The sequence below is a fragment of the Glycine soja genome, chromosome 8 (assembly GCF_004193775.1).
Source record: "Glycine soja cultivar W05 chromosome 8, ASM419377v2, whole genome shotgun sequence".
NCBI lineage: Eukaryota > Viridiplantae > Streptophyta > Magnoliopsida > Fabales > Fabaceae > Glycine > Glycine soja.
In genome coordinates, this window is record NC_041009.1 from 30812804 (window position 1) to 30956982 (window position 144179).

General features: G+C 35.6%; 3 protein-coding genes, 2 non-coding genes and 1 pseudogene across 8 annotated transcripts; 3 read left to right on the plus strand and 3 right to left on the minus strand.

The window, feature by feature from the left end:
- Positions 1 to 982: 982 nt before the first annotated feature.
- Positions 983 to 8015, plus strand: LOC114422918 (CTP synthase-like). 2 transcript variants are annotated; one of them, XM_028389478.1, is made up of 21 exons: positions 983 to 1423; positions 2038 to 2117; positions 2359 to 2445; positions 2570 to 2620; positions 2765 to 2882; positions 2981 to 3037; positions 3220 to 3284; positions 3365 to 3448; positions 4066 to 4116; positions 4220 to 4282; positions 4371 to 4417; positions 4540 to 4609; positions 4693 to 4755; positions 4992 to 5081; positions 5188 to 5226; positions 5334 to 5561; positions 5658 to 5743; positions 5915 to 5963; positions 6034 to 6114; positions 6204 to 6297; positions 7376 to 8015. In XM_028389478.1, exons 1-21 carry the CDS (start codon positions 1306 to 1308, stop codon positions 7564 to 7566), a joined length of 1812 nt encoding a protein of 603 aa, XP_028245279.1. In that variant the 5' UTR covers positions 983 to 1305; the 3' UTR covers positions 7567 to 8015. The 2 variants fall into 2 exon arrangements, with proteins under 2 accessions (XP_028245279.1, XP_028245280.1); XM_028389479.1 differs by lacking the exon at positions 983 to 1423 and adding an exon at positions 1738 to 1762.
- A 10794-nt stretch (positions 8016 to 18809) lies between these two features.
- Positions 18810 to 20501, minus strand: LOC114424086 (annotated as a pseudogene).
- Positions 20502 to 38002: 17501 nt separating this feature from the next.
- LOC114422920 (phototropin-2-like) lies at positions 38003 to 96994 on the minus strand. Of its 3 annotated transcripts, none has more exons than XM_028389480.1 (23): positions 96888 to 96994; positions 95669 to 96402; positions 94985 to 95167; positions 94012 to 94103; positions 93664 to 93937; positions 92911 to 93118; positions 90949 to 91019; positions 89378 to 89484; positions 89094 to 89143; positions 88863 to 88967; positions 87940 to 87999; positions 87681 to 87770; positions 75653 to 75729; positions 69594 to 69678; positions 68698 to 68778; positions 67890 to 67993; positions 66238 to 66287; positions 55130 to 55236; positions 44105 to 44224; positions 43324 to 43375; positions 39952 to 40064; positions 39111 to 39251; positions 38003 to 38483 (listed from the first exon to the last, which is right to left on the minus strand). In XM_028389480.1, exons 2-23 carry the CDS (start codon positions 96370 to 96372, stop codon positions 38367 to 38369), a joined length of 2991 nt encoding a protein of 996 aa, XP_028245281.1. In that variant the 5' UTR covers positions 96373 to 96402; positions 96888 to 96994; the 3' UTR covers positions 38003 to 38366. The 3 variants fall into 3 exon arrangements, with proteins under 3 accessions (XP_028245281.1, XP_028245282.1, XP_028245283.1); XM_028389481.1 differs by having other exon boundaries at positions 96822 to 96930; XM_028389482.1 differs by lacking the exon at positions 96888 to 96994 and adding an exon at positions 96712 to 96823.
- A 25251-nt stretch (positions 96995 to 122245) lies between these two features.
- LOC114424781 lies at positions 122246 to 122352 on the plus strand. Its single transcript, XR_003669082.1, has one exon. It is a non-coding gene; the product is annotated as a small nucleolar RNA R71 (small nucleolar RNA).
- A 10261-nt stretch (positions 122353 to 132613) lies between these two features.
- Positions 132614 to 132720, plus strand: LOC114424783. The gene has a single exon (XR_003669084.1). It is a non-coding gene; the product is annotated as a small nucleolar RNA R71 (small nucleolar RNA).
- A 10717-nt stretch (positions 132721 to 143437) lies between these two features.
- LOC114424087 (uncharacterized mitochondrial protein AtMg00860-like) lies at positions 143438 to 143779 on the minus strand. Its single transcript, XM_028390953.1, has one exon. It carries the CDS (start codon positions 143777 to 143779, stop codon positions 143438 to 143440), a length of 342 nt encoding a protein of 113 aa, XP_028246754.1.
- Between the last annotated feature and the right edge of the window lie 400 nt (positions 143780 to 144179).

Sequence of the window (144179 nt, forward strand, 5' to 3'; positions counted from 1 at the left end):
TAAAATATTATTGTGATAGTTAAAAACCACCACCATGTTAATTATGTGTGTGGAATCACGTTCAAACTCGTATGTATTCTTTTTATGATGAATTTTAACAGTTAAAAGCATTAACAACATTGATTTAAACGATGAAAAAACCAATTTGATCCAATTTTTAAACATAAAAGAATAAATTAAAAACTTTTAAGAATATGATTTAAGAATATGACGAAGGACATTTGTAGTTTAGCCCTTTTCTTATATCATACTATATATTTATCTTATTTCTGTTTTTTCTATTTGTTTTGTAATTATATTGTAAAACTAATTGTATGACCTTATTACATAAAAATAATTTCTCAAATAAAAATGCATTTTTACAGGGATGAAAAATTATAAACTCAATTGTTCATAATTAAAACAATTGAATTTAAATGGGGTAAATTTATTTTTTTATTGTTACCATAATAGTCAAATTAATTAAGTAAAATATTTTTTTTCTGAATAAATAATAAATAACTAGTTATAGTTAATTTTTTACTGAAAAACTATAAATAATTAGATTTATTTTCCTTAATACTTTTTGTAAAAAATTATAATTTTATTTTGAAATATATTTTTGAATCGATGCTTCAATTAAATATGTTTTCAGTCTTTAATTAGAACATAAATCACTAATTTATTGTGTACATTAAACACACTTATTTTTAACATAAGTACATTAATAAATTATAACCAAAAATTATGTTTTGAAATACATTAATAATATAGCTTACTAACTTATACTAAAAAAACAACACAAGCAATATTTAACCTTTACTTTATTTTAAACAAGATATTTTAAAACAAACACATTTCTTTATGGAAAAAAAATTATCAAAATCCAACTATAAACTGTTTCACGTATAAATGAGGTTCGTATTTTATTATCTTTTCGGTCAAACTGAATAAATGCAATTTTTTTTATTTTTCGGATCAATTTGTTTTCCGTTAATTTCTTTCTCTCTCTCTCTCATCTCTTTTATGTCTCATTCTTTGAATCCGAACCAGAGCAATTAGTATATAAAGCAAACCAATGCCTAGCATTGGTTGCCATTACCTTCTTCTACTTTCCCTCCTATTTCTTCAAACTCTGCATATTTTCGGTGCAAACACAGATTCTGTGTTGTTTGAGCTCTCTCTTAGAAGAGTGTGAAAAACAAACCAAAAAACTAAAACTAGAACATAAGAAACCGTTTTCCAGTGTTGAGTGAAAAGGTTGTTCTTCTCTGTTTGTCATTGAAGAGAGTGAAGAAAAAAAGAAGGCATAGAGAAGAAAAAAAAATGAAGTACGTGCTGGTGACTGGTGGAGTTGTTAGTGGCCTTGGCAAAGGTGTTACTGCGAGTAGTATTGGTTTGCTTCTCAAAGCTTGTGGACTTAGAGTTACTGCCATTAAAATTGGTATCTTTTTCTTCATTTTCTTTGTTTTTTTTTTTTTAAAAAAAGATAAATGGATAAAGCATGCATACTTTTTTATCCACCACACTTTTAATAGTCTCCCAGTTTTTTCTTGTCAAGATTTTCTGTCTTCTTCTCAGGTTCCTTCTTTCTTTTTTGTTCTTTTTTATTTTATTTTTCTAATCAAGACACCTCATATTGTTTTTGTTCAAACTGTCTACCTATGGAAAAATATTTATTAGAAGAGGTCAACCTTAACTGAATCAGATTATTTCTTGGTTTTGCGCTGAGGGTATCCTATTTCACACACACACAAAAAAGTGCAAACACTACTTATATCATGTAAGCCAGATTTTAAGTTATGTTTTCCGTTGCGGTTTTCTCACGACCCATGATATTGTGGGAAATTGCAACAAATGTAGCTATAATTCATTATGGATAGTGTTGTAGTTGCAGAGACCCCAAAAATCTTGACGTTGCAACTGAAATAGCGGTCGCAGACCGTTGTTTAAAAACCTGCATCTAAGCAAGAACTATTGGTCCTTTTTTTTTTTTTTCCCATTGAAGGGTTGTTGTTGCATTCTAATTCTGGTCTCACTGGTTCCTTTGCAATTCAGATCCTTACTTAAACACAGATGCTGGAACAATGTCCCCCTTTGAGCATGGAGAAGTGTTTGTGTTGGATGATGGTGGTGAGGTACACAACTTTTCTCAGATTCACTAATTCGTCATCCATTTTTATGTTAAGGACATTCCCCAAAAAAGTAAAAAACGAAAGAAACAAAGAAAGTTATTTCAAGGAAAAAATGAGAGAAGAAAAAAAAAAGTATGGTGCGAACTTTATGCAATTTCCACAGAAGAAAGTTGGCAAATTTTTTCATCAAAAGAAAGTTGTCTTACAAAATAATTAGAAACCTGACCCCTCTTTCTGTTCAAAGGTGGACCTGGATCTTGGAAACTATGAGCGTTTTATGGACATCAAGTTGACCCGTGATAATAACATAACTACTGGGAAGATTTACCAGGCAAGTTGTTTATGTATATGTTTAGACTTATGATTTATGAAGAAGAAGATTTTGAAGGACATTACAAAAATTTTCACCAAACAAGACTTTACTTTTCTTTTGTTTTTCCTTTTTTTCATGACAGTCTGTCATTGACAAAGAGAGGAGAGGAGACTATTTGGGAAAAACTGTTCAGGTCTGGTTTAAAACCAATTTGTACTATGTTTTTTTTTATTGTGATGATAATTAATTTATAAACCAAGGTTTTCATTTTTTTTCATGTTGGTCCTAATATTAATAATTATTATTCTTATTATTATGGTGTTTTCATCATCTTTAGGTTGTCCCTCATATCACTGATGCTATTCAAGATTGGATTGAAAGAGTGGCCCACATACCTGTAGATGGAAAGACCAGTCCAGCTGATGTATGTGTCATAGAATTGGGTGGAACCATAGGTACACTGTTGAAAACATTCTTCACTCAATTGTTTCCATCTTTTTATGTAAATTAATTAATTTATTAATTTATTTATAATAAACATTTATGGATGCAGGAGATATTGAGTCCATGCCATTTATTCAGGCATTAGGACAATTCTCATACAGAGTAGGTGAGTGGGGATGATACTTGTTTTTTTTTTGTTCACAAAGGGGTGTTTTTGGTGGATATGTTGAGAGGTATTATAAATTATAAATAGGTGTTTTTGTATTAAGGGGATGTAACTCGGATGGTTGAGAATAATGAGTGAGTATTGTAAATTCTCATTTTGGTGACATATTGCTCATTTTGCAGGTGCTGGCAACTTTTGCTTAGTTCATGTCAGCCTTGTTCCTGTTTTGAATGTTGTTGGTGAACAGGTAAATGTCTCAGTTCTGAGATCCATGTAGAAAATTATTCAGTTTTATCTAACTTGGGAAATTGGTTGATTTTTGTTCAGAAAACAAAACCAACCCAGCATAGTGTTCGTGCACTGCGTGGCCAAGGGCTGACTCCACATATCTTAGCATGCCGCAGCACTATGGTGCTCTCTCTCTCTCTCTTTCTTTCATACATGGAACCAGATCGAGTGCCTATGAATTCATATAGTCAGAGAATTGGAATCGTCAGATGAAGATCAGATGATTCACATCTCAAATGGTCCAATTTATTGAGTTAAAATCTGAGCTGTCCAATTTTCATCCGACAGTTCCAATTCCCTGGCATGAAAAAATCTGACTATAGGGAAACACACAAAGCATAGTGTTTTTTTTTTTTTTGGTTAAGAGAAAGGAATCGAACTTCAGTGATTTACAACAACTAACGCACAATCCCCCAAAGTTGTACAAATGTGCACATGGAACAAAATTTGGTGCATATGAATTCATTGTAGTCAGGGAACTATGAAGATCCGATGACTCACATCTTGAATGCTCCAATTTACTAAGACAAACTCTGAGCCGTGTGATTTTCATCCGACATCTCTAATTCACTATGTGCTTCATTGCATGAAAAGTCTGACTGTAGGGAATCCAGATCCTAGAGTACACACAAGGCACAAGCATATACTATGATGCACAAAAAGAACAGAAGTGCATACCAGCATTCACACTGATCTTAACTGTAAACATTTTTAAGTTTCTAACGTTCAGCTTTTTTCAGGTACTGGATGAGAATGCAAAGGGAAAACTCTCTCAATTTTGCCTAATTCCGGTATGAGTTTCTAAGGATAAGTATTTTGATGAATATATATATGACTTCAAATAGTTTTGTCTACTTTGCAAGAGTTTTCTCTACTGAAGTTGCATGTTTGCAGGCAGAAAACATTGTTACCCTTTATGATGTTCCCAACATCTGGCACATTCCTTTGCTTTTAAGAGTAAGTCTTCCTCTAAAACTGGTGAGCATCAAATCATCATACATCTGTAGGTACCATTTCTCACAAATTATCTTGTTCTGGTCTATAGGATCAGAAGGCACATGAAGCAATGTTTAAAGTGCTGAACCTTCATGGGTTAGTCTCAAACTCAAATATTTGTTCTATTTCCCCGATTGGACTTCAATGGATATAAAGAAGTTTCAATCCTTTATGGTTCTTTTGGAAAGCTCAAGTGGCAGTTTTTTGTGTATATACAGTGTAACTAAAGAGCCTAATTTAGAGGAATGGACTTGCAGAGCTGAATCTAGTGATTTGCTTCATGAACCAGTGGGTTTCTACTCCAAAGCTAATCTTCTATATTATCCATGATTGTTGGCAATAGTTATATTTTTATTTATTTTAAATGGCAGGTTCGTATAGCCTTAGTGGGGAAATATACGTGCCTTTCAGATTCCTACCTCTCCGTTCTAAAGGTGGAGTTAACTTCAACTTCATGGCTGTATTACTATTTTAGTTTCAAGATCTTTTAAGGAGTAAAAGGACATATTTTTCTTTCCTCTGGCACAAAAAATTAAGATAATATAAAATTATAATTCAACAATTGGATCAATAAAATTCTCATTTTTTATGAAGTTATTAAATGGAGTAATAGTTCGTGAGAGTTATACTGGTATAAGCTTGCTAATTTACCCTCAATTATTGACTTCAGGCCTTACTGCATGCTTCTGTTGATTGCCAAAAGAAACTTGTTGTGGACTGGATTCCAGCTAGCAACCTTGAAAGTGCAACTGCAAAAGAGGTAACATCAATTATGAATAATTAATTATATTACAAGCATGTTTTATTTATTATCGTTCATAATAGCAATTTCAGTTTCATTTATATGTTATTGTTCAATGTTGCAGAATCCTGATGCTTTTAAGGCAGCATGGAAGTTATTAAAGGTATCATTCACAGTCATGAAATTAACCATTTGTTATATTATCAATTTCCCTCATTTTGGTTTTGAGAACTTCCTCAGTTTTGTTATCTAACTAATCTTTGCCTACAGGGTGCAGATGGTGTTCTTGTTCCTGGAGGGTTTGGAGATAGAGGAGTGCAAGGAAAAATTATTGCAGCCAAATATGCCCGTGAAAACAGGATTCCATTCCTTGGCATTTGTCTTGGAATGCAGATTGCTGTCATAGAGTTTGCACGATCTGTTCTTGGTGTACAAGATGCTAACAGCACTGAATTTGAGCCCCATACCAAAAGTCCATACATCATATTTATGCCTGAGGTGTCTATTTGTTTTATTTTATTCTAATGCTAAGAAAATAGATTAAAGAAGGTGTACTTTTTCTTACTTTTGATTTGTTTGGACTTTTTGCTATAGGGATCAAAAACACATATGGGAGGCACCATGCGCCTTGGATCTAGGAGGACATATTTCCAGACCAAGGAATGCAAATCTGCAAAATTGTAAGTATTATTACTGCATTGAATTTTTTTTAAGATATATTTTGTGTTTATGTAGGACAATATGAATGAGAGTAATGTGTGTGCAGTATGACTGCACTATAAAGGACTTGCTATATAGTTTGGCTAAACTGGTGAGATTTATTAGGTTTCTAACCCTTTGAGCCTTCTTAGATATGGCTGCAAAAGCTTCATTGATGAGAGACATCGGCATAGATATGAGGTATTGTATTGTGATGTAAAAATTATCTTGTGAATGTGAGTAGAACAGAAAATGATCTTGTCATATGCAGGTGAATCCGGATTTAGTGGCACGCCTTGAAAATGCTGGTCTTTCTTTTACTGGAAAGGATGAAACAGGTCAACGCATGGAGGTATGAACATTCTCATAAGAGTATGACTTTTTGACTTATTTATATGCATATGCTGGGCTTATAAGATGTTTGTTTTTTTCATGCTACAGATTGTTGAACTACCTAACCATCCTTATTTTATCGGTGCTCAATTCCATCCTGAATTTAAATCAAGACCAGGAAAACCTTCTCCTTTGTTCTTAGGTACTTCTCCATTACATGTCTGCATTATATGTCCAAGTTGACTTTAATTGATCTTCTTTGTAGTATATGATCTCCAAACTTCAATGTTCTTAGGTACTTCATTGTTGTATGCTTTCCATTAGAAACATAGGGTTGTAGCTAAAGGCGATTTTATTTTTCCAAAAATGAATTTCATTATTGATTGTAACCTAGGAGGTGTACTTTCTAACCTTTTAAATGCTAACATATATTGCAAAGTTTACTAACCAATTCTGAAGTTCATCGGGATCAAGATACAACTTTTGAACTCTACCAGTTATTTTAACTAGACAAGGAATACAGTAGCTGATTGATTTTTATGCGCGGATGCAACTCATTTTTTTGGCTTATCCATATGCACTTTCCTCTACATTTTTCTTCCACTTTAATTTCACTAGCCATATCATAAAAAACACAAAAGCCTGCTTTGTCCATATAATGTTTTAGTTGCATTTTTAAGTCAAGGCGATGCAATTATTGGGCATGGTATGGTACCATTTCTTTGAATTGTATTTCATTTATACAAATGCCTGTGTGCCCTTCTTTATCCTATTTACGTGATACTTGTTTCTTACTATATGAAACACCTACAGCACAATTTTTACCACGTGGTAGTTTTTTTTATCGGCAAATATTAATGGTTAGTTTTTTATTAGAGGGGGAATTAAACTCGCGACCTTTCCGTCCCTCCCTTTGCCTTTTACTGCCTAACCAACCAACCTTATAACTATGGTAGTAACAAAAACAAATAAAAAAGAACAAAATATAGTGGCTGATGCAACAGTTATTAACGTGTGCTATGCTTTATACTAGCTATCTATCAATTTTTAGATGGAATTACACATCTAAATTTGGGGTGGTTGACATTTTCATACCCATCAAACTTACATTCCTGAAGCTAAGTTTTCTGCTAGAGCAGTCCTCATTTATTAATCTCACTTGTGCTTAGTAATGAGTGCAAGGGCTCTTGGTAAATTCCTTGTTATCAAATGATAACAAACAGTTTCAGATTTTAAAATGTAACTTCTGAATTGCTGCTTGTTGATCATGTCAAATGCAGGATTCATTGGAGCAGCATGTGGACAATTGGATGCTGTCTTACAGCGCTCTTCAATTGTTGATAATGGTCTCTCAAAAGGAGTCATTAATGATATCTCTGCAGTCAAAACATACCGAACAAGAACCGCTACAAGGACAACTTATAGGTCTGCTGAATATGTATATGGGAGTTGCAATGGATTGCATTTCTAAATGTTACTTAAGGGTCTTCTTCCATCATCTTAGAGTTTTCAAGTTAAATGCGAGGTTGGCTTTCAGTTATGTAGGAGAGAGCTTGTGTGTACAGTCAATTTGAACACCTTGGTAGGTATAGAGTTTTCAGAGGATACAGAGAAGAGCTTAGTCCCGGTCTTTTTAATGGGAACCAGCTCATTTAAGTTTATATTGGTTTGAGTGGGGAACTCTGAAGCTTGTCTTGTGTTTCAGGCAATGGCAACTCTTGGTTTTGCAAAGATCTTAGTCTATAGAGAAATTCTTGTGAACTTCAACTATATTGTAATATGAATTGTCTTGTCGTAATGTTTTAGGAGGTGTTTAGTAAATGAAATCCCAATCATTTCTTCTTTTGTTGATATGTAGGAATTGAATACGGTATCACGGGTTTACAATACTCATACACCTACTCAATCAATTGAGTTAAACCCCCTTGTTCCAATTATTTCTTCTTGATCATAGTAAATGAAATCTCAATTATTTCTTCATCATAGTTAGGGGTGTTCATAACTTAATTAAATCGAATGTAAAACTGAAAACCGACCCAAAAAACCACAAACCATAGAAAATCTAAAGAGCATCGTTTTGGTTTGGTTTTTGTTTTTCCAAACTGTGCAGTTCGGTTCGATTTTTGGTTTAGTAAGCCAAAATTGAATCGCACTTATTAGTTTAATATAAGGCTCATATTAATCATATATGTATACGACAATGTAGCTTTAAGCTTATGTGAAACAACAACGCTTACACTTAATTTAAATTTAAGACTAAAACGCTTAACACTTAGTCTCACACTCTTTTCTCTCATCGAACGATAATGTTGTTTTTGGAGATCTAGTAGTATTTTGTTGTTGGAGATCTACTTTACAAGTTTTAATGGTTGTAGACTATTGTTGTAATTATTATTTTGTTGTTGGATGTCTACTTTTCTAAATTTTCATGGTTAGAAGTAAGTGAATGTTGTTTTATTGTTTTTTTAAGTTTAGTCCTTGTAACTTGGAAGCAAGTATTACATATTGTTTTTAATTTTAATTTTAAGGGTTTATTATTTAAGTTGAATGATTACTTTTAAGTTGAATGATTATTATTCAAGTTGAAACTTTAAATTGATCATTTATACCGTTGATTGTTGAATTAGTTATTATTCAAGTTTTATCCAATTATAGCAAACTTAAATTTTCAAACTGTAAAAATCGACCGAATCAAACTTCAAAAAAATGGTTTTATTTGGTTTGGATTTCATAAATAAAATAAACCAAACCAAACCAAATCAAATCATACTGTACCTAATTTTCTTGTTTAGTTCAAACTGATTTTAACCGAAAACCACACCACAAACACCCATAATCATAGTATAGTTGTGTATAATGGTCCGGCCAATAAATCTCAAATGGCCCCTTTACAATTTGCAAAGTTTTGAAATATATTTGAAGGTAACATGCGTAAACTTTTTGTGACCAAATTGTGATTGTTGGCAAGTAAAATATATTGATCCGTACTTTAGGTTTGAATCCCTAAAGTTTTAATTGACAAACGTAAATCAAATTATTAGTAGTTCTCCATTCAAAATGCTACTTGAACTACTAATGTATGTATCTCATTGAGATTGATGAAACAAGATCAAGAATCTAAAAGACAGGGACTATTTGATACGAATCTACTAAGGTTTAATAACTTCAAATATCCTTTGCATGAATGGAAGACCCTTGACTGAAGTAGAAGCTAAACCTAAAAGAATTAAATAAGGCTTTCAAATATTAGAGAAGAAGCTACAAGCTGAAGAAAGTTTATCTAATCTTGAACTCAATCCAAGAATTGTTACATTTCTATAATTTGAAGATAATTTCAGCTAACTGAAAGACAAAAAATTATTGCACAATGAATCCAACACTCAATATGCATTTGTGGGTTGAATTTTTTTTTGGTGGGTTTACTTGGTTTTTGGGCTTAATACTTAATTAATTCCATTTTCTTATTTTCAACATAATTTTTTCATATTTAGAATAACTTCATATCTTTTTGATATTTTTTTCTCATTAGTTGTTAGTATTTTTTTCTTCTTAAACCATTATGATTTTTAGTGGTGAATAGGATTAGTTAGTTACTAGAAGAGACGTTGAATAATGATAATCAACTAACTTTAGCCTTTCCTGCACAAACAATTTGTGTTTATGATATTTATCTTCTCAAGCTTATGCTTCGATATTGTTGACTCATAATCTAGGCAAGTGCACCTAGTTTATGTAGTAAGAAAATGACAAGTATTTAAGTATCGTATCTGCAAAGACTTGTGTAATATCTAAGGAATTAACAAGTAATGCTATCTAAAGTTAAAAAAATACGGAGCTAAAAAGGAAAGTTCATTGTCGCAAAGGTGGAATTCGCTACAGCAAAAAAGTTGTAGAATCAGAAAAATGGTAACTTTAGCTACAACGATAACAACTCTAGCCATAGCAAAAATCACATAAAAGCAAAATCTGTTGCAACAAGTTGTCAATTTGTTGTAGCAAAAGAGCAATGTTTACTTACGAAGACTAGGGTGTGAAAGTATAACTTCTTTCGCACCGTGCGAGACTTTTACAAGAAAAAAGGAAGAATGATGTGGTTCGTCTGAGATTAGTTTAAGACTACCATGAGAGTGTCTACACCAGATTAAATTAAAAAATATTATATATTTTTTATCCTTTTCTTCCAAACTTTTTCCCAATCTCTGTCTTCCCCACAACTCCAGCCATGGGACATCATTTTTTTACCACACGCTACCACGAAACATTTCCAACGATCATCCCTTTCTTTTTCCCACTTCTATTACTTTTCTACCCCACAAATGGTCATCACGGCAGTGATGCCACCATGTACTACCACACACCATATAGATCTGAACATAAAACGAGGCCACATTCTAATAAACAACTTTGAGAGTGCAAAACAAAAATATTGTTCTCAATCAGTACTTAGTTAAATTCAAATCTATAATAACAAGCATTTTCTTCATAAAATCATAATGCATAACACTCAAACTCAGATCTAAGGTATGCAAAAAAAACTCAGATCCAAAAAAAATCAATACATAAATCAACAACAAAATCCAGATAAGTTTGTGTTTCCATCAAAGATGTTGCAATGCCAACCACCCAAATCAAGTTGAAAAGGATCCTTGGCTTATCAAATATCATAAAAGAGAAGAATGGTTGTTTCGATAATCAAATGGAGTAGTGATTAGTCATATCAATCGCAATTGAAAGTCGCAATGCCAACCATTGTCCGTTCGCCAATAACAGAACCGGGGTGAAAATCAAAGAAGCATGCATGCTCTTCAAACAAAATATGTATAAGTGATGCAATCCAAGCCATGGATGCTTGGTTCGAATCGTTCCGAATGCAAATTTAAGAATCACCATTTTTGACCTTCTAAGAACTCACGAACAGAAAAACAAAAAATATGGAAAAGATGAAGAAGATGAACAGAACGATGCCATAATCCACAGAGAATCGATAAGCCGAAGGAGGATTCGCCACAAAGGAATCCCTTCCTTGATAAGAATCAATTTGATTTTCATTCAAAAAATCAAAGAAGAGGCTGAGCTCTCTCTCTAAGCACAAGCTTAATTTCAATTATGTCAAAAGTTCATACAATTAAGAGTTTTTGAGTATTTATAGAACTAGCTTAAGAGGATAACTAAGTCTCTAATAAGGCCTATTTACATCAAGATCAAGCCCATTACACAAATAAACAAAAATTAGGAATTTTCATAAATTCACGTTGAAGATGTGCACTAAGCCAGACAGCTCGCGCTAAGCCCAATTTCTTCTCGGATTGGAATTGGGCTAAGCCAGACAGCTTGCGCGAAGCTCCCAGACAGCGCACGCTAAGCTCAGGCATGTTGTTCAACAATCTTCAACGTGCTCCAATTCAGCTCCTTGTGATTTTCTCCTTTCTTTCCTTTGATGAGTAGTCCATCCTTAATCCTTTTGGCCATCTCTTCTTGTAGAAGCTTGACTCTAGACCTTGTCATTGGCCCCTTCAACTCATGAAGTGTTTCTAGGTCCTTGTGCTCTTTGGATATCCCTCTATGTGCTCTTTGGATAGCCCTCTATCATCCCCTCCTTCTTGAAAAGAATCCGTCCTCGGATGTGCATCCAAATCACCTAAATCACAAGAAGAAAGATCAACGACATTGAAAGTAGAACTCACCCCATACTCACTTGGCAAGTCAATCTTGTAGGCATTCTCATTAATTCTCTCAAGGACCTTGAAAGGTCCATCACCCCTAGGTTGGAGTTTAGATTTCTTTTGTGAAGGAAACCTATCCTTCCTTAAATGTACCCAAACCGAATCTCCGGGTTCAAATACCATGGACTTTCTCCCTTTGTTTGCTTGACATGCATATTGCTCCATCTTCTTCTCAATTTGATTTTTCACCCTTTGATGGAGACCCTTAACAAAAGTGGCTCTAGAAAGCCCATCCTTACTCAAAATAGAAGAATTGTTAGGTAAGGGAATTAAATCAAGAGAAGATAAAGGATTAAAACCATAAACAACCTCAAAAGGAGAAAAATAAGTAGTAGAGTTGGTTACCCTATTATAAGCAAATTCAACATGAGGTAACCACTCTTCCTAAGTTTTCAAATTACCTTTGATGAAACACCTTAAGAGTTGTGAGAGTGTTTGATTCACTACCTCGGTTTGCCCATCAGTTTGAGGATGGCAAGTGGTGGACAAAAGAGCTTGGTTCCAAGTTTTCCCCACAATGTTTTCCAAAAATGACTCAAAAACTTGGAATCCCTATTCGATACAATGCTCCTAGGAAATCCATGAAGATGCACTACCTCTTTGAAGAAAAGATCCACCACATGACAACCATCTTCCACCTTGTGACATGGAATGAAGTGTGCCATCTAGGAAAACCTATCAACAACCACAAAAATCGAATCTTTGCCCCTCTTGGACCTTGGAAGACCAAGCACAAAATCCATGGAAATGTCGGTCCAAGGGGAGGTAGGAATTGGCAATGGAGTATACAACTCATGATGCATGATTTTGGACTTTGCCTTATGACACACAATGCAATTAGAACAAAACTTGATAACATCATGTTTCATTTTAGGCCAAAAGAAATGTTCATGCAAAATGTTCAAAGTCTTTTCAACTCCAAAATGTCCCATTAACCCCCCTTTATGAGCTTCACAAATCATGAGTTCACGCAAGGAACTTTGAGGCAAACACAATCTGTTACTTTTAAACAAGCATCCTTCATGCCTAAGTAAACCTTGATGAGACCCCTTTTCACACAACCCAAACAATTTAGAGAAGTCATGGTCTTGAGAATACGAATCTTTTATGTGATCAAATCCAAACATCTTTGTTTCAAGCATGGAGATTAGAGCATATCTCCTTGAAAGTGCATCAACCACAACATTAGCCTTGCCTTGATTGTGTTTAATCACATGAGGGAATTGTTCCAAGAACTCTACCCATTTGGCATGCCTCTTATTAAGTTTTCCTTGGCTTTTCAAATGTTTGAGTGACTCATGGTCACTATGAATCACAAACTCCTTAGGAAGGAGAGATGTGCCATTATTTTCTCCTATTTCTTAAACCTTTGTGCACCATTTTAATTACTGATTAGTCTTAATTGTAAAATTAATTAGGAAGCTTTATTATATGGGCTCATTCAACTAATTTATGTTTTAATCTAATTTCAGGAATTAATGAAGCATTGAGCTTAATCCGGATTTTGGTTGTGGGCTTAAAGAGGGCAAATAAAGCAACATTTACCTTAGTTAATTTCTAATTAGGAGATTGCAATTTTATTTTTATAATGTTCAATGTTTATTTCGTTTTGGGCCAGAATAATGTAATAGGGCCCAGTGACTCTGAGTGACCCTTATAAATAGTAGCCTTGGGATTTGTGTAAGGGGGATTCTATTATTCATAGCATAGTTTTAGGGTTTTACGTTTTGGAGCTTGATGTTACTGTTCACATGAATGCATTTTCCATTTTTCTGCTTCTTATTGCAATTTCGTTTCTTGTTCCTTCTTCTGCTTTTGTTTACGTTTTATGCCTTTAGCTTCATGTATGTTTCTGCTTCTAGTTTCATTTACGTTTTCTGCTTTTGTTGAAATTATGGAAGGCTAAGTTTCTGATGTTGTTTCCTTCTAAGGACGAAGCTTAACTCTCTTCGAGGTTCTGTTTATAATGTAGCTTCCTGGCAGTTTTCCCTTCACCAATTAACCCACATTCGTTAATGTTAATCTATGCACGCTTCGTGTTCGATTAATTGCCTCTGAGCTTAACTTACGTTCATGCTTAATGAACGAAGGGTCAATTGGTGTATGTGTTGCCTAATCACGTATTGACAACCCTAAGTTGATTTTCGCTTAGTCAATTAACATAGGGTTGGATTAAGTGGTTAACTGTTAGGAATGAATTCTTCATAACCTAGGACAAGAGAATGGCTTCTGAATCAGAGGAAACAACACGTTTTTAATACTATTAATTTCGTATTCCAGTTCGCTTGTTCTTTAATTCGCAAAACAAACAACCCCCCCCAATTATTACTGTTACTGCAAGTATATTATGAACATTTGGTTTATCATTTCTCATTGGGAAACGACCTAGGATCACTTCCTAGTTACTGCATTTTAATGTTTATTTGATTCAGATACGACCTCGATCAAGGAGGTAGTGTTGCCAAGTTTACAAAGCTCTAATAAATGCATAGAGTTCCTTATTGTAGGTGGATTAGTTCAAGATGACACCCTTAAGTTTTTCACTAAAATAAGCAATTAGGTGACCTTCTTGTAACAATACAGCACGTATGCCAACATTGGATGCATCACATTAAAGTTCAAAAGATTTTGAAAAATTTGGTAAAGCAAGAATAGGTGCATTTGTCAACTTTTCATTCAATGTATTGAAGGCTTTCTCTTGTCGATTTTCCCACTTAAATTCCACATTTTTCTTAACAATGTCATTCAATGGAGATGCTATGGTACTAAAATCTTTGACAAATCTCCTATAGAAGCTAGCCAATATGAATGTATGAATACATGATTTTGATGATGCCAAAGAAGAATCAAACAAGGTTGCTTCAAAGGATAAGCATTGCTTTAAGATTAATACAAGGTTGCTTCAACAAACAAAGCCTAGCTTTAAGATTAACTCAAGATCAAGCCTTGCCTCAAAACAAAGTGTTTCCAAGACATCCAAGGCTCTGGCAATCGATTACCAGAAGACAATTTTGAAAAATAGTTGTTAAAAAGGGTTTTGAATTTGAATTTTGAACCTGTAATTGATTACCATATGTTTGTAATCGATTACTAGCAATGAAACTCTTGAAATTAAAATTCAAAAGTCATGACCCTTAAAAATATAACTGTGTAAGTAATCGATTACCAGTGAAAAAATTCAAAAAAAACTTTTTGAAAAGACACATCTCTTCAAACCATTTGGAAAAGGCACGAAGGGCCTATATATATGTGTGTCTAATTTCAAAAAGCAAGAGAGAGATATTCCAAGAGAACTTCATTGTCAAATGCTCTCTCAAAAACTCTTGGGCAAACACTTGCAAATCTATTGAGAGTTCATCCAAGAACTTCAAATTGTATTATCCACTCTAAACGAGAGAAATCTTTCTGTTCTTCTCAGAAAGTCAATTGTAATCAAGAGACTGGTTGTCTCTTGAATTGTGAGTTTCTTGAACACAAGGGAAAGGGATTCCTTGGGTGTTCAGAAGTTGTAAAAAGGTTTTTTACAAAGTTAGTGAAAATCTCAAGTGGGTTGCTTGAGGACTGGACGTAGGCACGGGAAGTGGCCGAACCAATATAAATCAAGTTTGCATTTTTCTCTTCCCTTATCTCATTTATTTTATTGCAATCAATTTTATCTTATGCAATTAAAAGAACATTGTTAAATTGATTGCTTCTTCTTCGTCTTCTTCTGCATTCTAAGCCTATCATTTAAAAGGGAGTTAAAGTTTGTTAGTAGGAAAATTGTGAAACTTAATTCACCCCCCTCTTAAGTTATTGAGGCCACTTGTCCAACAAGTGGTATCAGAGCAAGATTCTTGTTTAAAGTTTAAAAACTTCAAGAATAGATATGGCCTCATCTAACTTTCCATTTCTTGAGGGAAATTCTATTAATAGGCCCCTTGTCTTCAATGACTAGGGTTATCACTATTGGAAAATCCGAATGCAGATCTTTATTGAAGTCATATATTTAAATATATGGGAAGCCATTGAATTTGGTCCCTTCATTCCTACAATGGTAGTGGGAAATGCAACTATAGAAAAATCTAGAGAAGAATGAGATGATGATGAAAGAAGAAAGGTTCAATACAATTTAAAGGCAAAAAATACAATCACTTCTGCATTAGGCATGGATGAATATTTTAGAGTCTCAAATTGTAAAAATGCAAAATAAATGTGGGATACATTACAAGTAACCCATGAAGGCACAACTGATGTCAAGAGATCCAGAATAAACACTCTCACACATGAATATAAATTGTTTAGAATGTATCAATATGAGACCATACAAGATATGCAGAAGAGATTTACTCATATAGTTAATCATCTTGCATCATTGGGAAAAATATTTCCTAATGAAGATTTCATTAACAAAGTGTTGAGATGTTTAAGCAGACAATGACAACCAAAAGTAACAACAATTGCAAAATCAAGAGATCTCACTAATATGTCTCTTGCCACTCTCTTTGGAAAACTTCAAGATCATGAAATGGAACTTATGAGACTCCATCAACATGAAGAGAATAATAAAAAGAGGGAAGGAATAGCGCTCAGAGCCTCGTCATCTTCTATTCAAGAAGAAAATGACAAAAAGGACTTGACTGAAATAGAAGAAGATGATGATTTCAGATTTTTTATGAAGAGATTCAATAAATTTTTGAGAAACAAAAGAAATCAAAAGAAATCAAATATCAATCCAAAGAAGAAACGAGAAGATTCCTCCTTAGCCCCAAAATGCTATGAATGCGATCAACCTGGGCACATGAGATTTGATTGTCTTGTCTTTAAAAGAAGAATGGAAAAATCAAACAAGAGAAATTTCAAAGAAAAGAATGAAAAGAAAGCATACATCACTTGGGAAGATAATGACATGGATTCTTCAAGTGATTCAAAAAATGAAATCATAAATCTGGGTCTTATGACGAAAGACTATGAAAGCGGAGAAGAGTTGACACATTGATAGTGGTTGCTCCAAACATATGGCGGGAGACGCATCAAAGATTATTCATATTTCTCCCAAAGATAGTGAATATGTGATCTATGGAGGCAACAAACAAAGGCCACTTGATCAAAAAGCCCAACAAGTGGTATCAAATGATACCAAAAGGTCACTTGTCTTTGATTGATTACTTTTGATTATTTTTGCCTATGATTGTTAATTTTTATTGAGTTTTTGATTGTCTTTGATTTGCTTTTGATGATTGTTTCTGATTGAGTTTTGATTTTTTTTATGATTATTTTGATTGAGTTTTGATTGTTTTTTATGATTGCTTTTGATTGAGTTTTTGATTGTCTATGATGATTGTGTTTGAGAGTTATGAATGTCTTTGATGATTGATTTTGATGATTGTGTTTGAAGGTTATGTTGATTATTGATAACTTTTGATGATTGTTTTTTTTTATTATTATATATTTTGATTGTTTTATACTGGATATGTATTTTTGTGGGTGAAAAATAGTTTGTTTTTATTTGGTATCACTTGACTCTCATACATTGCAACAAGTGGTAACATTTTCTTTTAGGCCATGAAATGATACTTGTACGGTACGACATTCTCTACTCTTTTAATTCATTATAAATTGCTGAATGGTTTTCTCCTCTCTGCTCATGATTTGTTTTTTATGTTAACAAAGGGGGAAAGATAGATAAAAGATAAGATAGTAAGAGAAATTATCTATTCTTTATGAGACAACTTTTTATATATGAAATCTATGAAATCTTTAATTGTCTCATATAAGCAATCATTGCAAAATCAAGGGGGAGTAAACTATATACAAATAGATATTTTTTGTTGCTCCTAACCTACAGATGGTTGTCATCATCAAAAAGGGGGAGAATATAAATCATGCAGGTTTTGATGATGTCAAAAAGAATTTGCTTGATAATGAGTGTCATCATAAAAAAGGGGGAGAATGTGAATCATGCATGTTTTGATTAGGCTGAAAAGAAATCACTTGATAATGATTGTAATCATCAAAAAGGGGGAGAATGTGAATGTATGAATACATGATTTTGATGATGCTAAAGAAGAATCAAACAAGGTTGCTTCAAAGAATAAACATTGCTTCAAGATTAATACAAGGTTGCTTCAACAAACAAAGCCTTGCTTCAAGATTAACTCAAGATCAAGTCTTTCCTCAAAACAAAGTGTTTTCAAGACATCCAAGGCTATGGTAATCGATTAATAGGCAGTGTAATCGATTACCAGAAGACAATTTTGAAAAATAGCTGTTAAAAAGGGTAACCTGAAATTGATTACCATATGTTTGTAATCGATTACCAGCAACGAAACTCTTGAAATTCAAATTCAAAAGTCACGACCCTTCAAAATGTAACTGTTTAATCGATTACCAGTGAAAAAACTCAGAAAAAGCTTTTTGAAAAGACACATCTTTTCAAACCATTTTGAAAAGGCACGAAGGGCCTATATATATGTGTGTCTAATTTCAAAAAGCAAGAGAGAGATATTCCAAGAGAACTTCATTGTCAAATGCTCTCTCAACAACTCTTGGGCAAACACTTGCAAATCTATTGAGAGTTCATCCAAGAGCTTCAAATTGTATTATCCACTCTAAAGGAGAGAAATCTTTCTATTTTTCTCAGAAAGTCAATTGTAATCAAGAGACTGGTTGTCTCTTGAATTGTGAGGTTCCTGAACGCAAGGGAAAGGGATTCATTGGGTGTTCAGAAGTTGTAAAAAGGTTTTTTTTACAAAGTTAGTGAAAATCTGAAGTGGGTTGCTTAAGGACTGGACGTAGGCACGGGAAGTGGTTGAACCAGTATAAATCAAGTTTATATTTCTCTCTTCCCTTATCTCATTTATTTTATTGCAATCAATTTTATCTTACACAATTAAAAGAAAATTGTTAAATTGATTGCTTCTTCTTCTTCTTCTGCATTCTAAGCCTATCATTTAAAAGGGGGTCAAAGTTTGTTAGTGGGAAAATTGTGAAACTTAATTCATCCCCCCTCTTAAGTTATTGAGGCCACTTTCCAATAGTCAACCCATTGAAACTCTTCACATCTCTCATTTTTGGGTATGGGCCAATATCTAATAGCTTTAATTTTCTCATCATCCACTTGGACTCCCTTAGCACACACAACAAATCCTAGAAACACTACTTGATTAGTGCAAAATGTGCATTTATCCCTATTAGCAAACAACTTTTCTTGTCTAAGCACTTCCAAGACACTCCTAACATGGTATAAGTGGTCATCCATTGTTAAGCTATAAATCAAGATATCATCAAAGTAAACAACCACAAATTTGCCAATAAAGTGCCTTAAAACATGGTTCATGAGTCGCATGAAAGTGCTTGGTGCATTGGTTAAGCCAAAAGGCATTACCAACCACTCATAAAGTCCAAACTTAGTTTTGGAAGTGGTTTTCCATTCATCTCCTTCTCTCATTTTAATTTGATGGTAACCACTTTTCAAATCTATTTTGGAGAAAAAACAAGAACCATGAAGTTCATAAAACATATCATCAAGTCTAAGGATAGGATGTCTATACCTCACGATGATGTTGTTGATGGGTCTACAATCCATGCACATCCTCCACATGCCATCTTTCTTGGGGACTAGGATTAGCGGCATTGCACATGGGCTCAAGCTTTCTTTCACTCATCCTCTTTGCATCAACCCTTCAACTTGCTTTTGGATCTCCTTTGTCTCTTCCGGATTACTCCTATAGGCAGCCCTATTAGGAAGTGAAGCTCCCAGAACAAGATCTATTTGATGCTCAATTCCTTTTAAAGGAGGAAAGCCATGGGGAATGTCTTGTGGGAAGACATCCTCAAACTCCTTTAAGAGTGTAGCAAAACCTTGAGGCAACTCAAGGGCACTAGAAGACAAACACATGTAATTTGGAATGAGTAAGTACATTGGTTGTCTAGCTAGCATCACTCTTTTGACCTCCTTAGGTTTGATGCACAAACTCTCTTTTATCACTAATTGTTTTTCACTCTTTTTTCCTCTTTTCTTTTGTTCTTTCTTGTCACTCTTTTTGCCTTCTTTTTCTTTTTGGCTTTTCTCTCTCAAAGGACTTCTTCCTTCTTTGATTTTCTTTTCTCTTTCTCTTTTCAATCTCATTTTTATTTGATCCTCACAAACCTCACTTGCAGACAAAGGTGAGAGAACTAACTTTTTACCTTTATTCAAGAAAGAATATCGATTGGTGACCCCATTATGGACAACATCTCTATCATATTGCCAAGGTCTCCCAAGTAACACATGTCCGACTTCTATGGGAACCATATCACAAAGCACTTCATCAACATACTTTCCAATGGAGAATGTAAGTAACACTTGCTTATCCACAACCAACTCACCATTGTCACTCAACCATTGCAACTTATAAGGCTTAGGGTGAGGGGTGGTTTTTAAACCAAGCTTCTCCACTAATCTAGTGCTTGCAACATTGGTACAACTTCCACCATCAATGATTAGAGAACAAACCTTTCCATTCACCAAACATATAAAATGAAAAATGTTTTCTCTTTGTGTATCATCTCTATCTTTGCACAAGCTTCCCATGAGTCTCCTTACCATCAAAAGTTCTCCCTCTTCCGGTGGAAGAAAAACATCATCCTCCACTTCACTAGAGGAACTATGAGAACTCTTAAATGAAGCATTATCCATCTCACCATTCTCCAACACAATCATGGTCCTTTTGTTAGGTCATTGGGATGCAATATGACCCTTTCCCAAACACTTAAAGCATTTAATGGAACTAGTTTTTATTGGGAGGGGGTTGAGTAGGAGAAGTAGGATTACCTCTTGAAGACTTCCTTTCAAGATGTTGTGAAGAAGAACCCTCCTTCTTGGAAGTGTCTTTATCCTTCGAACATGAATAGTGACATGCTAGTAGCAAAATGAGTGGTAGTGTTGTAAGACCACTCTGCTAAAGGTAAAAATCGCACACACCATGAAGGTTGCTCGCGAACAAATGAACGGAGATATTTCTCTATGATACGATTTAGGAACTGAATTTGCCAATCAAACTCTAGATGATAAGAAATGCTTATTCGTAATTGAATCCCACAAATTTTAAATAACTCTTTGCCAAAATTTACTAATGAAAATTGAGTCTCGGTCAGAAACCAGACTATGGGGTAAACCATGATACTTACAAACAATATCCAAGAACAATTGTGCTACTTTAAAAGCAGTGAAATGAGTTAGCAGTGGTGCAAAGTGGGCACCCTTAGAGAATTAGTCCACCATAACCAAAATGACTGTGTGGCCCGAAGAAAGGGGAAGTTCAATAACAAAATCAAGGGAAAAATCCTCTCAAGGGTTGAAGAAGCCCTGTTGGGCTTTTGTCTTATACTTGGTTTGTTGACATTAGATCGCATGTCATTCCAAAAGAAATTCCATGGAAGTCAGTTAGAGTTTGGAAATTACCCGTATGGCCACCAACTAGAGAATTATGAAATTCATGTAAAAGAGTGTTCTTCAAAGGGAATTTAGAAAGGAGCCACATTCAATTTTGATAAATGAGAAACCCATTATGGATCTTGTAGTCACTGTAATCAGCAAGGGAATAAATCACTTTTTGAAGCAAAGAAGTGAAACTATGATTGGAGGTGAGGCTTTAACGAAGTTCATCCAAGAACACAAAATGAGGCATATAGAGCACTAGGAAATGGGATGAAGTAGTATCAATAGGGCGGGATAGTTCAACAATATTGTGGCGACCTACACGATAATGAATCGTATAATCATAGCCCAAAAGTTTTTAGAGATACACATGTTGCTTTAGAGTTTGGATACTCATGAACATCAACTCCTTATGGCATGCAACTCCTGGATGTATGTTGATGCATATAATAGACAAGGGAAAATGGTTACTGAAGTAAACTATTAGGTGGCCTTGTTGCATAAGAACGACACCTAATGTAGCTCCATGTAGAGCTTGTAGGCCTTGGATCTTCTTCATCAATGGAGTCCTTTGCTTCTTGAAAATCAATGGCAGTAGAATGGAGAAGGAGGAAAGGTGATTGCAGATACCACTTCAAGGAGAAGATGAGTCAAGAACAAGCTCACCACCATAGGAAGCCATGGATAAGAGCTTGAAGGTAGGAGAAGATGAGTGAAGGGAAAGGGAGAGAGGGAAGGGCATGAAATTAATGCCTCAAATGAGGTTTGAACTTTGAAGTCTAATTTTTCAAATGATCAAAGTTAAAAAAATGCACACATGAGGCCTCTATTTATAACCTAAGTGTCACACAAAATTGGAGGGAAATTTGAATTTGAATTTGTTGAACCAAATTTGGAGCCAAAATTTCACTAATTATGATTAGTGAATTTGAGCTATGGTTCAGCCTACTAATCCAAGGTCAATTCCAAGATTCTCCACCTAGTGTGCTTAGTTGTCATGAGGCATGCAAAGCATGAAGAACATGCACAAAGTGTGACTATATGATGTGACAATGAGGTGTAGCAAGCAAATGCTCACCTCTCCCTTAGGCTGGTCCAAAATATAATTGTATTGGGCTTCTCCCAATTCAATTAAATTTCCCTCCCAACACACACATCAAATAGTACACTTAATGCATGTGAAATTACAAAACTACCCCTAATACAAAAACTAGTCTAGGTGCCCTAAAATACAAGGGCAGAAAAATCCTATATTACTAGGGTACCCTCCCTACACTATGGAGCCCTAAATACAAGGCCCAAAAATAATGAAACTCTAATCTAATATGTACAAAGATAAGTGAGCTCATATTTAGCCCATGGCCCAAATCGACCCTAAGACTCATGAGAACCCTAGGGCCTTCTCCTGCATCTCTGGCTTAATCTTTTTAGAGTCTTCTATCCAATGCCCTTAGGGGGTAGGATTGCATCAACCCCCATAGCCAAACCCGATGCGTCTATCTCCTAGTGGAAAAGAATGGAAAAATTAGGGAGTGGTATGAAAGATGCAGTTGTTAAAGCATGTTTGAGGGCCTCAAATGCATGTTGTGCTTTTGAACTCCAGAGGAAATTGCCTTTCTTAATAATATTAGTGAAAAGGGCAGCAATAGAAGCATATCTCTTGACAAATCATCAATAAAAAACCTGTGAGGCTGAGGAAACCCTGTTGTGAATTCCTAGAGGTTGGAGTTGGCCAATCAAGCATGGATTCAATCTTGGACTGTTTAGGTGCCACACCTTGGTGAGAAATAATGTGTCCAAGGAACTCAAGTTCATGTTGGCTAATCAAGCACTTAGGTCCCTTCAAGAAAAAATGTTCATCTTGGAGTTGCAAAAAACCTAGCTCTAAGTGTTGTAAATGCTCCTAAAAAATACAACTATAAATCAAGATATCGTAAAAAAAAAAAGAAACTGCACAAAACAACGAATATAAGGAGAAAAAACACTATTCATTGTATCCTAAAATGTAGATGGAGCATTACTAAGGCCAAAAGGCATCACCTTGTATTCACAGTGGCCTTGATGAGTGCGAAAGGCAGTTTAATGTATGTCATTAGGGTGCATACGTATCTGATGAAAGCCTTATCAAAGATCAAGTTTAGAGATCCATGAAGCGCAACCAAGTTCATCCAAGAGTTCGTCAATGGTTGGCAACAAAAAACAATCTCGAATGGTGATTACGTTGAGGGCAAGAAAGTCTACACATACGCACCATAGTCCATCTTTCTTCTAGACTAACAAAATGGGACATGAAAATGGACTTCAAGTGGGTTGAATAAAACCAGTGTTGAGCATTTCATCAATTTTTTTTTTCAATTTAACACTTATGAAAGTGTGGATACTTGTAGGGTCTCACATTAGTGGGGGTTGAGTTTGGGATGAGGTAGATTTGGTTATTTGTGGGGCAGTTAGGGGGAAGTGTTTGGGGCTTGGAAATCAGGTTAGAATAGCGCTGGAGAAGTGCGGAGAGCTAGGGCTCAAAATGGGTAGTGTCGCAACCTACCCTTTTGCAGGCGAGCGAGGCGAGGCTCATGGGTGCATCTTCCAAAGGAGGAAAATGCGCGGAGTCGCCACCAACGTTTATTTGAGGAAAACGTCGAAAAAATCGAAGGAAATCGGTCATGAAGAATATTCTAGATTCGGGAGTTGTATTTACGTTTGAGGAAGGTATTAGCACCTCTCACGTTTGTCCCAAAGGACAACAACCTTAGATTAGGATTGTGTGAAATTATGTATTTAAACCTTTTGTTTCCTTTTTTATTTTTGAGGTCGACAAAAGCGGGGCTCTTGCTCCTACGTACCCTCCATCGAAGAGGAAATCAGACTTACGTAGTTCTTTCTTAAGGGTGAATCAAGCGATTCTTTTTACTTGGAAGGTGGTCATTTTAAGGCGTTGGACCTTAAAATGATCCATTTTTACTTGGTGAGAAAAATTGAGGTATCGAACCTTAAAATCCTTTTTAGTGATTTTTTGCGGACGAGCTTGACTTTGCGAGTTGATTTTAGCCTTAGTTCCACTTTAGTTATTAGTCAATTCAATTAAGAAAGAGAAATCCCAAAGAGAAACGTCCGATTGATTTTTTGCTTTATTTTACTAAAAGATATTTTTTATTATTATATTATTATTTTACCTCTTTTTGGTTTCCAACGTGGTTACGACATGACCGAACGATCAAATTTCATTTTAACAGAAATTAACGGATATAATGATCGGTGGAAATTTATTTTATTTTTTGATTAGGCGAGAAAATGACTTAAGTAAATGATCGAAGCACGTCAAAAGAGGGTACGGAAAGTAAATGAAACGAGAATAAAAGTACACGAAACAAATGAGGACCACCACGGGTACATAGAATGAATAGAAAAGTTCGATTTCGGGAACTTACCAGTTGAAGACCGAAGAACGACGAAGCACGAACGACGAACGACGAAAAACGGTTGAAAACCTTCGCGAAATCACCCATGGAAACGTTGCGGAAGTGCCTCGACTTGGATTTTCTTCACGGAAACAATTTTCCTCCCTAATTTCAAGTGAATACGAAGTGCCAAGAAGGTTGAACCCTTTCCTTCTTCACTCCTCCCACTATTTATAGCAAAATAGGGGAGGAGCTTGCCACCCAGCTCGCCCAGGCGAGCTAGGTTGCTTCCTCCAGAAGCAACCGCCTTTTGGAGGAAGAATCTGGAAGGCCCAAGTGGGCCTGGTTGCTATTTGCACCTTTTTTTACTAAATACACCCCCTTTACTTTTTTTGGTGATTCTTTTTCCGTAACGTTACGAAACTTTACTAATTTCGTAACGATACTTGTTTTCTTTCCGTAAGGTTACGGAACCTTACGGATCATGTAATTACTCCTTTTTTAGCTTTCGAAAAGTTACGGAAACTCAGGGATTGCGTAACAATACTTCCTTTTGATTTTCGGCACGTTACGGAATTTCACGGATTGCGTAACAATGCTTCCTTTTGATTTCCAGCATGTCTCGGAACTTCACGTATTGTGCAACAAAGGGTGCCAAGTACCTCGAAGCGGTCAACCAAAGGTTGCATGCCATCAAACAATAGTCCCTGGACGAAATTAGGGTATGACAGGTAGGAATATCTAGAAAATAAGGGGAAGGAAGGATTTGGGTATGGTAGAAGGCTAAGGCAACATTGGTCTGAAGAAGATGCTTTACATATGGGGTAGATGATGTGTCATTATTTTCTCCTATTTCTTAACCCTTTTTGTCACCATTTTAATTACTGATTAGCTTTAATTGTCAAATTAATTATGCAATTTTATCATTTGGGCCTACTTGATTAATTTTATATTTTTAATTTAATTTCAGGAGAATTATAAGCAATTGGGCTTGGATCCGGAATTGGGCTGAACCGGCTTGGACTTGAAGAGAGCAGACAATTTTATTTCGTCCAATTTTATTTTATTTGGTCCAGTTTTATTTTATTTCATTTTCAGGCTTGAACTTAAAACATATTTGTATGCTTTGGGGCGGAGGACCTATATAACAGCACCAGGGTTTTAGTAGAGGAGACCGTGAATAGAGGAGAGAAAATTTTAGGGTTTTGCATGTTATAGTTTCGTGTTACGGTTCACGCGCATTGTTCACATAGCAATCAAATTTCGTTTCTGCTTCTGCCTTTGAATTTGTTTTCGTTTTCTGCTGATTGATGGAAGGCTAAGTTTCCAGTGTTGTTTTCCTTTGAGGATCAAGAACAACTCTCTTTGAGGTTTTGTTATTACTATTGAATTCTGATAAGTTTTTCCCCTTCACCAATTGCTCTGTATTCGTTGCTATTAATCCATGCATGCTTAATGCTTGGTTAATTGTCTCTGTGCTTACTTTACATTCATGCTTAATGATTAGTTTCGTTCATGCTTAATGGACATGTGTGAGGGATTAATTGGTGTATGTGTTGCTTAATCACATAATGACAGCCTTATGTTAATTTTTGCTTAGTCAATTAATTTCGGGTTGGATTAAGTGGTTGAACTGATTAGGGATAAATTCTTGTAACCTAGGATAAGAGACTTACTTTTGAATCAAGGGGAAACAACATGTTTTAATTCTGTTATTTTCTTATTCAAGTTTGCTTGCTGTTTAAATTACAAAAACAAACAACCCCCCCCCCCACTTCATTACTTTTTGATTAACATATGTTATGAATGTTTGGTTAACCATTGCTCATTGAGAGACGACCTAGGATCACTTCCTAGATACTACATTTTTAATGTTTATTTGATTCGGGTACGACCTCAATCAAATTTGGCGTCGTTGCCGTGGTCCAAAGGTTCATAATAGTGTTTAGTTGTTTTGAGTGTAGCTATATTATTTAGTGTTGTGAGTGTGTGTTGTTTTGTTTTGTGTAGTGTTCTATTTTGGATTTCAGTCGCTTCCCCTGTTTAGCGCTTCCCTGTTTCAGTTTTGTGTAATGCTGTGAACAGTGATTAGCGACTGATTTTGCAATTTAATTGGTGATTTTTGTTTTGATAGTTAGAGTTGTTATTTTTGGTTAATGTTTTGTGTGGTAGTTTCTTTTGATCCATATTTTGTGTGAAAAATACCAGAAGCACTTGTTGTGGCTGAATTTAAGAGATTCAAAAAATTTGGGAACTTGTTTTTAGCAAAACTTAAAACGGCCATAACTTTTGCTCCGGTTATCAGAATGACTATTATTAATATGCATTCGGGGTAGAAAAAAATTTCGCATACTATGACAACCGACGATTGGGGTTTCCCAAACTTGAAAAATCAGTCATTTACTAAGTTTTTTTTATTTTTTAAGTATTATTGTCTTATTTTTCTAAACTTTCCTTAGGCAGCTTTCACAGTTAGACTTTGAATTTTTGTCTGAAATTTTTTGTGCTATCTTTTCATGATTTTAGGGTGTTGCTCACAAATTTTCAGCTCATTTGGATATCGTTTGACTATAGTTGTAGTTTTAACCCTCCCCTGGTGCTTGTTTGAGAAACACATGATTTGCTACATATAGTGCATGACTAGAGGCAATCCAGGTGATTTACAACCCTTTGATCCTGAAATAGATAGAACCTTTCATAGATTACTTAGGCATAGTGTGCATCCTGATCATCCTGTGCATTTTGAGCATTCTGAGTATTTTGTTGTTGGTGATTCTGAACATTTTGATTTTGAGCATTCGACTACTAATTTTCATACTGAGAACATGGCTCAACCTCCACCTTGTGAGAGGACTCTTAGGGAGATGGTTGCACCTGATTTCACTTATGAAAGCTTGTGCATTCAATTTCCTGATGAGGATGTTCCATATGTTCTCAAGACTAGACTAATATATTTGCTGCCCAAGTTTCACGGTCTTGCAGGTGAAGATCCTCATAAGCATCTTAAGGAGTTCCATATTTTCTATTCCACCATGAAACCCCTTGATGTCCAGGAAGATGATATCTTTCTAAAAGCTTTACCTCATTCTCTGGAGGGAGTGGCGAAAGATTGGTTGTACTACCTTGCTTCCAGGTCCATTACCAACTAGGATGACCTTAAGAGGGTGTTCTTGGAGAAATTCTTCCCTGCATCTAGGACCACTGCCGTCAGAAAAGACATTTCAGGCATCAGGCAACTTAGTGGAGAGAGCTTGTATGAGTACTAGGAAAGATTCAAGAAATTGTATGCAAGCTCTCCTCACCACTAGATTTCTGAGCAACTCCTTCTGCAATATTTATATGAGGGACTTAACAACATGGAGAGGAGTATGATTAATGCTGCCAGTGGTGGAGCTCTTGGTGATATGACTCTTGTTGAGGCTAGGAATTTGATTGAGAAGATGGCTTCCAACTCCCAACAATTCAGTGCAAGAAATGATGCTATTGTCCTTAGAGGAGTCCATGAGGTGGCCACGGATTCATCTTCATCTACTGAAAATAAAAAGCTTGAGGGAAAACTTGATGCCTTGGTCAACCTAGTAACTCAGCTTGCCATGAATCAGAAATCTGCATCTGCACCTGTTGCAAGAGTCTGTGGTCTATGTTCTTCTGCAAATCACCATACAGATCTCTGTCCTTCTTTGCAACTATCTGGAGTCAATGAGCAACCTAAAGCTTATGCTACAAACATTTATAATAGACCCCCTCAGTAGCAAAACCAACAACAGCAGAATAATTATGATCTTTCAAGCAACAGATATAATCTAGGTTGGAAGAATCATCCAAATCTGAGATGGGCAAGTCCTCCACAATAACAACAACCTATCCCTCCTTTCCATAATGTTGTTGGTCCAAGCAAGCCATATGTTCCTCCTCCAATGCAGCAGCAGACAACAAGCAGCTGAGGCCCCTTCTCAACCTTCCTTGGAGGAGTTAGTGAGGCAAATGACCATCTAGAATATGCAATTTCAGCAAGAGACAAGAGCCACCATTCAGAGTCTAACAAATCAGATGGGGATGATGGCTACTCAGTTGAACCAAGCTTAGTCCCAAAATTCTGACAAATTTCCTTCACAAACTGTGCAGAATCCAAAAAATGTGAGTGTCATCACCTTAAGGTCTGGCAAGCAAATTGAAGTGCCTCCACTAGTAGTAGCACCTGCACCTGTACCTAAACCTGTCAAGCTTCATTCTACACCTGAAAAAGAGGATGAGATAGTTGCATAAAAGAGAAAGCTTCCTGATCATGAGGGCGCTAACACAAATTTTCATGCAGGTGGACCTTCTTCTAGTAGTTCTGACTTGCAGCAGCCTCTTATCCCTCTTCCTTTTCCACCTAGAGCAATTCCAAACAAAAAGATGGAAGAAGTGGATAAAGAGATCTTGGAGACCTTCAGGAAAGTAGAGGTGAACATACCACTACTAGATGCCCTCAAGAAAATTCCAAGATATGCCAAGTTTCTAAAGGAGATATGCACCCACAAAAGGAAGCTCAAAGGCAATGGAAGGATTAACATGGGCAGAAATGTGTCAGCATTGATAAGTAAATTCGTTCCTCACATTCCTGAGAAATGTAAGGACCCAAGTACTTTCTGTATACCTTGCATTATTGGGAACAACAAATTTGAGAATGTCATGCTAGATCTAGGAGCATCAGTTAGTATCATGCCTCTGTCCATTTTCAATTCTTTATCTCTTGGACCTTTGCAATCTACAGATTTGGTGATTCATTTGGCAAATAGTAGTGTTGCTTACCCCGTAGGTTTCATAGAGGATGTGTTGGTTCGGGTTGGTGAACTTATTTTTCCTGCTGATTTTTATGTTCTTGATATGGAAGAGGGATTTTCTCGTGGTTCAGTTCCAATTATTTTAGGCAAGCCATTTATGAAAACAGCCCGAACCAAGATAGATGTTTATGTTGGCACATTGTCTATGGAATTTGGTGATATTGTTGTTCATTTTAACATTCTTGATGCCATGAAACATCCATCTAAGGAACATTCTATTTTTCGTGCTGAGATACTTGATCAGATTGTTGATGATTATATGTTTGATTTTGATTCTCTTCATGGTAGGAAACATCCATTTTTATTTGATCTGCATAATTTTCATTCCTCATGCATTGAATCTGAATCTGAGTTTGAATTTGATCCTGTATGTAATTTTTATGCTGAGAGTAAATTTGAATTTGAGTCTGGTTATGATTTTCTGGGTGTTGTACCTATTGATGTTGATTTTTTAGAGTCAGAATGCACTAACCATGTTGCAGGAAGTACATATACTTCTGACTTGCTTTATGAGGTACAGGCTGAGGAACTTTCTTCTTCTTCTCCTACCCTGGTTCCTCCCACTGTTCAGCCACCACCCACACCAGAGTTGAAGCCTTTACCAACAAAGCTCAAGTATGCTTACTTGGAGGACAAGGAAAAATTTCCAGTCATCATCTCTACCTCCCTTGCTGCTGAGCAAGAGGAGAAGTTGCTGCTAGTGCTCAAGAAGCACAAGAAAGCCATTGGATGGACTTCAGCAGACATTCCTGGTATTAGCCCATCTACCTGCATGCATAGGATACTTTTAGAGGATGGAGCTAAGCTAGTGAGGCAGCCACAGCGGTGACTCAATCCCGTCATTCTAGATGTGGTGAAAAAGGAGGTGACCAAGCTCTTACAAGCTGGAATCATCTTCCCTATTTCTGACAGCCAGTGGGTGAGTCCAGTCCAAGTGGTTCCTAAGAAGACAAGCCTCACAATGATCAAGAATGAGAGGGATGAGATTATCCCCACAAGAGTGCAGAACAGCTGGCGAGTCTGCATTGATTATAGAAGGCTGAACCAGGTAATAGATGCATTGAAACTAACCTTGTGCTGAATTTTGAAAAATGTCACTTCATGGTAGAACACGGTATAGTTTTAGGGCATATCATTTCCAGTAGGGGCATAGAGGTAGACCCTGTGAAAATACCTGTTATTTCACAATTGTCTTACCCCTCTTGCGTGCGAGAGGTTCGTTCTTTTGTTGGCTATGCAGGGTTTTATAGGCGCTTTATCAAGGACTTTAGCAAAGTGGCCCTTCCACTATCCAATCTACTGCAAAAGGAGGTGGACTTTGATTTTGATGACCGGTGCAAAGAGGCTATTGATTGCCTCAAGCGTGCGTTGACTACCACCCCTATCATTCAGGCACCTGATTGGACAACCCCATTTAAGCTGATGTGCGACGCATCCAATTATGCATTGGGGGCTGTCCTTGCTCAAAAGATTGACAAGCTGCCTCGGGTGATCTACTACGCTTCCAGAACTTTGGATGCTGCCCAAGCAAATTATACTACCACAGAGAAGGAGTTATTAGCGATAGTTTTTGCTCTTGAGAAATTTTGTTCATATTTGCTTGGTACTCGTGTTATTGTTTATACTGACCATTCAGCTCTGAAGTACCTGTTGAAGAAGGCCGAATCAAAGCCTAGATTGATCAGGTGGATGCTTTGGATCCAAGGGTTTGATTTGGAGATCCGTGATCAGAGCGGTGCACAGAACCTCATGGTTGACCACCTGAGTAGGATTGAGCGTGCGTCTGAGGACTCACCCATTTGGCATGATTTTCTGGATGACCATTTGTACATTCTGTATAAGATTTCTGATTCCTTCCCCACTCCTTGGTTTGCTAATATTGTGAATTATTTGGTTGCTTTTGTTTTTCCTCCCTTAGCATCTAAAGCTCAAACTGATAAAATTAAGAGCGATGCTAAGCATTATATTTGGGATGACCCCTATTTGTGGAAGTTGTGCAGTGACTAGGTTATTAGGAGATGCATTCCAGACCATGAGATCGACTCAGTCCTACAATTTTGTCATTCTTCCGCACTAGTTGTCCATCTTGGCATACAGAGGAAAACTCACAAGGTGCTTGACTGCGGTTTCTATTGGCCCACCATCTTTAAGGATGCATGGAGAATTTGTATCACTTGTGAGCCTTGTCAGAGAGAAGGCGGCTCACTTTCATGGAGACAGCAAATGCCTCAACAACCAATGTTGTTCTGTGAGGTGTTTGATGTTTGGGGTATAGACTTTATGGGGCCTTTCCTTGTCTCTTTTGGTTTTGTTTATATTCTCCTTGCTGTTGATTATGTTTCAAAATGGGTGGAAGCCAAAGCCACCAAAACTAACAATGCTAAGGTTGTTGTGGATTTTGTTAGATCTAATATGTTTTGTAGGTTTGGAGTCCTTAGAGCCATCGTTAGTGATCAAGGCACCCATTTTTGTAACAGATCCATGTATGCCTTGCTCAAAAAGTATGGGGTTGTGAACAAAATTTCCACACCTTACCACCCCCAAACTAATGGGCAGGCTGAGATTTCAAACAGGGAGATAAAAGGGATCTTGGAGAAGATTGTGCAGCCGAACAGAAAGGATTGGAGCACCAGGCTGGATGATGCTCTTTGGGCGCATAGGACTGCCTACAAAGCACCCATAGGAATGTCTCCTTATTGGGTTGTCTTTGTCAAGGCATGTCATCTTCCTGTAGAGATAGAGCACAAAGCCTACTGGGCTGTAAAGACCTACAACTTCTCTATTGATCAGGCTGGAGAGGAAAGGAAGTTGCAACTAAGTGAGATAGATGAGATCTGTTTAGAAGCCTATGAGAATTCCAAATTCTACAAGGAGAAGACCAAAAAGTTCCATGACAGCTTGATAGCTAAGAAGGACTTCGTAGTTGGACAGAAAGTTTTATTGTATAACTCTAGGCTTGAACTTATGAGTGGTAAGTTAAGGTCAAAGTGGATTGGTCCTTTTGTGGTGACTAATGTTTTTCCTTATGGTACAGTTGAGATCAAAAGTGAATCCACAGATAAGAGCTTCAAGGTCAATGGACACCGGCTGAAACCATTCCTCACAAATCCCTCCTTAGTGGATGTAGTGATGGAGGAGACCTTTTTACTTCACCCTACTTCTCTTCCGCCATGACTTAGGGAGTTTTCTTTTTTTGTCTCTTTCTTTAATTTTATTACACTTGTCCAAATTTATTGATTGTTCTGATTGCTCTTGATCTTATGATTGTGCTACATTGAGGACAATGTGTTGTTTAAGTGTGGGGGGGAGATTGTTCTTTGTTTGGAGTTTTCTAGGTTAATTTTGTTATTTTGGTTTTATGTTTTTATGTACAACATTGCATGTTTCTCTTTAAATTCTAGGTTATGTACAGGTAATGGGTAATTGTTTTTGAAATAGGAGTTTCTTGGCATTTTGTGAATTGAAATCCTTGTTTTTCTCTACATGTCAAGTTAGTTTTGAAAGGTCGAATTGAAAGTGATAGATTTACCCTTAGTGAGATTTTGAGTCATCATCATCTATTTTATTCGGTGTGTTTTGCCCCATTGATTGCTTGCACAATAGCCTTGACTTGACTCTTGTTGGTACTTCTTGGTTCACATGCATGTTGGGAGATGATTTAGGCATTTTGTTCTTATAAGCCTCTAGCCAAATGATCCTACCTTGAATTAATTCCTTTGATAGCCCCTTTGAGCCTATGTTCCCCCCTTTTTTGTTTTGAAGCTCATTACAAGCCTTAAGTGAAAAACCATGATCTCACCCTACCCTTAAGGAATTTTGGAGCTTTGGAATTGTTTTGGGAATGTGTGAGGGGGTATGTTTCATTGGATGATATGTTTTTGTTGGCCATGCTTGATGATGTATTTTGGCCATGCTTGATGTATATACATATATTGCTTAATTGTTGCGTTATTTTCCAAATATTCAAAATGCTTTTAAATTTTCATTTTCTATTATAAAAAAAAACAGAGAGAAAAACAGAAAAAAAGTGAAATTGAATAAATGAGGTCTTGTTTTAAGGACTTGGACTGGTTTGAATTGAAGACTTGGTTGATTTTGTTGATATTGGAGGTTTTGGGTTTACTACTTTTGCTTAATTTCCACTTATTCCCCATTGCTCCTCTATTCCTTTGGGTTTTAGCTAACTTATCCCATACTTTCCTCTACCTTGTCCCTGGCCCCAATACAACCTTAAAAGACCTTTTGATCCTCATGTGTATGTGTTTGTCGAGTTTGGTTGTCAATTTTAGAGTTTTGCCAAGTCTATGTGGTGTTTGTTTTCATGGGTGCTCTGAGAGTAAACAGTAGCCTAGACACTTGAGAGATAGAGTGCATATCTTGTGAGGCTTTATCACTTTTCATTCAATTCTTGAGCTGATTGACTACCTTGCCATGTTTGAGGTGCTTGGATGATTTTCATGACTGTCTTGATTCTTTAACTATTTACGTGTTGGATGTTGCCCATTCCTTTCATTCCTTGAGATTCATTGAGAAATATGTAAATGTTTTGTGTTTGTTTGTCTCTCTTTAATGTCTCTGGATTTGTTCCTTGCTCTGCTTTTTGATTTTGCCAAGGAGTGCAAAAGGCTAAGTGTGGGGGAATTTGACGTGTCATTATTATCTCCTATTTCTTAACCCTTTTTGTCACCATTTTAATTACTGATTAGCCTTAATTGTCAAATTAATTATGCAGTTTTATCATTTTGGCCTACTTGATTAATTTTGTGTTTTTAATTTAATTTCAGGAGAATTATAAGCAATTGGGCTGAACCGGCTTGGACTTGAAGAGAGCAGACAATTTTATTTTGTCCAATTTTATTTTATTTGGTTCAGTTTTATTTTATTTCGTTTTTGGGCTTGACCTTAAAACAGATTTGTAAGCTTTGGGGTGGAGGACCTATATAAAAGCACCAGGGTTTTAGTAGAGGAGACCGTGAACAAAGGAGAGAAAATTTTAGGGTTTTGCATGTTTTAGTTTCGTGTTACTGTTCACGCGCACTGTTGACATAGCAATCAAATTTCGTTTCTGCTTCAATTTGCAATTTCCTTTCTGCTTTTGCCTTTGAATTTGTTTTCATTTTCTGCTGATTAATGGAAGGCTGAGTTTCCAGTGTTGTTTTCTCTTGAGGATCAAGCACAACTCTCTTTGAGGCTTTGTTATTACTATTGAATTCTAATCATTTTTTCCCCTTCACCAATTGCTCTGTATTCGTTGCTATTAATCCATGCATGCTTAATGCTTGATTAATTGTCTCTGTGTTTACTTTACGTTCATGCTTAATGATCAGTTTTGTTCATGCTTAATGGACATGTGAGAGGGATTAATTGGTGTATGTGTTGCTTAATCACATAATAACAGCCTTATGTTAATTTTCGCTTAGTCAATTAATTTCGGGTTGGATTAAGTGGTTGAACTGATTAGGGATAAGTTCTTGTAACCTAGGATAAGAGACTTGCTTTTGAATCATGGGGAAACAACATGTTTTAATTATGTTATTTTCTTATTCAAGTTTGCTTGCTGTTTAAATTACAAAAACAAACAACCCCCCCACTTCATTACTATTTGATTAACATATGTTATGAACGTTTGGTTGATCATTGCCACTAAGAGACGACCTAGGATCACTTCCTAGATACTTCATTTTTAATGTTTATTTGATTCGGGTACGACCTCGATCAGTAGAGACTAATAATGGTGGAGAGGGAGGTTGGGTCGTGAATACAATAAGAGACCCATTAAGCATAAATTTCATAGTCAATGTGTTGTAATCAGTAATTGTTGGGCCCAATTATTTTAACCATTCTACCCCCAAAACTACTTTAGCACCATTACTTGGGAGAATGTGAAGATCCACATTAAAAGTGTGGCCCTGAATGGATGATGGGACAACTCTATAAATACTATGGCAATCCAAAATGGTATCATTCCTTACCATAATGTGAAAGACTAGAATGGGTTGAGAAGTAAGGCCAAAAATTTAGGCACACGATCTTGGATAAAGTGATGCATATTTCCACCATCTATAATTATTTTGATGTGGTGTTGGGCTAGTTAGCCCACCAAATAGTGCCTCTAGACTGGAATGACCCGAGGGGGCATTAAAACTTATTCGGGTTGCTGTCAGGTCGGGCATGGTTTCCCCAAGAAGGATCATATCAACCTCTGACTCCAAGATCTCATAAATTGGAAAATCACCGGGATCTTCTTTAGAAATGAGGAGGAAGAAGCGAGCCTTACACCGATAACTTGGGCTGAATTTATCGTCACAGTAAAAGCACAAGCTCTTCTCCCGACGGTCTACTATTTCTGCTTGATTGAGGTGTTTGTAGCGAGATTTGGGTGGTATGGAGAAAAGAGGTTTGGGTCAAGGTGAATTTGGTGATGGGTCACTGGGGAAGATGGTTGAGTGACATTATATGTAGAAGAAGTAAGTTGCAGAGGTTGAGGCCTACCACAATAGGCTTTATAGTGATCTTCAATTTTGTCTTCCTACAGCTTAGCTAGAGCCACCGCCTGAGGAAGAGTAATTGGTTGATGGGCTTGAACTTCCCAATGAATCTTAGAGGAGAGATTGAAAATGAAATTGCTTAAAAGAAACTGATGAAGGAATAGTCTGGTTGGCCAATCATTCAAACTCTATGAGGTATAGTCATTCACAGATCGGTGTTGGGAAAATTTGGACAATGCATTGCATTGGTCATCATAGTAGGAGGGAGCGAATTTGGTCTCAAGTGCTTGGACCAACCCTTGCCATGAAGAAATAAGGCCATTATGATGCATCCATTGGTACTAGCTCAGAGTTAGGCCATCCATGCAAAGAGTAGAAACTGATAAACACTCCGATTCTGGAGTATTATAGTAGTAAAAAAATTAGGAAATCTTAAATATCCATCCCATAATGTCTATCCCATCGAAATGTGGAACATCAAGTTTCATATGAGGTTTGTATGGATTAAAGGGTATGGAGTTGGTGGGTCTGTTCAAGGTTAGGGATGAAATTTGGGTGAGGATGAAACCAACCTTAGAAGAAAGCTCAAATTTATTGGTGGTGAGAAGTTTGACTGTATCTTCCAAATGGTCCATGGATTTGGAACGAGTATTGTGGTCAACCATGGAGAAGAGTAATCAATGGAAGTACCAAATTGATAGGATCACCGAAACTCCTTGAATTTGAGGACAATGAAAACCTCCAAAGAAAGAAAAAACAATTGATTCTGAAATCCTTCTTATTCTCATTACTACCAAATAAAGGTTTATATACTAGGGGCTCACAACACATATTATTGGATTCCCACAAAAAGGAAAAGGAATATGATAAATCATTTTTTGCATAATAGAATGTAATACGGAAAAATGGTAAAACAACATTTTGTAATGAAAAGACAAAGTAGTCTAGTCTCTATAACAAATTGGTTTGCCAACATTTCTCTTGGGTTGGCAAAATTGGTGTTTCTGGACTCATGGGGCCGCACTATCATAACCACCCACAATGACGTCGCCTATTGCAAGAGAGGTGCTGGTGGGGTCATGGGTCCAGTGGAGGAAGGAGACTATGATGTGAATTTGAGATATATGTTTTGTTGATATGGGTTTTAGATCTAGGTTGTTGTTCATATGAGTTTCAAATCTAGGTTGTTGTTCATATGGGTGGGTTTCAAATCTGGGTTACATGATGTTAGGTTTATGGTGTGGTGGGGTTTGGGTTGAGGTTGGGTGGAAGCATGGTGGTCTATGCTGCAAGTGGTGGTGGGATTGTCCTACTCATTCTCTCCCTTTTAACATCAATTAAAAAGAAGGGGATAGATAGCAAATTTACTTAGATGGTGATAAATTTCAAAATGAAGCAAACGTATATGGGACTTGCATTGGTTGAACTTGAATAGAAAAGGAAGGAAATTGTTTATCATGTGGAGCAAAATTTGGAAGCACTTCGCTATTGAACCAATGATGAAATTGATTTTGCTTTCCTACCATCATAAGGAAAGAATATTGTAAAACAACATAATTGTGAAACTCTTCTATGATAATGTCTTATGTTCTTGTGAAGCTTTTTAAGGGAGTTTTTTCTTTGAACTAAGCTTTTCATAGGAGATTCTAGGATTTCCTTTTCTGGTATTCATTTGGGGTTTAGAGGGTTGATGACCATGACTTGAAGATTGAAGAAGTCCTGCTGTTTATATCTAGTTTTGATGATGTAGATTGAATTTGTAAAAGCCTTGTATAGTGTGAACAATAGTTCTTTTAGGTTGCTTGATTTTCTATTTTGATTGAAACAGGACAAAAATTCATTTTGAAAAACCACAAGTTTTGATCCAAGAACAAAATAGTCGATTGGAATAACTATTTAATTGATCACAAGGAATAGTCAATTAGCTTTACTATTTTCCTCTATATAAACAAAGTTTTTTAAAGTGTTTTATAATACTCGTGCATGTGGATGTAAAACACTACACACTCTTCCGAAATATTCCCATTTTCTCTTTCTCACTAATATTGGCATAAAAAATCATTAGGCCCGTGAACTTAAACGCCCTACAAACTACACTAGGATTATTAGACTGTCAATAAATAAATTTGATTACATGTACGATTCTTTTAAGCCATCTACAAAAGTATATGTTATTGATGTATTGTCGATGTGCTTGACTAGGATGCCTGTTTCTTTCAGAAAACGTCCTTATTCAATGTACATTCTACTTTTCTGCTATTCCTACACAACTTAGATTTTGTTTGAAGTTGTCTATTGGAAGATCACATGATGGTATTTGACTATAACCAAATCAATAGACACTATTATACTTGAATATTGTCTTAGACTCCGACTGTTGCAGCATGAATCAGATAAGATGCTGACCAAATTAAGATCCTGAGTAAACAGTGCAAACTGTCAAAAAATATCCATATCAATCGAGCTAACTAGCACTCCATCATCTTCCCACTTTATATCCTTTGCCACTGGATCGTTTCCTATCAATTTAAGAGGAACATCTAATGGAGGTGGAGTCTGCATGAAAAAGATAACTCAGTGATTAATGCAACAATAAGCAGCTAATAACTTCACCAAATATTGAAAATGTGATTTATCTTCTTTCTTAGGTTCAAAAAGTTTAATTAGGAGGAGCAGTAATAGCTTATCCCATTCAAAGGTCAAACATGTCACAAGTCAGCATTCAATTTCACCAGATTTAACTTTAACCAACTCTAAATTGGCTTCTAGAGGTCTATCAAAACAGTAAAGTAAGGAGTCAAATTAGTCCGAGAAAGAAGATGTGTTATATTTACTCATGTTAGTTTTCAGTTTAAAACCAATTAACTTTAAGTTAAATTGTCCAACATATATAAGTTACATCCCAAGAATTGAGTCAAATGATAGAGATTGATTATACTTGAGGTCCTTGAATGTACATTTTGTAAAGTAATCCCCACATTAAGGACCTTAGGGACTAATTTGACTGATGGATAACAAATTCAAGAATTTGACCAAATAAATGCATATTTAGGGACCTTGGGCATATTTTCCATCATTTATGGCCTAAAACGACTGATGTATCTTTGAAAGGCTAATTTTATTATTTACGATAGTCAATATTTTTATAATCACTGACTTCAAAAGAAATCACAAGAATATTACCATGTTGCGGATAAGAGGCCAATTGATTCCACGAAAAAAAGGATGCTGTTTGATTTCATTGGCACCAGTGGTTGAACCTATACGACTTGTTGGGTCTCTTTGCAGTAGTGCATTAATCAACTGCCTGGCCGCAAGACTAGCCTGAGAATTTTAAAAACTGTTCAATTAACGTAAGATCAAAACAATATATATATATATATATATATATATATATATATATATATATATATATATATATATATATATATATATATATATATCTATGGATATCAAGATATTTATTAGGCTTAATTATTATTTTAATTTCTAGAATTTAAAAATGTATTTTTTAGCCTTAAATTTTGATAAATTACTTATTTTAGTCCTTAATATAATAAATTGAAATTTTATGACGGTTTTTAACACTTTAATTTATGACAATTTTAAAATATAAATACAAACGGTTAAAAATATAAATTAATTTATGACAACTAGAAGTTGTCTGTGGCAATTTATTATATCGTAGACTAAAAAAAAAGTAATTTATCAAAATTCAAAAACCAAAAAAATAGTTTTAAATTTTGGGACTAAAAAAGAAAACACACCCCAACTTCAACGACTAAACTATAACTAAGCCATATTATTATTCACACCCAAAAAGAAATTTGAAAGAGTACCTATGTATTTGAATGCTCGTGCTTTTCTACATGTATTTTACGACCCATTATTGTTTGAAGTTGGGGAAATGCATGTATTTTATGCAAAAACTTCTGAAATAGGAACCCCTCTCTTTGGAAAATGAATTGGATGGCAAACAACTATAAATATTTTAAAGTTCAACTACTAATATTTTGTTATTTACCGGAATGCTGCTTGGAAAGGTAAGATCCTTGTGTAAAATATTGGAAAATGTCTTCTGTCTATTCTTTCCTCTGAATGGTGTACGACCATAGAGCATCTCATACAACAAGATACCTTTATTCAGAAGATAAGGAAACAGAATCGAGAATGTCAAAAATAGGGATGTGATAATCAAACAATGACTTAATTAATAAAAGAGGAGTGTGAGAAAAGAAATGTTTCATAATAAAAGATGAAAAAAATAATAGCTAGGAAAGAGGATAAGAAGTCTAACCAAGACTAGGGAATGACCTGATAACTCTTGAAAAAGAAAAGGCATTAACCTAGGCTCTCGAATCCAATAAGAAATGTTACAAAGTAACATTCACTACTAATGCACCAGAAATGACTTTATATATCTAATGCACCACAAATATTAAGCCCTATAGGCTTACAAACTAAAAAGTACGAGCCAACTCAAACCTTATGCTGATATAAATGTATAAACCATTTGAACCTAAAAGTTGTTTGGTGAATGCGAGGAATAGCATTAATCTTTAACATGTCCCCTCATGCAAAACTTCTATATGCACAAGTGTATCAATGTTATTCCTCTATTCTTTTGGTGTCTATCTGTATCTTGTGCAACAACAAACTGATCAAAGCACATCTCTTCTCCCATTTTCAACTTTTCTTCCACAGCAGGTGCCATCCAGATACACACCAGTTCTCTATACTCAACAAAATGGAGTGGTTTTGTCATTTGCTAGCAATTGCTTGGGCCTTGTTATTTGGCACACGCATTTCCAAGATTTTTTGGTTCGACCAAGTCTAGGACAAAATGCTTGTCACTTGAACTATCAATTCCATCCTCCATCCTTGGTGGTACAATATCAAGGTATTTGCAAGGTGGAAGGTTTTCTGATACAAATTAGGCAGGATCACCAGTTTGCATGAGGTCCAAAATGGGGAATTGTATATTTGTTTAGTTTCTTCTAGTTGTAGAGTGGTTGTGTAATGTCAGTTAGGCTCGGTTAGTTGTGTTAGGAAGCAGTCTCACATCGTCTGTCTCAGTTCTTGGGGTGCAACTTATATATCTGTTGGAGAACTTCACTAGCTAATTGGGTTTAAGCTGATCAATCTAACATGGTATCAAAGCCTATATAGCCTATCTTGGTTCTTGCCTATTCTAGTAGGTTCTTTGTTCTAACAGGTATATGTGGAGGGGAGGGAGAGTGTTAGGAAGTCCCACATCGCTTGCCTCAGTTCTTGGAATGCAACTTATATATTTATTGGACAATTTCACTTAGGACCAATTGGTTTTAAGTTGAAATCTAACAAGTTGCTATTATTTTTTATTCTTATAATGAAATCAGTTAGGTGTATTTCAGATAGTAATATAGTTAAGAGACAGTTGTCCACACCAAATTGTAAATATTAAAGCTCTTAGCATAGTTCATTAAGTAATAAATGTATACATATTCATTGATAATTGTCTTTTGATCTGACTCTTTATTCTTATCATTTTTCTGCACTTAACCTCATTCCCTCTCCAAAAGATGGATTATTATCTTGAATGAGTATGAAACAAAATGTTCAATAAGTATAGGGAAATGGCCCAAGTTATCATTGAACTCACATGGATGTCTCATTTTGCTAGCTAATATAGAGATATGGTGTGACCATCAATGTCCTCTATGTATTGCTAACAAAAATACTATAAAATGCAGAAATTGATTGCCATTTTCTCAAGAAAAAGCTCCAACAATGATTGATTGTATTAAAGCATGACCAAATTGGAGATTAGTTAGTTGATGTCTTTACTAAAGTAGGGAATAAAGTGAGTGTTATATCTAACAAGCTAGGCATGGCTGATATCTAACACATGACATAAGTGTGTCATGGCCTATTAATTCTCTCCCTTTTGTTTCACATTACAAACAACTACCAAGAAGGTCATCTACAATTGGTAGTCGCAAGACCTTTTGAACCATGGAAAAAATTCTAATAGAAATGGTATATAGACAGGAATAGAAAGAATACGGTTTGTTTACTTAATGGATCTTGATTCCTAATAGCAAGGTGATACTTAAACACTTGGTGAGGGAGAAGAATACTAAATCAACACAAACCCACATATTCAAGACACATCAGACTGTCACTCCCTGACTATTCATCCAAAAATTCCAAGCTACCCCCTCCCTTGTATTCTCTTTTCTATTTATATCTTCCTTTCCTCTCTTTCCCTCACTAACTACCTGTAATTATCATCCTCTAATAATTATTTGTAGACTGTAGGTAACTTCTAACCAACTAATTGTAGGTAATAATTCAAAAGTTAGTTATTTAATTGTTACAACTTCAGTTTCCCTCATAATTCAGTTAGTGTTGTAGATAGTTGCAGCCTCTTGGGGGTTGCCTCAATTGTAGCCTCTTTGGGTGGTGTTTAGTCCCACATCAACTAGAGACATGTTTTAAATAGAACTTATAAAGTGTAGACAATCCTCATCTTACAAGTTAGTTTTGTGAGAGTTTAGTTAGAAGGCCCTAAGCCCAAATCTAAGATGGTATGAGAGTCTATGCTACTAGACTCATTGTTGGGCTACTTGCATTGCAACACTCCAAGCAATAGCTCTAGGCATAAGGGGTGTGTTGGAAAGCTTCCTCAATAATTGTAGTTGTGGCCTCAAGGATGGTGTTTAGTCCCACATTGACAAGATATGGGGCTTAAATAGAACTTATAAAGCTAAGCTTACTTACTTCTCACCTTACTAGTTGGTTTTGTGGGGTCGAGTAAGATCCTAAGCCCAAATTTTTAGAGTTACAACTTCACCTCCCCCTATTTCTTTTCACATTGATATCAATTCTCAAGATTCCACTAGTTTTCTCAGTTATGACAATGGTTGTCCTAGCTCTAGGAAACAAAACAGGGTCATCCCAACGACAAGTGAGTGGCCTAAAACAACTTTTAAAATATTGTTTTACTTAAATGAGAAAATTATATATTAGGTCCTTTTGTCAACATATGCAGCCATTTTTTTTTAATGAATGTGACTTTTTTGTTTTATAAAAAATAAAAGGAGATATATTTTTATTGGTGGGCCTAAAGCTTGTCCTTTAGTTATTTTATTCTTGAGCTAGTCCCGAAAACAAAGCCTTGTTGATAAGTAAAGCAACTGTAGTATGTCTGTTTATATAGAGGGCTGGAGAAAGGAAGACTGCAATGGTATTGAAAGCTATTTGCTATTAATCCCCTTACAATAGACATAATCCTTTAAGTTGAAAATATATCTAGAAAGCATAGTACAGAAGCTAATTTAGTTATGTATAATAATAAATAAAAAATAAACATGCTCCACAATTTGTATTCAAACATAAGGTTGGAAGTGCTTACCAAGGGTCCACCAATCTATACCGCTAGTATGCCCAGCTCCAGTTATAATTTCCTGATATCAATTCCCTTAAAAACCTTAAAATAGGATAATGATAATAATAGTAACAGATAACAACACATAAATAATGAAATGATTTTTTGTGGTTATTATGTTTTTTTAATAGATTACATTAAATGCCCTCAAGTATGATGCAATCCCACTTGTTTCCAATGTTACAAAGATCTTTGTTTTCTCTTCATTATTACAACTCTAATACACACTATTTCTTGTAAGCCATTTGGGCATGAAGCACACACTACACACAAGTGCACCTATCTTTTGTGAGAAGGAGGAAAGGAGAGGACAACACTAGAGGATCATTTGTGCTTGATTTGAGTGTTTTTTGTTTTCATTTAAAAAAAATGAAAATAAGAGTAAAAATATGTTTACTTAAAATTTAGATGAAAATATTTTCAAAAACAAATTCAAAACTGAAAACAACAAATCAACATTTTTAGTCATTTCTAAAGAAGTAAAAACACAGTACCACCTTAAAATACTTTCTTCTATGTATATATATGTTTTCTAAATCTCAAAAATGAAAATAAAAATTAAAATCCAAACCAAGCATCACCTAAGCTATTCTCATTTCACATCCTCAATTTTAACATAACCTTTTTTTCAATTAAAAACTGATGATGTCCATGTAACCTTCAAAATGAGTGAGATTTAAACATTAAACATTAAGGGAGATCTCTTTCATTTAGTGATAGTATGAAGCAGAATTGTAAGTCACCATACGGGAGCAATGTATTCTTCAGTTCCAACAAATGAGTTTGATTGTGTAACTGGCTCTGCAACAAATGTTGGTGGTGGTTCACTTCGTGATCTTCTTTTACCAGGTACTGCTTGCTTCACAACCTGCAGGAAAAGCTTTCAATTTAAGCATCTGACAATTATCAAGATGAAAGACTAACATAGAATATCAATTCCTTTACTAACTTTAAGACGCAGCCATAGATAAAGGAATAGATTAAATTTCTTAGCTATAGACACCATAAAATTCAAGAGATATTTTTCATGTAGTGATAGCTAAGAAATGTGTCGTTAACATATCCCTTATGACTTTTCATGAAAGCCCCACCATAATACCTTGTTTTTTTTAAATAAAAAAATATTTAAAAATTAATAGAGTTTTAAAAATTAAATAAATGAGAGGAAATGGTTTTCGTTAATTAAAATAAGAGTTTCATTGTATTAAAAAACAAATAGAGTTTTTTTTCATAAAATAATAAACTAAAGAAAAATAAAGTAATAATAGGCTTAGAATACTCTAACTATAAATAAAAATATATTATGTCATTTTTTATATTTACGATACGTCTCTACTCTCCTTCCTCCTCCCAAATTCGTTCTCCCTACTTCCTCTTCCAAAACCCTCTTTTTTCCCGCATACACTCAAACTTGTTCTAGTAAAACTACAATTTCGAACACATTAACCGTTAGATCGTTCTGAAATTTAGACACCACCTTTGGAACTCATTTTCGCAAATTTCCACTCTGAGGATTTGCAACATAATATCTGTAGAGAGAGAAATGTCCCTCACACAGAGACAGTGAAATTGAGGCTCCAATCCCTTCTCCTTCTCTCTAACGCTTGGAAACCTTAGCAGAGCAACTAGAGGAAAAGCTTGAGCAATCTTAGGGAATTGCTAGATACACCGTTATCATTGTCAGACTACACACGTGAGCCCTCTTAGAGGTAAGGAATAAGTTTATCGCAATTTGCGTTATAGTGAACATGTATAGGGATCCTTAGAGGATCAAATTAGGGTTAATTTTGGGGTGTTTTATAAATTTTAATTTTGCCTATACAATTATAACTACAAATTGCTCATGTATGGAGGGTCAATTGATGTCTTGATGAAAATTGGATGGTTTAATTGAGTGTTTGACTTTGAATGTTAGAAACCTAGAAGTTTGAGAATTCTTTATTCTTGCATGTCTTCTCGAAATTGATTGAAGGGTTTTGTTACCCATGATGTGATCACATGTTTTGTGCTATTCATTTTGAATTTGGGTATGTTTCGAGGTCTGAATTGTGTCTCTTTTGTTTCACGAAATGGAGGTTTTTTTGCAAAGCACAATTGTGCTTGAGAGCACGCCCATGCTTAGTGAAAATCAGTTGTTTTAAGCCATGCTATTTTCGTGACAACATGAGTTAACTTGTAGCCTAAAAATGACTAAGAAAATTATTGAATTAGGTTTTGTGATACTCATAAAAGTTGTAGCCATGGATGTTATCTAACAAATTACATTTATTTCACCCAATTTGAAGTTATATAACCCCCTAGAGAGTCAAATTACTGAGAAAAGGTTGAGCTGTCAGGACTAAGCAATGATCCAATGTTTATCTTAGGTTTAGACATAGTTAATGGTCAAATCGGTTTTTGTGATCAACATAAGAGTTGTAGATAATTGTCTTATCTTTCAAACAAGATAACTATGAACTTAATAGCATTAGTACATCCCTTGTACTTGTAAATGTAGCGTGTGAGTAGTCCCTAGAAAGCTAAGAAAAAGCTCCTAAATTTTATCAAAAATATGTGTTGGCCAGTTCTGCCATTTCGAGGGTCAAATTAAGCTTGGAAATTAGAACCTCTGCACTTGAATAATTGGGCTGAGAGTTTGGGCTTTGTTTTGTGTAATTAGTTTAATTAGTTAGATTAGATGGGCCTAATCAAGGTCCATTGTAACACCTCATTTTTCAAAAAATAAATTAAAAAGGTTTTTTAAAAATAGATAAAGTTTTAGAAAAATGGTGAGATTTTTATAATTTAATAAATAAGGAGAAATAACTTTATTAAAATAATGGTTTGAAGGAAAATAAAAAGGATATTTGATTTATTCATTTGATAGGAAATAAAATTGTATTTGTTTATAAAATAATAAATAAAAAATAGAGTAAATAATAGATTGAGAGTATCCTAGCGATAAATAGAGACATTAGGTCAGTTTTCAGACTGACAATAGTCTCTACACTTCCTCTTCCTCTCAATCTCATCTTTCCTTCTCCTTCTTCCAAAACCCTTTCTTTTCCCGCATATACTCCAATTTATCTCCGTAAAACGACAATCCCAGACTCATTAACCGTTGGATCGTCATGAAATTTGAACACGAGGTGGAAGAAATGCCCTTCGCATTGAGCTTTTCCTTTTCTCGCAGACACCCAAAACTTGTCCGAGTAAAACTACAATTCTGGAATCATCAACCGTTGGATCATCGTGAAATTTTGATAGCATCTTTGGAATCCATTTTCGCACATTCTTACCGTTGAGATTTGAGAAATAATATTTTTGCAGAGAGAAATTAGTCTCGCACATTGACAGTAAAATGGAGGCTACAATCTCTTCTTCTTCTCTCTAACGCTTGGAAACCCTAACAGAGAAAATAGAAAAAAAAAGCTTGAGGAATCTTAGGGAACTGTTAGAGACACCGCTATCATTGTCAAACTACACACATGAGTCCACTTATAGGTAAACGATGAATTTATCGCAATTGGGGTTAGAATGAAATGTGTAGGATTCCTTAGGGGATCAAATTGAGATTTATTTTGGGATGTTTATTGTATTATAATTCTTTCTGTATGATTATGCGAACTGTTTGAGGGATTTTACTCCCTGTGTTGTGAGAAACATTTTTGTATGATTTGTTTGTGTTTTGGATAAGATTTAGCATGATAAATAATTATATTAGGATCGTAAAATTGTGATTGAAATTGTGTATAAGTGATAAATTAAATATGTGATAAATTGTGAAATAACATGTTGCTTTGAGATTATAACATTGTTATTGAAATTGAGTATAAGTGCAAAGTTGAATGTGTTAATTTATGAGATACACGTAAACATGTGACGATGGATTGTGACATTATGAGATGTTAAATTGTGAACATGAGATTTAATTGTGAATAAGTATGTGGTTAACACTTGATGTGACAATACTTGTGCTGCAAGCTATGAATTATACAATAATCCGACCAGTGTTTACCTTGAGAAAAGTGTTTATGCGCAGTGTTAAAGGAAAAATGTAGGAATCCTAGTTAGGAACTAGTGTTAAATTGTAGTGTAATGTGCTAAACATGTTGGAAACACGAGTCTGAGGTCGTGGGTATTGTATAATTTATGAGCGGTGTCGTGCAAAAATTGTTTTAGGGGTTGGACGAATGAACATGTGTAGTAGTCCTTATAGGATCAAATTGAGATTTATTTTGGGATGTTTATTGTATTGTAATTCTTCATGTATGATTATGTGAAATTGTTTGATGGATTTTACTCCCCGTGTTGTGAGAAGTATTTTTGTATAATTTGTTTGTGTTTTGGATAAGATTGGCGTGGTAAATAGTTATATTGGGATCATGAAATTGTGATTGAAATTTTGTAAAAGTGATAAATTGAATATGTAATGAATTATGGGATAACATGTTGCTTTGAGATTATAATATTGTTATTGAGATTGAGTATAAGTGCAAAGTTGAACATGTGTTAATTTGTGAGATACACGTAAACATGTGATGGTGGATTGTGACATTATGAGATGTTAAATTGTGGACATGAGATTTGGTTGTGAATAAGTATGTGGTTAACACTTAATGTGACAGTACGTGTGTTGTGAAATGTGAATTATGCAATAACCCAACTAGTGTTTACCTTGAGAAAAGTGTTTATGCGCAATGTTAAAGGGAAAGTGTAGGATTCCTAGTTAGGAACCAGTGTTAAATTGTAGTGCAATGTGTTGAGGTCGTGGGTATTGTATAATTCATGAGCAGTGTCTGTGTGCAAAAATTGTTTTAGGGGTTGGACCTAAATCATGAAGGTGAGGCCCTAACGGATTCTTGAGAGTCTAGGCCTTGGGGGTAATGACACTCGGTTTGAGTGCTCCTTTAAGCCTATGTTGATCCCATATGGTTGGGGCATTCTCGCAAAACAGAGTGACCCTGACTGGTCACCTTATGATTTTACTTAGTGAGAGTAACCTGACATACCTATTGTGTGGTGTGTCTTGTTATGTACTTCTAAGCGTCCCGGATGGTTTTTCACTGACATGATACCACATTGCATATAGGATGGAGTCTTAGTATAATTGTTGCATAACGCTTGCTAATTGTGCATTATGAAATTGATGAGTGTTGTTACGTCTTGACACAAGTGTGTGATTCACGTGTAATGTGATTGGTGATTGAAAAATAAATTTTAAATGATAAAGTGATGAAGTAACGTGAGTTGTATTAAGTTGAGCTATGTTATAAATACTTATATAATTTATTTGGATTATGTCTTTTGTTTATTTGTATTTTTTGGAAATGAGATAACTCACTCCTTGTGTGGTATTTGTGTTTGGATCTTGTGATGATCTCGAGCCTTGTGTTCGTGGGAGCAGATGACTAGGTGGATGACTTTAAAGAACCTCGTACTAGAGGACATAATGCTCTGATAGGATGTGACATTGGGGATGAGTTTTTATTTTAATTGCATGATAATATTTTATTTTATTTTACTTCACTCATTTAACAAAAATTCTTTTGCAAACTTTGATGGCCTTGCTCCGAGTCGAATATGCATTTTTATAAGTTTTATTTGGCAATATTAAAGTGAATGTGAGTTTTTTATCCTTTTGAAATGCAATTATTTAAATGTTTTTAAAAACTATTGATTAATTCCGTATTTTTATTCCTTTTATTATTATTATATATATATGGGGGGGGGTGTCACATCCATCCCTTCCTTGTGTAGTCACTCTATATATTAGTGGAAGTTAGCTAGTTAGTATAATTAGTTACTTTATTTTGTAAAAAATGGATTTAGTTACTTGTTGTGCAAACTTTAGGATCAAACTCTTTTCTCTTTTTTTTCTCTCAATTGTTCTTCATTCTTCTTTTTCTTTTCACTTTTTTTTTCTTCCTTTTTCTTGCACAAATTTCATGGCTTTTTTCCATTGGTGATGATCATGGAAGGTTAAACACTTAATCAATCCATGGATCCACTCCAAGCAAGGCTAAATTTGAGTTTTGGTTTAGTATTTCTAATCTTTGTGAATGTTCATTTTTTCTTCAATCCTATTTTTGATTTTCATGGTTATGATTATGCTTATGATTGAAAACGGATTAGGTTATGGATTTATTTCCTAATTTCAAAATTTAATCACAAATTGATTGGATGATTTTCCAACCTAATTTGTGATCAACAACAATTTAGGGATTGATTCGATTGAACTATCTCTAATGCATTTGACTGAACTTTCACACTTTAATCATCATTCGTAGTAACTATGATAATTCGATTTGCATTGGTTTGGTGAATTGGATTGATGTTGTTAAACTTGATTTGTATTTTGTTTTGTTTTGTTTTGTTTCTTCATTTCTGTTTTTGTGTTTTCGCATTTCTTTACAGTCGCCTACAAACTATTCAATGAAATCCCTCCATTTGTTGTTTATAAGTGAATGAATGTAGGAACCAAATTGAATTATAACTCTGAGTCGACCTATGTTAATCTTGTGCTGTAGAATTTCCTAGTTTTATTTGATTTGAAGCAATTCGACAATCGTTATCAGACCCATTTCTTCGACTATAATCGTAAAGATGTTTGATATAGAGTTGTAGAGTGTATAAAGTAGTTGGGAAAGTTGTGAGGAGTAGTTAAGAGGTTAAGTCTGAAACCTTAAGAAGAGTGTAAGGTCGTTAGTAAGGCATTGTTTGCTAAACGTAGAAGGGTTCGAGAGTGAGTGTTTTTGCGTAAGGTAGGTAACCTAAAAGGATTAGTGATAATAGTCGTATGATTAGTGAGATAAATCTTAGTTCTCTTTACCTTTTGAACCGGGCAAAGTTTAAGGATGCTCTGAGGACTACCTAGGACTCCTCAAGGTCTTTATGTGTACCTGATCATGTGTTGACATGATCAATTCCCCTATGTCTTCATGGGATGCATGAATAGGATCTCTCACCCTGAGTTAGATGTGGTAATGAGCCTTGTGTTACGTGCTTTAGTGTGTTTCAAGTTAGGTTGAAGTATATAGGGTATTTTAAGGTTGTTGTAAGCTCTTAGTAGGCATCTTAGTACACATTTTAGATAGATGATGATAGTCCTTAGAGTATGCTATGTCTAGATGAGAGGTAGCTATAGATCCTTCTTAAGTAGAAGTTGTTCTAGGATGAGAGGAAACGTAAGATTAGGATTAGACACCCCTATGTAGTAGTCAAACCAAGAAGTTATCCCAAAAGTTCCTTGAGTTAACCTTAACCTTTTTTAGAGATGACTTGAGTGAGTTAAAGCTTTGGTGAGGTCCTTGCAAGGAGTAAACTCTGAGTTTCATAGAGAAGTCAGTCATCGTAACCAGTTGAGTGCTACCTTAGTCAAGTAGGTCCTTGTTGGAGTAGTAAAATAAATGAAGTAAGTTTTAAGTTTAGAGAAGTGCTCGTAGGAGGCCAAGTAGCGACCTATGTTCTTCCATAGGTCAAGACTCATTGAAGGATTTATCCTACGCATGATCTAGAGTTGGTAGCCATGGTGTGTGCCTTCACATTTTGGAGGCATTACATTACTTTTGAGATTATGTGAAAACCTTAGAAGTTGGAATCTAAGGTATAAGAGATAGGTAGAATTCTTAAGAATCTTGTTGTGAGTCTAGCTTCATTTGTTAAAGCTAGCTTAGTAGTTGATGCTTGAGTAAGAAAATCCTTGATGTAATCAATTTCTTAGTTAGGGAGTTAGATAATGAGTATGAGTTGAACCCTTAACCTGAAATGTGAAGTTACCGTAATGGTGTAAGTATAGGTGTGTTAAGATTACCTTTAAGCATTAGTGAGTTCAGGGAAGTGAGTAGTTTATGTGTTTTTCTTAGCCAGCTAGAAATCGTCGTTATGTATCAACTCTGAATCTTAGAATGAAACCATTAGAATCCCTTGCACCTAAGTATGGGTTATCAGTTGAGTATACTGAAGTGAGGAAGGCCGAGTTAAAGGGAATCATGTGTTCTCGAAAGTCACTTGTAGACTAAGATTGGCAAAAGCGTTAGAATCTCAAAATCTTATATCTCTATTCTTGAATCGTTTCATGTTTGAAAAGAAAGTCAGCCTTGTGGCCTGTCGTGTTACCTTATATTCGTTCATTCGGATCCTCAACAATGTCTTTTATGATATTACCCAACTCCAAATAGTATGTCCTTCACATTTTATTATCGTTGAGACGTCACCCTCGTGATAGAATCTGACTTACGAAATACTATCTTTGAGGAAGCGAGAACCATCAGGCTTAGTCGCTAAGTACAAAGGAGTCGGGTGATCAAAGAGCGCTTTAGGTGGGTACACAGCCTGGTATTGGGAACCAGATGTGTAATCTTTTTCTTGTCGTTCTTTGGGCGAAGTTTCGGGGATAAAACTTCTTTTAAGGGGGGTGGTGTTGTAACACCCCATTTTTCATAAAATAAATAAAGAGTTTTAATTTAAAAATTAATAGAGCTTTTAGAAATTAAATAAATGAGAGAAAATGGTTTTCGTTAATTAAAATGATGGTTTCATAGTATTAGAAAATAAATAGAGTTCCTTTTTCTAAAATAATAAAATAAAGAAAAATTGAGTAAATAATAGACTCAGAGTATCCCAGCTATAAATAGAGACATATTAGGTTAGTTTTTACATTTACGATGCGTTTCTATGTTTCTTCTTCCTCATAAATTTGTTATCCCTTCTTCCTCTTCCAAAATCCTTTCATTTTTTCTGCATACACCCAAATTTGTCCTGGTAAAACTATAATCCTGGACTCATTAACCGTTGGATCATCCTGAAATTTGGACACCAACTTTGGAATTCAATCCCTTACATTCCAACCATTGGAATTTACAAAATAATAACTGTAGAGAGAGAAATGTCCCCTCACACAAAAATAGTGAAACTAAGGCTCCAATCTCTTCTCCTTCTCGTTAACGCTTGGAAACCCTAGCAGAGCAACCAAAGGAAAAGCTTGAGGAATCTTAGGGAATCACTAGATACGCCTCTATCATTCTTAGACTACACACGTGATCCCTCTTAGAGGTAAGAGATGAGTTTATCATAATTGGGATTAGAGGGAACATGTGTAGAGATCCCTAAAAGATCAAATTGAGGTTAATTTTGGGGTCTTTATGTGTTTCAATTTTTCCTATATGTAGAATGATTGATGGGTCAATTGATACCCTAATTCAAATTGGATGGTTTAATTGAGTGTTTGACTTTGAATGTTAGAAACCAAGAAATTTGGGAAATCTTGATTCTTGCATAGTTTCTTGAAATTGATTGAGAGGTTTTGTTCCCCATGATTTGATCACATGTTTTGTGCTATTCATTTTGAATTTGGGTGTGTTTTGAGGTCTGAATTATGCCTCTTTTGCTTCACAAAACAGAGGTTTTTCGCGAAGCACGACCGTGCTTGGATGAAAGCACACCCGTGCTTAGTAAAAATCAATTGTTTTAAGCCCGTGCTATTTTCCTGACAACATGAGTTAACTTATATCCTAAAAATGACTTAAAAAAAATGATTGAATTAGGTTTTGTGGTATTCATGAAAGTTGTAGCCATGAATGTTAGCTAACAAATTACATTGATTTTACCCAATTCGAAGTTGTATAGCCCCTTAGATAGTCAAATTACAGAGCAAAGGTCGAGCTGTTAGGATTAAGCAATGACCCAATGTTTACCATAGGTTTAGACATAGTTAATGGTCAAACCGTTTTTTGTGATCAACATAAGATTTGTAGATAATTGTCTTATCTTTCAAACAAGATAAGTATGAACCTAATAGGATTAGTACATCCCTTGTACTTGTAAGGATATACTTGTTTACTATACATGTACATGTGGTTGCTATTAATTGAATGGATAAGTGAATGATTATTTGTCTTAAATGTTAAAAGATATTTATTGTATGATATATATATATATATATATATATATATATATATATATATATATATATATATGATATATTAGAAGTGATAATGTGTTGGTGAGAATGAAGTGATAGGACATGAGTTGTGAACAAGTGTAGGATTAATACGTTCTTCAATGTGATCATACATGTTATTGTAAGTGTAAAGTGATGATATTGAATTGTGAACTATGAATTGTACAATTACATAACTATAAGACCCTTTAACATGTCGTTTTGGGATTATGAAATTGTGATTGAGATTGAGTATAAGTGGCAAGTTGATCATGTGTTAATTTGTGAGATATTAAATTGTGGACATGGGATATGGTTATGAATAAGTGTTTGGTTAATACTTGATGTGATATTACTTGTGTTGTGAATTCTGAATTATACAATAACCCGACTGGTATTTTCCTTGAGAAAAGTGTTTATGCACGAAGTGTTAAAAGAAAAGTATAGGGTTCCAAGTTAGGAACATGAGGTGTTAAATTGTAGCACAATGTGTTGAACGTGTTTGGAAAAAAGTGTGAGGTCCTGGGTATTGTATAATTCATGAGCAGTGTCTGCATGCAAAAGTTGTTTTAGGGGTTGGACATGAACCAAGAAGGTAAGGCCCTAACAAATTCTTCAAAGTCTAGGCCTTGGGGATAAATAAACTCGATTTGAGTGCTCCTTTAAGCTTATGTTGATCCCATATGGTTGGAGCATTCTTGCAAAATAGAGTGACCCTGACTGGTCACCTTATGATTTTGCTTAGTGAGAGTGACCTGACATACTCATTGTGTTCCTTGATGTTGTTTTTCACTGTAATGGTAGCATATTTCATATAAGTTTGAGTCTTAGTATAATTTTTGCATAACGCCTCTGAATTGTTTATTATGAAATTGGTGAGTGTTGTTACGTCTTGAGTCAAGTGTGTGATTGGTGATTGAAAAATGAATTTTAATTGATAAAGTAAAGTGGCGTGGATTGTATTAAGTTGAGCTATGTGATAACTATTTCCATAATGTATTTTGCTTATGTCTTTGTTTATCCAGATTTTACTCACCTTATGTGTTGTTTGTATATGGATCCTATGATGATCTGAACCTTATCTTCGTGAGAGCAGATGACTAGGTGGATAACTTTAAAGAGCCTCGTGCTAGAGGACGTTGGGACACAATGCTCTGATAGGATGGGACACAATGCTCTGTTTCAATTGCACGATGTTCTAAACATGTTATTTTACTTTATTTTATTTCACTGCTTAACTTAAGTTCTTTTGTAAACTTGGACTGCCTTGTTTTGAGCCAGAGATGTTTTTAATAAGTTTTATTTGGGAATAGTGAAGCGAATGTAATCCTTTTACCCACATGGATTTATTTACGTGATATTTTTATAATATTAATTTAATTAAATTCCACATTTTTATATGTTTTTCTTATTTATATGTATGTCGGGGTAAAGGGTGTCACACCCACATGACAGATAGTCATGAGAAAAATGAGACATATTGAAATCTCACATCGATTAAAGATAGTGTCAAGATAAACTATATAAGTGGAAAATAATCCTAACCTTACATGCTGGTTTTGCAGGGTAGGGTTAGGCTCATAAAACCCACTTTTTGACATCTAAAAAAATAATAATCATAAAGAAATTATTTCATTTTTTATGATAAATATCATTAAAAATGTTATACACACATACACACATATATATTCCACAAAATTAAACGAGAGAAGATTTAAAGCCTTGTGTATTACTTTTTCTATCAAAACTATATATCATTGGATACGTGTGACACCAATGAATTTCATTTGGGTCAAGAATTTCCAATAATTTATATAAATGGACCATTTTTGTTTCAGGAATGTGGATACGTACCTGGGGTTTACAAGATGTCATAAATGATAGATCAAAATCAGCTAACACAACATGACCATCCTTCTGAAGTAAGATATTTTCAGGCTTTAAGTCACGGTAAATTATACCTAGACAAATTCAATAAAAGAAAACAATATTCAGATAACCTAAGAATCAATGTCTATTTTTTTACTCTCGTTATTGTGCATAATAAAAAAAAATTCTAGGACATGATGCTTCCTAAACAATCACATGGAATATGCAGTGCGGCATATCAAAATTGTAAAAAAAAAAAAGGAATGATGTGATTAAACACAAAGATAACAAAAGAATAAAACCTTTAACAAAATAGGAATGGTATTATTAAACACAAAAATTGACTGTGTTGGAAAACCCATTCAAGATAAACTATATAAGTGAGGAGTAGCCAAGCTAGTTTTGTAAGGTTGAGTTAGGCTCATAACTCACTTTCTAACATGGTATCAGAGTCTATCGAGTTACTTTGTCTATCACGCTCTAGTCAGATAACCACTATATTGAAAAAATTAGCCACCTAAATTGTGGTCACCCCTTGATAAAGTTTTAAAAAATTATGCTCTAACCACTCATCGGCAATAATACCACAATTTTAAAGCACCTTACTTCATTTTTTTCTCCTAACCACTATATTTAGGGAGAAAAAATTCTTCCAACTTATGTAGAAAGATCAAATGTAGCAGTAGAATATGCACAAGCAACACCAGTTACCAATTTTCAATCTCTTTTAAGAATGGAAACATCAATGGAAGGTCAAATCCAAACAAACTTCAATTTCATAGAAAACTATGCTCAAATAGTTACATGCAAATATCAATTTTATAATTTTGTGGCAAAGTTGTTTTAACTGCTTATTATATGATCAAAATTCCTTATTAATTTATTTCCTCAAAGGTCCACTATGTCATGCTCTTCTCTGTGTATTTGGGTGTATTTGTTTTGTTCGTGACCTTTCTCCTAGTTAAGATAAGTTGCTTGCACATGCTATTATATGTGTCTTTTATTAGATATTTGTTAAGTTAAAAGACATTTATATCTTAAAGACAAATCAAGACTCTTAATTATTTTGATTATATGCAAATAAGTATAAATGATAAAAGTTGTGTCTGATGTACTGTCAGATCATGATCCACTCATAAGACGATCTGATGTAACATTTAAGTAGTGCATTATAGACCTTCATTAATACTCTGTGTCTAAGATTCTTTCATGCGAAAAAAATTCTCCAAGAATTTGTCAAAGTCCTATGAATAATAAAGGAAGTCCATAATCTGGAAGACCTTGATCCTCATTAAAGGGCATGCTCTATTATTGCAAACTTGTTATGATGAAACAAGTTACTTCCCTACTGAAGTACAAGACATGTTATCCTACCAACATAGACTTTGCATGAAGAAGGGACGTTCACTTAATGCAAACATTAAATGCTCCAACAGACTCAAGACTTCAAACAAAGATTAAAGTGAAGAATCCAACCTTGTGAGACAATGAATACTTGGAGATGAAGACTATATATAGAAGAAGCTTTGAAGAAACAAGACAAGAAAAATTTACGCTAATTATTCTTTCATTCTTTCTTGTAAATCTTTTTGTAAATTCTTGAAAAGATACAAAGCTCTCAAAACACCTTGTATACCTTGAGAGAAAAGACTAAAAGTGTTGAGTGATATATATGTTTGTAAGACGATCATATATTTTAGTCAGTGCCCAAACTTCCGACAAATCTTGTGATTTATTTAGAGCTAGTAGTGGCTTAGTGCACAAAGAATGTTGAGTTTAAGTCAAGCTTAGGGTAGAGCATACAAGTGTAAAGCTAGAAGCGGCAATGAAAAATACTTGTAACTTTGATAAGTTAGTGGAAACTTGGTGGTTGTCAAGAACTATACGTAGTCTCGGGTTTGAGACAAACCAGTATAATTGTTTGTGTGTTTCCTTCTTTTGCTTTAACTAACAAAGGGTTTGAATCTATTTTTAGATTTTATATCCTATTTTGTTTTACAAAGAAAATTATTTATATCATCGTCTGACTTAGTCTGATCTCTAAGTGTTTTAGGTCTTTTTACATCAGACAATAAACATGATACTTGTTTTAGAAAAGTTTTTAAATTTCTAAAAACACAATTCAACCCCCCCCCCTTCTTGTGTCATTTTCTTCTACAGTTTGGTATCAGGGCTTAGCCTCTAAGGGTTGAGCACTTAACAAAGTGTAGAGGAAAAGATCCAAATGGCAAATAACCAACATCAATTCATCACCAAGGGAGCATCTTTAACAAGGCCACCAGCCTTCGCTCGAGAACACTATCCCTACTAGAAAGACAAGTCCACCCAATATAGAGTCTGGCTCATAATCACCAATGGGGATATTCCCATTCCTAGAATTGAAGCTGAATGACGATTTGGCCATTATGGAGCTCAACACAAAAGTCAGATAGGGTTTTTCTTGGCTTTTTTTATACATCTAAAGCATATAGGGTTTTTAACACTAAAACTTTAGTTGTAGAAGAATCCATCCATGTTAAATTCAATGATGGAATAATGTATGATAAGAGGTTATCAAATCTTGAGGATGATTTTGTAGATATATAGGATTCTCTGTATCTCACAAAGAAAGAGAGATTAAATAGTTTGAAGAAGTCCTTCCTCAAATTGAAGAATCCTCATATCATAAACCATAGACTAAGGATTGGAATTTTGTCCACCATCATTCAAAGATCAGATCATTAGAGATCAGGCTGAAGGAGTTAAGACTAAATCATCATTCAAAGATTTTGCTTCATGTGCTCTTGTGTCTAAAATAGAATCATAAGACCATAGCAAAAACTCTTATGAATGGATTATTGCCATGGAAGAAGAGCTTCACGACTTTACCAAAAACAAAATCTGCACTCTTGTTCCCAAACCTAAAAACAAGAGCATCATTGGAACAAGATGGATATTTAGAAATAAACTAGATGAACAAGGAAAAGTGGTAAGAAACAAAGCTAGGTCAGTAGCTCAATGCTATAACCAACAAGAAGGTATTGATTTCATTGAAATCTTTACTCTTGTTGCTAGATTTGACACTATAAGAATCACGAGAAAAGACTAAAAATGTTGAATGATATATTCGTGTGTAAGACAATCATATATTTTAGTCAATGTGCAAACTTTCAACAAATTTTGTTGATTTGTTTATAGTCAACAATGACTTGGTAGGACATAGAATATCAGGTTTAAGTCAAGCTTGGGGTAGAGCTTGCAAGTGTAAGAGCCAGAAGTGGTAGTGAATAATACTTCTAACTTTGATAAGTTAGTGAAAAGTTGGGGATTATCAAGAATTGGACATAGTCTAAGGTTTGAGACGAATCAGTATAATTCCTTCCGTGCTTCTCTCTTTTGCTTTAACTGACAATGGGTTTGAATCTATTTTTAGATTTTATATCTCATTTTTTTATAAAGAAAATTATTTTTATCATCATATGACTTAGTCTGATCGCTAAGTCTTTTAGGCCTTTTATTTTAGACGATAAAAGTGCTATTTGTTTTAGAAAAGTTTGTAAATTTCTAAAAACATAATTCACCCCCCCCCCCTTCTTGTAAAACCCCAGTTTTTTATAAATAAAAATAGACTGATATTTATTAAGTATGTATTTTGAGTTTTTATAATTAATTGAATTAAGTAAATATTTTAGGGTGAGATATTGGGTTGAAAATTGAGTTTTAATGATTAGTCATGTGGACCATAAATTAATAATGTTTTTAGAAATTAAATAAATGAGAGAAAAGGGTTTCGGTTAATTAAAATAAGGGTTTCATTAGAAAATAAATAGAGTAAAATGATGTTTTAGAAAATAAAGATGTGAATGTATGAATACAGGGTTTTGATGATGCCAAAGTATAATCAAACAAGATTGCTTCAAGAAACATTTAAGGTTAAGCAAACAGAGATTGCTTCAAGACTAATTCAAGGTCAAGCAAACAAGATCAAGAAAAAGATAAGGCCTCAAACAATCTCATTGTTGATTGGTTTTTGCCTCAAAACAAATTGCTTCCAAGAGATCAAAGACACTGGTAATCCATTACCAGACAGTGTAATCAATTACTATAGACAAATTTGGAAATAAGCTTTTCAAAAGGGTTTTGAAATTTGAATTTTGAAAAGTCATCACCCTTCAAAATATAATTGTGTAATCGATTACTAGAATCCTATAATCGATTACCAGTGAGAAAATTTCAGAATTTTTTTTTGAAAAGACACATCTCTTCAAACCATTTTGAAAAGACGCAATGGGCCTATATATGTGTGTGTCTCTGACTTCGAAAAGCAAGAGAGAGAGTTTTAAAGAGAACTTAATTGTCAAATCCTCTCCAAACAACTCTTGGCCAAACACTTGCAAATCTATGAGAATTCTTCTAGGAACATCAATTTATATCATCTACTCTAAAGGAGGCAAATCTTTCTATTCATCTCATAAAATCAGTTGCAGTCAAGAGACTGGTTGTCTCTTGGATTGTGAGAATATTTAACACAAGGGTGAGGAATCCCAAGGTGTGTTCAAAGTATGTAAAGGATTTACAGAGATAGTGGAAAATTTCAAGTGGGTTGCTTGAGGATTGGACGTAGGCACGGGAAGTGGTCGAACCAGTATAAATCGAGTTTTTATTTTTCTCTTCCCTTATCTCAGTTATTTTATTACAGAATACTTTGTCTTGCGCAATTAAAAGAGCATTATTAAATTGATTGTTGCTGCTTTTTTTGCGTTCTAAGCCTATCATTTAAAAAGGGGTTAAAAGTTCATTAGTGAGAAATTTTGTAAGACTTAATTCATCCCCCCTCTTAAGTTATTGAGGCCACTTATCCAACAAAAGAGATGTTTTAATTGGTTATTTATTTAATAAAAGGGTAAAATAAAGTTACTTTTATAAAATATAAAAATAAAAAAATAGGGTAAATGATAGGCTCAGTGTAGTCAAGCATATAAATAGCCCTTTTAACGTCAAAGTAGTTTTTATAAGCCGATGTAAGCTCTCTCTTCCTCCCAAATTCGTTTTCTCTTCTTCCTCTCCCAAAACCCTCTCTTTTTCCCACATAGACCCAAATTTGTCTCAGTAAAACTATGATCCCAGACTCGTTAACCGTTAGATCGTCTTGAAATTTGGACACCACCTTCAGAACTCATTTTCACACATTTCTCCCATTAGCATTTTCAAAATAATGTCTATAGAGAGAGATTTTTCCCTCGCACAGAGACAGTGAAATTGAGACTTCAATCCCCTCTCCTTCTTTCTAACGCTTGGAAACCATAGTAGAGCAACTAGAGGAAAAGTTTAAGGAATCTTAGGGAACCACTAGAGATGTCACTGTCGCTGTCAAACTACACACATGAGTCTGCTTAGAGGTAAGAGATGAGTTTATCACAATTGAGGTTAGAATGAACATGTGTAGGGATTCTTAAAAGATCAAATTGGGGTTTATTTTGGGACGTTTATTGTATTGCAATTCTGCCTTTACGATTATAATCACGGGATTTTTATGTTTGACAAGCCAATTGATTCCCTGATGCGAATTGGTTAATAAAATTGAGTGCTCTTGGTGTTTTCATGCTTTTGAACCTATGATTTTGATTCTTTTGATTTTGATATGATTATGTGAAATTGTTTGAGGGGTTTTACTCCCCATGTTGTGAGAAGCATTTCTATATAATTCGTTTGTGCTTTGAACATGTTTTGTGGCTTGAATCAAGCCCCTTCGTGCTCACAAAATGGAGGTTTTTCACATAGCAAGATCGTGCTTGATGGGTAGCACGGGCATGCTTAGTGAAAATCAGTTGTTTCTTAAGTTTTGCATGATGAGAGCACGCCCGTGCTTATCATTATGTTCATCAAGCACGCCTATGCTTGATGAGCATCATGCTCGTGCTTAGGCATAGTGATGAGTTGACCTTGACTTTGTGAGCATGGTCGTGCTCCCTGAGCATGATTGTGTTGAATTGTGTGAGCACACCCATGCTAGAGTAGTTAAGCACGGCCGTGCTAGAGTGGTTAACCACGACCATGCTTAACCTTAGCACGCCCGTGCTCAAACTCTAGTGACACATATATGATTTTAAACGTTTGTTTTAATGAGATGATTAATCATACGAACATAACATATTAATAATCTTACTGTGTGAGATGTATATGATGCATGAGACATGATAATGTGTTGTCTAGGGATTATGAAAGTGTGATGAACTGTGTGTAAGTGACAAGTTGGGTATGTGTTAAATTGTGAGATCACACATGTAATGAGATGTTGTGTGCATTGAGTTGTGAGCTATGAGTTGTACAATCACATGACTGTGGGTCCTTTGAGGACGACGAGTTTTTGCGCGACAAGTATTGTGATGGGATCCACTTTGGGAACCCGACGAGTTGAATCACTTTGAGGAGTAACAAGTTAAAAATATTTTTAGAACAATTAAGGAGTCATGTGTTCTGTATAGTTTGTAGATATAGTTTGGGGTTAAAAATGTTTTCTGTAACAACCCGTACCTTTTGGTTTTTCTTTTAAAAAAAATAATAAAAATAAATAAATAAAAATAAGAATACAAAATGAGGTCATCACTTTCCTCACTATATAAAGGAACTTTTAACCCCAGAGTAGTTTTTACAAAACACTTTCTATTCCTTTTTTTCTCTAAAGCACAAGAACCCTAATAGAGCAACCCAAGGAGGAGCTCTAGAGAGCACCAGAAATGCCACCATTGCTAACAGAGAATGCTTAAGCGACTACATCAAGGTAAAGGATGAGTTACTCACGCTTAGGGATTAGAATGAACATGTGTAGAGATCCCTAGAGGATCAATTTTTGGATTATTTTGGGTTGTTTTATGAAATTTAATTATGTTCTTATGTTTTTAATCGCGGATTGAATGTGTTTGGCAGACCAATTGGTGTCTCGATCAAAATTTGTTATGAAATTGATGCGTTCTTGTGTTGAGTGTGAACCCTAGAAATTGAGATTCTTTATAATTTGCATGAAAATTGTGTGGCAACGATTTTTTTTATACTTGATATGTTGGCCTTTCAATCTTGTTGATTTCTTTTTGTTCTTTCTAAAATTCCCGATACCGCACTGTATACATGTACAAGCTTTATTTTTTTCTTCCGCGTACGTGACATCTCATCATGAAATGCATAGGTGCAGTGCTTATTAGATAATTGAATTGACTAAAACTATTTGAAGGAATTGACTAAAGCTTTATTCACATTTGTAATTAGGCATTTACTGGATGTCCATGGCTTCGTTGAAATATGTTTAGGATATAGGTATATATGTTTTGCATGTAAATAAATATAAGTATAAATTTCTGATTTGTTATATATGCATACTATATATATGTTTGATATTATTGTTATTATTTTATATTAATAAATATATATATTTTATACATTGTTATATATATATATATATATATATATATATATATATATATATATATATATATAATGTGTTTATTATTTATTGTTATTATTTAAATATGTTTATCTAATGATATGTTGGTTATATGTTGTTATGATTTTTATATCTATTTAATATTACATGTATTTGTATAGTGACATGTTATATATATTTGCTACATGTAAATATATTTAAAAGTTTTGAAGATAGATATATTTTATTATTATAATACATGCTTATCTATTTGTTAAGTATATTTTGTAGTTAGCTAATTAAGACTTAGGGGTGTGAATGTATGAATACATGGTTTTTATGATGCCAAAAAATAATCAAACAAGGTTGCTTTCAAGATTACTTCAACAAACATTCAAAGGTTAAGCATTGCTTCAAGATTAATTCAAGATCAAGTTTTTGCCTCAAAACAAAGTGTTTCCTAGAGATCAAGGCTCTGGTAATCAATTACCAGAAGACAATTTTGAAAATCAGCTTTTAAAAAGGGTTTTGAATTTGAATTTTAAATCACGTAATCGATTACCAGCAATGGCACTTTAGAAAACACTTTGAAAAGTCATGACCCTTCAAAATATAATTGTGGAATCGATTACCAGTGAAGAATTTCAGAAAAATATTTTTGAAAAGACACATATCTTCAAACCATTTTGAAAAGGCACGAAGGGCCTGTATATATATGTGTCTGACTTCGAAAAGAAAGAGAGAGATATTCTAAGAGAACTTAATTGTCAAATGCTCTTTCAACAACTCTTGGGCAAACACTTGCAAATATATTGAGAATTCATCCAGGAACTTCAAATTGTATTATCATATCCAAAAGAGAGAAATTCCATTGGGAACTTCAATTTGTATCATCCACTCTAAAGGAGAGAAGTTTTTCTTTTCATCTTGGAAACTCAGTTGTAATCAAGAGATTGGTTGTCTCTTGGATTGAGAGAATTGTAATCAAGAGACTGATTGTCTCTTGGAGAATATTTGAACACAAGGAAGAGGGATCCCAAGGTTTGTTCAAAGTCTGTAAAGGATTTATAGAGATAGTGAAAAATCTCAAGTGGGTTGCTTGAGGACTGGACGTAGGCACGAGAAGTGGCTAAATCAGTATAAATCAAGTTTGCATTTCTCTCTTCCCTTGAGACATGATGTTATACGATAAGTGGTGGAATGACGTGAGATGTGTTTAAGTAAGCTATATTTTATTTATATAATATGTATACTTATAAGTTGTCTTGTTTCTCTTTATTAGTTAGGAATGTGATAACTCACTCCCTATGTGTTGTTTGTATTTGGATCCTGTGATGATCTCAATCCTTGTGTTCATGGGAGAAGATGATTAGGTGGATGGTTATGGAGAACCTCATGCTAGAGGATGCTTGGACACCGTGCTCTGATAGGATGTGACATCGAAGTTTAGGGTTTTATGTTATTTTTATCATATGCTAGTTTGAGATATGTAGTTGAACAAGATTTACTTCTATATTTCTCATTGGAATTTCAATTGTAATACTGGTACGATCTTTGTTTGGAGTCGGAACATGTTTTTATATTCTCACCAATAAGTTTTAACTTAGTTAATTGGTAAATGTGAACCTTTTACTCTGTTGAGAAGTTTTATATTGAGTTGTGAAGTAAATATTTTTAAATTACTCCTATTATTCTATGTTTCCTTTCACTATGTGTATGTCGGGGTAGAGGGTGTCACATTTTTTGTGTTATTTGCTTCTACAATATTCTAGGTTAAAAAATGGATGACGTTGTTAATATCTTGCACTAACCATTCATATACAAATGTTGACATTACTTTCTTCAAAGTTACACCATATTTCAAATTTTCATTTCAACGTAGTGTGATTTATAAGGTTTTGCCAACACCTTATTTTTCTCTAGCTCTACCTCCCTTTCTTGTTTAGTCACAAGAATCACTAGTTGTCCCATTAAAGAAGCTTGCATGTATCCACCTCAAGACCCTTCCATTAATGTTAACCACATGTGGTCATTCCAGAGCATGAGGTAGAAAAGGATCTAAGTGAATCATGTCCTACTCCAACAACTTTATAACAAACTTGTAAAGTATGTCGATGATTCTTAGAATATGGATTTGGCCTAACTTACCTCAAAAGTTAACTCAAGGGTGAGGGTTATTATCTCTAGTAGATGTGGGATTTGGATTTTTTCCAACACAACCCCTCATGTCCAACACTTTAGGACTTGATGCGTGGATAATATGATGGATGGTCCGTTTAATGAATTTAGGATATGTTTTGATATCATAATAGAATATGAGAGAATTAAATATTGAGAGTTGGGTTGAAAAATTTTGGGGACTAAATTCGTGAATTAAATTATAGGGGGACCAAAATCGAATTCTGAGACATATATGAGAACCAAATTTACAATTTTGCTTATTTTAAACCCTTGAGGTGAGAGGCATTGAAAAGCTCAATCTTCACTCAAGAAAAGAATTGAAATTATGTGTTTTTGTATTCATTCTAATTATTATGCAACTCAAAGAATCAAAATTAATAAAGCAATTAAACTGTACATTCTGTTATATGCCGACTGCCTGTGATAAGTGACAAAGAACCAAAAAGAAAAACTCATACAGTAACAGAACTAATAAGCCAAATCAATGCAGCATGTGGCATGAAATATGAAAATGCCATCTAGAAAACAGTATATAAATTCAAGTGGCAAAGCTTATCAATTCAAAAACAGCATTGAAAGAAAGAATAAAATCAATTAAAAAACAGTTAGTGTGACACTGAAAGTGCCTAAATAGGCAGAAGAAAGAGGTGTCAAAACACGGAAAAAAAAATAGTATAAATGAAAAAATTAATAGCACGTTTGGTTAAATATAAGGAAATAGCTTCTTTTCAAAAGCTCTCTGACAACTGGCAAACATAAGCAATTATTTCTTCAAAATATGTTGAACCAAACTTACACTAATAGTTGTCTTTTAGTTCATGTGATGCTGACTTCTTGCCTCATCTGTTTTAAGTAACTTCAATTGTTAACTAACTTAACTTCAATAGCTGGCCTTTTTGCTAAATGATATTGCAACAGCTATCAAGACATTAGCTAATGCTATTAATCATCATCCTTAAGACCAAGTGATATTAACCGTTATTGTAGGACATCCACAAGACATTAGCTCACAGATAGCACACTACAAAAACAAATCCTATCAAATGTAATTCCAGCTTAACACTTAACAGTGAATACCGAAATACCATAGAAAATAACTTCAAATACACATTTTTCGTTCTTATCATTTAGTATTTTTTTTTTTTTTGTCCTTGTAAATTTTTTTTCATTTTAGTGATTATAAAATGTATTTGTTTTATTTTTTATTTTTAAAGTGTTTTAGATAATATTTTAAACAGTAAAAAGAATATTTTAAACCGTGGAAAAAACATTATCTAAAATAATTTAAGAATAAAATTTAAAATAAGCATATTTTCCAAAAACTAAAATGAAAAAAAAATTACAACAACCAAAATAAAAAAAAACAATAAATTAGAGGAACCAAAAATATATTTAGACCTACAAACAATATGAACTAAATGCATGCACAGGTATACAGATTGTGGATATATTGAATATAAAAGTGCTTAAGAATGTAATATGAACTAATCAAATGAAGATATAATAAGCAGCGTACCTAAACAGTGGAGATATTCCAAACCGATGACAACCTCTGCCGCATAGAATCTGGATACGTCATTGATAATGTTAACAAAAAAAATATAACAGTGTATAAATATATAAATATGTCCGTTATTTTTATCAGATCAAGTTAGAAAATGTCCTCGCTGATGTATGTAGTTAGTAGTCAATTCCATTTGTTATAGAATAGTTGTTAGCTTATTATGTTATATTTGGTTGCACCTATTATCTTCCACTGTTCTATATTTCTCAGTATACATAGAGACCAGACGAGACCATCTTTATCGATCTAGTAAATCCCATTCTTAATGATATATAAAATGAGCTGGTTAGTGAATTTTACCAGTCACATATTTTGTTAGTCGATCACTTGGTTGTAGAAGCTCTAATACCACATTAGAATTATGATTTAGGTAAAGAATTATGATTTAAGTCTATCTCAATCTCCAAAAATAGAGTAGCTGGGGGAGGATTGCCTATGCTTATTTTGGTCATATACTTGGCCAATATATAAGGATACATAATTAGGTTAAGTTAGTAGTCAATCCCTTTGATCTAGTTACTACAGTAAAATGAACATAAAGCCTCTTCTATTTATTCTATAATGAATATTTATTCAGCACTTTGTATATATGTGATTGAAACGGGTGGGTTCTGCATCTCTCAGAAATAGAATTATCTAGGCACCAATTTATTTAGAACACGAGATGATAGATTTCAATTCTAGCCAGGCCGTCTTGGCTGCTAGGCAAGTTAGGCAGTTGCCTTAGGCCTCATTTTTTTTTTCAATTATTATTATATACTTTATATAACTCATAATAATTATTTTTTTTGGCATTAATTATTATTGGCCGTAGATTTAGTTTTAGTATCATTTTTTTAAAGAATTTAGCCTTAGTATCATATACATGATTGTAAATTCAAATAAATTAACTATCATAACTAGTTACTACTTATTCGTGTAAGATATTATTGTGATTATTTTAATGCCAAAATTAATTGGGAAAATCAAAAGCTATTTTAATGCACCTATAAAATTGCAATGTCTATAAAATTACAATCGATTGAATGCAATTAATTTTATTTGTTTCCAATTTTGTAAAATTATGCAATCAAAAGCTATTTTAATGTGCCTATAAAGTCAAAAGCTTTTTTTTCATTTTTAATTTTCTGTTTACTTTGAAATTTTATTTTATTTAAATACTTTATTAATTCCTTTTATTTTTTATATAAAATTATGAATTTGGTTTTAAAAAATAAAGAGAAAAGGTTAAAAACATTGATTAAATCTTAATAAATTTGTTACTATTTGTAAAAAAGATACAAAAATTAGTTCAATGAAAAAAATGATAAATAAATTACATCTAAATAATATTAAATATACTAATATTCCTACCATGTTTATAAAATTAGAATATTAATATAAAAAATAATAATTTATATTATATTTCTATAAAAAAATTGTCTAAGTCCCCAAATTTTTTAGACATGGCCGTAATTTTAGCAACTAAATGATGACTTCATGTATTTCTTACAGAAAATCTAGCATAATATTGCAGACAGGAATCATCTACATAATTATTGAAAACTTCAAGTAATCATACGGCCCAAGAAAGTTCGCTTAGAAAAATGGGAAATCAAAAGTACCTTGCTAATTCTTCTTTGAAAATCTTCATCGGTTGCTTGTCAAGCAAGGCAAACAACTCTCCCCCAGGGAAGAAGTCAGTAATCAAACATACATGTGTAGGAGTCTGTTGAGATAAAGAAACTATTAGAAAAATTGCCAACAGGCAACTCAGTTGGGAGCCCTGATCTTTAAAAATTGGGAGTCATGTTCACTTGGGAGGATCAAACCTCCACTAGGCCACCTTTCTGCTACCTAGGCTTGGACCTCCAATTAACACACACGCGCCAAAAAAAAAAAATCACCCTCTTTTTAGAGCACTCTCTTCCTATGTTATGGAGGAAAAAGTCCGAATAGGATTGGATGACCGGTGATTATGGAAGATAGTCACTAAAGAATCATACGTGGGTGTATTTCCCATCATGATTGCATTTTACTTTTTTACACTAAATGAAACTAGTCCTTTAAGACTTCCCTAAATGACATATTTTTCTTAATATATTCTAGTAATTTTGTAGGTAATGATTTTAATTAAAGATTTTATTCATTTGTACCAAATTAGCTTTGAGAGTAACATTGGAGGAAAAGATAGTCATATTAAGATAGTAAAACAGGTCAGAGTCTTCTAGAAGTATTTTACTTGTTAGTTCCAATTGACATGGTACAAATAAAAAGATGATACAATTCTTTTCATCAATTACTAATTGTTAAAAAGGACTCATCCCCATTTCCAGTGGACCAGAGAGTTACTGTTCAACGTATTATAGGTTGTATGCCACAACAATATCTAGATCAAACTTTACACTTTAGTCATAGATGTGTTATATTTACCTGAAATGAGGTGTATAGTGTTGGAAGAAAAGGATGATCCAATAATGATATAATCTCTCTCTCAATGCATGATCGGTGAACCTGTAATAATAATCACAGAAATATATTCAAGCTAAATACATCGAGTGAGATGAATTAACTATTTCTCTCCGGCACAACTTGGGGGGGGCGGGGGGCGCTATCTAGATTGTGAACAAAATTCAACACACAAAGATAAATTAATTTAAAAAACAGAGATGCATGGTTAAGTGTTTTTCTTTTCAGTTTTTGTTGACAACCAAGAATATATTAGAGCCATGTTTTTGAGAAGTGATAACCACTAATTCATCTTTCAAATCTCAACATCCATTATTTTGCTCTTCATATGTGCTTTTCCACTTCAATACTCTTAGCATCTTGATATGCACATAAATTTTCTCAAGGCAATTTCTTCATTCATATTTTCATTTTGAAAACTAACAAATAAACCATATTGCAATGCATTCATTATCTTCCTTTTCATGGGAGGCATGTATTGTTCAAATTATATGGATTAGACGTAAGATGTGGATCTAAATAATAGGTTATTAGATCATACAGTGTGTTGAAAATACAAAGTTGTACACCTATTTAGTCTAAGAACTAGATCAAGTACCTATGTAGTAATAAACAAACCCATGAATTCATAGCAATAGCATTATTCATAATTTATTCCTGATTTTCTAACAGAGATTACCAATTGGTCATAAATATTTATGATTTTGATTCACACAGGTGAATAGCTAAGAAAAAAATAAAAGTAAAAAACAAAAATGAATGTATTTCCAGAGAATATATATCAAACACCTTAATCTCAATAGTTGATGAGAAGTGCACATAAAATCATTAAGAAACAAGTGACTCTTACATATCCAGACCTTATTACGATTTAGCATTACGGACTTTTCCATTGCCTTCATTGCATATAGTTCACCCGTACCTTTGAGCTCCACCAAATGAACACTGTAGCACAAAATAGAATGATTCTTTGATAAATTAGCAGAGCCTTTTTTTATTCTATGATACTGAAAATTTTAAGTCATAAGACCACAAACAGAAAATAAAATTCCACAATGAAGAAAACCTGGGGACATTTAAGGCTTCCGTCTTTAAGTTTATTGTCAGATGTCGATGAATGTTTAAAGTTAAATCAATGTGGGACTGGAATCAAGTTAAAGATGAAGAGTGGGAAAGATTCATAAGAAACCTACAACAACATCTAGGAAGAAGTAAATTTGTGATAAGAATCCTAAAACTTCCCAATACAGGGACCTATGACCAGGAGTAGGACCAAATAGTCAATGAATACCTTCCAACAAATGGTATCAAGCATACTTAACAAGGTCTAAGTGGAGAAGGATGAGGGCCCAAAGGTAGAGGCACAACCAAGAATTTTAATTGTTATTGAAGGCCCAGACTAATTTGAAGGCCCATTCCAAATATGTTCTTTTTTATATTTCTATTTTTTGTTTTCATTTTGGTCCAAACTAATTTGAAGACCCATGTCTATTTCTATCTTTTTGTTCAGATACACTATATGTATTGATTTCGTTTTCAATAGAGGAATTTTTGGCATTTGATAAAATTTTGTGAGAGCTTTTCTCTGGGTTCCTCGCTGAACCAATCTCAGACTTATCAAGGTAATCCTTGTGGCGTCTATCCTGACTTATCTTCCTTCACTGGAAGTGGCGTCATCCAAACTCTGTGACCTATATCAAGCGATCTACTCCTAGTAAGGATCACATCATCTGGTATCAGAGCTTCGGCTCTTGTTACAGGTTCTATCCTATCCAAATTTTATTTTTTTTATCTTTGTAATTTGTCTCAGGTTTGTGTTTAGTTCCGTTATTTGCGTTCTTGTTCACATTCTTGCTTGCATCCTGTTGCGTTCTTGTTTGCGTCTTGTTGCGTTCTTGTTTGCATTCTTGTTTTTTGTTCTTGTTTGTGTTCTTGTTTTCGTTCTTGTTCTTGTTATGTTCTTGTTCTTGTTTTTTTCAGATTCTGTGTCAAAAATTTTGTTTGGGGACAATTTGACTTACTAGAAGAATTTAGGGGTTTAGGGTTTAGTAGGCTCTTAAATCTATTTTCCTATTAAACAAATTGCCTAAATTATCCTAGACGAATTTGAAAAGAAAGCATTATAAAAAAAAGTTGTAGAAAGTTTGAAAAAAAAAAGTGGGTGTTTGATCTTTGAACACGGATTTGAGGCAGTTAGAGACATTTTTTTGGCAAAAATCATGGACCAAATCCCCTTCGATTATTTAAATTTGTTATTGAATATGTTATTCAAATCTGTTATCCAAACCTGTTATCCAAATCTTTTATCCAAATATGTTATCAAAGTCTTTTATCCAAATCTGTTATTCAAGTCTGTTATCCAAATATGTTATTCAAATCTGTTATTCAAATTTGTTATCCAAATCTTTTATCCAAACCTTTTATCCAAATCTTTTATCCAAATCTGTTATTCAAGTCTGTTATCCAAATCTGTTATCAAAATCTATCATTGAGTCCGTGATAATTAAGTTGTCTTTCCTGTTCTATTACCTTGTGCGTCCAATTTTAATTCATCTAGGAACTTAAGAGATAGTCAGTGGTAAAAGGCAAGAGTGAAAACAACACACAAAAACCTATATTGAGAGCATCAAACACGAGTGTGCTTCCATCAAAGAGAGAAACACGTGAGTAGAATGTGGTGAGGTCCTAAAACCTCTGTTTAAATTATTGCACATTTTTTTGTTCCTTAATTATGACAGGAGCTGGTGATGGTGGTGGTGAATATCATCAACTAGATGAATCTCAGCTTTTGTTACTGGACGTGATAACTACATAGATGCAACGTTTGTTGAACCATAATAATGAAGAGCTCTATGGACGAATTGAAGGATTGGAAAACTAACTGAATCAGAATGCTAGAAGACATTATGGTGGGTATAGAGGGGGCAATGATGGACCCAGGCAAAACAGAATGGAGGGGAAGAACAGAATTGAGGGAGTAAAACTCAATGTACTTCCTTTCAAAGGCAGGAGTGACCCAGACGCCTACCTTGACTAGGAGATGAAGATTGAGCATGTATTCTCCTGCAATGATTATACTGAAGAGCAGAAGGTGAAGTTAGCAACAACTGAATTCTCAAACTATACCCTTGTTTGGAGGAATAAAAATCAAAGAGAGATGATGAGAAAGGAAGGGCGGGAGATAGATACATGGATTGAGATGAGAAAGGTTATGCGAAAGAGGTATGTTCCAACTAGCTACAATAGAACCATGCGACAGAAACTCCAGAGGCTGTCCCAGGGAAGTCTGACTTTGGAGGAGTACTACAAAGAGATGAAAATAACACTAATGAGGGCAAACATTGAAGAGGAAACTGAGGACACAATGGCTCGTTTTCTGAGTGGCCTAAATCTTGACATTAGAGATGTTGTTGAATTACATGAGTACGTGGAATTGGATGACTTACTGCACAAGGCAATCCGGGTTGAACAACAGTTGAAGAGGAAAAGCACAGCAAGAAGGAATTCATCCAACACCTTCAACCAGAATTGGACCAACAAATCCAAGAAGGAGGGAGGCAACTCGTCTAGTCCATCAACATAGTCTCCACATGGAAAGTCAGCAGCGCCCAGTGCTGGAACCAAGCATAATTTTGCCTTATCATCCAACACTGGTACCAAAAACATAAAATGCTTCAAATGCTTAGGCAGAGGACATATTGCTTCTGACTGTCCAACTAGGAGGACCATGATCATGAAGGCAGATAGAGAAATCACCAGTGAATCTGAAATTAGGGAAGAAGAAGTGGAAGAAGAGCTTGAGGAGGAAGCTATGCAAGGTGATATGTTAATGGTGAAAAGGCTCTTGGGGAGTCAGATGCAGCCACTGGATTACACCCAAAGAGAAAATATTTTCCACACCAGATGTACAATTAATGGTAAGCTTTGTCCTTTAATTATTGATGGAGGAAGTTGTACCAATGTTGCAAGTTCCAGGTTAGTGTCCAAACTGAATTTGGATACTCAGCCCCATCCTAGGCCATACAAACTTCAGTGGCTTAGTGAAGATGAAGAGGTAAAAGTGACTCAGCAAGTTGAGGTGTGTCTCACCATTGGAAGATACAATGATATGGTGTTGTGTGATGTGGTTCCAATGGAAGCGACTCATATACTATTAGGAAGACCATGGCAGTATGACACCAAAGCAGTGCATGATGGCTTCACCAACAAGATTTCTTTCCAGCACCATGGCCAGAAAATTATTCTTAAACCTATATCCCCTAGAGAAGTGTGTGATGACCAAATTAGAATAAGAGAAAAGAGATAACAAGAGAAAGAAAAGAGTGAAACACCCAAAAGGAATAGGAAAAAGAAGAGTGATACACGTGAGGAAAAGAGTGATACACATGAAAGAAAATTTAATTGTGTAGCAAAGGCGAGTGAAGTGAGGAAAGTGTTACTTGCTCGTGAGCCGCTCTATCTACTGTACTGCAAAGACAGTAAAGTTTCTGCTGAAAATTCTAATGAGTTAACTATTTTTGTTTCTCCTAGTGTTGAACCCTTATTGGAGGAATTTAAAGATGTATTTCCCAAGGAGATTCCTCATGGACTGCCACCTTCAAGAGGCATAGAACATCAAATTGATCTCCTTCCAGGAGCTTCATTGCCTAAAAGGCTAGCTTACAAAAGCAATCTCCAAGAGACTGATGTTGCTGATTTATTTTTCAAAGAAATGGTGCGTCTCCATGGACTACCAAGAAGCATCATTTTAGAATGAGACACCAAGTTCCTTAGTCACTTTTGGAGAACACTATGGGGTAGGGTTGGATTAAAGCTTCTTTTTTCCACCACATTTTATCCTCAAACAGATGGCCAAACTAAGCATAAGGATGCACAAGCTAAAGTTGAGTATGTGAAAAGATTCCATAAGCAAGTGAAGGCTCAAATTGCAAAGAAGAATGAAAGCTAGGCCAAGCAAGCCAACAAGAACAAGAAGAAAGTGGTACTTGAACCATGTGATTAGGTTTGGGTACACATGAGGATGGAGAGGTTCCCTAAACAAAGGAAGTTGAAACTCAACCTAAAGGAGACGAACCTTTCCAAGTACTAGAGAGGATCAATGACAATGCTAACAAGATTGATATTTCAAGTGAGTATGGAGTAAGTTCTTCATTTAATGTTGCTGACTTGACTCCATTTGTTGCAGGTGATGATTCTGAACATTTAAGGGAAAATGCTTTCCAAGAAGGAGGGAATGATGAGAATCCTAAAACTGCCCAAATACAGGGACCTATGACCAGGAGTAGGACCGAACAGTCAGTGGATACCCTCCAACAAATGGTATCAGGCATACTTAACAAGGCCCAAGTGGAGAAGGATGAAGGCCCAAAGGCAGAGGCACTATCAAGAATTTTAATTGTTGCTGAAGGCCTAGACTAATTTGAAGGCCCATGTCAAATATGTTCTTTTTTATATTTCTATTTTTTTTATTGCCATTTTGGCCCAAACTGATTTGAAGACCCATGTCTATTTCTATCTTTTTGTTCATATACACTATATGTATTGATTTCATTTTCAATAGGGGAACTTTTGACATTTTGCGAATATTTTGTGAAAGCATATCTCTGAGTTCCTTGTTAAACCAATCTCAGACTTATCAAGGTAATCCTTATGGTGTCTACCCTGACTTATCTTCCTTCTTTGAAGTGGCGTCATCCAAACTCTATGACTTGTATCAAGCGATCCGCTCCTAGTAAGGATCACATCAATTTGCAAGGTGTTTTAACTAAGAAAATGCTAAATGAAACATATATGTATGGTGGAAAAAACTTGAATATTAGAAAAAAGAAAAAGTTTGTTGCTTTTTGTCAATTAACTTAGAATTTTGGGTTTGGGCCTACTTAATCCTACAAAATCGGCTTGTAAGTTGAGGTTTGCACCTCACTTATATACTACATTTTGGCCATATCACTAGACGATGTGGGATCTTCGACACAAGTTCACCAGTGTATTCATGAGATTTAATGCCTAGTTGGTGTAATCAGAATCTGTTCCATTCTAGAGATGATCATAAAAATTTATTGCTTAATAATCACTGTCAGATGATTATGATGCATGTGCATTGTCCATGCTTCAAGGTCTAAAGGGCTCTTATGTGACATCATGTGCTTTCAACCTACAACTTAAGCTTTTGGGAGAGTTGGCTCATATAGTTGGCATTGAGGTGGCTGCATGTTTATGTGATTAAGATTATATTGATTCTTTTTGTGAAGAGGACAAAGGTCTAACAGTGGATGTATTAAAGGTTGAACATTATGAGAAGAATGTTAAGGCAGGATGTTTAGACTGTGATGGTGACTTGTGCAGAGTGAAGGAGCTTTTCAAACATGAATGTGCTAAGTTTAACAAAACTATTAGTTTAGGCTTCCAAGATCCTAAAAAGGGAAAAATTGTTAGAGGGGACAATGAACAAGCAATTTAGGATGGTTCTAGGGAAAAACTTGATCAACATATAGTACATGAAGAATGTTTTGACTTCAATAAAAAATTTAAAAGGAGTGAGTAAAGGAGCATATTCAACAGAAAATTTTAGAGGGGAATCATACTTCATAGGCTGCCAAGATCAAATATTGGTCAAGAAAATCTTCATGAGGTAATTCTATTCAAAATGGTTCTGAAATCTGAAATAGGAATTCTGTCTTGTCCAGTTATTGGAAGCTAAAACCACTTAGCCAAGATCAAATATTGGTCAAGAATAATCTTCATGAGGTAATTCTATTCAAAATGGTTCTGAAATCTGAAATAGGAATTCTGTCTTGTCCAGTTATTGGAAGCTAAAACCACTTAGCCAATGGGAGAAAAAGCTATTTCTATTACGCAATTTGGCAATGCAAGTATTTTATGCAAGTTGATCACTGAAGTAAACTAACTCAACAGTTACCTGCCAGTGTCTCCACAACCCAACGGCCTTATGGGCACAAAATGTTGCAGGCCAATTTTTTCATCTCTTGCAGCTACCTGAAAGAATCAAAGAAACAAATAATGAAAACAAGGCAATATTTTTAAAACAAGAATTTAATGTCTATGAAACCGTGTAAAACAGTTTTACCAACCAACACATTATATACATATTCAAATTTAAAATTGTGGCAATCTTGCCTCTGAACCTGCATGGTAAATTCCCTAATTACTGAAAAAAAAAAAAACAATGCAACACATCACAAATATCACCAATAAACATTTCCTGCAGTGACTACACACGAATCAAATAATCTAAAACTAAATCTTAGGTAAACCAAATACCAGAATCACTACTAACTAGGGCTGAAAACTCAGAACCTCGAGAATTATTGCCCCAATATCCTTGTGTACCCAAAAAAGTTGCGCATAAATGCTACTTTAGGAATTGCCCATAAGTCTAGTAACAACCTCAAACTTGAATTCCAAATAAGCGAAAAAGGCATTGCACAATCTAGGGACTTTTACAGTAAGATATGGTTTGGTTCCATTTTCGCGTGCGGGAACCGAACCGGGTAGTTTGAAAAATAAAAAAACCAAACCAAACAAATAAACATCGATTTTTGTGTGGTTTTCAATTTTTTAAGTTGATTTTCGGTTTTACGTTTAGTTTGGTTTGAGTTCACAATTTGAGAGTGATACTTGTTAATGCAATTTCTGAACTTGTTTTGCAACAGGAATTATAATGGACTTGTGTTGAAAATGAAAAGCCCTCTAAACTTACATGTAGGGGTCGAATAGTGTTAGATTTTTTACTAGCCCAATAATGAATCTGAGTCAGCTCTTCAATTTTACTCAACGATGACAGTATCTTAACGGTGGGGTTACGTCCAATCAAATTCTGCCACGGTGGATTATTGAAAAAGAAAGAAAGAAGACAAGGTGGTTGCAGGAAAAAAAAAACCCTTCAAAAAGCCCAGCCCAGAACGCATCTTTCATTAATTAAGCACACTCGTTTTTGTTTCTCTAGTCTCCAGATTCCCAGCCATCTTAGGGAAGCTTTGGTTGAGAATTTTTTTTCTCACGAGAATCATGATTTCTGAAATCATGAATTCTGGGAATTATGTTAATTAGAAATAAATAAAATTTGTTTGATTGAACATTGGAATCTTTAAGATAAATTTTCTAATAATTAAAGAGTTATATATTATTTTTATCATATTAAATAATTTAATAAAGAATAAGATGATATTTTTATTACAGTAAAAGAAAAATTAGTTGGAAAAGTAAAATTCTCACCTTCGTAGCAAAATTTTATTGAAAAATTGATTAAAAACTATTTTCAAAAAACATCTTTCAATTAATGTTATTTTTTAGGCAAAATTGTACTTTTAATTCCCCAGTTTATCTCTAATTTTGGATTTGATCCCCCAATTTTATAAATCCTTGCAAAATTGATCCTATAAGCCCGATTTGGACGTTGACCGTTAACCTCAAACGTTAACTGTCACGTGTCAATGCCACGTGTGACTGCCATGTGCCAATGTCACGTGTCAACGTTTGAGTGGTTTCCTGTAAATGCTTCATTCTTTGTAGGTAAAATTGCACTTTTGGTCTCCTAGTTTTACTCCAATTTCGATTTTGGTTCTCTTATAATTTAATTCACAAATTTGGTCCCCCAGTTTTATAAATCCATTTATAAATTCAACCAAATTTCATTACTGGAGAAGTTGTATTTCAAATTTCAAACAAAAATATCATTGTCATACATAGATCACTTAAACAGTCGTATATACATAATATCGCATGGGGGAGCAAAAAAAGAAAAAAAAAAGAGGGAGTTATTAGAGAAACTGTTAAAGTAAGAGATCTGAAAATTTCATACCCAGGTTGGAATTCATGCACCACTTTTCCAAATTGAACAACCCCGAAAGTGGGAGAGAGACAAATAGTGATTTTTCTCTGGGTTTCAAGTGAGTGAAAAACGTGCGATAAAAAAGAAGTGAGACATTTATAAAGATCTACCATGTCTCTATAAATTGGTCTTTTGAATGGTTTAGCCACTGGTACTAGAGACATGGTAGATCTTTATAAATATCTCACTTCTTTTTTATCGCACGTTTTTCACTCACTTGAAACCATCACTATTTGTCTCTCTCCCACTTTCGGGGTTGTTCAACTTGGAAAAGTGGTGCATGAATTCCAACCTGGGTCTGAAATTTTCAGATCTCTTACTTTAACAGTTTCTCTAATAACTCCCTCTTTTTTTTCTTTTTTTGCTCCCCCATGCGATATTATGTATATACGACTGTTTAAGTGGTCTATGTATGACAATGATATTTTTGTTTGAAATTTGAAATGCAACTTCTCCAGTAATGAAATTTGGTTGAATTTATAAATGAATTTATAAAACTGGGGGACCAAACGTGTGAATTAAACTATAGGGAGACTAAAATCGAAATTGAAGTAAAACTGAGGAACCAAAAATATAATTTTACCTACAAAAAATGAAATCTTTACGAGGAACCACTCAGACGTTGACACGTGGCAGTCAACGTCTGAGGTTAACGGTCAACGTCCAAATCGGGCTTCCAGGACCAATTTTACAGAGGTCGGATTTATAAAACTGAAAAACCAAATTTGTGAATTAAATTATATGGGGACCAAATCCGTAATTGGAGATAAAGTAGAGGACCAATTTTGCAATTTTACCTATTTTTTTAAAATTGATACCAAATAACATGATAAACTAATTTTTTCAACCTATGATTTCTAAAAAACCAAAAACTTCTCTCCCACCAGATGATTTGCAGTGGAAAAAGCGCTTCGCGGTCACACACCAACATTCTTCCAGTGATTTTGTAATTTCTCTACTACTAGGGTGGTCAATAATACATCCTTTTGCGGGTTTTTGATTAACAAGCATCAGCTTTGCTACTCACAGTTTTCTTTCATTTTATTAGTACTGCTAATTCTAATAGAGAAACGTCAGCAAGCAATATATTTCCTTCCAAAAGAGTGAGTACTCAAAGAACGCTCTTTTAACAAATTCTTTATTATTTGTCAACATGTATTAGAAACAAAATCATGAAAAAGTGTATGACTGTATTTTTAGCATTTTTCTTCTTTTTAATATATTTTCAACTATTAACCAATTTTTTGGAGTATGTGTGTGATTCACTTCTTATTTACTAAATCTTACTAATGATTTTGTAACAATATATTTCAACTAAATAGAGTGTATTGGAAAGAGTATTGTTAGCGATTGTGTTTATAGTATCCTTATTAATGTTATTATTGGCTGGCTTGGCTCTTTCTTTTTTGTGTGTGAGTGTGTGTTTCAGATTAATTGTTGGATTATTGTATGTCTAACTAAAAGGAAAATATGGCAAAGCATAGTACTGAAACTGATGAAAACAATCGGGGGGCATACTATTTTGAAAGGAAAAATACAGATTATCTTTTGATAACCTTTGAAATCAAAGATTTATTTGTACTTTTTTATTTTTGTGAATAGAGATTGATTTTGACTGGTATAAGAAGAATGAGGTTGTCTAACTTATCCCAAGTAAAAATGGGATTAAACAATCTCATAGTAGCTAGATAATTGGGATAATTAATGATAGAACAAAGGAGAATGTGGATGAAAGTTTGAAAAAAAAAGAAAAAAAAGGCTTCAAATCCCACATCACTCAGGATAAACATTTGAATAGTGTTTCACTCCCTATATATAGAGAGCTCCTTTCTTCTTTTTTCCTTGTCCTAGTTGAGAAGCATTTCCTCAACTTTTCTTTCTCCTTCCCATATTTCAACTTATGCATTTCCAGCAAATTTCTCCCTCTTTCTTTCTGTCGCTCTAAAATTTCGATTGGCTATAATGGTGACTTTTTAAGTCATATTTTCAGTTGACTATAAGAGTGACTTTTTAAGTCATATTTTTGGTTGGCTATAAGAGTGACTTTTTAAGTCATATTTTTTGGTTGGCTATAATAGTGACTTTTAAAGTCATACTTTTCGGTTGGCTATTAAAATGACTTTTCAAGTCATATTTTCGGTTGGCTGTTAGAGTGACTTTTCAAGTCATATTTTTGAGTGGCTTTAGAGTGACTTTTTACTATAAGAGTGACTTTTTAAGTCATATTTTTTGGTTGGCTATAATAGTGACTTTTAAAGTCATAGTTTTCGGTTGGTTATTAGAGTGACTTTTCAAGTCATATTTTCGGTTGGCTGTTAGAGTGACTTTTCAAGTCATATTTTTGGGTGGCTTTAGAGTGACTTTTCAAGTCATACAAGACGGTGTAATTCTAGAAAAGGTTCCCTCAGTGCAGTGGGAATCTTATACAGTGATCTGGGTTGTTTTATCCTGGGGACTTCGTGGTTGATAGTCTGCTTGCACAATTTTTGGCAGTGCCACGAAACGTCTTAAAGAAAGCGACATTGTCCCAATAATTTTTTCAGTTTGCCATAAACTATTGTTACAAAAATTTTAAGACGTTTTTGGCTCTGCTATGGCTACCGTAGATATTACTGGCTCGAACAACAATGACCTCAACAAACCTTTTAGGTTTGAAGGGTATCATTTCAAACGTTGGAAACAAAAGATGATGTTTTCTATGAAAAAAAGTTGCCTATGTTTTGAACATTAATATTCCAGTGATGCCTAAAGATGTTGAGAAGGAAGTGAAGGATAAAATGACTATGGAATTAGCTCTTTGGAATGAAAATGATTACCTATGCAATAATTTCATTCTGAATGGGTTAGCTGATGATCTTTATGATTATTGTAGCCCATATAAGTCTGCCAAATTAGTTTGGCTGGCTTTGGAAGAGAAGTATGATACTAAGGAAGTTGGGACTAAAAAGTATGTTGTTAGCCACTACCTCAAGTATCAAATGACTAATGATAAATCAATAGAGTCTCAATCCCACGAGATAGAGAAAATTGCTCAAGAGTCATACATAAATGTGATAACTGAGATTAATATGATTGGAGGATCAGATGGATGGTGGGTAGACACTAGCGCCTCCCGCCATGTTTGCTATGATTGTGCTATGATTAAAACATACACGAATGTTGAAAACAAGAAAGTGTTGTTGGGAGATTCCCACACCACTATTGTTGCTGGAACTGGAGATGTTGAACTTAAGTTTACCTCTAGAAAGACTTTGATTCTCAAAGATGTGATGCATACTCCAGAGATGAGAAAGAATCTGGTTTCTGATTTTCTTTTAAATTAAGGAATAGTGGGGGTACTTCATCTAGTCATCTTCCTGCTATTAGTAGTGAAAATCTTGCACAACCAGAACCAGATATAGAGCCTCGAAGAGGTAAGAGAGCAAGAATTGCTAAAGAGTATGGGCCTGATTATATGACCTATACATTAGAGGAGGATCCATCAAACCTCCAAGAAGCTTTGTCTTCTTTGGATGCTGACTTGTGGCAAGAAGCCATTAATAATGAGATGGATTCTTTAGAATCTAACAAGACCTGACATTTAGTAGACTTGCCTCCTGGCTGCAAACCTATTAGATGTGAAATCATTGTTGTGTAACAACTTTGATATGAAAGACCTCGGAGAAGCAAGTGTAATCCTTGGTATTAAGATTACTAGGTCAAAAGAGGGAATTTCTCTGGATCAATCTCACTACATTGAGAAGATCTTAAAGAAATATGACTACTTTGATTGTAAACCTGCTAGTACACCATATGATCCAAGTGTAAAACTGTTTAAGAACACTAGTGAAGGTATACGACAAACTGAGTATGCAAGTATCATTGGTAGCCTTAGGTATGTCACTGATTGTACGTACTAGACTCGACATAGCCTATGTTGTGGGATTATTATGCAGGTTTACCAGTAGACCTAGTAAGGAGCATTGACACGCTATTGAAAGGGTAATGAGGTACCTTAAAAGAACCATAAACCTTGGATTACATTATAAAAGGTTTCCCGCTATACTTGAAGGATACAGTGATGCAGATTGGAACACTCTTTCAGATGATTCCAAAGTAACCAGCAACTATATATTTAGCATAGCTAGTGGGGTTGTTTCTTGGAAGTCAAAGAAATAGACTATCTTAGCTCAGTCCATTATGGAATCTGAGATGATATCACTAGCAACTGCTAGTGAGGAAGCAAGTTGGCTGAGAAGCTTACTTGCAGAGATTTCATGATGGGAAAGACCGATATCAGCTGTGTTGATCCATTGCGATAGTACCGCGGCTATTGCAAAAAAATTGAGAACCGTTATTACAATGGTAAGAAATGACAGATACGTCGTAAGCACAACACTGTTAGAGAATTACTCTCAACAGGAGCTGTTAAAGTGGATCACGTACGCACTGATGATAATTTAGCAGATCCTTTGACGAAAGGATTAGCTAGAGAGAAAGTCCATTACACTTCTAAAAGAATGGGACTATTGCCCTTACTGCGATGATCATTCATGATGGTAACCCGACCTAAATGACTGGAGATCCCAAGAACTAGGTTCAATGGGTAATAACAAGTTATGAAGTGATATGAGATGAACATGTTGTTATAAGTGAAAGCAGCATGATTCCTGAAGTAACAAGAGGATGAGTTATGAAAAAAAAAATTCATAATTCTTAATGAGATCTATACTCTACGTTGAGTGGAGTACCTAGGCTACAAGAGTACTCTTGATAGACTCACCTATGTGAATGTTGAAGTGGGGGCCGCTTCATATGAAATTTTGGGCAAAAATTTCTAGAGCGTTCACTATATCGGGATAGACGTGCATGGCCTTTAATGCACGGGCTTTATAGAATACACCTATGAAAAGGTTGTGTGTGGTTTGATGTCGGAGATAGAGTTCAAGACTTCGAGTCACTCTAGTAAAATCTGAATCTTACTCACTATGCAAAGGTTCAAGTTGTATGACACATTTGTTTATGCACAATTTTATGAAATCCTCGAAAATCTTCTTTTCAAATTTCAAGTGGGGGATTGTTAGAACAAAGGAGAATGTGGATGAAAGTTTGAAAAAAAAAAGAGAAAAAAAAGGCTTCAAGTCCCACATCGCTCAGGATAAACACTTGAATAGTGTTTCACTCCATATATATAGAGAGCTCCTTTCTTCTTTTTTCCTTGCCCCAGTTGAGAAACATTTCCTCAACTTTTCTTTCTCCCTCCCATATTTCAGCCGATGCATTTCCGGCAAACTTCTCCCTCTTTCTTTCTGTCGCTCTAAAATTTCGATTGGCTATAATGGTGACTTTTTAAGTCATATTTTCGGTTGATTATAAGAGTGGCTTTTTAAGTCATATTTTTTGGTTGGCTATAACAGTGGTTTTTTAAGTCATATTTTTCGGTTGGCTATAAGAGTGACTTTTTAAGTCATATTTTTTGGTTGGCTGCAATAGTGACTTTTAAAGTCATACTTTTCGGTTGGCTATTAGAGTGACTTTTCAAGTCATATTTTCTGTTGGCTGTTAGAGCGACTTTTCAAGTCATATTTTTGGGTGGCTTTTGAGTGACTTTTCAAGTCATACAAGAGGGTGTAATTCTAGAAAAGGTTCCCTCAGTGCAGTGGGAATCTTATACAGTGATCTGGATTGTTTTATCCTGGGGACTTCGTGGTTGATAGTCTGCTTGCACAATTTTTGGCAGTGCCATGAAACGTCTTAAAAAAAGCGACATTGTCCGCGACTCAGCCAATAATTTTTTCGGTTTGCCATAAACTATTGTTTCAACAATTACTTATGTACTTTTAGATTGTTGATATAATTTTCTTAATTGCACTAATCATTATGAAGTGGTTGTTTAATCTCATTTTTACAGTAAGTTAAACCTCCTAATGAAAAGCATGTTGAGGTAGACAATAATGACTTCTACAAAGACTAATAAAAAGTATTCTCTTTGTTTTTATTTATAAGGCCAAGGTTAAAATGATGTTTAATTTTTTCCTTTTTATAAAACTCAATATATTATATTTTTTGCGTCAATTATTTTTAGACTAGAATTAAAAGAAGTAGAAGAATGTACTGGTTAACAATTATAAGAGAGATGAGTATTAATGACAATAATAATTTTAAAAAAAAATATATTTAAGGTAAATTTATAGTCATCAACTAAATTAATCATTTTTTTAATCTTTATGAATTAGGAAATTTGGTCTTATAAATAGAGAGAGATAATATTTTGATAAGACTCTTATACATATGGTTGGTTACATTAAAAGAACTCATTCACTATATGAAATCTAGAAAATTAATAAAAGAGATAACTTTAGACTCTATGAATGCCCCAAGGGAGTCAATATGACCTTGGAAGCCAAGATCATCATTTCACTGTTACCAACAATGTTCAAAAAATTAAGAATACGGTTTTGCCATGTTTTTCTAGTAGGATTGGACCAAGAATATCCTCATATCCATACACGACAACAATCTAGTTCGTGAGCTTCCTACCTCATTGAGTGAAGTGTAAGCTCAACTTCATTCGGTAAGCAAGTATACTACCGAAGACAGTTTTGAAGATCTTATATTTGCATTTTCAACATAACTTAAAACACAAATTAGGCACATTCATTTTCTTCTGAATTTAGTCTTTTTTCTTATTGCAAAAAACTCAAGTCCCACTTCGTCTAGAGATAATGACAAGATAGAATATATAAGTGGGGTGCAACCCTCATCCGATGAGGTATATTTTGGAGTTGAGTTAGACCCAAATCCATCTTTTAATATTCCTTATTCATAAATAGTTGTATGCTAGTGTTGTTATTTTTTTTTCTCATGACCCAATATCACATTTTAAGATTCCTTAGTCATAAATAGTCATCTCCTAATGTTGTTATTTTTTTCTCATGACCCAATATCACATTCTAAGATTCCTTAGTCATGTGCTAGTGTTGTTATTTTTTTCCTCATGACCCAATACCCCGTCATTCTTTGGCCTATCTAAAATCTCCCTCCCAACAAACATATTAAATTAATAATATCACTATGATGAAAGGGTGGCAAAAAATGGTAGGTTATGAGGGGGTTATGATTTGTTGAGCTCTCTAAGACCAACCTATCAAAAAATGGCAGGTTAAAATGGATTGATTCAATTACTTCCGTAACATCCCATTTTTCCTAAATAAATTAAAAAGGCTTTTTAGTATAAAAAATAAAGTTTTAGAAAATGGTGAGGTTTTTATAATTAAAGAAATAAAGAGAAATAACTATATTAAAATAATGGTTTCAAGAAAAAATATATTGAATTTATTCATTTGATAAGAAATAAAATAGAGTTCATTTTTATAAAATAATAATAAATAAATAAATAAAATAAATAATAGGCTATGAGTACCTAGCTATAAATAGAGGCATCTTAGGTCAGTTTTGAGACTCATGATACTCTCTCTACGCCTCCTCTCCCTCTCACTCTCGTTTTCCCTTCTCCTCCTCTCAAAACTCTCCCATTTTTTCGCATACCACCAAACATGTTTTAGAAAAATAATGATCTTGGACTCATTCACCGTTGGATCGTCATGAAATTTGAGCACTAGGTTCGCAACACAATTCTGAATATTCTCACCGTTGGGAATTTTGAAAATATGTTGGAGCTCAGAGAAAAACCTTTTTTATAAAAACTTTTTCTTTTCCCGCATAAACCCAAAACTGTCTCAGTAAAACTATGATTCCAAACTCGTTAACCGTTGGATTGTCATGAAATTTTGATATGTGGTTTGCGATTCAATATTTCACACCTTTACCGTTGGGATTTGCGAAATAATGTTCATGGAGAGAGAAAAATGAATCGCATGAAATAATACAAAATGGAAGCCTCAATCCCTTTTTCTCGAACCCTATGAGAGCAATCAGATGAAAAATTTGAGAAATCTCAGGAAACCGTTAGAGATGTCTCTATTGTTGTCACAATGCACACGTGAGCCCACTTAGAGATAAGGGATGAGTTTATCGTAATTGAGATTAGAATGAACATGTGTATGAATCCTTAAAGGATTAAATTGAGGTTTATTTTTGGATGTTTATTGAATTATAATTTTTTTTCCTTTATGATTATAAATACAATATTGATGTTCTGATGCAAATTGGTTGATAAAATTGAGTGTTATTGGTGTTTTCATTTTTTTATACCTATAATTTGTATTAATTGATTTTGATATAATTGTGTGAAATTATTCAAGGGGTTATACTCCCCAAGTTGTGATAAACCTTTTGTACAAATTGTTATATTGAGATTGTGAAATGGTGATTCAAATTGTGAGTATGTAATAAATTGAACCTGTGAAGAATGATGAAATAAATGCGTATTGAGATGTATGTATTGAGTTGTGAGTTATGAACTGTGCAATCACACAATTGACTGTGATGGAATCCATAGTGGGAACCCGACGTGTTAAAATGATTTTGAAAACAATTGAGTAGTTGTGTGTATTGCATAATTCATAGGTAAAATGTATATCATTCAGGAGGTATGATAACGTGTTAAATTGAGATTATACCATTGTGATTGAGATCGAGTGTATGTGATAAATTGAGTATGTATGTGATTGAGATATATATGTGTATTGAGATGTTGTGTGCATTGAGTTGTGAATTATGAATTGTACAATCACACGACTATAAGACCCTTTTTAGGGCGACGAGTTAATGCTAAGACCCTTAAAGGGCGACGAGTTAAAACTATTTTGAAAACAATTGAGGAGTTGTGTGTTTTGTACAGTTCATAGATAGAGTCTGTGTGCAGAAATGTTTTCTGGGTTGGACCTGAACCAGGAGGGAGAGGCCTTGACGGACTCTTCGGAGTGTAGGCCTTGGGGGTAAATACACCCGGCTTAAGTGCTCCTTTAAGCCTATGTTGATCCCATATGGTTGGAGCATTCTCGCAAAACAGCGTGACCCTGACTGGTCTTCCTACGATTTTACCTAGTGAGAGTGACCTGACTTGCTAGTGTGTGGTTTGTCTTGTCATATACTCCTAGGCGCCCAACGAGATTTTTCATTGATATAATATCACATTGCATATAAGATTGAATATTAGTGTAGATGTTGCATAATGCTTGTGTATTGATCGATATTGATTGACTTAGTGATATTGTGTTTTGACCATTGAGTACGTGAATGTTGTGAAAATGAATGAGATGTATTGTGTTGTGATGTGATGTTGGACGAAAAAATGGTGAAATGACGTGAACTATATTTAAGTATGTTTTATTTTGTTTGTATGATATTTATACCTACCTGTTATCTTGTTTCTTTCCCTTAGTTAGGAATGTGATAACTCACTCTTTATGTGTTGTTTGTGTTTGGATCATATGATGATCTTGAACTTTGTGTTCGGGGGAGCAGATGACTAAGTGAGTTGTTTTAAGGAACCTTATGCTGAAGGACGTCGGGACACAATACTCTGATAGGATGTGACATTGAGGTATAAGTTTCTATATTAATTATATGAAGTCTTAGACGACCTTGTTTGAGCCGAGATGACTTTATTATTTATTTGGACAAGTTTGAATATGATGTAAAAGAAAGTGAATGTAAGCCTTTTACCCTGTTGAAAGGATTTTTTTTAAATGTGTTTTAAATTTTTTTTAATTAATTATTATTTTTTTTCCTTTTATTAGTACTATATGTATAGGGTAGAGGGTGTCACAACTTCAACCTATTTTGTGGCCACTACTTTATTCTCTCTCACCAAACCAAAGTCTCTCAATCTTCTGAATCCTTTGAGAAACTCCCCCACAAACCCCAAAATAGTGAGATATAATGCAGTTAGAATTCTAAAAAGGGGTAATTGGACCACAGATGAAAGGGAGGAGCCTTCCTGTTAGCATTTAGAAATCATATGATTGAAAGAGTCCCAAAAGAATTAGCAAGAGAACTCCTATATATCAAGGAACAGCAAGACTAAAATTTTAAAGATAATTATGTAGAATGAATCAAATATCTTACATCAAGAAAAGTTTAACTAGGGAATACTATTATAATTATTTGTATAAATGTCATGACAAATGAAGTGAAATACATAAATTGGTACCTTTTGTATTGCTATCCAAGAAGGATTGTCCTTTTTGTGAGGTCGTGGAAAGACAGGTTGGGAATGAATTGCCCACAAATCTTCTGGTCTCTGCAACAAAACAGATTCATATGATATCATCAAATATAACTGACAAAAAGCACCTTACCACTCTTCTTCAAATGACAGCTATGAAAAACATAAAATAATGCATTAAAGGAAATCTGAAAAATATATGCATAGGTAGGGTGTTGCTAACCCAAAAAAAGGAATACCTTACCAAGTTGGCATCTGGAAGTTCTCGGACAGCTTCATCAACATTTTCTGCAGTGGCTTTCACCTGATATGAAGATAATCAAGTATGTAAGAAATTTACAAATAAGAGGAACTCAATTGTATACTGAGATTCTATGACAATCTCATGGGGAACAACGTTTGATATCGAGATCAGAAACACATGTTAAACCAATAATAGTAGTAGTGAGAGTTGCTAACAGTTTGCAGCTATCTGCAGCTATTACCATCATAGAAATAAAGCAATTTTATATTTTCTGATGTCTCCTCAGCCTCCAATCTAACAAAGTATTTCTATCATTTTATAAAAATTCTTAGATGATAAATGGATGAAGATGCATATACAAAGTAGTAAGTACTAAGTAGATGTGACAGATATGAAAATTTACAGAATATGAACAACAGTGCTAAATCTAGCATTCACTTCTAACTCTATTATTTTCTAGGTGATTTCTACTCTGGTACTGCCAAATGCAACTCAACTAATAAGCAGGCATCTTCTACCAACTTCTACAGTGAAACAAGGAATAATAGTACTTACATGGTGGGAAAAGAAAGACAATGCACAATTGACAAATATAGACCTATGAACAAGTTATGCTAATCATGGAGACTAAAAAGCAAGAACACAGCAGAATAAATTTTCATAGGTTGCACATATTATGCACATTGTCTTCCATAATATTTAAACTGAAATTTTTGCTATTGAATAATGGTTATGCTAAATACTTATTGAAAGTATTCAAGAAAACATCTTAATAAGGGAACTTTCTAGTAACTCAAGTTATGTTAAAATGTAGAATTTGCATATTCTTAGTTTTGCATATCACAAAGTGAAATATAAAAACAAAGCATCAAAGTAACTTGAACCAGTAAGTACAAAGCTAAGACTGAGAAGACAATACTCACCAACTTAGCACTTTGTTGCTCAGTTGTCTCAGACAGGCGGTTTTTTAAGGGTTCTACATGATCACTTCCATCTAGTTGAACACCAATGAAGTATTGAAGTTCACCCTAAATACAAATCATTGAGAAAAACATTAGAAACTAAAAAGGGGGGAACACAATGTATTGTTTAATAGATATTGAATGTTCATGATTCAGATTAATTGTTTTCTACCATAACAGTATCACATTCACCTTTTGGTCACGCATAGGTTGCAAGTGAAACAAATTCCAGAACTTTTTCCCTACATATTATAAATTAGAAGAGTTTAACATGTAAACAATAAAATAAAACAAAAGATTAAAAAAAAAAAGCATTTATATCTACATCAGTCAATTTCCACACTACTTTCATAATGTAACTTTTAATAAAAAAATGAATAAAGAGAAATACAACTTCTAGGAGGAAGGACAAGTCATCCTCCAACGAAAAGAGAGAGACAGTTAGAAGTATAGTTATAATTTGACCAGTTATTTACCACTCTTAGTATAGTTTATCAACTGTACAGTGATTTCCCTTTGTTCTCTGATAGCATCCCTTATCCTGGAAACAGTTGCCTGATCTGTTTCTGGTCCTTGAAGAAACCTATACAATGGATGAAATGAACTACCATGTCACTGGCCTTGCAAACAAAAGCTTGCATTAAGTTGATATCAATCTGAAAATGTCAGGAACAGGACACGATATCCTAACCATAATATATATGATTACCCATTCTATCTTGCTAACTTACTAGTGGTAAACCTTGGTCACCATAAAAACTAAAAATGCTTAACCTTAAGACATGTGTCTTATATAGAAGGCTACTATAAGAGTAAAAATACAAGTAAACCAGTATTTTTTTTTTTGAAACATACAAGCATTGTTGCTCTGCTCCTCAAAAGATGCTAGACATCACTTTATTCTGTCAAAAATGCAGTGTCATAAAATTGGTCCTCTGTCCAACCCAGAGAAATGAATATATTGAAGCCCTTATTTAGAGACTAAGTTTATGTTGCTTGATAGATGCTAGAATATATGAAAATATCTTATCATATTTTGATCACCCTTCCTATTTTCTCATATTAGGATTGGTTATCATATTTCCTTATCTTATCATTTGTTCCCCTAACTAGCTAGGATTATGACTAGTATAAATAAGGGTTAGTGCTTTAGGTTTTACGAACATATCAAACACATCACTATACTGTAATACATCTCAATTAATATCAAATAAGTGTGCCATTCTCTTTTATCTATCTTCCACTCTCTATGTTTAAAGCCATGGATTGATCTCAATTTGCATTATTGATGGCTAATGAGGGTTGTTACTACTTTTGTCGCTAAACACATAATCACATCTTTACTTGCTTATGTTCTTTCATAACAAAACTTTATTGCTCAAGCTATGTTATGTACTAATCCTTAATCATCAATACATGTGGGATTTATTATGACATGGACTTGCGCTCATGGACCTAATTTTTTCATTAAAAGATTATAAAATGAAAATAACAGAATGAGGATCGTGTATGGCATGATTATCAGCCCATAAATACGCTATCTTATCGCATCTAAGTTGAGCCATCCCCTTTTTGGGTTCCAAACTTTGGGACTTTATATCCATAATGATGTCATGCTTGCTTTTGGCACACCAAATAAACTGAGATTTGACATATATTTCCAAATGAATAAATTTATAGGACTAAATTGATAATGTGCTCATCTTTGAAGGACAAAAGTACAGGATTACTCAAAAAGTAACCTTCCACCACAATAGAGGTGATTGGCACATTCCTTACTTATCAGTTATCACTACCTTGGTTTCCGAAATTTCATTCCATGCATTACAGGAACTTTTAAATAATAGAAGAAAATACTAGTAAATGATAGAGGATTAAACACTCAGGAAAAATTCAACTTATATAGTAGGCAGGAAACAGTGTTATACTGAAATGACAACTGATCTAGTAAAAGTGGACAGAAATCCATCAGAGGATTGTTTCTAAAAGAGAAGTGAGCATAGAAGAAAATTAAACTTTTTGTATATGAAGATAGTAAAATTTATACCGACAATTTCGTCCCAAAATTTCTTCTCGTGTATATTCCGTAAGTTCAAGAAAGCTATCAGATGCAAATATCTGCACAGGAAGCAACAATAGTTACTTAAAAGGTATTATCAATAAACACGTCTTATATTCTAGACACAGATGATACATGTCTGTTTTTGTGTGTATGTGTGAGTGTGTATTCCAGTGGCTATTACCATTTCCAGCAACTACTATATGATACGAGCAGCAGACTCTTTTTTTTTGTGTGTGTGTATGTATACAATGGCAGCAACAAGATTTGAATCTAGGCCTTGTGAAAACTACACCACTAAGCCGACCCTAGTGGGTTGCATTGCAACATTCTTCTATATCCTAGTTATTTTGTTTGCAGTTTGCACAATTTTAATTTTTATAAATAGTTCATATAAAAGATTCACCAAAAGATCACTTGGTCAGCATACACAAACCATCTAAGGGGAAAAAAGAGGGTAAAGGAAAAGGACAGAGAAAACTAAGGACCTCTTTAGTTTCATTCAAAAAATTCTTCTTATAACCATAAAAGAAACAAATGTAAACATTTGACAAGAAAAAACTTATCATGTATTCATGTGCTTTGCACGTAGGCATTTTATAACACCAATAGTATTTTATTAACTTAGGAATTTAGATTCAAAACAACTAGCAAACGATCTTTTATTTATGAAGAAAAACCAATTAGCTGCTTGACTGATCGATTACTAACCACTGCAAAATAAATTTTCCATAAATAAAAAAGATGGTAAACACAGTGTATCGTTCATCACAGGATGAAGAATTTGTTGAAGTGATGAAGCCAAGTTTACTGAAGAATATAGGCAGAGGATAAAGTGTCTTCCTAAGGCAATCAGTTTTCTTTTATATTGTTGATGTCAAACACTCTCCCAAAAGCATAAGTTGTTATTAGGGCTTGTTTGGGTAAGCTTCTCTAGAAATATTTCTAGGAGAAAAAAATAAGAAGAAAAAAAGAAAATAAGTTTCTCCATAAGTTAAAATAAACTCTTCATTAGCTAATCATTAGCTAATTTGTAAATGTCATCTCATTTTTTAGAAAAGCTTTATGAGAGCTTCTACTAATTAGCTAATGGTTAGCTAATGAAGAACTCATTTTAGCTTATGGTAAAGTTCATTTTCTTTTTCTCTTCTTACTTTTAGAAGTGCTTTTAAAAAATGCATCCAAACAGGCCCTTATTAAATTTTGCAACACACCCCCTAACACACAAGAGTCCTTTGTGCTTAGAGTGTAAAAGATGTACAGACCCCCATACCTTGCACAAAAGTTCAACTTTTGTTTAAAAGAATGGGAGAGAACTAAATCAAATTCCAGATCACATGGTTGTAGAGGCTTTGTTACATGTCATGAACTAACTATCCCAAAAATTTAAGCTACTAGGTGAACATATATGAATGGTTTTAATTTGTACTAAGCATCTAACCTGTGTCAAGGAATAAATCTCCTAAAATCTTCAGTTATTATTTGGTATTGACTGAAAATGATAATTTATCTTTTAATGCAACCCTTCAAGAATCTTTTGGACTAGAAGCATGGAGAATTCACTAGTCACTTCTCTCTTACACTTAAATTAAACTTGGTGCATGTTTGGAACTACATTCCCCAACCAAAAAACCATGTCAAATGGGCCTTTGGTGTAAAAGCTAGAACTAGCTGCTTCAACTTTAACGTGGTTTTCCACATCCATTATCCGAAGTCAAACATGCTATTAATCATTAAGAATGGGTATGGCATAGAATGAAAGCCTAACCCTCTTGACCATACATCCTCAAATAATCTATGTCAAGGACAAACTCTCCAAAAGCTTAAGCTAATTCTGTGAGCATCCAAAAATGCTACTGTATCTTTAACGATTAATATATAAAGTAATCAAGTTAATTAAGGAAAAAAAAAGGCACCCTGTTGCTCCAAAGAAGAAAAAAATTGTCTTACTATTGGGTTATCTGGAAGTCTGGGATCAGAAATCACAAAGTTCTTTTCTATCCTCTCCAATGTGGTTGCTAGATCAATTCCCTGCCTTATGTCCCTCTCTCTTAGTGAATGCTCCAAATTGTTAGACCACTCTATTTCCTTGGTCATCAAAACCTCAGGTTCAAATATTGGCTTCTCCTCTGCAGAACTCGGAGATCTCCCTTTTAAACTACAATAAAATTGAAAACATTTCAGGCTCAAATAGTGAGTTTAAATTTTTAAGGGAAACATTCATCAATAAATCAATAATAGGAGATATATCTTGTGAATCAAATGTATGCAAAACACACGCTTTCAAAATATATTTTTGGCTTAAATAGCTTTTAGGTTTCTAATATATATCCGGTTTTTGTTTTGAATCCCTGATAAATAAAAATTTATTCTAAGTCCCTGATATATTAAAAATTTTGTTCTAGATCTCTGTCATCAATTAAATGCTGATGTGGCACCATCCCAATGGCTGATATATATCGGAAGAGTCATTGAGATGGTCTCATGTCATAACTTAACTCTCAAGACAGGGACTCGAACAAAACTTTGAATATATCAAGATTCAGAATAATGAACAAAAATTTATGAGGGACTCAACAAAAATTGAGTATATATTAGGGATCTCAAATATATTTAAGCCTATGTTTTTTAGCGGTAAGTTAAGTAAGTATATTTAAAAAATGAGAGCTGAATTTTGTCTAAACTTCAAAGAAAAATAAATACCCCTTGAAAGAAATCCGTCCTGATCGTGATGATGTCTTGCTCTTATCTTGACTAGAACTCATGCGTTGGATATTCAGTGGAGAAGCTTGTCTACCAGGTGTGCTTGTATTCCCAATATCAGCAGACTTTGGCAAAACAAAATCAAAATTGAATTTCTCTTGCTCTTCAGGCATGGTAGCAGTATCACCATTCCTATCATTAATAATGGATTTTGGGTCCTTAACAGTTTGGACAACCTCAGTGATGGAACCCAAAGCTTTCTCCTTTTGACGAGCTGGTAAATGAAATTAAATGATTATATGTAAATGCAGAATCTCACACACTACTAAAAATGGCTCAACATATTACCATCATAACGAATTAATGATTTAGGTAATCCATTTGGTCGTAATGCCTTTTCATTCATGCCTTCTGTGTACTTGCTCACCTCAACCTGCATTCTGTAGTAATAACTGTATTAAGCATTAAGCAAATTTAATCTGTTACAACCTTTCTCCATGAAAGCACATTTCTAGCTTTGTTAATCTTAAGAGTTTGTGTAAGGATCATTACTGTTATTTATACATTCCTATCAGTTTGATTGGATGCATGACTTACTTATTATTTTCTTCTTTTAAAAAAAAATATCAAATGTACTAAGCCTCACTCCAGATAATTTAAACCATTTGAAACAACAATTAATAGATATAAGATTAAACTAACTTCCTTTATAGTCCAAAAACAAGCCACAGTCATGATATGTCTAGCAGCAAAAGGATTTTATGTTTTGAAAGTAAAGGAAAAGGAAATGATGAATAAGCATTGTTAAAGATCAAATGTGTGTTTGGTTTGTCATTTGAAATGTCCCAAACCATGTTTTGGACAAAAGATTGTCTCTTGTAGTTTACGCCTAAACCATGGTTCTGGAATTTGAGACAGGAAACCTAACACCTTATAACTTTACTGAATGCTTCAACAGTTATGGAGCACCCAAGAATGATTTAACATCTTTAGCACACCCCCTCGCACAAGTGTCTTGTTGGTTTGAAGCATAAATAATGAACAGAGGCCTTGTTCTAAAATTTTACTTAATTATAAAAAAAAGGAGGGCTCTAGGATATCACTCCTAATCACTTTATCTTCGACTCTCTAATACCTTGTCAAAGACACATTTTCTTAAAACTTTGAGCTTTCAAGTAAAGTTACAAGAATGGTTTTATATTTCTATTTCTAACGTGTTTTGCCAATTGGATTTCCATTATCATGTGAACTTAAGTAAAAATGACACAAGTCAATATACATAATTTAGTGATCAAAACAAGGTAAGAAAGGTAGGACTGACCCAATGAATTTGATAGTATTGCCATGGTCATCTTTGATGGGGGTGACAGTGAGAAGATTCCAGAATGGAGTTCCATCTTTCTTGTAGTTTAAAAGTCTGCCACAATAACTTCTTCCATTTCTAGTTGCATCCCGAATTTTGGCCACTTCATTCTTGTCGGTCTCAGGCCCCTGAAGAAATCGACTGCAACCAGAAATTGGCTGCTTGATTAATAACTAGATTTTCTAGTTAATTACCTTCTAAGACTCCTGCACATTAAATTCCAACCCCTCAACCTAAAATTAGCATAAAATTTTGCCATTTACATGGTATGTTTTGTTCAATTAACAGCTTTTCATAGACCAGCTCTTAGAATGTGAGTTTGGGTCTGACTCAACCCTAAAAGTTAGTTCAAATGGTAAGGATTATTCTCCACTTATATTATCCAACTCTTTTGGACTTGATGCGTGAATAACATGGTGTGTGACCCTTTGAATACATCTAGGATAAATTCTGATACCATCTTAGAATATGAATTTGAATCCAGCTCAATCCCAAAAGTTATCTCATGGGATGAGGGTTGTCGTTCACCTATATACATTATCTCTAGTCAATGTGAAACTTGTTTTTCTCAATACTAGCTAAGGATGAAGACTAAAACAGCATATATCTTGCTATGTATAGAAAGGCAGGGCACATGCTCACCAATTCCTTCCAATAATCTCTTTTGAAGAATAGCCAGTCATAGTAAAAAAGCCACTGCTGGCATACATGATAGGGCAGTCTGGTTTTGTTGCATCTGAGACAACAAATGTCTGTTGCAGCGTTGCCAGTGCTTCCTTCAACTCTTGTGACACCCTTGGAAACACCCCTAATGATGACTCAGACCCGTAATTTGACTCCCCAGACGTCCGTGTTGATTCAACAAATCTATCTGACAAGTTTCTGCTTTTGTCACCATCAAAAGAGCCACCACTTGTATTCTCTCCCCCTAATGCTTTAAAATTCCCTGAGTCCACCGCAAGACCCCATTCAGCAGTTCTCTCGGCTATGGTTGCTTCGCTTAAAAAATTTTGACCAGAAGACGGCTTCTCTTTTAGATGATTCCTCGAGTAATTGTCTTCGGTTGTACTTTTATCCTTTGTTGCTGAGTTGCCATCAACTGTGAAACCAGGCTTCTTAGCAAATGCCATCCACTTGTTGACAGGTTCCTTACTGTTGTTTGCAGAATTAGAGGGAGCAATTACAGAATCTCCATCCAATCTTACAGCTTTTGTATCATCTTCGTCTCTTCTACTGCTCTTCTGTCCAACATTTTCACTCTCCCACAGTTCGAATATTGGAAATGAATCTGCCTGATCACTGCTGCCAGCAGGATCATTCTTAGCAGACACTTTCAGTTTCTCCATTTATGTACAAACCAAAGGTACCACCACCACCTACCAAAATTTACAAAAAAAAAAAAAAAAACCAAACATGTAGTTAGATTTCAAGTTAAAATCAATTAATACTAAGAAAAGTTATCCAACACATATATATATAAGATGCCTCCAAAGAATTGAGAATGTGGACTTCGTATGTTCAGTCTCACTATGTTTGAGGTAATAGTCATTAAGGACCAAATCATGCAAGTCATACAGAGTCTTTCAGTGATATTAAATGCAAAAAGGATGAATGCAGATATTTTAATTATGTGAGCAGGGTTTCTTGGAAAGACAAAATGTTAATAAGTGTGCCTATGTACATACTATGTAATAAATAACACATAAAAAGAACAATCAAACTGGCCAAAACCCAAAATTCAACAAATCCTGCAGAAAACACGAAAGAGATTCTTCAAGAGAAAGTAATCTCTCACAGTCTCTTTTTGGGAAGATAAACATTGAAACTAGAAGCTTAAAAATAGTCTTGTCTAGTGTCTTGCCTCAGTTGAATAATTAAGCTTCTTCTGTAATGTGTTTCACTTCATGTTCGGCCTCAAACAGAAAAAGATAACGTTCGAGGTTCACATAAATACAATAAAATACGTCACCAACGCCTATATATAGCCAGCCAAACCACAAAATATTTTTGAGGCAAGGAGAACCGTGTAATATCCAATTTCATATACCATTTATTTCATCCACCTTTGTTGAAAATAAATAAACTAAAAATTCGTATAACACATTTTTTAACATGATATTTGAATAATATTGTGTTAAAAAAATAATATTTGAATAAATTAGGCTGGCATTTCGTGAATACAATTTCCTGTTTTTTAACATTTAAGTTAGGATAATGTATAATGTGCAAATTCATGTCAGTGTAATTTACTTTTTTTTTTATTTTGTCACTAAGAAATTAGTACAGAGTATTCATTAAATTTGTTCGTAATTAATGTTTTTGTTAGAAAACTAATAATTATCTTTAATGATTTTTTTAATTACATTTTTTTAGCAAAAAAATTTAAAATATTATTTAAGAACGGCTGAGCCAACAACTTATTGGTAGTATAATTTACTAATGCTTTCAACCACATTTTGTTATTGATTGAAATTCACTTTGTGGACGTAGATTTCATTGGATACTAATTCAACTTTCCTTCTATCCAGTGGTTTTCACTTCTTTATATCATTAGTGGTTTTCACTTTAATCTCAAGCGCGCCCGTCCATTCCTCCAAAAACATATAGGTCTAAATATTTTTTTTATCTCTATAATTTGAAGTTTTTATTTTTTATTTTTGTACTTATAAAATAAATCGTGTTAGTCCATGTAAAATACCGTTGTTTTATTTTTTATCCTTAAAATACTTTAAATAGCATTTTAAACAAAAAAAATATTTTGAATAATAAAAAAAGTATTGTTTAAAGTGTATTAAGAACGAAAAATAAAATAAATATTTTTGTAAGGACTAAAACGGGAAAAAATTACAGCAAAAAAAGTATATATATATGTAATAACTTGTTGAGAAAATGAGAATTTGGGGAGGTGGGGTCCGAACATTTGTGAGGCCACAAAGTATTTGGCGTGGCATGTTGTTGGAGATAAATTTCGCTGTCGAAATTTAACATTTCGGTTCCCTTTAGAAAAATGACAAGGGAGAATAATAGAGGGGGGAGGTGTGTGTGTGGCATTGCGATGTGGTGTAGTGAACTTCCACGACAACAGAAAAACAATTGGGAATAGTCACCCAATCAGCCATGTAATACGCGCATTATCGTGTATGATACAGAAACCACGTGGGGATCAATAGCCTTTGCTTTGCCTTTGTGATGCCTCCTTAGAACAAAGACACACACCATGGAGCTTTCTCACTGATCCCACCCTTCAACACAAACACAACACAATTGGACAAGAATTGATTGACACCCTTTGGGACACTACACAAGGTAGTAACAAGCTAATTGTAGTTGTACGAATTATTCTAATTTTATGGTACTTAGTTGTTTAAAGGTGAAAACCAACCAGGTAAAGCGCAGTTAATAGATAATTACCAACAAGGGTCGATGTCTGGTCATAAGTACAGAGGAGATTTTGTTTGTTGGGAGGGAAAAAATTCTACTTTAATGATATGTATGCTCAAAAGATAGTCTCGTTATTTCTAGCTAGACAAAGAGACATCTTGTTTTTTTATAAAAAAAATTGATATGATTTAAATATAGAATGTTATTGTTGGAGTAAGTGTGAGCTAGGAATGGAAACATTGACTACCATATGAGTGAAGACAAGACCCATAAATTTTATTCATAAGATTTTGGATTAAAGTGTGATGTTAAATTTACTTATGTGGTTACTCATGGTCTTTTGGGGTAAATCTTTTTAGTGCTTATCTCCCTCGATTGTACAACAATTAGTATTAGAGCTTAATGTTCGACTTGGTGACCGACTCGGACGAGTAAGATGACGACGGTGGATCCTAGGCTGGATGAACAATCACATTGCAAAACAGTTTTATACTGACATCCAATCATATATCACCATTTGAATTACTTTAAGATAATTATTTTAAAAGTCAACAAGCTTACCATACATGATGGGTTGTAATTGGATGATTATATAAAACTTTTACAATGTCATTGCATATCCCTTTTTCTCTTTAAGAGTTTAATATCTATCACTGACGGTATAAAATAGTTTTACACTATCGTCCAATCATATATCAATGTTTAAACTACTTTAAGATGATTATTTCAAAAGTTAACAAACTTATCATACATGGTGACTTGTAATGAAATGACTGTGTAAAAAATTTACATTATTAGTGCATATATATGTTAACTATTTTGTGTGTTGAGAAAAAAGGTTATACACTAGTAGTGTATATGTTTAAAGTCAATTTATTCAACAATGCAGATTAGCCATACTTTTAACTAGGGTTGTCAATACAGGCTGGCCCAACCCATTTTGGCCCGGCCTACTTTTGGACCGCCATAAACAGGCCAGCTCGGCCCACCCCGCTAAGCAAAACGGGCTACCTTTCCTAGCCCGACCCGTTTCAAGCTAGCCCGCGGGCTACCTGCTAGCTCGCCAATTATTTTATTTTATTTTTCTAGATTTTATATTATCCTTGATCATTGTTGGTAACATCAATTTTGAATCTAACTCTTGTCTCTTTATAATTTTTTATAACTACAAATAATAATATACTAGTAGTAAGCAATAAAAGAATAAAAAAATATTACAATAAACCTTAAATACAGGAAGTTTTGAAATGGAGGGATTAGAGGCACACAAGGTGACAAGGTCATCTAGTTTAGGCCATTTCAGAGTCTATAATCTATTTTTTTTTAAAAAAAAGCACGAGCTAAACGAGGCGGGCCTAAACAGTTTACGGGTCTCAAATTCCAGCCCAACCTAGCTTTTTGGAGAACGGGCCAAGCCAGCTCGCCGGGCCTGACCCGATTTAACACCCCTGCATTTAACGTGACTAGCCAACTTGATGAGAATCTTGAAACTGGCCAAATACAGGCTAAAGACCCAAGTGAAGAAGGACGAAGGCCCAAGTGAAGAAGGACAAAGCCCCCGAGTGGAGAAGGATGAAGACCCAAGTGGAGAAGGATGAAGGCCTAGAGACAGAGACACTATCAAGACTATTAATTGTTGCTGAAGGCCCAGATTAATTTGAAGGCCCATAATAAATATGTTCTATTTATTTATTTATAATTTTTTTTGGCCCAAACTGTTTTGAAGGGCCATGTCTATTTTTATCTTTTTGTTTAGATACACTATTAGTATTGGTTTTTGTTTTCAATAAAGAAAACTTTTGGCATTTTCATAAAATTTGGTGAGAGCTTCTCTCTGGGTTCCTTGTTGAACCAATCTCAGACTTATCAAGGTAATGCTTGTGGCGTTTACCCTGACTTATCTTCCTTCACTGGAAGTGGCGTCATCCAAATCTCCGTAACCTGTATCAAGCGATCCGCTCCTAGTCAGGTTCACATCATCTGGTATCAGAGCTTCAGCTCTTGATACAGGTTCTATCCTATCCAATTCTTTTTTTTTCTTTGTAATTTTTCTAGGTTCGTGTTTTGTCTTTGTTCTGTTATTTGTTTTCTTGTTTGCGTCTTGTTGCGTTCTTGTTTGTGTCTTTGTTTCGTTCTTGTTCTTGTTCTTGTCACGTTTTTGTTCTTGTTCTTGTTTCTTTCAAACTTTGTGTAAAAAAAAATCTATTTGAACTCTGTTTCAAGTTAAAAAAAAGTTGCAGAAATTTTGAAGAAAAAGAGAAAAAAAGAAGAAGGAAAAAAAAAGAAAGTGGGTGTTTGATCTTTAAACACGAAATTGAGGCAGTTAGAGACGTTTATTTTGGCAAGTCTGTTTTTCAAATCTTTTTTATTCTATCTGTTATCTTATCTATTATCTTATTTGTTATCTTCCTTGTTTATTCTATTTGTTATCCAAATCTGATCTGTTATCCAAATCAAATCAAATTTGTTATCCAAATCAGATCTGTTATCCAAATCAAATCAAATCTGCTATCTAAATCAAATCTAATCCGTTATCCAAATCAAATTCAATATGCTATCCAAATCAAGTCTAATCTGTTATCCAAATCAAGTCTAATATGTTAACCTAAATCAAATCTGATTTGTTATCCAAATTAAATCTGCTACACAGTTTGTGATAATTAAACTGTCTTTCTTGTTATATACCTTGTGTGTCTAATTTGATTCATCCAAGAACTTAAGAGGGAGTGAGTGGTAAAAGGCAAGAGTGAAAACATCACACAAAAGCCTATATTGAGAGCATCAAACATGAGTGAACTACCATCAAAGAGAGAAACACGTGAGTAGAGTGTGGTGAGGTTCTGAATCTTTTTTTTTAAATTACTGCAAAATTATTTGTTCCTTAATCATGGCAAGAGCTGGTGACAATGGTGGTGTATATCATCAACTGGATGGATCTCAGCGCTTATTACTAGACGCGATAACTACACAAATGCAACATTTGTTGAACCGTAACAATGAAGAGCTTTACATGCGAATAGAAGGACTGGAGCACCAAATGAATCCAAATGCTGGGAGACCTTATGGTGGCAACAGAAGGGTCAATGATGGATCGAACCGAATAGAGGGGCAAGACAGAATTGAGGGAGTAAAACTCAATGTATCCTCTTTTAAAGGCAGGAGTGACCCAGACGCCTACCTTGACTGGGAGATGAAGATTCAACATGCATTCTCCTATAATGATTATCCTAAAGAGCAGAAGGTGAAGTTAGCAGCAACTACATTCTCAGACTATGCCTTTGTTTGGTGGAAGAAAAATCAAAGAGAAATGAAGAGAGAAGAAGGGCGGGAGATAGATACATGGACTGAGATGAGATGGGTTATGCGAAAGAGGTATGTTCCAACTAGTTACAGTAGAACCATGCGACAGAAACTCCAGAGGTTATCCCATGAAGGTTTGATTGTTGAAGACAAGGAGATGGAGATGGAACTAGTGAGGACCAACATTGAAGAGGACACCAAAGTAGTGCATGATGGCTTCACCGGCAAGATTTCTTTCCAGCACCATAACTAGAAAATTATTCTTAAACCTCTATCCCTCAAAGAAGTGTGTGATGACCAAATCAGAAGGAGAGAAAAGAGAGAACAAGAGAAAGACAATAGTGAGGCACCACAGAGGAATAGAAAAAGGAAGAGTGATACACTTGAGAGATGGAGTGATACACAAGAGAGAGAGAGTGATAATTCTAATCAGTTAACTATTTATGTTTCTCCTAGTGTTCAGTCCTTATTGCAGGAATTTAAGGATGTCTTTCCCAAGGAGATTCCTCATGGACTGCCACCTTCAAGAAGCATAAACCATCAAGTTGATCTCCTTCCAGAAGCTTCATTGCCTAACAGGCCAACTTACAACAGCAAGCCCCAAGAGACTCAGCATAAGGATGCACAGGCCAAAGTTGAGTATGTGAAAAGATTGTATGACCAAGTGAAGGTGCAAATTGCAAAGAAGAATGAAATCAATGCCAAGCAAGCCAACAAGAAAAGGAAGGAAGTAGTACTTGAACCCGGTGATGATCCTGGACATTTGAGAGCAAATGTTTTCCAAGAAGGAGGGAATGATGAGAATCTTGAAACTGACCAAATACAGGCTAAAGGCCCAAGTGGAGAAGGACGAAGGCCCAAGTGGAGAAGGACAAAGCCCTCGAGTGGAAAAGGATGAAGGCCCAGAGGCAGAGACACTATCAAGACTGTTAATTGTTGCTGAAGGCCCAAATTAATTTGAAGGCCCATAATAAATATGTTCTATTTATTTATTTATAATTTTTTGGGCCCAAACTGTTTTGAAGGCCCATGTCTATTTTTATATTTTTGTTCAGATACACTATAAGTATTGGTTTTTGTTTTCAATAAAGAAAACTTTTGGCATTTTCATAAAATTTGGTGAGAGTTTCTATCTGGGTTCCTTGTTGAACCAATCTCAGACTTATCAAGGTAATCCTTGTGGCGTCTACCCTGACTTATCTTCCTTCACTAGAAGTGGCGTCTACCATAACTTATCTTCCTTCACTGGAAGTGGCGTCATTCAAATCTCCGTAGCCTGTATCAAGCGATCCGCTCCTAGTCAGGTTCACATCACAACCTATGGGTTATGTTATTAGACTCACGAAGGGCCCAAGGAAAGTAACAAAAAAATTAAGGGTGTTGCTAGGTGCACCAGCATTATTGCTTGTGCATCTAGCAATTTTTTATAATTCCATAAATGCCCTTGTGCCTTCTTCTTCGTTTTTAAATTGTTGTTTAAGCTTTTTATCATTTATGGTTCACTTGGTTCGGTTTCTTCTTTGCTTTCTCCTTTTGATGTTGGTTTTTCATTGTTGAGAGAGGTGTCACTTCGGTGGAGGTGAAAGTGTTACGGGTTGGTGGTGATTGTTGCAGTGGTTGGTTTGGTTGCAACGTCGTCGAAGGTATGCCAGTTTTTAGTTTTGGTTTTCGTACCATACAAATTAAGTGATCCGTAAGTTTTAATATAAGTTACAGATTACATGATCCGTATATGTTAAATGAATTATGTAATCCGTAAGTTAAATTAAAACACACAAATTACTTTATCCATATGGTCTATACGGATCATGTAATCCGTATGGTTTATACGAATTATATGATCCGTATAAACCGTATGGATTACATGATCCCATAAACCATACAGATTAAGTGATCCATATGATTTATTCATATTTTTAAATTTTTTAAAACTTGTTAAAATTTTAAATTTGTTTGAATTATAAATATGTTAGTATTTATTGTTTTAAATAAAAATTATTTGTTTATATGTGTATCTGAAATAATCCATATGTAGATTGATATAGGGTTATTGGTTTTTAATATATATGGTTATCAATTTTAATGTTTATAAAATGGTATGCAGTAAAAAATTATGTAGAGTTTTGTGTGATAGTATATGTATGGTGCGGTTAAGTGTTGCTTGTTTGTGATGTTAAAAATTTTGAATCTGTTGTCAAGATGAACGAAGATCAATGGATGTATGACAATATAATGTTTGAAGAAATTGATATGAATGATGAAAATGAACACAAAGCTGGTGTGAATGAAGAACAACATATTGATTGTTATGATGCGTTCAATACTTATCAAATAATAACAAATACTTATCAAATATAATTTTTTATTAAAAATTATAAATACTTCTCCATTCCAAACAATGACTGCAACATGATCACCATAGGCAGTTAGCACCGATGGGTCACCATCTGGAAAACCCTCGGCATCATCAACCGCTTCTTCAGCATGTTGGAATACCTGTTCAGTTGCATCATCCACGTTAGGAGCATCCTTAGTAACAGCGGCGACAACTTTCCATTGCCTACGTGCGGATGCTGTGAGCCTTCACCACTGGGGAACATCATCTGAATGACGATTATCCTTTCTCCCAAGGGTTCTACCTATAACTCTGCCTAAGGCACGCCCTAAACCTCTAGTTCTAACCATAATTTGTAAATTTTCACATACATAATTTTTTTTGTCAAAATTCAAACAATACTTAAATCAATTATAATACAATCATTCTTAAATAAAAAAATATTTTATACTTAAAAAAAAACAAATTCATTATATTAACAATTCAAATAAATAACTATTTACAGTTAAAACAAATTTCATTATATTTATAAACAAATACAAAATTAACATATTTACAATTATGATTAATAACTATTTCATAACATAATTCAATATAAATTAATTTTTATTTAAAACACAAAAAATACCTATTTTTATAACAAAATTAAAATTTACATATGTACTCACATAAAAAATAACTATTACAAATCATAATTCAAAATACAATATTTTTTAATAAAATAAACAATAACTATTCACAAACAAAAAAGAAAATTATATATTTGTATTTCATAAAACAAACCTATTTCATAACAAAAAAAATGCTTTTTATATAAAAAATTAACTTTTACAATTAATTTTTAATTTTTTTTAAATAATTAAAAAATAACATACGGATCATGTAATCTGTATGCATGCTGTTGCTAGGTGAGTGAGTTGATCTGTATGTGTAATTTCAACATACAGATCAAGTTGATCCGTATAAACTATACAGATCAAGTTGATCCGTATGGTTTATCGATTTTAAATTTTGTAAAAATTGTTTAAAGTTTAATTTTTTTTTATTAATATGTTTGTATGTAAATTTGTAAAAAAAATATTTGTTTATATGTGTATTTGAAATAATTCGTATGTAGATTGATATAGGGTTTTTCATTTTTAATATATATGATTATGAATTGTAGTGTTTATAAAATGGTATGCAGTAAAAGATTATGTAGAGTTTTGTATAATATTATATGTATAGTGTGGTTAGGTGTTGTATGTTTGTCATGTGGAAATTTTTGATTTGTTGTTAAGATGGATGAAGATCAATGGATGTATGACAGTATAATGTCTGAAGTAGTTGATATGGATGATGAAAATGAACAAGAATGTGGTGTGAATGAACAACATGTTGATTGTTCGGATGCGTTCAATACTTCTCAAGTAACAATCTTCATTATTGTCATTAAATTGATAAAATGAATGTCCCTTTGAAGACTAAAATTGTGTGGGTTGCGTTGTAGGTATTTGCTACCCAAGATGATGTTTTGCAGTGAGCTCGATCAGTTGCTCACGAAAACGAATTTGTGGCGGTGATTATGAGGTCTGACACAAACACTGGTATTAGAGAAAGGACTTCATTTGTGTTAATTGGTTGTGAAAGGAGTGGTCAGTATAGGTCTAGGAAGAAAGATTTTGTTAGAAGAGATACTGGAAGTAGGAAATGTGGGTGTCCCTCCAAGTTTCATGGGAAACCAATGGTTAGAGGGCAAGGTTGGATGGTGAAGTTGATGTGTGGGAATCATAATCATGAATTGGCAAAGTCATTAGTTGGACATCCATATGTTGGGTGATTGACTAGGGATAAAAAGACAATTATTGCTGATATGACAAAGTCAATGGTCAAACCAAGAAACATTATGCTAACGTTGAAGGAGCACAATGTCAATAGTTGTACAACAGTCAAACAAATATACAATGCAAGAAGTGCATACCGTTCTTCCATTAGAGGAAGTGATACTTAAATGCAACATCTAATGAAGCTTCTTGAATGGGATCAATATATTCATTGGCATAGATTAAAGGATGAAGATGTGGTATGTGATATCTTTTAGTGTCACCCTGATGCAGTGAAGTTATGCAATGCATGTAATTTGGTGTTTTTGATAGATAGTACCTACAAAACAAACAGGTACCAACTCCCACTACTTGACTTTGTTGGTGTGACACCAACGGGGATGACATTCTCTGTTGGTTTTTCATATCTGGAGGGTGAACGTGTTAATAATGTGGAATGGGCTTTAGAACAATTTTAAGGTTTATTTCTAAGACGTGATGCCCTCCCTGGAGTTCTTGTGACTGATAGAGACCTAGCATTGATGAATTCGGTGAAAACTGTATTCCCTGAGTGTGCAAACTTGTTGTGCAGGTTTCACATTGACAAGAATGTCAAGGAAAAATGTAAATCCCTAATTGGTCAAAAAAATGTTTGGGACTATGTGATGGATGCCTGGGGAAGTTTGGTTGATTGTCCTTCAGAACATCAGTTTGATTATTGCCTTAAGAAGTTTGAAATTGCTTGTTCACCTTGGCCAATGTTTGTTGGCTATGTTAATGAAACATGGATAATCTCCCAGAAGGAAAAATTTGTTACAGCTTGGACGAATAAGGTGATGCACTTAGGAAACACAACAATAAATAGGTATGAAAATGTTCAAGTTTTTCTATTCAAATTTGATGAATAGATGTATTTTAATTATTGTATTTGTTTATTGTTTTTTGTGTATTTCAAGTGTAGGGTTGAATCTGCTCATTGGGCTATAAAAAGAATATTATAAAATAGCCTTGGAGACTTATGTAGTGTTTGGGATGCCATGAGCAACATGATCACGCTACAACACTAAAATTAAAGCATCCTTTGAAACAATTACACATGTGGTTGGACATGTTTTTAAAGTTACCTTATACAAGAGGCTTCTTGGCATGGTTTCAAGGTATCCTTTAAATTAGATTGCTGCTAAGCTTGAGCGTGTACATTATGCTTGTTGTGCCAAGATCATATTTTTTACTCACAAAATTATGAGTTTCTTGTATGAACAAGAATAAGCAAAAAACGCAGAAAAAGGATGAACAAAAACACTTCACAGAAATGTGATTTTTTACTAGAGTAAAAACAACTCTCAACAACCACTTTTATTTAAACTCTGCAGATGCCTCTTGCTGGATACAATCTCTCTACTAATCTAGGCTATGCATAAAAAAGAAATAAAAACACTATCTCAAGTCTAACTAACTTAACCAACTTAAAACTACCTAACTGTTAAATGTTATAACAGAATAACAGAAAAATAGAAAAATAACTAAGTTGGTAAAGTCTAAGAGAAACTAACTAATGGTTGTTAATGAACCAACATACAACAATTCTCAACCTTGGTTCAATAACAATACCTTAACGAGAACAAAAACAATGGCTGCAGATATAGGATTCAATCACCCTTCAGCTGAATTAAGTCCAAACAATGGAAAAATTTGCTGCTTGGAAGAGCCTTTGTGATCATATCAGAAGGATTGTGATCAGTTGAAATCTTCTTGACTATAACTGATCCTGGACCAATAACTTCTCTAACAAAATGCAACTTAATATCAATGTGCTTTGTTCTCTCATGATGCACATAATTTTTGGTAAATCAATGGCACTTTGGCTGTCACAGTGTACTGTGATCACTTCGTTCTGTATCTTCAGCTCCTTTGCAATGCCTTCAAGCCACAAAGATTCTTTCACATCTTCTGTAAGAGCAATATACTCAGTTCTAGTGGTTGATAAAGCCACTACCTTTTGAAGGCTAGCTTTCCAACTAATTACAGTGCCAAAGGCAGTGAACATAAATCCTGTGAGGGATTTCTTGAATCTAAATAGCCAGCATAATCAGAATCTACAAAACCTTCAATAGCAGCTATTCTTCTACTATTCCTAGCTCCACTATAAACCAAAACTCTTCCAAGTGATCCTCTGATATATCTGAGTATCCATTTTAGGGCTTGCCAATGTGCTTTGCCTGGATTTTCCATGAACCTACTTACTAGGTTAACTGCATGTGCTATGTTGGGGCAACTACATACCATAGCATACATCAGTGACCCTACAACATTTGCATATGGAATACCTTCCATGTAAATTTTTTCATCATGTGTCTTTGGCGCTTGACTTGTATGGAGCTTAAACTACTGAGACATAGGAGTAGTTACAGGTTTGGAATTTGACATTCCAAACCTTTCAAGAAATTTCTGAGATATAACTCCTGGGACAAATACAACAATTTCCTTTTTCTATCCTGCTTAATTTCTATTCCCAATATCCTCTTGGATGCTCCCAAATCCTTCATTTCAAATTCCCTGCTCAGTTCAAATTTCAATTTTTCAACCTCACTTTTGTTATTACTTGCTATCAAAATATCATCAACATATAATAGCAATATCACAAACTCAGCTTTAGAAGGAAATTTGAAGTAAACACAGTTATCATAGTGACTTCTATGAAACTTTATGTGAGCCATAAATTCATCAAATCTCATATTCTATTGCTTGAGGGATTGCTTTAAACCATACATGGATTTGTTTAATTTGAAAACATAATCCTCTTTACCTCTGACTTCAAACCCCTCGGGTTGTTTCATCAATATCACTTCATCAAGCTTTCCATACAAAAATGATGTCTTCACATCCATTTGTTCTAGCACAAGTTGAAATTCTGCCACCATAGCTATAAGTATTCTGATTGACCTGTGTTTCACTACAGGAGAGAAAACTTCATTGAAGTCAATTCCCTCCTTTTTGAGTGAATCCTCAAGCAACAAGTCTAGCTTTAAATCTATCTGGTTCATCTCCTTGGATGCCTTCTTTCTTCTTAAAGATCCACTTGCAGTTGACCACTCTAGAACCAGGGGTTTTTTTAATCAATTCCCATGTATGGTTTTCATGGAGAGACTTAATCTCTTCATTCATGGTACTTAGCCATTTTTCTTTCTCCTTACTAGCTAAGCCAACTTTAAGAGTTTTTGGATCTTCCTCCAAAACTTCACTGGCAGCTACCAGAGCAAATGCTATTAGATCAACATATCCATACCTCTTAGGTTGTTTGATTTCCTTTCTGGTTCTATCTTGAGCTAGCACATAGCCAACTTCTTCTTGTTGTTCTTCTTCAGATTTCTCTTCATCAGGAGGTGAATTAACAACTTGTGTTTTAGCATGTTTGTCCTTAGTCTCCACCTCAAAATTTAATTTTTCAGAACTAGTTTCCTTGCTCTGATCAGTGCTGGACTGAACCATGCTGGGCTTGGTCTTGTAGGCCATCTCAGCTTCATTGAAGACAACATCATGACTCACTAAACACCTCTTAAAACCAGCCTCTAAACACCACAGCTTATACCCTTTCACTCCATCAGGATATAGGTTCCAATTTGTCTTACCTGATGTGAGCATAGGCAACACAGCCAAATACCTTTAGCTATTTTAGACTTGGTGGATGGCTACACCAAATCTCCTCAGGGGTTTTAAAATTTAAAGTTGTTGAAGGACACTTGTTGATGAGATATACAACAGTCATTGCTGCTTCAGCCTAAAAGATCTTGGGTAATCCTGCACTTAGCAACATACATCTCACTCTCTCCAAAATGGTCCTGTTGAATCTTTCAGCTAAACCATTTTGTTGAGGGGAGCCCGCAACTGTCTTGTGCCTTGCAATGCCATTCTTTTTGTAGAAATCATTGAAAGGTTCAGAGCAGAACTCAAGACCATTATTAGTACGAAACCTCTTGATCTTTTTGCCTGTTTAGTTTCCCACAAGTGTCTTCCAGCTTTTGAAGTTATCAAAAGCCTTATCTTTTGTTTTCTGAATATAGATCCACAACTTCCTTGAGTAGTCATCCATAATGCTCAAGAAGTACCTTGCTCTAGAATGAGAGGGGGTCTTGGTTGGACCCGAAAGATTAGCATGAACATAATCAGGGTACCTTTTGTTCTCTATTGCCCAACATTGAATTTGGCTCTGCAGGCTTTGCCATAGACACAATGTTCACAGAACTTCAATTTCTCCATTCTGTCCCCACATAGCAGCTCTTGTTTTGCTAATTCAATCAACCCCTTCTCACTTACATGGCCCAACCTCATGTGCCATAACTCAGTTTTTGATAAAACTCTTCCTGTTGCAGTGGCTGCAGAGCCAATTACGACTTCACCATCCACAAAATAGAGGCCATTCTCCATAATTCCCCTCATGACAATCATGGAGTCTTTCACTACATTCAGTATTCCTTTTTCACCCTTGAACACATACCCTATTTTATCAAATTCCCCAAGAGAGATTAGATTTCTCTTCAGCTCAGGTACATATCTGACCTCTGTGAGAATTCTCTTAGCCCCATCATGAAACTTGAACCTTATAAACCCAATTCCTTCAATTTTGCAAGGCTTGTTATCTCTAAGGAATACTAACCCATCTGCTTGATCAGAAAATTGTTCAAACCATGATCTGTTTGGTGTCATATGCCATGAACACCTTGAATCCATTATCCATTTAGTTTCTGGATTCTTTTCAGACACCACCAGTGCCTCTGCAGATTCATAGCCATCATCTTGAACAATTGCAGCATTTCCTGAGTCCTTCTCCTATTGTTACTGCCACCATTTTTTTGCCTTTCAGGACAAACTTTCCTTGTATAACCCTCTTTTTTACAGTGATAACATCTGATTTTGAGGACATTTCCTTCACCATTCTTCTGGTTTTCTGGCTTTTGCTTCTTCTTATCAGACTTACTATCTTTCTTGAAGGTCTTACCTCTTGTTGTCAGCCCTTCACCACTTATAGAGGACTTCTTTTCCTTTCTTTCATTCAATTCCTTTGAATTCAGAGTAGCCTGCACTTCATCAAGAGAAACAGAGTCTCTTCCAAACAATAAAGTCTCTTTGAAATGAGAGTAACTCTTAGGCAAAGAGCACAACAATAACAAAGCTTGATCCTCATCATCAATGGTGACATCGATATTTTCAAGATCTAGAATCAGTTTATTAAACAAGTCCAATTGTTCTCTTACTGATCTATCTTCATGCATTTTAAACGAATACAAAGACTACTTTAGGTAAAGACGATTAACTAAAGATTTGGTCATGTACATAGCTTTGACCAAACCCCAACAACAGTTGTTTCCTTAGAGACTTGCCTTAGCACCTTGTCTTCAAGATTGAGGATAATTGCACTGTGTGCCTTTTGCAATAGTGCTTTCTTATCCCCATCAGCCATCATCTTTTCGAGTTTGGCTTCTCCATCAAGTGCTTCCACCAGGCCCTGCTGAACAAGAAGAGCTCTCATCTTCAATCGCCATAGCCCAAAATCATTTTGCCCTGTGAATTTTTCAACCTCATACTTGGTCGAGCCCATTTCTTGAATCGAGCCCAAAATCATCCATGCTCACCGCAGCAGTTTGTTGTGCCAAGATCAGATTTTTTACTCACAAAATTATGAGTTTCTTGTATGAACAAGAATAAGCAAAAAATGCAAAAAAAGGATGAACAAAAACACTTCACAGAAATGTGATTTTTTACTAGAGTAAAAATAACTCTCTACAACCACTTTTATTTAAACTCTGCAGATGCCTTTTGCTGGATACAATCTCTCTACTGATCTAGGCTATGCAGAAAAAAGAAATAGAAGCACTATCTCAAGCCTAACTAACTTAACCAACTTAAAACTGCCTAACTATTAAATGTTATAATAGAATAACAAAAAAATAGAAAAATAACTAAGTTGGTAAAGTCTAAGAGAAACTAACTAATGGTTGTTAATGAACCAACATACAACAATGCTGACAAGAATCCTTCTTGTTGTGGTTGTGTCATGAGAACTACGCACGGTCTTCCTTGTGCATGTGAGCTATCTAAATATGTTCTTGGTAGCATCCCATTAGATTCAATCCATATGTTTTGGAGGAGACAAAGTTTTTCAGACCAAGGGTTATCTGAGCCCCAAGAGTGACCATAAAGGAAGAGATGGAAACCATATCTAAGCGATTTGAGGAACTTGATGTTTGTGGTAAAGTAACTCTAAAGAGTAAACTTTGAGAAATTTCATGCCCTAATCAAAACTCTATGTGTCCTCCTCCAGAAAAGGTCAACACTAAAGGTGCACAGAAAAAACCCATGCCGATGGAAGAAACCAAAGATCAACAAAGCATGATCTGTCTTACTGAGTATGTTGATGCTTTACATTCTGTGCAAAATACTAATTCTTCAGTGAAGCGTAATACATCATCTTCTGACCTACCGATTCAAGAAGGACCATGCTGATGTTGGATCAATTTTAGTCGTTTATACACGATTTCATTGACAACATTGTGGATGTCAAAGCTGAAGGTAACCATGGATATCGTGCAATTTCTGCTTTATTAGGTATAGGTGAAGATTCTTGGTCCTTGGTGTGCAACCATTTGCTTAAAGAACTTCGCAAATGGTCAGATGACTATATCAAGCTCTTTGGTGGCATAGACAGATTCGAGGAATTAAGAAGGTCCCTATTTGTTGATGGGTTATCCATGGTATGTCATTTATGTTTTGCTTTTTAAGAATTAACTTTAAATAAATGTGATGTGTATATTTGTTTGATTCAGGTTACTATGGATAAGTGGATGGATATAACTGAGATGAGATATGTCATTGCATCACGATATAATGTAATCCTTGTATCGTTGTTGCTACAACAAAGCATGGCATTCTTTCCTCTTAGAAGTCAACCACCAACAGATTCTTCTGTGCATCGCATAATATGTATCGGTCACGTCTATGGCTATCATTTTGCTCAGATAGACTCAAGATAGTCCTATTTTTAAATTTATGCAATCATTTGTGTTATAATAATGTAAAATTGTTTGTGCATGTAGAACATGTTTATTTAAAAGACTATTGTCCTTCACCGCCTCTAGCATTGTTATGGTCTAGGAATTGTCATCCTTAGGCAAAGTAGTGGCCAACTCCATATATTAGTAGAATGCATCAGTACAGAAACTTGATGATGTTGAAAAGAGACTATGTTGACATAACTAAAGACTGAACATGTAGCTTCTAATGACTTTTTAATGTCCTACATTAGTATATAATTGTTAGGCTGCAAATTCACATAATTTTCAGTAGCTTTGTACGTTAAATTTAATTGGCAAAGGTGTAGAACTTATGGATATACTGTTATGTCATTACTAGGGTTACCTGGTACGTTTAACGATTACATAATTTAAAATAATTTGTTAACGTTAAACCTAATATTTAGAGGCATAAACATAGACTAAAAATTATAAACCAAAATAAGTTAACATTTACAAAATGTTTGGGAAAACCAAAATGTTGCCAAATACAAGAAAATTATAAACATAGTCAAAATATTAAAATATCAAATGGATGACGTCTATGGTTGATCCGTGGGCCGCCTTCGTCGCGACCTGACATAAACATTGTCATCTGGTGTGACACCCCTAGCGATCCTTAGATAGTCTTCCATGACCTCGTGTATTTATGTGCCTACAGTGACTATCCTTAGGTTGAGCAAATGCTCCAACCTTTCTGCGATTGCTTGGCAAGCCTCCTATGACATTGAAAACAATCCATAAAGTATTACAATAAGTGAACTAAATGACATTTGATAAAACATTAAAGCAACATTGTCTACCACTTCATGTCTAGGCTGCTCCGCATCAGAAGGGGCATGTGCCGGTGCTGCTACTGGTGCCACTGGAACCTCAGGGATATGTGGCTCCACATATGTGTCATCTTGCGTCACAGGTGGATGTCTGGCCGAATCAACAGGCAGTGTTGGTGTCATGAATGAATGAGAAATCATGAAGAACCACTGCATGTAGTCTGATGCACACTATCCTGGCACAACACAAATCTGCCCCACTGCTGCAAGATAGTCAAAGTAATGCATCCACCTATTGTCAATATCTTCAAATGATAACATTGAACCCGTAGTCTATGGAGGAATGTTCTAAACATATCCAAATTTCCGCACCACCCTCTCTGGTCGGTGTCTGGCGACAACGGGACCTCAACGTGTACCAATAATCTTTTAAAGAAAGAATGATTATAACATTAATAAGTATAAGGGTTAGAAGAATTTAAAATTAAGTATCTAATAGTCATATGATGACGTAATGATTACTTAATTCTTTATATTAGATACTTAAGGTGAGAAATAATCCTTATGCAATATCTCTCTGTATGTATAAGAGATGTTTTCTCTCTATGAAAAGTTCTGGGTTTTTGGTGAGTGTATCCTTTAGTTTTTCCGGTGAGTTTCCCTGTGAGCTTTTGACCTTTTTGATTGTGAGACTACCTTCCTAAACCTTTCCTGGTTATTTGCGCTTCTGAATACTATGGAACAACCTGATATTGACGGCTTGAACATTCAAGATGAAGTGGATATGGAGTTTAACATTCCAGAATCTGGTGAAAGCGAGATAGACCTCTCCCTCTTCCTCGTAGGTCGTTTTTGACTAATAGATGTACTCACGTCCCCATCATGAAGGAACAAATGGCTGAAGTATGGAGACCTATAGAGGGAATCGCCATTGATGAACTCAATCCAACTCTCTTCATTTTCAGCTTTTATCACAAAGTGGACGTTCAACAAGTTCTAAATGGTGGACCTTGGCATTTTGACAAGCACATGCTGATTTTAGGACCTTGGCATTTTGAGGCACTGGGGACCAGAAATACGTGTGGAGATGCAAAGACTTGGTGGAAGTGGAGGGTCACGGTGGCTCCAAGAGGGAGATGACAAAAAAGCGTGAATCCAATCGGGTGGACCGTCTAACATCAATACTGATATTAATTGCGTTAACTCAAAAAATGCAATAAATTGTGTTAACTCAATACTGAAAACCATTCACAAATTCATGGTCGAATTATTGCGTAGCTAGCAATGCCCCTTCGGCTCAAACAACATTAAAATATGTCATTCAATGCCAATTAATGCAGACAATCAAGATGCAATGATTGTTGACAATCCCAACAATACTGGAGGCTGAATAAAGTGCACCGGACCCAACCTTTACCCAAGCCACAGTTACACCTACCCCCACAATCCAAAATCCTAATATCCATTTGACCACCCACGCTTACCCTCACCCTACTTCTGACCCACACACTAAGCCAACCTCTCCGCCCAGCAAACTCCCTATCCCTTCTACCTAATACCCAACCAACCTCAAACACAAGCAACGTACCAAAAACTTCTTTTCAGTGGTGGGCCCTGACTAGGGGTGGAAATGAGCCAAGCCAAGCCAAGCCAAGCTTTACTAGGCTTAGGCTCGACTTGAGCTTGGCTCATTAACTATCATAGGCTTTTTTTAAAGGCTCGGCTCGACTCATATAAAAGTCTGGCTTGGCCTATGAGCCTATTTGAAAACCTGCTTAAAGACGTCTTTAACCAATTAATTGTTTTAAAACCTAGTGAAATACTAACTAAAAAAAGAAACTTATAAAATTTCGTATAAGTAATGTACAAATCCAAAAATAATTGATAAACAAAATCATATTGAATTCAAGTTATTAAAACACAAAGTATATCAAAAGAAAATGAAAAAAAGAGCATAAAATTAAAAAATATATGGATTAGAGATGATTTATACTAATATAGCCAAATAAAAATATTTAAATTGTCTGAAAATGTCTTTACAAAATATTTTTTTCTTTGGAAGTTTTAATTTGGTTGTATTATCCTTTTAACTTGAGTCTTTTTCTTTTTGAAAATTTTCCACATGCAAGTGAACTCTCTAAAAACTTTATGCCACTTCATCCTGTCATTCATAATGCCAAAAAAATGGTATAGATAATAGTTATTATTATTATTATTATTATTATTATTATTATTATTATTATTATTATTATTATTATTATTATTACTTAAACAAGTCAGCTTGTCAAGCTTAACAAGCTTTTTTTTATAGTTTGGCTTTGGCCTTTTTATCTAAAAAAGCTTTTCAAAAAGCTTGAGCTTAGCCTTTATAGTAAACAAGCCAAGCCGAGCCGAGCCTTAAATAGGCCGAGCCATTGGCCCTAGACAAGCGGCTCGGCTCATTTTCATCCCTAGCCCTGACAACCAGGCTCACCAGGGCCAATGAGTATCCTGAGTTAGAACTGTCGGGGTTTGGGCAACCCAAGCACAGTTTCAACACTTCCTTGTCTGAGCATATCGTGTAAACATCTTTTTTCCCTATGGAACTTTGGTTCATTCAAATTGCATTGAGAAAATATGTTCAATCACATTTATGTGGGCGCAAAATTGAGACTGTTAGACAATCACATTTTTATGACGATGGAATGGCCTATTCTGAAGCTAGGAACAAGCTGTCAAATCTACTTGCACAAGAGGAATCATACTGAAAATAGAGAGTAAAGGTCTACTGGCTGAAAGAGGGAGATGTCAATTCCAAAATTTTCCACTCCGCTGCTTCATCCAAGAAAAAATACAATGCTATTACTTCCTTGTCTCGTGAAGATGGAACAGTAGTCCATGATCACCATGTTGTGTTTTGATGCTTCTTCCTATTTTGACAATCTTTTCTCTAATGATATCCACTGTAATGATATTTCACTAGTTATCAATAATATCCCAACTTGTGTTTCTTCCAATGACAACGACTCCCTTCTTGCCCCCTTTACAATAAAGGAATTTAAAAATGCTCTTTTTCAAATGAATTCTGATAAATCCACTGGTCCTGAAAACCTAAACCCTGTTTTCTTAAAATTTTTTAGCATTTGTGTGGCCCTGAATTTTCAAATCAGGCATAACCTGGCTTGACAAGGGTTCTTTCGCCCCTTCAAATAAATAAAACTATCATTTTTCTTATACCCAAAACAAATAACCCTACATCAATGAGTGACATTAGACCTATATCCCTTTGTAATATCCTCTACAAAATAATTTCAAAGGTCCTTGCAAACCGTTTGAAACCTATTTTGCCGAAAATAATTTCAAAAGAGCAATCCGCCTTTGTTGAGGATCGTTCCATTCTTGACAATGTCCTTCTAGCCTCAAAAGTAATTCATCACATGAGAAGTAAGAGAAAAGGAAAAGTGGCTGAATTGGCACTAAAAGTGGATATTAGTTAATCTTTTGATAGGGTTGATTGACACTACCTTCTTAGTCTTTTGAGAAAAATGGATTTTCATGAGAATCAGACAAGTGTAATAAAAGCAAAGAAGGAGATAGGAAAAGAAAAACTCCCTAAGTCATGGTGGAGGAAGAGTAGGGTGGAGTAAGGAAGTCTCTTCCACCACTACGTCCACTAAAGAAGGGTTCGTGAGGAATGACTTAAGTCGATGTCCATTGACCTTGAAGCTCTTGTTTGTGGAGTCGCTTTTGATCTCAACTGTACCATAAGGAAAAACATTAGTAACAACAAAAGGACCAATCCACTTAGACCTCAACTTACCACTCATGAGTCCAAGCCTAGAATTATACAATAACACTTTTTGCCCAACCACGAAGTCTTTTTTAACTATCATGCTATCATGGAACTTCCTGGTCTTTTCTTTGTAGAACTTGGCATTCTCGTAGGCTTCTAGGCGGATTTCATCTAACTCACTCAGTTGCAACTTCCTTTCCTCGCCAGCTTGATCCATAGAGAAGTTGCAAGTCTTCACTGCCCAGTATGCTTTGTGCTCAATTTCCACTAGATGATGACATGCCTTTCCAAAGACAACCCGATAAGGAGACATTCCTATGGGTGCTTTGTAGGCAGTCCGATGTGCCCAGAGAGCATCATCAAGCCTGGTACTCCAATCTTTCCTGCTTGGCTGCACAATCTTCTCTAGAATTCTCTTGATTTCCCTGTTAGAAATTTCTGCCTGTCCATTAGTCTGGGGGTGGTATGGTGTGGATACCCTGTGTACCACCCCGTACTTTTTAAGCAGGGCATGCATTGTCCTGTTGCAAAAATAGGTTCCTTGATCACTAACAATTGCTTTAGGTACTCCAAACCTGCAAAACAGATTAGACCTGACAAAGTCTGCGACAACTTTAGCATCATTAGTTCTGTGTGCTTGGCTTCCACCCATTTTGAAACATAATCAACTGCAAGGAGAATATAAACATAACCAAAAGAGACAGGAAAAGGACCCATGAAATCTATACCCCAGACATCAAACACCTCACAGAATAGCATAGGTTGCTGAGGCATTTGTTGTCGCCATGTAAGTGTATTTCCTGCTCTCTGACACTGCTCATAAGTGCTGCAGATCTTCCACGCATCTTTAAAGATGGTGGGCCAATAAAAACCACAATCAAGCACTTTGCGAGCTGTCCTTTGAACACCCAGATGACCTCCCGGTGCGGAAGAATGACAGAACTGCAGGACTGAGTCAGTCTCATGATCTGGAATGCACCGTCTAATGACCTGATCACTGCACAATTTCCACAAGTAGGGGTCATCCCAAATAAAATGCTTAGCATCACTTTTAATCTTATCTTTTTGGGCCTTAGATGCTAAGGGAGGAAAAACAGAGGCAACTAAATAATTGACAATGTTAGCAAACCAGGGAGTAGAAAGAGAGTCAGAAATACTATACAATATATACAAATGATCATCCGGGAAATCATCCTGAATAGGTGAATCTGCATCAGAGACACGTTCGATCCGACTCAAATGATCAGCAACTAGATTTTGTGCTCCGCTCCTATCACGGATCTCCAAGTCAAACTCTTGGAGCCAGAGCATCCATCGGATCAACCTAGGCTTAGAATCAGCCTTCTTCAACAAGTACTTTAGAGCTGCATGGTCAGTATAAACAATAATGCGAGTACCAAGCAAATAAGATCGAAATTTTTCAAGAGCAAAAACTATGGCTAGAAGCTCTTTCTCAGTAGTAGTATAATTTGCTTGGGCAGCATCTAAAGTCCTAGAAGCATAATATATCACCCTGGGCAATTTATCAATTTTCTGAGCAAGGATAGCCCCCAATGCATAATTTGATGCATCACACATAAGCTCAAAAGGGGCTGTCCAATCGGGTGCCTGGATGATGGGGGTGGTAGTCAACGCTCTTTTGAGGCAATCAAAAGCCTCTTTGCATCTGTCATTAAAGTCAAACTCCACCTCCTTTTGCAACAAGTTGGACAGTGGAAGGGCTACTTTGCTGAAATCCCTTATAAAGCGCCTGTAGAATCCTGCATGACCAAGAAAAGATCGCACCTCTCGCACACAAGAGGGGTAAGGCAATTGTGAAATAACAGAAATTTTTGCAGGATCTACTTCAATGCCCTTATTGGAAATAATGTGGCCTAAAACTATACCTTGCTCAACCATAAAATGACATTTTTCAAAATTTAGAACAAGGTTAGTTTCAATGCATCTATTCAAAACTTTTTCCAAACTATTCAAACAACCATCAAAAGAGGATCCATATACAGTGAAATCATCCATAAACACCTCTATGCAATTTTCTAAAAAATCACTGAAAATACTAATCATGCACCGCTGGAAGGTACCAGGGGCATTGCACAGGCCGAAAGGCATCCTCCTATAAGCAAAAGTGCCAAAGGGGCAGGTGAATGTGGTCTTTTCCTGATCCTCAGGAGCAATAGTAATTTGCATATAACCAGAAAAACCATCAAGGAAACAGTAGTGGGATTTACCTGCCAGGCGTTCAAGCATCTGGTCAATGAATGGCAGGGGAAAATGGTCCTTTTTGGTAACCTGGTTCAGCCTCCTATAGTCAATGCAGACTCTCCAACTGTTCTGCACCCGAGTAGGAATCAGCTCCTCCTTCTCATTTCTAATCACTGTGAGGCCAGTCTTTTTCGGGACTACCTGGACGGGACTCACCCATTGGCTGTCGGAGATAGGATAAATGATTCCAGCATCCAAAAGCTTGGTTATCTCCTTCTTCACTACATCAAGAATCACCGGGTTGAGTCTTCTCTGTGGCTGTCTTACTGGTTTAGCTCCATCCTCTAAATTTATTCGATGCATACATGTGGATGGGCTAATACCAGGAATGTCTGCCAGGGTCCAGCCTATAGCCTTCTTATGCTTCTTGAGAACTGACAACAACTTCTCCTCTTGCTCATCAGCAAGGGAGGCAGATATAATCACTGAAAAACTCTTGCTATCATCCAAGTAAGCGTATTTTAAATTTGATGGCAGAGGCTTCAATTCTGGTGTGGTCGGCTGGACAGTGGTAGAAGGAGATGGTTTCTCAGCCTTTACCTCATAAAGAAAGTCAGAGGTATGTGTACTTCCTGAAACATGGTTAGTCCTATCTGACTCTATAAAATCAATCTCAAGAGGTAAAACACCACCACCAGGCATGCAATCAATATCACTCTCAGATTCACTCTCAGCATCAAATTCAGGCATATGATCAAGTACAATTTCAGACTCAATGCATGAAGAGTGAGAGGCATGCAGATTAGAGTAAAGATCAGTCATGTATTCATCAACAACATGGTCAATTATTTCAGCACGAAATACAGAAAGATCTTCAGATGGGTATTTCATAGCATCCAGAATATTAAAATGAACAGTTATATCACCAAACTCCATGGACAGTGTGCCTGCATAAACATCTATCTTAGTTCTAGCAGTTTTCATAAAGGGTCTGCCTAGAATGATGGGAACTGATCCTTGAGAAAATCCATCTTCCATATTCAAGATATAAAAATCAACAGGGAAAATCAGTTCACCAACTCTAACTAAGACATCTTCTATGAAACCAACAGGATAGGAAACACTTCTATTAGCTAAATGAATTACCACATCAGTTGACTGCAAGGGACCTAGAGATAGAGAATTAAAAATCGACAGAGGCATAACACTAACAGAGGCTCCTAAATCTAGCATGGCATTGTCAAACTTACTATTCCCTATAATACAAGGTATGCTGAATGTACCTGGATCTTTGCATTTTTCAGGAATTTGAGGAACATATTTACCAATCAATGCGGAGACATTTCTGCCCATGCTAATTTGTTCACTTCCTTTAAGCTTCCGCTTATTAGTGCACAGCTCCTTCAAGAATTTGGCATATCTTGGAATTTGCTTTATTGCATCCAACAGAGGTATGTTTACCTCTACTTTTCTAAACGTTTCCAAGATCTCTTTCTCTGCCTCTTCCATTTTTTTGTTGGAAACTGCTCTTGGAGGGAATGGAAGAGGGGGAATGTGCTGCTTCTGCAAATCAGAATTACCTGTGGAAGAAGATTCACCTGCACAGAAATTGTTAGGTAGATTTTTGTCATCACCTTTTTCTGGAATAGAGTGAAGTTTGGCAGGTTCATTTGCAGATGAGGAAGGTGCTACGGGTTGAGGTCCTTGACACTGCTTTCCCGACCTCAATGAAATGGCACTGACATTTTTGGGGTTTTGGACAGCTTGAGAAGGCAGCTTGTCAGAATTCTGGGACTGTTGTTGATTCAATTGAGTAGCTAATTGTCCCATCTGATTGGTTAAGCTCTGAATGGAGGCTTTGGTCTCTTGCTGAAACTGCATGTTCTGCATAGTCATTTGCCTCACAAGTTCTTCGAGGGAAGGTTGTGGAGGGGCCTCAACTGTTGGCTGTTTCTGGGGTTGTTGCTGTTGTTGGATTGGTGGAGGAATGTATGGTCTGCTTGGGCCAACAGCATTTTGGAAGGAAGGAGCAGGCTGCTGTTGTTGTTGCTGAGGGCTGGACCATCTGAGGTTAGGGTGATTCCTCCATCCAGGGTTGTATTTGTTGCTGGAAAGGTCATAATTGCTCTGCTGTGGTTGATTTTGCTGCTGAGGTTGAGGAGGTCTATTGTAAATATTTGCAGCATAAGCTTCAGACTGCTCAATTGCTCCAGGTTGCTGCATGGAAGGGCAAAGGTCTGTATGGTGGTCAGCAGAGGAGCACAAACCACAAACCCTTGCGACAGGTACAGATTTCTGATTCAAGGCCAACTGGGTTACCAAGTTGACCAACGCATCCAGTTTGCCTTCAAGCTTCTTAGTTTCAGATGATGCAGATGGGTTTGTAGCTACCTCATGCACTCCTCTAATGATTATGGCATCATTTCTGGCGCTAAACTGCTGGGAGTTGGAGGCCATCTTCTCAATTAAATTTCTGGCTTCAGCAGGAGTCATGTCTCCAAGGGCTCCACCACTGGCAGCATCTATCATACTTCTCTCCATATTACTGAGTCCTTCATAAAAATATTGGAGAAGAAGCTGTTCTGAAATCTGATGGTGGGGGCAACTGGCACATAGTTTCTTCAATCTCTCCCAGTACTCATACAGGCTCTCTCCACTGAGTTGTCTAATACCTGAGATATCCTTCCTGATGGCTGTGGTCCTGGAAGCAGGGAAAATTTTTTCTAAGAATACTCTCTTAAGGTCATCCCAGCTCGTGATGGACCTTGGAGCAAGGTAATACAGCCAGTCCTTTGCCACTCCCTCTAATGAATGAGGAAAAGCCTTCAGAAATATGTGATCCTCTTGGACATCTGGGGGTTTCATGGTGGAGCAGACAATGTGAAATTCTTTCAAATGTTTGTGCGGGTCTTCACCTGCAAGGCCATGAAACTTTGGAAGCAAATGAATCAGTCCAGTTTTAAGAACATATGGGACATCCTCATCAGGGTATTGGATGCACAAGCTTTCATAGGTGAAATCAGGTGCAGCCATTTCCCTTAGAGTCCTCTCACGAGGTGGAGGTTGTGCCATGTTCTCAGAATGTGCAAAATCAGAATGCTCAGAATCAGAATGCTCAAAATTATAATGCTCAAGATCAGGATGTTCAAAATCACCAATAACAGAATGCACAGATTCACCAGTTATGGAATGCTCAGAATGATCAAAAGGTATAAAATGATGCCTAACTAATCTATGAAATGTCCTATCTATCTCAGGATCAAAGGGTTGTAAGTCAGATGGATTGCCTCTAGTCATACACTACATTTAGCATGCACACAACTAGTTGCCTTGTCATGTAAATAAAGGTGTAGGTTTGAACTACAGCTACCCTCAAATGATATCCAAATGACTTGAAATTTTGTGAGCAACCTTATAAAATGATGAGAAGATAGCACAAAAAATTTCAGACAAAATTCAAATTCTAACTATGAAAGCTAAAATTGGTAGGTTAAGAAAAATAAGTGAATAAAACTTGAAAAATAAAAAACTTTTGACAGAATCGCTTTTTTTGGATGATGGAGACCTCAGCCGGCCTATGGCCGGCTGCCACGGCGTAGGAAATTTTTTTCTACCACAAATGCATATATAATAATTGCGATTCTGATAAGCGGAGCAAAAGTTATGGCCGTTTGAAGTTTTGACAAACACAAAATTTGCTAGTTTTTTTTGGAACTTTCAAATCTGACCAAACTAAAGGCTCTAGCTATTTTTCCCACAAAATATGGATTAAAAGAAGTTACCACAAAAAAATTCAGCCAAAAATAACAACCCTAGCTACTAAAACAAAAAATCCCAATTAATTCAGCATGGGTGGTCGCTAAAATCCGTCTCTAATTGATTTCTACTACTACTCTGTTTTTCCGCAAGCTGATTTCTACTACTACTCTGTTTTCAAGCACAATCTTCACAGCAAAACACCCAAGACTGAAACAGGGGAAACGCTTAATGGTAAAACTGAAACAGAACACACATTAAACAAAATACCAGGACACTAATCAACACTAACACACATACTAACACAATACTAACAATTAAACATAAAACACGAAAGGATTAAACACACAACACTAGCTAGCTATTATGAACCTTTGGACACTGCTCCCCGGCAACGGCGCCAAATTTGATCGAGGCCGTACCCGAATCAAATAAACATGAAAATGCAGTAACTAGGAAGTGATCCTAGGTCGTTTCCCAACGAGCAGTGACAAGCCAAATGTTCATAATATACTTGCAGTAACAGTAACGATGGGGGGGGGGGGGTTTGGTTGTTTGGTAATTAAAGAGCAGAACAAATAAAATGGAATACGAAACTACTAATATTAAAAACGGGTTGTTTCCTCTGATTCAGAAGCCACTCTCTTATCCTGGGTTATGGAGAATTCGTCCCTAACAGTCAACCACTTAATCCAACCCTATTTCAATTTACTAAGCGAAAATCAACTTAGGGTTTTCAATACGTGATTAGGCACCACATACACCAGTTAGCCCTTTGTCCATTAAGCATGAACGCAAGTTAGGCTCAGAGGCAATTAATCGAACACGAAGCGTGCACTGATTAATATTCACGAAATTGGGATAACTGGTGAAGGGAAAACTGCCAGGAAACCACATTACAAACGAAACCTCAAAGAGAGTTGGGCTTCGTCCTCAAAAGGAAACAACACCAGAAAATCTAGCCTTCCATGGATTCAAACAGAAAACGCAAATGAAACATGAAGCAAAAACGTAAATGAACAAGAACGTAAATGAACAGAAACGTAAATGAACAGAAACATAAATGAAAGTAGAAGAAGAAGCAAGAATGAACTCGTAATTAGAAGCAGAAAACGGAAATTTGCATTAAGAACGCCATAAAAGACATTTTTCAAAATTTAGAACAAGGTTAGTTTCAATGCATCTATTCAAAACTTTTTCCAAACTATTCAAACAACCATCAAAAGAGGATCCATATAACAGTGAAATCATCCATAAACACCTCTATGCAATTTTCTAAAAAATCACTGAAAATACTAATCATGCACCGCTGGAAGGTACCAGGGGCATTGCACAGGCCGAAAGGCATCCTCCTATAAGCAAAAGTGCCAAAGGGGCAGGTGAATGTGGTCTTTTCCTGATCCTCAGGAGCAATAGTAATTTGCATATAACCAGAAAAACCATAAAGGAAACAGTAGTGGATTTACCTGCCAGGCGTTCAAGCATCTGGTCAATGAATGGCAGGGGAAAATGTCCTTTTTGGTAACCTGGTTCAGCCTCCTATAGTCAATGCAGACTCTCCAACTGTTCTGCACCCGAGTAGAAATCAGCTCCTCTTCTCATTTCTAATCACTGTGAGGCCAGTCTTTTTCGGGACTACCTGGACGGGACTCACCATTGGCTGTCGGAGATAGGATAAATGATTCCAGCATCCAAAAGCTTGGTTATCTCCTCTTCACTACATCAAGAATCACCGGGTTGAGTCTTCTCTGTGGCTGTCTTACTGTTTAGCTCCATCCTCTAAATTTATTCGATGCATACATGTGGATGGGCTAATACCAGGAATGTCTGCCAGGGTCCAGCCTATAGCCTTCTTATGCTTCTTGAGAACTGACAACAACTTCTCCTCTTGCTCATCAGCAAGGGAGGCAGATATAATCACTGAAAAACTCTTGCTATCATCCAAGTAAGCGTATTTTAAATTTGATGGCAGAGGCTTCAATTCTGGTGTGGTCGGCTGGACAGTGGTAGAAGGAGATGGTTTCTCAGCCTTTACCTCATAAAGAAAGTCAGAGGTATGTGTACTTCCTGAAACATGGTTAGTCCTATCTGACTCTATAAATCATCTCAGAGTAAAACACCACCACAGGCATGCAATCAATATCACTCTCAGATTCACTCTCAGCATCAAATTCAGGCATATGATCAAGTACAATTTCAGACTCAATGCATGAAGAGTGAGAGGCATGCAGATTAGAGTAAAGATCAGTCATGTATTCATCAACAACATGGTCAATTATTTCAGCACGAAATACAGAAAGATCTTCAGATGGTATTTCATAGCATCCAGAATATTAAAATGAACAGTTATATCACCAAACTCCATGGACAGTGTGCTGCATAAACATCTATCTTAGTTCTAGCAGTTTTCATAAAGGGTCTGCCTAGAATGATGGGAACTGATCCTTGAGAAAATCCATCTTCCATATTCAAGATATAAAATCAACAGGGAAAATCAGTTCACCAACTCTAACTAAGACATCTTCTATGAAACCAACAGGATAGGAAACACTTCTATTAGCTAAATGAATTACCACATCAGTTGACTGCAAGGGACCTAGAGATAGAGAATTAAAAATCGACAGAGGCATAACACTAACAGAGGCTCCTAAATCTAGCATGGCATTGTCAAACTTACTATTCCCTATAATACAAGGTATGCTGAATGTACCTGGATCTTTGCATTTTTCAGGAATTTGAGGAACATATTTACCAATCAATGCGGAGACATTTCTGCCCATGCTAATTTGTTCACTTCCTTTAAGCTTCCGCTTATTAGTGCACACTCCTTCAAGAATTTGGCATATCTTGGAATTTGCTTTATTGCATCCAACAGAGGTATGTTTACCTCTACTTTTCTAAACGTTTCCAAGATCTCTTCTCTGCCTCTTCCATTTTTTTGTGGAAACTGCTCTTGGAGGGAATGGAAGAGGGGGAATGTGCTGCTTCTGCAAATCAGAATTACCTGTGGAAGAAGATTCACCTGCACAGAAATTGTTAGGTAGATTTTTGTCATCACCTTTTTCTGGAATAGAGTGAAGTTTGGCAGTTCATTTGCAGATGAGGAAGGTGCTACGGTTGAGGTCCTTGACACTGCTTTCCCGACCTCAATGAAATGGCACTGACATTTTTGGGTTTTGGACAGCTTGAGAAGGCAGCTTGTCAGAATTCTGGGACTGTGTTTGATTCAATTGAGTAGCTAATTGTCCCATCTGATTGGTTAAGCTCTGAATGGAGCTTTGGTCTCTTGCTGAAACTGCATGTTCTGCATAGTCATTTGCCTCACAAGTTCTTCGAGGGAAGGTTGTGGAGGGCCTCAACTGTTGGCTGTTTCTGGGGTTGTTGCTGTTGTTGGATTGGTGGAGGAATGTATGGTCTGCTTGGGCCAACAGCATTTTGGAAGGAAGGAGCAGGCTGCTGTTGTTGTTGCTGAGGGCTGGACCATCTGAGGTTAGGGTGATTCCTCCATCCAGGGTTGTATTTGTTGCTGGAAAGGTCATAATTGCTCTGCTGTGGTTGATTTTGCTGCTGAGGTTGAGGAGGTCTATTGTAAATATTTGCAGCATAAGCTTCAGACTGCTCAATTGCTCCAGGTTGCTGCATGGAAGGGCAAAGGTCTGTATGGTGGTCAGCAGAGGAGCACAAACCACAAACCCTTGCGACAGGTACAGATTTCTGATTCAAGGCCAACTGGGTTACCAAGTTGACCAACACATCCAGTTTGCCTTCAAGCTTCTTAGTTTCAGATGATGCAGATGGGTTTGTAGCTAAGGGTTCTTTCGCCCCTTCAAATAAATAAAACTATCATTTTTCTTATACCCAAAACAAATAACCCTACATCAATGAGTGACATTAGACCTATATCCCTTTGTAATATCCTCTACAAAATAATTTCAAAGGTCCTTGCAAACCGTTTGAAACCTATTTTGCCGAAAATAATTTCAAAAGAGCAATCCGCCTTTGTTGAGGATCGTTCCATTCTTGACAATGTCCTTCTAGCCTCAAAAGTAATTCATCACATGAGAAGTAAGAGAAAAGGAAAAGTGGCTGAATTGACACTAAAAGTGGATATTAGTTAATCTTTTGATAGGGTTGATTGACACTACCTTCTTAGTCTTTTGAGAAAAATGGATTTTCATGAGAATCGGACAAGTGTAATAAAAGCAAAGAAGGAGATAGGAAAAGAAAAACTCCCTAAGTCATGGTGGAGGAAGAGTAGGGTGGAGTAAGGAAGTCTCTTCCACCACTACGTCCACTAAAGAAGGGTTCGTGAGGAATGGCTTAAGTCGATGTCCATTGACCTTGAAGCTCTTGTTTGTGGAGTCGCTTTTGATCTCAACTGTACCATAAGGAAAAACATTAGTAACAACAAAAGGACCAATCCACTTAGACCTCAACTTACCACTCATGAGTCCAAGCCTAGAATTATACAATAACACTTTTTGCCCAACCACGAAGTCTTTTTTAACTATCATGCTATCATGGAACTTCTTGGTCTTTTCTTTGTAGAACTTGCATTCTCGTAGGCTTCTAGGCGGATTTCATCTAACTCACTCAGTTGCAACTTCCTTTCCTCGCCAGCTTGATCCATAGAGAAGTTGCAAGTCTTCACTGCCCAGTATGCTTTGTGCTCAATTTCCACTAGATGATGACATGCCTTTCCAAAGACAACCCGATAAGGAGACATTCCTATGGGTGCTTTGTAGGCAGTCCGATGTGCCCAGAGAGCATCATCAAGCCTGGTACTCCAATCTTTCCTGCTTGGCTGCACAATCTTCTCTAGAATTCTCTTGATTTCCCTGTTAGAAATTTCTGCCTGTCCATTAGTCTGGGGTGGTATGGTGTGGATACCCTGTGTACCACCCCGTACTTTTAAGCAGGGCATGCATTGTCCTGTTGCAAAAATAGGTTCCTTGATCACTAACAATTGCTTTAGGTACTCCAAACCTGCAAAACAGATTAGACCTGACAAAGTCTGCGACAACTTTAGCATCATTAGTTCTGTGTGCTTGGCTTCCACCCATTTTGAAACATAATCAACTGCAAGGAGAATATAAACATAACCAAAAGAGACAGGAAAAGGACCCATGAAATCTATACCCCAGACATCAAACACCTCACAGAATAGCATAGGTTGCTGAGGCATTTGTTGTCGCCATGTAAGTGTATTTCCTGCTCTCTGACACTGCTCATAAGTGCTGCAGATCTTCCACGCATCTTTAAAGATGGTGGGCCAATAAAAACCACAATCAAGCACTTTGCGAGCTGTCCTTTGAACACCCAGATGACCTCCCGGTGCGGAAGAATGACAGAACTGCAGGACTGAGTCAGTCTCATGATCTGGAATGCACCGTCTAATGACCTGATCACTGCACAATTTCCACAAGTAGGGGTCATCCCAAATAAAATGCTTAGCATCACTTTTAATCTTATCTTTTTGGGCCTTAGATGCTAAGGAGGAAAAACAGAGGCAACTAAATAATTGACAATGTTAGCAAACCAGGGAGTAGAAAGAGAGTCAGAAATACTATACAATATATACAAATGATCATCCGGGAAATCATCCTGAATAGGTGAATCTGCATCAGAGACACGTTCGATCCGACTCAAATGATCAGCAACTAGATTTTGTGCTCCGCTCCTATCACGGATCTCCAAGTCAAACTCTTGGAGCCAGAGCATCCATCGGATCAACCTAGGCTTAGAATCAGCCTTCTTCAACAAGTACTTTAGAGCTGCATGGTCAGTATAAACAATAATGCGAGTACCAAGCAAATAAGATCGAAATTTTTCAAGAGCAAAAACTATGGCTAGAAGCTCTTTCTCAGTAGTAGTATAATTTGCTTGGGCAGCATCTAAAGTCCTAGAAGCATAATATATCACCCTGGGCAATTTATCAATTTTCTGAGCAAGGATAGCCCCCAATGCATAATTTGATGCATCACACATAAGCTCAAAAGGGGCTGTCCAATCGGGTGCCTGGATGATGGGGGTGGTAGTCAACGCTCTTTTGAGGCAATCAAAAGCCTCTTTGCATCTGTCATTAAAGTCAAACTCCACCTCCTTTTGCAACAAGTTGGACAGTGGAAGGGCTACTTTGCTGAAATCCCTTATAAAGCGCCTGTAGAATCCTGCATGACCAAGAAAAGATCGCACCTCTCGCACACAAGAGGGGTAAGGCAATTGTGAAATAACAGAAATTTTTGCAGGATCTACTTCAATGCCCTTATTGGAAATAATGTGGCCTAAAACTATACCTTGCTCAACCATAAAATGACATTTTTCAAAATTTAGAACAAGGTTAGTTTCAATGCATCTATTCAAAACTTTTTCCAAACTATTCAAACAACCATCAAAAGAGGATCCATATACAGTGAAATCATCCATAAACACCTCTATGCAATTTTCTAAAAAATCACTGAAAATACTAATCATGCACCGCTGGAAGGTACCAGGGGCATTGCACAGGCCGAAAGGCATCCTCCTATAAGCAAAAGTGCCAAAGGGGCAGGTGAATGTGGTCTTTTCCTGATCCTCAGGAGCAATAGTAATTTGCATATAACCAGAAAAACCATCAAGGAAACAGTAGTGGGATTTACCTGCCAGGCGTTCAAGCATCTGGTCAATGAATGGCAGGGGAAAATGGTCCTTTTTGGTAACCTGGTTCAGCCTCCTATAGTCAATGCAGACTCTCCAACTGTTCTGCACCCGAGTAGGAATCAGCTCCTCCTTCTCATTTCTAATCACTGTGAGGCCAGTCTTTTTCGGGACTACCTGGACGGGACTCACCCATTGGCTGTCGGAGATAGGATAAATGATTCCAGCATCCAAAAGCTTGGTTATCTCCTTCTTCACTACATCAAGAATCACCGGGTTGAGTCTTCTCTGTGGCTGTCTTACTGGTTTAGCTCCATCCTCTAAATTTATTCGATGCATACATGTGGATGGGCTAATACCAGGAATGTCTGCCAGGGTCCAGCCTATAGCCTTCTTATGCTTCTTGAGAACTGACAACAACTTCTCCTCTTGCTCATCAGCAAGGGAGGCAGATATAATCACTGAAAAACTCTTGCTATCATCCAAGTAAGCGTATTTTAAATTTGATGGCAGAGGCTTCAATTCTGGTGTGGTCGGCTGGACAGTGGTAGAAGGAGATGGTTTCTCAGCCTTTACCTCATAAAGAAAGTCAGAGGTATGTGTACTTCCTGAAACATGGTTAGTCCTATCTGACTCTATAAAATCAATCTCAAGAGGTAAAACACCACCACCAGGCATGCAATCAATATCACTCTCAGATTCACTCTCAGCATCAAATTCAGGCATATGATCAAGTACAATTTCAGACTCAATGCATGAAGAGTGAGAGGCATGCAGATTAGAGTAAAGATCAGTCATGTATTCATCAACAACATGGTCAATTATTTCAGCACGAAATACAGAAAGATCTTCAGATGGGTATTTCATAGCATCCAGAATATTAAAATGAACAGTTATATCACCAAACTCCATGGACAGTGTGCCTGCATAAACATCTATCTTAGTTCTAGCAGTTTTCATAAAGGGTCTGCCTAGAATGATGGGAACTGATCCTTGAGAAAATCCATCTTCCATATTCAAGATATAAAAATCAACAGGGAAAATCAGTTCACCAACTCTAACTAAGACATCTTCTATGAAACCAACAGGATAGGAAACACTTCTATTAGCTAAATGAATTACCACATCAGTTGACTGCAAGGGACCTAGAGATAGAGAATTAAAAATCGACAGAGGCATAACACTAACAGAGGCTCCTAAATCTAGCATGGCATTGTCAAACTTACTATTCCCTATAATACAAGGTATGCTGAATGTACCTGGATCTTTGCATTTTTCAGGAATTTGAGGAACATATTTACCAATCAATGCGGAGACATTTCTGCCCATGCTAATTTGTTCACTTCCTTTAAGCTTCCGCTTATTAGTGCACAGCTCCTTCAAGAATTTGGCATATCTTGGAATTTGCTTTATTGCATCCAACAGAGGTATGTTTACCTCTACTTTTCTAAACGTTTCCAAGATCTCTTTCTCTGCCTCTTCCATTTTTTTGTTGGAAACTGCTCTTGGAGGGAATGGAAGAGGGGGAATGTGCTGCTTCTGCAAATCAGAATTACCTGTGGAAGAAGATTCACCTGCACAGAAATTGTTAGGTAGATTTTTGTCATCACCTTTTTCTGGAATAGAGTGAAGTTTGGCAGGTTCATTTGCAGATGAGGAAGGTGCTACGGGTTGAGGTCCTTGACACTGCTTTCCCGACCTCAATGAAATGGCACTGACATTTTTGGGGTTTTGGACAGCTTGAGAAGGCAGCTTGTCAGAATTCTGGGACTGTTGTTGATTCAATTGAGTAGCTAATTGTCCCATCTGATTGGTTAAGCTCTGAATGGAGGCTTTGGTCTCTTGCTGAAACTGCATGTTCTGCATAGTCATTTGCCTCACAAGTTCTTCGAGGGAAGGTTGTGGAGGGGCCTCAACTGTTGGCTGTTTCTGGGGTTGTTGCTGTTGTTGGATTGGTGGAGGAATGTATGGTCTGCTTGGGCCAACAGCATTTTGGAAGGAAGGAGCAGGCTGCTGTTGTTGTTGCTGAGGGCTGGACCATCTGAGGTTAGGGTGATTCCTCCATCCAGGGTTGTATTTGTTGCTGGAAAGGTCATAATTGCTCTGCTGTGGTTGATTTTGCTGCTGAGGTTGAGGAGGTCTATTGTAAATATTTGCAGCATAAGCTTCAGACTGCTCAATTGCTCCAGGTTGCTGCATGGAAGGGCAAAGGTCTGTATGGTGGTCAGCAGAGGAGCACAAACCACAAACCCTTGCGACAGGTACAGATTTCTGATTCAAGGCCAACTGGGTTACCAAGTTGACCAACGCATCCAGTTTGCCTTCAAGCTTCTTAGTTTCAGATGATGCAGATGGGTTTGTAGCTACCTCATGCACTCCTCTAATGATTATGGCATCATTTCTGGCGCTAAACTGCTGGGAGTTGGAGGCCATCTTCTCAATTAAATTTCTGGCTTCAGCAGGAGTCATGTCTCCAAGGGCTCCACCACTGGCAGCATCTATCATACTTCTCTCCATATTACTGAGTCCTTCATAAAAATATTGGAGAAGAAGCTGTTCTGAAATCTGATGGTGGGGGCAACTGGCACATAGTTTCTTCAATCTCTCCCAGTACTCATACAGGCTCTCTCCACTGAGTTGTCTAATACCTGAGATATCCTTCCTGATGGCTGTGGTCCTGGAAGCAGGGAAAATTTTTTCTAAGAATACTCTCTTAAGGTCATCCCAGCTCGTGATGGACCTTGGAGCAAGGTAATACAGCCAGTCCTTTGCCACTCCCTCTAATGAATGAGGAAAAGCCTTCAGAAATATGTGATCCTCTTGGACATCTGGGGGTTTCATGGTGGAGCAGACAATGTGAAATTCTTTCAAATGTTTGTGCGGGTCTTCACCTGCAAGGCCATGAAACTTTGGAAGCAAATGAATCAGTCCAGTTTTAAGAACATATGGGACATCCTCATCAGGGTATTGGATGCACAAGCTTTCATAGGTGAAATCAGGTGCAGCCATTTCCCTTAGAGTCCTCTCACGAGGTGGAGGTTGTGCCATGTTCTCAGAATGTGCAAAATCAGAATGCTCAGAATCAGAATGCTCAAAATTATAATGCTCAAGATCAGGATGTTCAAAATCACCAATAACAGAATGCACAGATTCACCAGTTATGGAATGCTCAGAATGATCAAAAGGTATAAAATGATGCCTAACTAATCTATGAAATGTCCTATCTATCTCAGGATCAAAGGGTTGTAAGTCAGATGGATTGCCTCTAGTCATACACTACATTTAGCATGCACACAACTAGTTGCCTTGTCATGTAAATAAAGGTGTAGGTTTGAACTACAGCTACCCTCAAATGATATCCAAATGACTTGAAATTTTGTGAGCAACCTTATAAAATGATGAGAAGATAGCACAAAAAATTTCAGACAAAAATTCAAATTCTAACTATGAAAGCTAAAATTGGTAGGTTAAGAAAAATAAGTGAATAAAACTTGAAAAATAAAAAACTTTTGACAGAATCGCTTTTTTTGGATGATGGAGACCTCAGCCGGCCTATGGCCGGCTGCCACGGCGTAGGAAATTTTTTTCTACCACAAATGCATATATAATAATTGCGATTCTGATAAGCGGAGCAAAAGTTATGGCCGTTTGAAGTTTTGACAAACACAAAATTTGCTAGTTTTTTTTGGAACTTTCAAATCTGACCAAACTAAAGGCTCTAGCTATTTTTCCCACAAAATATGGATTAAAAGAAGTTACCACAAAAAAATTCAGCCAAAAATAACAACCCTAGCTACTAAAACAAAAAATCCCAATTAATTCAGCATGGGTGGTCGCTAAAATCCGTCTCTAATTGATTTCTACTACTACTCTGTTTTTCCGCAAGCTGATTTCTACTACTACTCTGTTTTCAAGCACAATCTTCACAGCAAAACACCCAAGACTGAAACAGGGGAAACGCTTAATGGTAAAACTGAAACAGAACACACATTAAACAAAATACCAGGACACTAATCAACACTAACACACATACTAACACAATACTAACAATTAAACATAAAACACGAAAGGATTAAACACACAACACTAGCTAGCTATTATGAACCTTTGGACACTGCTCCCCGGCAACGGCGCCAAATTTGATCGAGGCCGTACCCGAATCAAATAAACATGAAAATGCAGTAACTAGGAAGTGATCCTAGGTCGTTTCCCAACGAGCAGTGACAAGCCAAATGTTCATAATATACTTGCAGTAACAGTAACGATGGGGGGGGGGGGGTTTGGTTGTTTGGTAATTAAAGAGCAGAACAAATAAAATGGAATACGAAACTACTAATATTAAAAACGGGTTGTTTCCTCTGATTCAGAAGCCACTCTCTTATCCTGGGTTATGGAGAATTCGTCCCTAACAGTCAACCACTTAATCCAACCCTATTTCAATTTACTAAGCGAAAATCAACTTAGGGTTTTCAATACGTGATTAGGCACCACATACACCAGTTAGCCCTTTGTCCATTAAGCATGAACGCAAGTTAGGCTCAGAGGCAATTAATCGAACACGAAGCGTGCACTGATTAATATTCACGAAATTGGGATAACTGGTGAAGGGAAAACTGCTAGGAAACCACATTACAAACGAAACCTCAAAGAGAGTTGGGCTTCGTCCTCAAAAGGAAACAACACCAGAAAATCTAGCCTTCCATGGATTCAAACAGAAAACGCAAATGAAACATGAAGCAAAAACGTAAATGAACAAGAACGTAAATGAACAGAAACGTAAATGAACAGAAACATAAATGAAAGTAGAAGAAGAAGCAAGAATGAACTCGTAATTAGAAGCAGAAAACGGAAATTTGCATTAAGAACGAAAACTGTAACAAGGGCACAGAAAAACGTGAAAACCTAAAACCAAAGCTCTGAATAATGAAAATAGCATAGCAGAATAGAATGCCCTGCACGAATCCCAAGGCAACTATTTAAAAAGAGTCACTCAAAGTCACTGGGCCCTATTACAATACTCTGGCCCAAAACGAAATAAACACTGAACAACATAAAATTGCGAAATTTCCTAATTAGAAATTAACTAAGGTAAGCGCTGCTTTATTTGCCCTCTTCAAGTCCACAACCAAAATCCGGATTAAGCCCAATGTTTCATTAATTCCTGAAATTAGATTAAAAACATCAAATTAGCTAAATGAGCCCAAATAATAAAACTGCCTAATTAATTGACAATTAAGACCAATCAATAATTAAAATGGTGCAAAAAGGGTTTAGAAAATAGAAGAAAATGATGGCACATCAGTCATTCTACACCCTTCGTCAATCGCGGCCGACAAGCCCACTGACACGCGGAGATTTACATCATCTTCCGCACTTACAAGATCTGTCATACTGACTTTTGAGTCACGCTGACGGGCGGAAATACCCGAGTGGTTATCCGTATAAACATTCTTTTGCTATCTGTAAGACAGAATGCTTGATAGCATGCAGAGACTGACATCGTCTTCTGCACCTTTTGTTCCCCCGGGAACAACAAGTCATTTGCATGCGGAAATTTTATGGTCACCCGCGACTCTCGTCAACCGAGAGGAACGAAATTAGTGTCTTATCTTTACTTTCCTTTTATCTCCAATAAAAGACAAGTAAAGAGGGGCAACTGTCATACCCTAATTTCGTCCGGGGACCTTTGCTTGATGACATGCAACTTTTGTTTGGTGCTTGTGAGGTACTTGGCACCCATCATTAGGCAATTTGTGAAATTCCGGGACATGCCGGAAAGCAAAAGAAAATATTGATGCACAATCTGTAAGGTTCCGTGACACACCGAAAATCAAATGGAAGCATCGTTGCACAATTAGTGAGGTTCCGTAACATTCCGTAAGTCAAAAAGGGGATGATTATGTAATCCACAAGGTTCCGTAACATTACGGAAAGAAAACAAGTATCGTTACGAAATTCGTAAGTTTCCGTAACTTTACAAAAAAAGAATCACCAAAAAAAGGCAGGGGTGTACTTAGTAAAAATGGGGGTGCAAATAGCAACCAGGCCCACTTGGGCCCTCCAGAAGATTCCTCCAGAAGGCTGTTGCTTCTGGAGGAAGCAACCCTGCTCGCCTGGGCGAGCTGGGTGGCAAGCTTCTCCCCCAATTTTCTATAAATAGGGGGAGAAGTGAAGTGAAAAAGGGTTCAGCCCCTTAGGCACTTCTCTCTCTTTCGAATTTGCTTGGAGAAATTGTTTCCGTGAAGAAAATCCAAGCTGAGGCGCTTCCGAAACGTTTCCGTAACGTTTCTGTGAGGAATTTCGCGAAGGTTTTCGACCGTTCTTCGATGTTCTTCATTCGTTCTTCATCGTTCTTCAGTCTTCAACGGGTAAGTACCTCAAACCAAGCTTTTCAATTCATTCTATGTACCCGTGGTGGTCCACACTTGGTTTCGTGTATTTTTATTCTCGTTTCATTTACTTTTTATACCCCCTTTTGACGTGCTTAAGCCATTTTATTTAAGTTATTTCTCGCTTAACCTAAAAATAAAATAAATTTCCACCGATCGTTTGAATTGTATTATCCGTTAACTTCGGTTAAAATGAATTCCGACCGTTCGGTCGTGCCGTAACCACGTTGGAAATCAAAAAAGAGGTAAAATAATAATATAATAATAAAAAAAACGTCTTTTAGTAAAATAAAGCGGATAATCAATCGGACGTTTTCTCTTTGGGATTTCTCATTCTTAATTGAATTGACTAATAACTAAAGTGAAACTAAGGCTAAAATCAACTCGCCTAGTCAAGCTCGTCCATAAAAATAGGTTTTTGAAGTTTATCATTTCAATTTCTTACTAAGTAAAATGGATCATTTTCAAGGTCCAACGCCTTAAAATGATCACCTTTTAAGTAAAAAAGAATCACTTGATAAGAAAGAACTACGTAGGTCTGATTTCCTCATCGCAATTGAGGAATACGTAGGAGCAAAGGGAAACACCCTTGTCGACCACAAAAAGAGAAAAAATATAAAAAGGGTATAAAGGATATAAAGACATAAAAAGGGAACGTAAAAATCAAAGTCATGTTTGCACATTCGATTAAAGGCTGCCGTCCCTTGGGACGGACGTGTGGGGTGCTAATACCTTCCCCGTACGTAAATACAACTCCTGAGCCTTTCACATAAAAGTTCGTAAATCGCGTCTTTTCCGGTTTTTCCGACGTTTTCCTCAAATAAACGTTGGTGGCGACTCCGCGCGTATTCTTTTCGTGGAACACGCATCCCGCGAGTCACGCGTCGCCCTCCCGCCGAAGGGTAGGTTGCGACAATGCTTATAGTGTTCATTCTACATATCATTGTCTTATTGATACCATCCTAGACAATGATCATCTAGCTAAAAGTTAATATGAGCTAGATGAAAATTTGGAAGTTAGGTGTTCCACCGAAAGTGAGACATTTTCTTTGGAGAACACTTAGAGGATGCTTACCTACAAGGCAAAGGCATATTTTGAAAGGAGTTCAACGTCCCTACAATTGTTGCAATTGTTTAAATCACTAAAAGAATGAAAGGCATATTTTTGTTGTGTGTGACAAAGCCTAAGAATTCTGACTGCACAAATTTGTTCAACAAAATCCATCCATTAATGCTTACCTCAGAAGGTTTTTTGAATTGATCTTCAACCTCTTGGAGACTCAAATGGAAGAACAGAACAATAAAATGGCTATTACCTTATGGAGCATATGGAAATTGCAAAATCAAAAGATTTGGGAGACCATGGAGCCTAGACTAGATGCGACATTCAACCTAGCCATGGGCTATTTTGCATAATGGCTATCAGTGAGAACTAAAAACCAGGATCCAGTACAAGATCGAACTCAAAGAACAACCTCCTAGTCTCCTCCCCCACACAACTGCACCATGTGTAATCTCGATGTAGCAATATTCATGGAACAAACCTCCTTTGGAATAGGTATGTGCCTTCATGATGACAATGGCTCTTTCATTCAAGCACGTTTTGTTATGTTTCATGGTATCCCTAGGCTTGCAGTAGCTGAAGCAGTGGCTCTCTAGAAAAGCATTGAGTGGATTCAATTACTAAACCTTAGCCATGTGATCTTCGAAATTTATTGTAAGATGATAATATGCCACTTGGGCACGAGTAGGATAGGATTTTCAAATTTTAACTCTATCCTTACAAGTTGTGAACATAGTGTTTCTATTGTATCAAACTTAGAGGTAAGTTTAGTTAAGAGGCAAGCAAACCTTGTGGCTCATAAGCTAGCAAGGGCATCAAGGTTACATGTTGGCACTCATGATTACCAATGTATTCCTCAACATGTTTTCTCTACTATCATTGATGAAATGAAATAACCATATTTTCTCTAAATAAAAGGTGAGAATTTACAAGACCTTAATGTAATGATACATTTGTGTAGTATTGTTTATTATGCAGTGTCTATAATGTTTATTTGCCAACAAGATAAAAATGTTACTCCCTAAAGTTGGTACTTAGTGTTATGCTTCCTATAATGAAAGATGTAGCCTGATAAGCTGAGGAATGAATGATAAGGGCTTACTAACAAAAGTCTTGGGAATATTGTGTCAAGTGATGAAGTACCTGAAGAGTTAGGGCAACACCTTATTGTAGAAGCAAGCTTCATGATGATGAATCAAGTAGTTTTGATGATGACAAAAAGCCCAAAAGAATGATTCAAGAAAAGACATCAAGAAGAATCAAGATTCAAGAGAAGATGAATTCAAGATTCAAGAGAAGAAATCAAGAAGCAACAAGTCAAGACTTAACAAGGGAAGTATTGAAAAGGATTTTTCTAAAACCAAACATAGCACAATTTTGTTTTACAAAAGAGTTTTCTCAAATTTTTCTAAGTTACCAGAGTATTTACTCTCTGGTAATCGATTACCAGTTTCCTGTAATTGATTACCAATGATAAAATTTGATTTCAAAAAGTTTTTAACTAAATTTGCAACGTTCCAAATGATTTTTAAATGGTGTATTCGATTACAATATATTGGTAATCGATTACGAGTGTATCTGAACATTGAAATTCAAATTCAATTGTGAAGAGTCACATCTTTTCATAAAATGCATTGTGTAATCGATTACATGATTATGGTAATCAATTACCAGTGACAAGTTTTGAATAAAAGGTCAAGAGATGCAACTCTTGACATGATTTTCTCAAGGTTATAACTCTTCCAATGGTTTTCTTGACCAGACATGAAGAGTCTATAAAAGCAAGACCTTTACTTGCATTCAAAAAAACTTCTTGAACAACTTTTGAGAAACCTTTAAACCTTTACAACCTTTACAATTCTTTAAGAATTCTTTTCTACTCATCTTTCTTCTTCTTCCTTTGCCAAAAAGCTTTCTAAGTTTTCTATTTTCCAAACCTTGTTCTTCTGCAAGTGAAAATTTTGTAGAAAACAAAAGTGTGTTATATCTTTTCATTCTCTTATCCCTTTGCCAAAAAGAATTCAACAAGGACTAATCACCTGAATTCTTTTTGTGTCTCTCTTCTCCCTTTTCCAAAAGAATAGAGGGACTAACCACCTAAGAATTCTTTTGATTGTTCCCTTTCCCTTAAACAAAAGATTTCAAAGGACTAATTGCCTGAGATACCTTTTGTTTCCCCTTACAAAGATTCAAAGGACTAACCTCCTGAGAATTCTTTGTCTTAACACATTGGAGGGTACATCCATTGTGGTACAAGTAAAGAGTACATCTACTTGGGTGTTGTAACTGAGAACAAGAGAGGGTACATCTCTTGTGGATCAATTCAAGTGGAGGGTACATCCACTTGGTTGTTCAAAGAGAACAAGGGAGGGTACATCCCTTGTGGATCTTTGCTTGTAAATGATTTTACAAGGTTGAAAGAAATCTCAAGAACCGGTGGTTGCTTAGGGACTGGATGTAGGCACGGGTTGTTGCCGAACCAGTATAAAATTCTTGTGTTTGTTTTCTTCTTCCCAACAATTTTTAATTTCCGTTGTGCACTTTACTTTTATGCTTTACTTTTGTTTAAGTTACATAACTTAGTAGTAAAGCCTAATTGAATCTAGTAACATTAAGAAGGATAAGTTTTAATTAGTCAAGGTACAATAATAATTAATTCAACCCCCCTTCTTAATTATTCCGAGGCCTCTTGATCCAACAAGTTGGTTAATACAATGGCTAAATTTCAAGAGGGGGTGAATTGCAATCCTTAAAATTTTTTAAGACCATTGAACTTTGAAAGAATTTTCAAAAACTTTTTCTTGTGTTGATCCAAATCAAAATAGTAGGTGTAGCAAATAGATTTATATGAGATGATTCTCTAATTGGGTTTCTATTCCTTGATTCAATTTTAGATGTATTTAATGAAAAACTAAATTAACCAATCTAAAACATATAAAGAACCAATAGAAGATAGTAGCGAGATAAGGAATGAGAAATAATTACACAAGAATATTTATATTGGTTCAATCACAACATCTGATCTAAATCCAGTTTATCCAGACAACTTGAGTTTGGATTTACACTAATCATAAACCAATTATTACAAAATAATTGATTATTTACAAAAGACTAAATTTCTTTCAAGGTCAAATAATCAATGGTGTTTCCTTTTGTACATGTTTTGTTGAACATGTCTTTGGTACATGTTGTAGAATGGTCAATACCATTGTGACCAGTGTATTTCCATGCATCAAGCTTGTTTGACCACTTAATCTTTTAATATTTTCATGTTAGTCCTAAGGTCCTATTTGCAATATTTTAAATCTTATAATTGATTACTATCTTTTATACTTTTTTTTTGTTTGTAAGTTTTATTTTATGATTTTTTATTGAAATCAATTAAACACGAATGTGACTAGGGTTTTCATTGTGCCTTTATCACCTTTTGTTGTTCATATTATGATGGCGAATGTGACTAGGGTTTTCATTGTATAACTTGTGCAAGAGGTCATGATTGTGTTCGTGGTGCATGATGCATAACTTGTGCTAGAGGTCGTGAAGGTTGTTTGGTCGGAGAAGCATGTTGGCGGTGGTTAAAGTAGTGGCGAATGTTCTTAATTCTTCAAGTCATGTATTCTCCTTCACCAGCGTCCCTTAGCAATCTTTTTATTTATAGTTTAATGAAAATCTACATTGAAGGTTCGTTCACACATCTTTCATTTTATTTTACTGTAGATTTTATAAATATGGTTAGTAAGTTTCAAATGAGGCGTTCCCAGTGATATGTGGTGTGTAGAGAAACAGTATTTTAAAGACAAGATTTGGGACCATGATTTGGAGATTCAACTGCGTGGCAAAAACATATGTTAGGATGAGACTCGAAGAATTACAGAGAAGAGTAGGGACGCCAATGAAAGAACGACCTCCAAATCTTATTAGAAAGGAAATTGAGATACAAGAGTGTTTACAAATTCTAATTCAAATTGAATAAGAGGAATCAACCTCTATTTATGTCTAACCGCTTTCCCCTTGGGAAGGTCTGTTATTTTATTATTCTAACTACCCATCCCTCTCTTGACTTACAAGAATATCTTGTATAAATTCCCCACCCTTAGCTTTAGTCTTGTCCTCAAGGCTGGAAGTGAGGATACCTTTGCTTCAAATCAAAGAAAAATTCCCAAGTTGCATCCTCTGGCAAGCTATGCTTCCACTTTACTAGGACCTTAGTAACAGCTCGACCCCTTATCTTTACTGTCATGCGATCCAAAATAGCTTCAGGTTCTTTGATTAGAGGATCTCCTTCTACTGAACTTGGAAGACTCGAAGAAGTTACTGCTTCACCTACATGCTTTTTCAACTGAGAGACATGGAATACATCATGTAATCTTGAACCCGAAGGAAGCATGATCTTGTAGGCCACTGCCCCAATCTGTTCCAATACCTAAAATGGGCCATAAAACTTGGGGGACAACTTCATATTGCTTTTGGCAGCTATGGAAATTTGCCGGTAAGGATGCAATTTAACATAGATCATATCGCCAACACTGAATTGCCTCTCAGATCTATGTTTATCTGCCAGCTGTTTCATTCTATCCTGGGCCCTCTTCATGTGAAATTTAATGAGTTTCAACATCTCCTCCCTCCTCAAGAGGCTTCTATCCACCAACTCAATCTTAGAAGCTCCTGCTATGTTAGGAAGATTCACAGGAGGCGGTTGTCCATACACCACTTCATAAGGAGTAGCTCAAATAGAGCTGTGAAAGGTGGTGTTATACCACCATTCAGCCAGGGGTAACCACTTAGACCATTGATAGGGTGAATCTGCACACATACACCTCAAATATGTTTCCAAACACCTGTTAACAATCTCTGTTTGGTCGTCCGTCTGAGGGTGATAAGCTGTGGAGAGCTGGACCTGAACACCCTGAAAAGCCATAAGGTCCTGCCAAAATTGACTGAGAAATATTGAATCTTTGTCATGGATGATAGAATCTGGAAATCCATGCAACTTGAATACATGATCAAGGAAGGATTGAGCAACATCAGTAGTAGAATAAGGATGAGAAAGAGCCATAAAGTGGGCTGCCTTGCTCAACCTATCAACTACTACAAAAATCACCTGCTTACCAAAGGAACTAGGCAAGCCTTCTATAAAATCCATGGTAATGTGCTGCCAAATTAGATCCGGAATAGGCAATGGTTGCAGTAATCCAGGAGAAGCCTTGGTCTCATATTTACACTTCTGACATACACTGCATTTTTGAACAAAAGCTTTAACATCTTTACTCATCCCTTTCCAATAGACCACAGATTCGAGCCTTTGTAAGGTTGCATTTCATCCTGAGTGACCAACAGCGGCAGAAACATGAAAATGCAGAAGAATGTCCTGTCTTAAAGCATCATCTCTATCCACAACTAGTCTTCCTTTCCTCATTAACTCCCCATCCTTCCAAGAATAATGTTTGTGAAAACTAGAGTTTGCTTGTAATTCTGAAATCTTCCTCTGAATTGCATGATCTGAATCCCAAGAGGCTTTAATCTTTATCACCAATTCAGAAACCACCTGATGATCCATGAGAGCTTTACAAGCAACTGGTTCCACTCGCGACAAGGCATCAACAACTACATTATCATGTCCCTGCTTATACTCAATTGAAAAATCAAACTCCATTAATTTCACCAACCACCTTTGTTGAAATGTCGTAGTCCATTTTTGATCCAAAATGAATTTCAAGCTTCGATGATCAGTTCTGATGATAAAATGAGTATTCAGTAAATAATGTCTCCATTTTTGGACAACCATAACCACAGCCAGTAACTCCTTTTCATAAGTAGAGTAAGATTGTTGTTGGTGATTCAAATGTCTACTTATGTAAGCTATAGGGTGGTGATCTTGCATCAAGACTGCTCCAATTCCCAAACCTAAAGCATTCACCTCTACCACAAAGATTTTTTAAAAGTCGGGTAAAGCCAAAACTGTAGTCTCAGTAAGCATCTTCTTTAATTGTTGAAAAGCCAGTTTTGCTGCATTGGACCAGATAAAGTTATCTTTTTTAAGCATGTTAGTTAAGGGTTTAGCAATGCCACCATATCCCTTGACAAACCTTCTGTAATATCCAGCTAACCCCAGGAAGCCTCTAAGTTGTTTCAAAGTTTTAGGTAGTGGCCACTGTTCTACTGCAAGCACTTTAGCTGGATCAGTTGATACCTTAGAAATGAAGTGGCCAAGGTACTCTACTTCAGAAACCCCAAAATAACACTTACTCCTCTTAGAAAACAAGGAATTCACCCTCATAGTTGCAAAAAATTTGCGTAAATATAGCAAATGGTCTTCCAATGAACAACTATAAACCAAAATGTCATCAAAGAACACCAGCAGAAACTTCCTCAAAAACTGAGTTCATAAGCCCTTGAAATGTTGCAGGTGCATTAGTGAGATCAAAGGGCATCACTAAGTATTCAAAATGCCCAGCATGAGTCTTAAAAGCAGTCTTATACACATTAGTAGGATCCATTCTCACTTGATTATATCTTGACCTCAAATCGATTTTGGAGAAAATGCTAGAACCTTCCAATTCATCCAATAGATCATCTACTAAAGGAATTGGAAACATGTTCTTAACTGTATGCTTGTTAAGATCCCTATAATCCACACACAACCTCCATGATCCGTCCTTTTTACCCACCAAGACTAT

What these genes read in the sequence shown, in the direction of transcription:
- LOC114422920 (XM_028389480.1), bottom strand. Translation starts at nt 96,372, where the DNA reads ATGGAGAAACTGAAAGTGTCTGCTAAGAATGATCCTGCTGGCAGCAGT. An exon ending in TGACATCTTGTAAACCCCAG is followed by an intron (nt 44,225 to 55,129) that starts GTACGTATCCAC and finishes CTTTTCCTGCAG; the next exon opens with GTTGTGAAGCAAGCAGTACC. An exon ending in TATAGATTGGTGGACCCTTG is followed by an intron (nt 40,065 to 43,323) that starts GTAAGCACTTCC and finishes TTCTGAATAAAG; the next exon opens with GTATCTTGTTGTATGAGATG.
- LOC114422918 (XM_028389478.1), top strand. Translation starts at nt 1,306, where the DNA reads ATGAAGTACGTGCTGGTGACTGGTGGAGTTGTTAGTGGCCTTGGCAAA. An exon ending in AGTTACTGCCATTAAAATTG is followed by an intron (nt 1,424 to 2,037) that starts GTATCTTTTTCT and finishes TTTGCAATTCAG; the next exon opens with ATCCTTACTTAAACACAGAT. An exon ending in CCTACCTCTCCGTTCTAAAG is followed by an intron (nt 4,756 to 4,991) that starts GTGGAGTTAACT and finishes TATTGACTTCAG; the next exon opens with GCCTTACTGCATGCTTCTGT.
- LOC114424087 (XM_028390953.1), bottom strand. Translation starts at nt 143,779, where the DNA reads ATGAGGGTGAATTCCTTGTTTTCTAAGAGGAGTAAGTGTTATTTTGGG.